Source organism: Nelumbo lutea, chromosome 1 (assembly GCF_056320005.1).
Source record: "Nelumbo lutea isolate HS-2025 chromosome 1, American lotus-T2T, whole genome shotgun sequence".
In the NCBI taxonomy this organism is placed as follows: Eukaryota; Viridiplantae; Streptophyta; class Magnoliopsida; order Proteales; family Nelumbonaceae; genus Nelumbo; species Nelumbo lutea.
This window is the reverse complement of record NC_142684.1, coordinates 116,562,570-116,676,077: the sequence shown is the minus strand read 5'-3', so window position 1 is coordinate 116,676,077 and position 113,508 is coordinate 116,562,570. Positions and strand designations below refer to the sequence as shown.

Here is a 113,508-nt window from a genome sequence, read left to right as displayed (position 1 = left end):
TAATTTTTTATGTATTAACATAATTATTTTTTTATTAATTAATGTAGTTAAATTATTATTATTTTTTTAGTTAATCCAAACTATTACAAATTTGGATGGAGAGTTTGTTAGGGGTGCAAATGGATCGGATCATGATCCGATTCAATCCTAATTTGGTCGAATTCGAATCACCCTTGGTCGGATCGTATTCAAATCACCTTCTATCCGATCCGAGAAGATCTGATCCAATGTATTATATATTTATAATATATATTTATATTATAATACATATAGATTTATAATATATAATACATATACATTATTTATATTGTATTTTATAAATTTGTTATATTATTTGTTTTTTATAAAAATGATGTATATATATGATGAAAATAATTAAAAAATACTTGTACTTTTTGTTTTTTCTTTATTTAAATTGGTATATTTATTTTTTAATATTTTTTTTCATTTTTAAAGAAAATAAGTCAGATCAAATCAAATCCGAAGATCCGATAGGATTCAAATTCAAATCGAATCCTATCAGATCCGACATGAACAGTGTTGGGTCATATTCGAATATACCCTAATCCAAACTTAATCCAATTCGTTTGCATTGTATACATAATATATCATACCACACCTTGTGGCAGAGACCAATCCACACCACACCATTGTCCACACTAAAAGTTCAATGAGTCTTTGTTGCAAATGAAATTATATTTGAATAATTATAATAATATGCAATTTACACTATTTTTTATCTTCTTTTACATATTTAAGTTCTCTATCAATTATTTATCATTGTTTTTTTTTACATATCTAAGTTCTCTATCAATTATCTTGGTTATGCATTGTAGCAGCGTGTTTTAGTTAATTGACATTATTGGTACTCATTGCCACATGGTCTAATGATGAAGTTGCAATTAGTTTGCCTGCCTCTTAAATTGTTAAACGTGAATGAAATGTTTTAAAAACTAGCCCAGAGGTCAAACTATTTTTGCCTCTAGGTCGCGGGTCACTAGTTTGACCGGTAGGGTTGAACGGTTCAGACCGTGATATATATATATACACACACATACACACACATATACATATATACATATTAGTAAGCATGCACGTACTTTGCATGTGGTAATTCTAGATAATGATAATCGTAGTAATAATGTATCCAAAAATTTCTATAAATACATATTATTTATATTTATACTTTTTGCTTTTATACGTTGTTTGCTTTTTATTATTAATCGGATGCATATTGCATTAAATATGTGATAATTGGATCGAGTTGTGAAGTTTCAAGTATATTTTTTCTCATTTTTGTATTTATGTTTTATTAATTTTTATTATTTATTTATGACATTAAATGTTAATACATTTGACCCAAAAGTTGAACTATTGATCTTTGCCAAATAATAAAATATTTTTATTTTTGGTTAATTTTAAAGTATGTATTTTATTTTCATTATCAATAAAAATAATTATTTTTATTATACTTATTTTTTAATTTGATTAATAAAAGTATCATAAATGTGTCTAATTATTTCTACATTTTTGTAATTTTCTATATTTATTTCTATTTTAAAAATTTTGTTACCTAACTATGACTTCATAGGTTTATCAATTTGATTCGAATGATTGAACTGCTTAGCCATCACTTAGATAAATAATGCTTTTGTTTTTTAGCCATTTTTAAAATATATGGGCTTATATTAAAAAATATTGACATAGATTTAATTAGTACAATTTATTGGTGAAAATAACTTAAATATAAGATTTAATAAGAGAAAATGGGAGATAATACATTTAAGTATAAGACTTAATGAAAGGGGATTAAATGAGGTGGAAAGTAATAATTGAAGTTACATTAACAACCCTTTAAGTTAAAGATGTAACAAATAGATAAATATGGGCATTTTAGCAACCTTAGGGCACGAGTATAACTAGATTTGGATGGACCCAGAATACCAAGAAAAAACTGCCTTTGTAACCAAACTGGGCTTGTATTGTTATAAAGCAATTCCATTCAGATTGAATAACGTTGGGGCAACATTCTAGCAACTTGTAAACAAAATTTTTGCACCATTGATTGGAAATAAAATTGAAGCCTATGTTGATGGCATGGTCGTGAAGGCCCATTTTTCAAATTATTTAATTTCTTATTTAAATTGTGTTTTCGAAATCCTAAGAAAATTTAACATGAAACTCAACATGATCAAGTGTATCTTCGGGGTTACGTCGATCAAATTCCTTAACTATATAGTGCACCGACGTGGCATCGAAACCAACCCAAACAAAATCCAAACAATCTTAGATATGAGACCACCTAGGTCAATTAAGGAAGTATAAAAATTAACAGGTCGAATAGCTTCCCTGAACTAATTTCTGTCTAAGTCGGTTGGACGATGTCTACCATTCTTTAAGGTCATAAAATAGAACAAGGACTTTGAGTGGACTAAGGAGTTCCAACTTATGTTTGACGAGCTCAAAAGGTACCTCAGTTCACCAATACTATTAACAAGACCATAAACTGGAGACGAGCTAAAACTCTACCTCTCCACAAGCGATGAGGTGGTTAGCTCGGTACAAATTCAATAAGTGGACAGGGTGCAACAAACCGTCTACTACATAATTAAAGTATTGCATGCAACTAAGACCAAGTACCTTGACATAGAGAAGTTGGCATTTGCCTTAGTCTTGGAAGCTCAAAAATTGCGCCCTTACTTCCAAGCCCATACCGTTGTAGTGCTAACTGATCAACTTCTGAGACATGTTCTTTAGAAGCCCGAAGTCTTGAGAAGGTTGATGAAGTGGACCATTGAGCTAAGTGAGTATGACATTCAATTCGACCCACACCTAGCAATCAAAGTGCAGCCCCTAGTTGACTATGTCGCTGAGTGCACATTCAGCACGCCAACCCCTAGAGTGGTTGAGCTAGCTATCACGTCAAAGGCATCAACCAGTGCGGCACCCGTCCCGACCTAGGACGAGGAGCCTTGAATCCTCCACGTCAACAGCTCGTCTAACCAGCGTGAAAGCAGAGTTGGACAGATACTTTACGGGCCTAGCAAGGTGAAGATGAAGTACGCCCTCTGGTTTTCATTCAAATCATAGAACAACGAATCAAAGTACGAGGTGTTGATAGCCAGACTAACTTTGGCGAAGGAGGTCAGTGCAAAGCAGGTCGTGGTATGTAACAATTCTCAGTTGGTGGTAAACCAGGTGAATGGGAAGTACAAGGCCTGGGGGCCCACCATATCGGCCTATTTGGCCATGGTGAGAGAGCTCCTGCCCAACTTCCACTCTTGATATATTCAATAGATACCAAGGAATGTGCTTTCAAAGCTGGCCAATGCAACAGAGATCACAAGGAGAACGATCTATGTTGAAGACATGCTTCAACCTAGCATAAAGAAGAAAATAGAAGAGTCACTCCTGTTCTGGTAGCAGAACCGAGTTGGATGGATCTACTCATAGACTATATGTGTCACAGGACCCTACTAGCAAACCACAATGCAGCTCGGAGGGTAGAGCGTCAGTCAATTCACTACATCATCATTGGCAAGTAGCTATACCACAAGTCTTTTATGCTCCCTTACTTGTGCTGCTTGCAACCTACAGAGGTGAACCAGGTACTACACGAGATCCATGAGGGTCTTTGTGGAGGACACCTGGGAGGCAAGGTGCTTTCCCAAAAAGCGTTAAGGCAAGGCTACTATTGGGCTATGATGAAGGTGAACACATTCAAGCTTGTTCGGAGGTGTAACAACTACTAGAGGCACGCTAACATACCCCACCCAGCTTGTTGCCGACCTGGAGTACCTGACCAGACCAAGGTTGTTCGCTCAATGGGGAATAGACATCATCAGTCCTTCCCACCTACGACTAGGTAGAGAAGTTTCTTAGTCATGGTAGTTGACTATTTCAAGAAGTGGGTGGAAGCCACTAGTGTCAATCACAACCCAGAGCATACTTAACTTTTGATGTACTTATGACATTTATTATAAATGAATAAATTGCATATTTGATTCATGTTCCTATGGTGTGTTTCTGTGTAATACCCTTAAACTAGACACTTATGAGACTCATGTTAGTTTAGAACATTCACAGCCAATTGGTTAATCTGGGGAAACCTATCCTGACAAGGCTGACATTGATGTGCCGCCAAGTCGGTTGGGGTGGCCTGTCTCTGCCACCAGGGTGAGACCCGAGGTACATACAGTGTAAGATTAATTGAATCTTTGAACCAGACCAGATTTCCAATATTGCCTTGGACCTTTGACTCGATTATGATATTGCACTAGGTGTCGGATTGGGTTGTCTTTGATATGCCAATCAATGAGATCCTTAGTGGGGTCAAAACCTGGGTATGTTGGGATAGTCTGAGAACTCATCTGATTGGGTGACCCTTTGTTGGACAAAGGTAATGATTGGGGATGCACTCTCTCTGACGGAAACCAAGATTGCCGGCAACTGATTTTAATCGTTGAGATTTGTTTTGCAAAATATATTTTATATGAGATATAAAAGTATTTATATTATGGTTTCTAAATGTTTGCAAAATGTTTTAATTCTCAGGATCCATGTGAGTAGAGAGTGCAACATTGTTCCTTGCAGCCGAGGGAGAGGTCCTCTCTTGTCGGACAGTGTATGATCATTATGGGCTGAGAAGTTAAGTGTAAGACCATTGAGGGTAATACCTGATGGGCTAATCTTGCATCTGTCTACAGTCCCTGGGTGTTACAAGATGGTTTGGCCCAGGGACCACTTAGGGTAAGTGTTGAGCCCATAGAGCCCATGTGATGGGTTTCAGGGGGTGCACTGTCCATAACAGTGTATTCGGCCAGGCCTTGTAACAAAGGCTGGGTTGAACCCTTGTGGCTGATCTGTAGAACAATGTTTGGGTCCCACGCATACAAAGAAGCCCAACTAGGCAGCAGTTTGGAAGGCTAAGTGAGCACATAACCTTATTGGGCCTAAATCCCATTTCGAACTGGGCTGATGTGATCAGTTAAACAAGGGGCGAATTCTGAGATTGGATTAGCAGATAGGATTGGGCATTAACCCTATCCACTTAGAGAGTCCAGATCTAAATGTGATTCAAATCTGGAAACCTCCTAATGAGATTAGGAGAAGGTTGATCCAATCTGCAGATAAGATAAGGGTTAACCCTTATCACTTAAAGGGAATTCTGATCCAAATATGATTTGGATCCGCAACTCCTAATAGGATTAGGAGCAGGTCCCTTTAAGGTTATAAAAGGAGGAGGGGGCGACAACCTTTTGACACACTTTACATCCTGTCTTCAGAGCTGAAATTACAAAAGAGAGAGTTCAGCTTTATTGTGCTAAATCTCTCTTTTCGCCCCCTTCCTGCTGCCGCCATATCTGCCAGTTCGATCTCCTGTTCTCAGTGGAAGTGATCAAGATTAGATCTTGATATCAGTTTCTTGTGAAGGGATTGATAGAAAGTTGTACTCACATGCCGTCCTGCTGATTCTTGCGAAGGATCATGTTCTTGGGAAGAACACTGTTGATTATGTTCCATCCTGCACTACGCCATCTTTAGTGGGAGCAGTCTTTGGTTCCTTCCTTGGGCGTGAACACCTCCATTAGGAGATACTATTTCTCCGTATCAGGTATATCCCTCTCCTACTGCTTTTGTTCAGATCTGATTCAGTTCCTGGTTCAAGATTGATCCTTGAAAAATATGATTTTTCTAAAATAGGGAATACAATTCCCAATAGGATGGAGAGAAATTTTTGAAATTCGCCCATTCTATTCCGCAAGATTCGGGCGTCCATACGGTGGATATATCATCCCTTCAACTTCTTGTGGAGGAATATAGTGTGCAGATTCAGGCTCCCCAAAGTGCTGATATTGGACAACAGAAAGCAGTTCGAGGACATCAAGCTCCATAATTAGTATGTTGAAATGGGGATCCAACAGAATTTCACCTTGGTAGATTATCCCTAGGCGAACGGGCAAGCTGAGGTAATGAATAAGGCAATCCTCCATAGAATTAAAGCTTGGCTTACTTGAGCTAAGGGTTTGTGGGTAGACGAGCTGCCTAGCATCCTTTGGGCCTAATGGACTACAATCAAAACGGTGGCCACAAAGACCCCATTTAATTTGATGTACAGAACGGAGGTTGTCATCCCTGCCGAGATCGAGGTGCCCACCTTACAGTTTGAGGCGTACTACGAGGATGCCAACAATGATGAGCTGTGGACCAACCTTGACCTGGTGGAAGAAGTCCGGGACCTAGCCTATATCTAGACCGCAACTTACCAACAGTGAGTAGGTCGGTACTATAACGCCCGAGTCAAGCGACACCACTTCCGAGTTGGTTACTTTGTACTTCAAAAAGTTATGGTACCTGAGCCACGTGTAGGTAAGCTTGGGCTGAATTGGGAAGGTCCCTATAGAGTACTAAGGGTGATCAGTGAAGGAATGTATAAGCTTGAGACATTGGAGCAGAGGCAGGTGTCCTGTACCTAGAACGTGGATAATTTAAGGAGATACCTATGAGCTCGAGAGTCTAGCGCCTGCAACTTCACAAACTTCTTAAAAATTTCACTAAGTATAAAAGACCACTCGCCTCGACGACCTGGTCGAGCTGACCTGCATTATGGAGCACGTCAGCTAAATTACACCTCAAAGGGAACGCCAAGTCGCTTTTATCCTAAAGGCCCCTTATGTCGGCTTACAATGACGTTGGCAATCCCATACTATGCCAAGTCACTTAGGCACACAGGTAGTTCGCCCATACCATGCCTGATCATTTCGGCACATAGGCACATCTGGTTAATCCCATACTTAGTTTATTTTTGTAGTTTTTGGTGTAAAGAAGAAAGAACACGAAGTGTGCAAAAAAAATTTACTTCATTGAAGATAAACAGTGATTACATTGTCATCAAAGAGAGAGAGAGAGAGAGAGAGGTTCTATCAGATTGAGCTCGGAGGTTCAACACTTTACATGTTTACAGGGGGGTCCAAGAAAAGAGGCAAAGATAAATAAGACATTTTGGGATCCTTGTCCCCATCTCCAACCATTGTGGCATCTTTGTTAGCAGCATCCTTGGCATCCTTAGCATCCTCTCCGATAGCATACTCATTAGCTCAAACCTCAGCTCCCTCGCCAACCCCACCTTCATTTTCCTCGGAATTTGGCTCCAGATCGACCTAATTTGTCATCTCGTTGGTATAGACCACTCATATTGCTTGACGAGGGAGTGGATCATGGTTTTTGTCTACAAATGAAAGAAGAAGATAAGCAAAAAAAAAAAAAAAACCTCAGTTCAGGAATAATATAATGAGGAAGTTGGAAACTTACCATCATGATGAAGCACATAGATTTGGCGTCGAGATCACCAAACCACATCTCGAAAAGGTCAAAAACCTTATTTGGGAAGATGGCCTCCTTGATCTTGATTAAGGCGGTCCTGAAGTCCATGATAGTCTGCCTTTCCTTAGTAGTGTCCTCAGATGATGGAGCCTTGGGTTGTAGATGGCGCACCTCGGATGTTTGGGCCACCTCAGTCTCCTACAAGGGCCTCTTCGCCTGGTCTTCCCTGAACAGGTCGACCACTAGGACTGCCTTGGAAACAACCAGTGCAATGGGCTCAAGAGGTGATGCTCGAGGTGCATCCTTATGGGATACCTATTTCTTCTTCCTCTTCCAAATGCTTTGAAGGAACCCCAAAGTTGGAAAGCCCGACATGTCTCCTACATAAGAAGCTTAAGAGTTGGTCAAGTTAACATGAAGTAAAGAAAAACAACACCCAAACCTGAAATGACAACCTACCTGTAGGACTCAGCCTGGCTTGGAATGGCTTCTCCTCAACCAAGAAGTCGTTTAGATTTACCTAGCAGTCTACTAGATTTTGCATTTTGGCCTGCACTTTCTCGTTCAATTCCTCCTTGACGTCCTTCACTCCCTCTCTCCAATGCATTAGGAAGGGTCACCCACTAGTAGGAATGTCAACGGGGCGGGGTGGGCACGGGGAGCCTCTCACTATCCCCATCCCCGTCCCCGCTAATGGGGACAAGGTTATCCCCATCCCCGTCCCCACAGGGATTCCCATCCCCGTGATTTTTTATAATGTCAACCATTTTGTTTTTGTTTTTTATTTTATTTAAAAAAATAAAAGTAAAATAATTAAAAATTACATTGATATTAAAAAATATTTAAACATATTCGACCATATTATTTTTGAAAATATTAATATATAGGCACATGTATAGATATATACATATATAAATGTATGTGTACATATATGCATATATTAGCAAGGATACCACAAGGCGAGGATTGGGGTCCCTGAGGGGCGGGGAGTGCTCTCCTCGTCCTCATGGGGGAAAATCGTTCCCATCCCCACTCCATTGGGGGCAGACCCCTATAGGAATTGGGGAAATGGGGAAAATTGTCATCCCTACCCACCAGACAATGTGAGGAAAAAATATTTACTCTTCCAAACCGGGACTTTGGAAGGAAATCCTTGTAGAAGCTTGTACCCGGGCCGATAAGATAGGTAGTAACTAACCTTGCCCAGGTTGCTAATAGAGTTTTGTTTGATTTGGTAAAGGCCTACAAAGGTTTTGATGTCTAGAGGAAGGCCATTGTGAAAGAAAAGGGAAATTGTACCTACTATGAATGGAGTTTGGGTGCAATTAATCAAGGCTGACATCGTAGTACTTCAAGATGTTGGGAATGAAGGGGGGGGGAGCGGAAATTGAAAACTTGCCTTTAGAGCCTCCTCAAAGACGACCACCTCATCCTTGTCGTGCTCCCAAGGAATGCCCTAGTAGGGAGTAACCATAGTGGTTGGGGAACCTATACCTAGCTGTGAGACTGTGAATCTCCTTGGTAGACAATTTAGTAGGATTGAAGTGGTTTGACACTCTGGCCCTAGGTGGCCGACGGGAAGACAAATGAAAATCACAAGGAAGAAAAGAAAAGGAGGACGGCTCACCTAACGGAAGAAACAATCGACACTGCTAACCAGACCGAAGACACTGACGACAATGTGCTATGCGACCTCAAAACACACCAAATCTTAGAAAGGGGCAAAGGAAATAGGTCCCCAAGGGCCCTATTTATAGCCGCATTAACCAGCCACAGACAGTCTAGATCGAATAGATCCGACATCTCCTAGGGGTGCGACTGTTCTTATTCTAATGCAGAAATCAATTGAGCGCATTTTTGGCGTCTACGAAGCTTAATGTTCGCGTAACGTCCATCCATGCCTGAGACGCGACATTGCACCCTAAGGTCAAGTTAGTTGAGTCGATTAGTTTTGAACTATTGGTTGGACTATGGCTGAACCAAAGACCGGGCCAAATCCATTTTGCTTGATGAGATTTTTGCCTTGAGTTGACTACGCCGGGCTCTGGAGTGGGGGCAATTGATGAGGGATAACCTGGCCCATCCAATGATGCGATAACACGTGGAGTGACGGAATAATATGGTGAAACTTCAGCTACCTCAGACACCTCAACGGTCCTAGTCACCTCGGGCACCTTGAGTTACCCAACTAGACCAAGGTCCAAGCAACTCACTACACCCACCGACTTGCCGAGGTGCCATGTAGCCTCCTTCTAGAAGCAGGTTGGTTGTCTCCGATCTCCTCGGGATCACGTCATACGTCAATGGATTTTATCTTCTTGCCACCCAAATCAAACGGACCTGAATAAGCCTTATTAGCTTACTAAGAGTCCATCTTCAGGTGTGAAGCTAACTCCAGGTTAGACGGGCTAGTGATCTCAAGCATGCTTTGTGAGGCACATGACAACTTGCCTATATAAAGGCTTCACCTCCAATCTCACAAGGTATGCACAATTTATCTCTCGCATCCTCTTACTTTCAAATTTATCAGCTATCTCAAAACTTCCATTGCTAACTTAAGCATCGGAGTGCCCACGCTGAGTAAAACACCACGAAACTCTCTGATACTATCTTCTTGTAGTTTGACCAAGCGACATCTCTAGTCCGATATCAAAGTTGTACTCCAGCAGGGAACAACTAGATCGTGCATCATCATGTGCTCTCCTGAAGGTGAAAGTTGCGCGCCACACCTCACATAGAAGCTTTTTGTACCTTTTCCATTGGCGTGGTTGCTAAGAAACCCTAGCTTCGCAAGAGCTTGGAAAATTTGGCTTCATTGCACCTAGATATGGGATTTGAGAGAGACTCAAATCATACCCTATTTGGCTTAACCAAAGCGACACATATAAGAGATACCCGACGATTTTTGATGAGGTTAGTGAATGGCTCATTTGAGCAAAATGTGAAAAAAAAAGCATGGGTTTACCTGTGTCGGTGCCAAATCGTCTAACAATGGAGTTGATGTTTTCTGGTGGAGGAACCAAAGTAGACGACTAAAAATGAGGGAGAAACGCAGTCTGGTGGAGAGGTGCGGCGGAGGGCTGAGTTCGAATAGGGTTGGAAGTTATAACAATGGTAAGTTGGGTATTTTTGGAAGTTATAAGAGTCATGAGATGCACATTTGAATGGCTTATGACGGAACATTAACGGTAAGGGAAGTATTAGTCAATTGTAAAAAACAATAAGGGTAGCGTTAGTCAATTTTCAAATAGTAAGGGTACACTTAGTCAATTAGCTAAACCATAAGGGTAGTTTAAGAAATTTACCCTTTATAAAAATATTAAACATTGCAAATTGGGATGCATAGATCTTGAAAAGTTACCTAAAATAAAAAAAAAGACACCCCAATTGGACATCAGAGTGCAAAGTTATGGCCTTCAAAAGTTTGCATACATTGAGTGTGCAACCCATGACCTGGTGACCGGGATAAACGGATCGACAACTGAATTGGTCGGGTCAAATAATTCTTGACCAAATCAGCAGGTTTTGAGAGTCTGATGAGTTTTGACTGAACCGGACTCGGAATCTTGATCCGGTGACAGTTCGACCGGTCTGGTCAAAGGGAGGTTGAAAACACTCCTTAATTGCGTTGATTAGAAGATAAATAATAAAAAAATAACAAATAAGTAACCGTGTTAATTAACGAATACTTAATAGAAAAATAATTATATTAACTAATAAAAAATTGACAGAATTCCAAAAATACAATAATTACTTGTTGATTGAGTGATTCCTTCAATTTTTTATTTGTTAATATAATTCTTGAAGGAATTACTTTCCCTCTAGTGTAACGGGAAAATCTATATTTGTTAATAGAAAAGTAACCGTGTATCGCACGGGGCCCCGCTGGTGTTCTTGATAAATTAGAAGCCTCGCTTTCCCTTTCGGTTCTCGACGCTCTCGTTCCATTCCATTCCATATGGTGTACCCTCTTTCTCCCGGGAAAGACGAAAACCACGGAGAAAGAGGAAGCGGAGATACAACGTCGACAAAGAGAAGGAGGCGGCTGCAAAAGCAATTGTTTTTGCTAGTCATTTGAAGGATCGATCGGGATTTCCCGAATTTTTATCTGCACATTATCGAAATGGCTCTTCTCGGATCCGTCATCCCAAGTGAGGTCAGATTTTTTTTTTTTTTTTAAATTTTCGAATTCATTCCTCTTTCTGCCTCATTTTCACATATTTTTTGGATAGGGGCTGAATTCGAATATCCTCGTTTTTCTCTTTTTCACCTTTTGCATTGCAACCCAACTAGGTTTATCATATAATTTTCACGAATTATCGATGGTCTAATCGTGAAGTTTTAATATTTTATCAGCCGTTTTCTTTTTCCATTTGCTTTTTTGATGATTTATTTGGTAATTATGACTACGTTAATGGCTTGGCCCTGAATCTGAGATATGCTTCTGGCAAAATCAAATGATTACTTTCACTTTCACATAAAATGATGTTTATTTTGCTCGTACGGACGCACCCACGACTCTATGCGCCTTTTGTGTTTTCCTGGTCTATGTGGATGTAGCATGTAGGTTACACCGCTCTTCTAGGAAGCGTGTTTATGGTTTCCTCAAATGAAAAAAGTTGGTTTGCTCCAACTCCCCAATAAGTCTATTTCAGAGGTAGTATTGCTTCAATGAGCTTTTGGTGAAAGCTTAATATCTGTCGTCATAGAGGTTAGTAGATTGGGAGGCTAATGGCATGAGAAAGTCTTATGCTGAATATTTTGGATTGTAATTGTAGGAGAAAGGGAGAATTAGGAATAACTTGTTATTAACCCCACGGGGCATATTTATTTTTGCGAAGCTTGCATTATGCTCACATCTATTTGGGATGAGATCTGATCCAGGGGAAAGGAAGAAGGTAAATCCCATACGTGCAGTGAGAATAATGGATGGCAAGGGCTTGTGCACTAAAATGTGCCTAGGCTTTTAAAACACTGTTTCATTATTATCTTTAATATTGTTAGTGAGTTTTATGCATATCAAGATACACAACCAGAAAGGTTGAAAATATGTTTTACATGAATACAAACGGAACTGATGTATGATGCTACAGAGGTGAAATGATCTTTACAGATATGATGAAAAAGTTGGTGTGGCATTATAAAAACAAATATTTATTCATATGATAAAAAAGTTGGCTGAAGTTGTTTCTTGAGCCGATATATAATCAAAAAGCCGCTTTTCTTTCAATATAGAGAAGCAGTTGGGACCTACATTAAGATTAAAAGAAAAACTATTATCAAGGGAGTCTTAGACTCCAATTCTAATCAATATAGAAAGTTCTATAATATGTTTACAAGCAATGACCTTGTGTTTCTTCTGATATACTTCCTGGTTAATATCATTGATAATCCATATGTAGTATTATTGAGATTCTCTAGACCAGGACACTAGGATGTAGGTGATAAGGCTTGAGGCTGTTTAGGTTTCTTATATTGCTAATACTTTCTTATGGACATGGGGCCCTAGAACTCAGGCTTCTAACTCCTCTCAAGTAGGGATCTCTAAAAGCCCCTAGTCCATAAATCTGTATTCTCGTTTCCTAATTTCTCTTTGATGTTGTTAGTTTACTTTCTGCTTAATGCTTCTCTTCTAGCTGTTTTTTATGGTTCACCTCATTCATATATTATTTTATTAACAAAATTTGCATCTTCTATTTGACTGTCTTGTTTCATGTTGAATATTTGGCTGCTTGAATTGCTTTTTGGGTATTGGAATCCATTTTGCTTTTAGGAGTCCAACATTAGCCATGAAATCAGAAATTATCAAGATTGAATTGGAAGTTGAATATATGAGGTTTTTAACGCCCATTACATGGAATCACTTAAAATTTATATTTAAGACAATGACTCCCTTATGCTTGTGTCCTATTGTTAAAGGATTCAATTAATTATGTATTGTCTCACCTTTCCTTAGGTAGGTACTTTTGTAATTATATTTTACAATCCAGGGCTTGGAATGGGATCCTTGTCCTGGTGTGACAGATCTGGTTGGTCTGTTGAGTCCTTGAAGAGTATGTATTAGTGGAAATATCTTTTGGAGGGGCTTGGTGCATGTGGGGCTCTAAATGTTCCAAGCTAGTTGAGTTTATTTATAAGCTTGTCTCCCATGAACCAAGTATTAATTTGATCTCATTTGGGTAAACCAATTTGAGGAGATTGGCTGAGCTCAGCTCTGTTTAAGCTCAACCCTTTTAGATAGGGGCGAGCATTCGGTTAAAAACTGAATCAAATTAACTGAAAATTAAAAGACTGGATTAAAAAAAATTAAAACCGAAGCGAAACTGAATTATAGAAAAACCAAAATAACCAAAACCGAAATTTTTGGTCCCTTTTTTGGTTAAAACCAAATTTCAATTACATATACTATATTATATATATGTTATAACATTATATATACATATATATATATGTATATATATGTATATATATGTATATATATGTATATATATATATATATATATATATATATATATGTCTGTGTGTGTGTTTATATATTATGAAATCAAATTTCATTATATTATATATTATATATTACATAGCAAAATTTGGTTAACGGTTATTTTGGTTAACTGAATTTCTAATTCTAAAACCGAAACTGAAATATTCAAATACTGAAATAACCAAAAGCAGAATTTTTGGTGCTCACCCCAACTTTTAGATACTACACTATGTACTATATCATATTAAAGTCATTACCCAATGTTGGCCCTGGATATCTGAGGTCTTGAGAGGATTGGGCTGGATACAGACCTGGCCTTTGCCATGTTTTGCATAAAGTGGCTGTTCTCAGACTCAAACCATTCTCTTGCTTGTCAGCCAAAGATTTTACAGTTGCCATTATATCCATTCTATTCCATTATATTGTTTCATGATGAGAGAAAAGTGCTAGACAATCTTTCTTGCCTATGTGAATGGGAAGAAGAATTGGTAGGACACCTATTGATCCATTGCCTTTTTTCCTACAGAGTCTGGTCTCATTTTTTACAATTATTTGGAATGCAGTGGATGCTGCCTAAAGACCTCCATCATCTAATGGCCATTGGTCTTCTAAAAGACTCAGCAAAAGGGGTGCATATCTTTGGTCTTAGGCTTTTACCTTATGCTGGAACATATGGCTTGAAAAGAGTAGGTGTTTTTTGACAGGATTTTGATGTAAGGCATTATAGAAGCTGTGATGTGGCGGGTTGAAAGGCATATCATTAGATGGGCTGGTATTCAGCAGGATTTTGTTGGATCCAAATTTCAAGATGTAAGTAATAACTGGAGTTAAATTATTGGGGACAACAGGCATATTTTAAGGTCTATGAATATGCAAATAGAGGTATACTTTCAAGGTCAATGAGTTATGTATATATGACAATATCACCCACCCCACATCTCTTATGTTTACATTTAAAAAAAATGTAAGCCTACACCATTGTCTCTATATTGGGGCTTCACATGGGCCTAATTTCAAAATATTGACTTAAATAAATGAGCCTGGCTGAGCATAGTCTTGGTATGGCAAAAATGAGCAAATGTCATCCTGAGCTCAACTATTAGTTCATGAGCCCAAGCCAAGTTGGACTAAGCTCAGCTGCTTTAAACCCTTTGCTTTCAGTCATGTGAGATCTTTGGAAAAAGAAAATTTTGATATCTATTTAAAAGAAGCCACTTCACTACTTAATTTTGTGGGTTCTCTTAGGCTTTAATTTGGCAATCCTGCATGCAGCTAAGGATTCTACTAACTTCTACCACATGGAGTTTCTAATACTAGTATATTACCATTGGTTTTCAAAGGTGACTAGGCTCTCCAACAGGGTTTTGGTGATAGCTTACCTAGGAAGTACAATAAACATATTTCTAACTTATTATTATGATCTTTAATACATAAAGGAGTGTATAGATAACATGACATTGTCATGTGTCATCATTGCAAATGTAAGCAAGTTTAAGGATTTGGGTCTGATATTATAATTGAATGTGTGAATCTATTCAAATTTGCACTACCTTCATCTGTCTGGGAGGCTTGTTTGGGGAAAATAAAAACTTGTGACTTGATTCAGAAGAAAAATAGTGGCAGATTGCATATCTCCCCACATGTTTGTATTTTGTCTCCACGAGGGTGAGTCCACAAAGCATCTCCTCCATTGTTCGGAGATGTGGAGAATTTGGCACTATTTCCTTAATCTGGTTGGATACGGTTGGGCTGCTCCTGAACACATTTTGGAATTTATTTGGCAGTGGCATGAAATAGGTCTTGGTAGGAAAGGGAAAATTTACTGGAGTACTACCATCATGCAGTGATGTGTGGTGTTTGGGAAGAAAGAAATACAGCACATTTTTGAGAACAAGGCCAGATCTTTAGTAGATTTGAACATTGATATCTCATATATCATACTTGTGCAACAATTGGCGATAAATTCCGTGGAATCCAATGGAATCTCAGTGAGTGATTTGCATAGAAATGTGGTTGAGCTTCTTTGTTCTTCCCCATGGAATCTCAATGGAATCTCACTTAAGATCCTTCTACAAGGGAGGAGGTGGAGATGAGATTAAACTTTGATGGAAGTGCAGCCAGAAATCCAGGTGCGGCTGGGATAGGAGGGGTAATCTGAAGGAGAGATGGTAGCATTTGTTGGGTGTACAGTGGTCCAATTGGCATTGCTGATTCTATAGGGACTGAGGTTATGGCTGTTTTAACTGGGCTCGGCTCTGAATAGCAAAAAACCTGGGCATATCTCTCTTAACCATTGAAGGTGATTCTGCAAATACTGTAAAATATTTAGGCGAGAAGGATGGTGATCCATGGAGGCTGGCACAATATTTAGCTGATGCTATAGACATTATGGGTCTAATGAATGTAAAAATTAATTGGATCCCTAGGGAGTTAAATTCAGTGGCTGATGAGTTAGCAAAATTGGGTGTCCACAAGGAGTCTTTGTATAGTCAAAAGTTGCTGCTTTATTTTTTTGATTATTTATTTTTGTAGAAACAAACTTATGATCTGCTTTCTCCTGTCAACTTATTTTCAACGTTGACCAAGGTTTCCATACAATGCAGGTTGGGTTGCGGTTGCTCCTTTGCCCATTTGGTTCTAATGTTGTTATCCGAACAGCTTGGTGAGCTTCTAGATTTACACTTACCTTAAAGGCCAAATTGTGTATTTTTGCTTTCATATATATATTTTTTTTCATTTATTTATCACTTTTGGCATGTAGTGGCACAACAACAATGATTAAAGTCTCATATTTTGTGCATAAACCTGATTGATGAATGTTAATTTGGGCTGATTGAAACTTGTAAAAAAGGGCTCATTGAACTTGGACTAAGAAAGGATGTATTTTCAACATGATGCATCAAAAACTTATAGGCTCCCTACTTGCCTTTTCTGAAATAATATATGCATATATTAACATTTTGTTGTAATGTTCAAATAGCAGCAAACCTGTGCTGAGCATGGGCAACATGCATTTACAAAACCAACCCGAAAAAAACTGAATTAATAAAAAATTGTTAAAGTTAAACAAAAAATAGAAAAGGAAAGGACCTTCATGTGCTGCAATTACGAGAAAAAGAAAGGACAGAACTGTCATTAAAGAAAAAAATAGAAAAGAAAAAGCGGACCTTTCCGAATCTCATCCCCCGTATAAAATAAACAGCGACGTGGTGACTCCGCAGTGCAGGTGGTTTCAAAAATCTCAGATGTGCTACCTATCACATTCACATGCCGACAAATCACCAACTGGCACATTCACTCTTCCCCACTGAACCCTAACCTCCAGCTGGCGATTTGCCAGCATTTCTCTGTCTTGTCCTCACCCAATCTGGCACAATGTCAGATGTATGTATCATCTCTGACTTGACAACTACCCTGCACTACATTAAGATATATTGTAAAGGGCGGTTTTTAATGGCAATTGTAGAAGGGCGGTTTCTCGTGGCACAATCATAAATAATGGGCTTTTTAACGGAAATTATAAAGGGCAGTTACTGTGCAATTCCATTTCTCGCACTCAGGCATTGACCGTACACTATTTCATTTTAATAAATATAATACAGATATGTAATGAAGTATTATTAATTGTTTGCTTGTGCAGCTGTACTGTAGGTGTTGTTTTACCTGTATACTCTACATTCAAGGCTATTGAGACGAAAGATCAGAATGAGCGACAAAAGTGGCTGTTATACTGGGCAGGTCAGTAAAATGGGTGGAACTTAATTTTAGAATTTGTAATTTTCTTTCTCGAATTCTCTCTTGCTTCTTGTATTCAGTAAATTGTTAAGGTGATGCTGTTAGGTAGGGGACATCAAGGTTTATAATAATACCTGCTGTCTTAGTTCTATGAACACTTCAAATTGTGCCTATATGCAGGATTTCTCTAGCCTAGTCTTAGCCATTTAATGTCTAGCTATCATTCTCTTTGCCCTTGCTATTGTATTTTGCAATTTATTGAGTAGACAGCTTTTCTACATCATAATGCCTTCACATCATGGTCTTTATCAGCACATATTTCTGCTTTTATCATTTTTATTTTAATTTGTCAACTACTTGTGTTAGCTAACTGTTGTTGCATAGGCATTGATGGTTGACTATTTAATTGAGGATGACAAAACTATTAGTCCTGCTGAATTGCCTTGACTAGGCTTTGGGTGTGGTATACATGCCACTGCCAGGTGTTTGTGTGGGTGCAACCGTGCAAGGTGTTAGGTTGTTACCAGGGAAAACTTAGGTGGTGGCATGGGGGCACAGTTGGCACACCTACATAGGATCCTTCTTCATGCATGAGGGGGTTGTTTTCCCTTGTTGATCTCTAGTTTGCCTAACACGTGTTTATATAGAGCATACATATAACATGGTTTCTGTACATAATTGGATTCATCGGGATTGAACATTTTTTTTCCTTCAGTCAGGAGTCTGGGTTATCCCTGATTTATATATTATATGGTTACTTCATTGGCTGATGTCACTGAACAGAATGCTGGACCCTAATAAGGTTCTATGAACTGTGGATTGGTATAAACTTTATATGATAACATTGCTCAACAACAAACATTTTGTGGACTATATGGAGGGGTGCATCTGGAGTCTTATGTGATAAGCGAATACCACTTTGGCTAAAAGGGAACTTCCATAAAACAGTTGCAAATCCAGCTATGTTGTATGGAGGAAAGTGTTGGGAGGTTAAGAAACATGTCCAATAAGTGGGTGGCAGAAATGCAAATAATCAGATGGATGAATAGTAAAACTAGGAATGACAGGGTTGGAAATGAAGTCATGAAATGCATAAATAAAAAGAAACAAAGTCATATGAAGGAACCTAGGAGTAGCTCCAATAGGTGATAAAATGAGAGAAAGTAGATGGAGATAGTTTGGTCACATGCATAGAAGACCATCTCCAGCACCTGTTACATGACTGAAAAAGTGATCTGTTACAAGTTGAAGGGGCTAGAAGAGCTAGAGGCAGACTGAAAAGGAATTGGGTGGAAGTAATAATAAATGATTTAAGTGCCTGATTGTCACCTCTGCCTTGTATCTTTTTTCTTTTAATAAAATTTATTTTTCTTAAAAAAAAAGATTTAAGTTCCCGTACTTTAATGATGGATATGGCACCAAACAGAACGGAAGTGCAACACAGTATTCATGTAGCCAACTCTATATAGTTGGGACATGTCTTAGATGATAATGGTGATGATTGTTAAACAGTGGCCATTTTTTGGACTATATGGATGGAGAGGAATTACAGGATTTTCAACAAGGCTGTACAAGAACATAAGTTCATAAGAATTGTTAGAGTTAGCCGAATAAGGGTAGATTAGTCATTTTATTTCTGTTAAGTTATGTGCTTATGTGGCAGTCTTAGTAGTGACTTCCTGTCCCATACTTAAGTGGGGGCAGTTTAGTCTTTGTACCACTAATTAGAGGCTAATCCATATTAAAGGTCGACTGATAGGTTTATTCAATCATGTTCGACTGTTATCTACTTCTCTTCATCATCTTCATCTTCTTCTTCTTCTTCTTTTCTCCTGCTTCGAACTACTGTAGCTACAGAACAAACATTCCTCTTTTCTCAGTTCGGCTGAACAGCACAAACATGGTATCAGAGCCAGGTTGACAGCAGTCGATTACATCTTCCTCAACATATATTTCTCTGTTCTTTTCTTTTGGTTTTTTTTCTGGTGCAAGAAATCTGGGGTAGAAGACTGCGGCACAACCCAGATACCTGCGGCAACTTCTAGGGTTCAGAGGTTGGACTTCTGGTGACAGGGAAAGAGAACAACAGTCGAGTGACCAGAAAGAAAGTTTCTTTTTTTTTTTTTCATGTAGAGTGCTGTCACCATGGGTGTGGCATCTGTGGTGGTTGAGTAGGTGCAGTGGTGGTGGTCTGAACCCTCTAATAAGCAGTTTCAAGAGGGATTCTTTGTGGTTTTAAATCTGCATGTTAGCAGTACAGTGGTGGTTGAAGTGGCCGAATGTATGCTAAGGCCAATACTTGGTGATTGCAAGTGTGCTTGTGTGGTAGCTAACGAACTGTAGTGCAGTGGTTGGAACTGTTTTTTTTTTGTGTGACGGGCAGAACTGACTTTGTAAACTGGAATGACTTCAATGGGAGATGTGAGTGGTGACCAGAAATCGAGTGTCATGATTTCCTCCGATTTTTTAAATGTCCAAATGACCTCCATCAAACTTAATGGTGAGAACTATGTACCATGGGCCAAGTTAGTGGAAGTATTTCTCAAGGCAAAGAGGAAAGTGAAGCATGTGAAGGAAGATAAACCACCTGCTGACTCTTCAGGGTTTGATGACTGGGAATAGGAAGATGCTCAAATCATGACATGGTTATGGAATAGTATGGAACCCAAAATAAGTGCCAACTTTATGTTCTTAGATACAACTAAGGACATATGGGAACATGCCAAGAAGCTTTATTCTGGGCATGATAATACTACAAGGGTATATCAGCTCTATCAAGAGTATTTCGATCTGCAACAAGGGAATAAAACCCTAGAAGTGTACTATGCCAGTATGAAGAACCTCAGAAATGAACTCAATGTCTATCATCCCCTCACTCCAGATGTTAAGGTTCAGCAACAACAGAGGGAACAGCCAGATGTCACTAGGTTCTTAGTGGGGTGGAAATCAAAATATGAACCAGTTAGGGCCCAAATATTAAGGGGCTCTACTCTTCCTACACTTGAGGAAGTGTTTGCATGACTTCATAGGATTTCTTTGGGGCCTACAGAGAATCCCACACAGTCTAACAAATCAACATTTGTGATAGTCAGAGGAGGTGGATGTGGTACTAAAGGGGGAGGACATGCCTCCCGAGGAGGTCGTGGTGGTGGTCGTGACTCAGGGGGAGGCCGTGGTATAGGAAAAAGTAACTCTACAAGGAAGTGTACCCATTGTGGTAGGGACGGATATTCGGTGAATTTCTATTATGATCTCCATGGCCCTCCTACATGGGCCAATCATGTAGTAGCTGGTGGGGTTGATGTCAGTGATAACCAACAGGCAGATATAACTCCTTTTACATCTACATCTGTTTCCGAGAAGGAGATGGTGAGTGTACCGTGTGATGAGTATGAGCGGTTCCTCTAGACTACTTCACAACATACTACTGTCACCCTTGCCCACTCAGGTATAGTTTGTCTATCATCCAAACCCTCTCATTGGATTATTGATTTTGGAGCCTTTGATCACATGACCGGGACTCCAGGTGTGTTCTCTTTCCTCTCTGAAACTTCCACATCTCAAACTGTTACCCTTGCCAACAGTTCCTCTTCTCCCATCTGTGGTGTTGGTAATGTTGACACAACTTCTCTTTATCATCTGTTTTATATGTCCCTAAGTTTCCATTCAATCTTATGTCTGTTAGTAAAATAACCAAGACTCTTAATTGATCTATTATATTTTTTCATTCCTTTTGTGTTTTTCAGGATCTCAAGATGGGGAAGAAGATTGGTGGGGGGCATGAGGCTGGTGGATTGTATTACCTTGACGGTGGTGGATCGTCAGTTGCACTTCAAACTTCACTCACTCCTCTACAGTGGCATTGTCGATTAGGACATCCATCTCTCAAGGCACTCAAGATACTGGTCCCGTCTTTGAGTCATTTGTTGTCTTTACAGTGTGAGTCGTGTCAGTATGGGAAACATCGTCGTGTTCCCTTCAGTCCTAGAGTTGAAAGTCATATGTTGAGTCCTTTTGCTTTGGTCCATTTAGATGTTTGGGGTCCGATTAAAATAGTCTTATAATGGTTACAAGTATTTTGTCACTTTTATTGATGATTGTTCAATGATGACATGGATTTATTTAATGAAAGAAAGGAATGAATTATTTTTCATTTTTCAAAAATCCCATGCTGAAATACGTACACAATTTGGTATTTCAATCAAAGTTCTTCGTTCAGATAACGGTCGTGAATACTTTCTTACTTCCTTTCAATAGTATTTAGAACAACATGGCATTATTCATCAAACTTCATGTGCATCCACTCCTCAACAAAATGGGGTGGTTGAACAAAATAATCGTTATCTCCTTGAAACTGCTCGGTTTATTCTTCATCATATGAGTGTTCCCAAACAATTTTGGAGTGATGTTGTACTTACCGTGTATTTCCTTATTAATCGGATGCCCTCCTTCATTCTTCATAGTCGGTCTCCCTTCTCTATCTTATTCCCCACCTTGTCCCCCTTTCCATTAACACCTCATATCTTTGGTTGTGTGTGCTTTGTTCACAATCCGAGTCCTGGAATAGACAAGCTGGATGCACGCTCTATTAGGTGTGCCTTTCTTGGCTACTCTCGGACTCAAAAAGGGTACAAGTGTTACAATCCCATTACTCGAAAGTGCTATGTCTGTCTTGATGTCACCTTTTTTGAGTCTGTCCCCTTCTTCTCGGGACCTGAAGTATCCGTGTCTCCACCTTTGCTTCCTCTTCCTCTTCTAGTCAATGATCCCGTTTCAGGTGTTCCAGTTGGTGTTGACCCTTCACCTCCTCCAGTGCAACTCCCTACTGAACGACCACCGATCCGACACGTGTATATTCATCGATAGACATCGGCTCCTCCTCCAGCTTCTACCTTGTCTACGGATCCTGTTGCTGTTCCTGTTCCTAAACCTTCAGAACTTGATCTTCCCATTGTTTTACGAAAAGGTAAACGTAGTTGTACCCTTCATCCCATTTCCAATTTTGTTTCAGTATCTCGCCTTTATGCTTCACATCGCCAGTCATCTATTTCTATACCTAAGAATGTCCGAGAGGCTCTTAGCTCACCTGGGTGGCGGTAGGCAATGGAGGAGGAACTTTCTACTCTTCAGCATACTCACACATGAGAGCTCACTACTCTTCCACCTGGTAAGCATGTTGTGGGTTGTAAATGGGTGTATACTGTTAAATACTAGCCAGATGGTAGTGTGGAGCGTCTGAAGATCAGATTTGTTGCTAAAGGTTATTCACAGTTGTATGGAGTGGACTATATGGAGACCTTCTCTCCAGTGGCTAAGATTGGCTCTGTTCGTGTCTTAATTTCCCTGGCAGTTATGTATGATTGGCCCTTGTTTCAACTTGACATTAAAAATGCCTTCCTTCATGGTGACTTTATGGAGGAGGTATATATGGAGCAACCACCTGGGTTTGTTGCTCAGGGGGAGGATGGTAAGGTGTGTAGACTGAAAAATGAAATTTATGGGTTGAAACAATTGCCTCGTGCTTGATTTGGGAAGTTTAGTGAAGTGGTGAAGAATTTTGGAATGAAACAATGCCAGGTTGACCACTTGGTGTTCAGCTATGATTCAGAAGCCGAAAAGATTTTATTAGTGGTCTATGTGGATGATATTGTCATAACTGGTAGTGACAAATTAGGGATCGATAAACTAAATGTCTTTTTGCAAAATCATTTTCAAACAAAAGACCTTGTGAAATTGAAGTTTTTATTGGGTATAGAAGTTGTTAGATCAAGACAATGTATAAACCTGTGCCAAAGAAAATATGTTCTTGATCTGCTGGATGAAATAGGACTATTAGGTGCAAAACCAACTGAAACTCCCATGGAACCAAATGCTAAGTTGAGCAGTGATACAGGGGAATTTGATGATCCTGGAAGGTATAGACGACTAGTGGAGAAGCTAAACTATTTGACTATCACGAAACCAAACATCTCCTTTGCAGTCAGTGTGGTAAGCCAATTTATGCAGAACCCTCAGATACCTCACTGGGAAGCAGTTCTTAGAATTGTAAGGTACCTGAAGGGAGCTCCAGGCGGTGGGTTATTGTACAATCAGGAGGAAAACTTGAAGTAATTAGGTATACAGATGCAGATTGGACAGACTCTGTGTCTGATAGAAGATCTACTACAGGTAACTGCACATTTCTTGGAGGAAATCTTGTGACATGGAAGAGTAAGAAGCAGATGGTTGTGGCAAGGAGCAGTGCCGAAGCCGAATACAGAGCCATGGCACACACTACATGTGAATTAGTATGGATGAGGAATCTCCTACAAGAAGTCGGATTCTCCATGGATAGACCTATGAAATTGTACTGTGACAATCAAGCTGCACTCCACATATCATCCAATCCAGTTTTTCATGAGAGAATAAAGCACATAGAGATTGATTGCCACTTTGTGAGGGAGAAGGTCCTTACTGGAGAGATAAGCACAGGACATGTGGGCTCAGGTGATCAATGGGCAGATTTGTCTACGGAAGGCTTAAGCTTAGGGAGAGTTAACTATATATGTAACAAGCTGGGATTATATGACATATATTCTCCAGCTTGAGGGGGAGTGTTAGAGCTAGCCGAATAAGGGTAGATTAGTCATTTTATTTTTGTTAAGTTATGTGCTTATGTGACAGTCTTAATAGTGACTTCCTGTTCCATACTTAAATGGGGGCAGTTTAGTCTTTGTACTACTAATTAGAGGCTAATCCATATTAAGGGTCGACTGATAGGGTTTATTCTATCATGTTTGACTGTTCTCTTAATCTTCTTCTTCTTTTCTCCTGGTTCGAACTACTGTAGCTACAGAACAAACATTCCTCTTTTCTCAGTTCGGCTGAACAACACAAACAAGAATTATTGAAGCAGTCTCAACTAGTGGCTTCTTTCTATAGGGGCATGGGTGTGAGTGGATCTTTGATGTTTTTGCTTTAGCGAGAGCTCATGTAATTGACCCAGTTACTGCTTCTCACTGTAGTGTAGGCTCAATTTTGGCTGTATCTATCCTATTCTCTTGTTCAGTACAATACATTATCTTCTCCAATAAATTATTTTGCTAACCAAAGGAGATTCCTGTCATTGTTTTCTTTTTTATATGTTTTCATTATTTGAGCTAAATGTTTCTGTGGTCTAACTAAACATTATCTTTACAGTGTTATTGATATTTTGATACTGTTTGGTTTAACTAAGCATCTTGTGATGGCATAATATTATATTGACCATATTGAGTATTTGCAGCATATGGATCTTTCAGCCTTGTGGAAGTTTTTACAGATAAAATTGTCTCCTGGTACAGTTCATCATCCCATTTTCCTTGTATTAATGACTGACTTTTTAAAATGGGAATTTAGTACGTTTGAAGATACCTTCTTAGAGTAATAGAGAATTTTTGTCAGAGCATAGTCCACTAACTCTTTGAGGAAATATTTTTGCAAATATGGTTCTCATATTTCATTTGATTGGTTAGATAATTGCAGTTATTCACTTTATGATAACATTTTTTCTTCTTGTGTCCGGAAAGATGTGCTACATTTTCTAACCTATATATTGTACAACAATTTTCTTTAAATTTTACTAGGACCACACTGTTTGGACTGTTTTTTCCCCCAATATGTTATATGTATGCATTTTTATTATCCCATGCATATGTTGTATGAATCATACCCTATATGCCAGGAACAAATCCATGTTGTACGGCAAGATAATGGGAACTAGGCTTGGCTGGTTGATATGTGTTGTTAGAATGATTTGTTAGTTGTTTCTGCTGTTATAGTATTTTATGTTGTTAACTGTCAGTTGTTTACCGTTTTTTATTAAGGTGTGCCACCAGGGGCAAGCGTGCAATTTTTCTTTTTAATTTTTTATCTCATTAATATAAATAGAAAGCTGGGTGCCGCCAGCTGAAGGTTTTGGCTCCCAAACAGCCGATCTCTCTTCTCTTCCTTCTTCTTCCTTTCTTCTCTTCTTCCTAGGAGGACTCTTCTCTCTCTGAACTACATCTCTTCTCGTCATTTTTTTGATTTCTTGAACTGTGAGGTGCAAAAGCCCAATCAGACTGGTTAGAATTCTCAGACTGTGGTTTCTCTGGGTTCTTCCTTGGTCGTAACACCAAGGAAACCCTAGTTGGTGACAACCGATGCTGTGAAGGCTGCGTTCTTGTTATGTTCACCTTCGTACAGGTGCTGTATAAGGGGTTGTATGCTTCCTTGTGACGGGTATGTGCTGTTCTCTTTTAGTGTGTGGCTTGTGTGGCCTAATGGTGATTGAAGACTGATTTTTTTGGGTCTGTTGCATTAGCTGCAACTTGTGGTACTAATGTAAGAAAGAAAAGTGATCCCAAGAAAGCTGATGTGACAAGGACAAGCTATGGTGCACTCACTGCCAATGTTCAAAACATACTCGTGACACATGCTGGGAGCTCTTTGGAAAACCAAAGTGTGCTGTGAAAAAGGAAGAGCAAGGTAAGGTGCAGGGTCAGAAGAAGTACAATGTAGCAAATATGGTAACTCAAATTTCTTACTCTACTAGTATTCCTGGTGCCACATAGGAACAGTCCACAAGTTCTGACCCAAAGGAGGATTTCATGAACTATCCCGTAACCATTTGGAACTGTATGGTAGGGCTGTACGTCAGATGGACAACTCATTTACTAGTACTCCGACTTCATTTACATCTTCATCAAGTAATGCGGCCTCTGCCTTCCATGTTTCCACTACCACTGATTCCCCTTGGATTATTGATTCAGGGGCCTCGAACCACATGACCGATAAGCCAAATCTTTTCTAGTCTTATAGCCTGTTGTGTGGAAGAGGTAAGGTGAGGCTTGCAGATGGATCATTCTCATCCATTGCAGGCCAGAGATTAATATCTTTTCTCCATGGCCTCAACCTTAATAATGTGTTACATGTACCTAAACTTCCTATCAATTTACTTTCTATTAGTAGTATCACAAATTCTTTAAATTGTAGTGTAGCCATTTTTCCTGGTTCATGTATTTTTCAAGATCTAATTTCTAGAACGATTGGTATAGGAAACTTAGTAGATAGATGTTCTCTATACTCTTGACAAGGCTGGTTTCTCGGTGTCATCTTCAGTTGGGTCATCTTCAGAGTCACATTGTCAGTTGGGTCAGTCCAATAAGATTCAAGTTTTTTTTTGTGGCATAATCGTCTAGGTCATGTGTCCTTTGAAATATTAAAGTGTTTGTTTCTGTTTTTATTTAAGTCATGTGTGCTGTCAGATTTTTAGTGTCAAATGTGTTAATTGACTAAACAACATAGAACAACTTTTCATTCAAGTAATAGAAGAGCAAATTTCCCTTTTCATATTGTGCATTCTAATGTCTGGGGCCCTACTACTATAACTTCAGAGGGTGGATATAAATACGTTATCACATTGATTGATGACTTTTCTCGTTATACATGGATATTTCCTATGCGTACTAGAGATGAAGTCCCAAAGATTATAAGGGACTTTCAGAGGATGGTGTTTACACAATTTCATGTTGAGATTCAGATATTTCAATCAGATAACGCGAAAGAATATTTACATGGTGAGCTTAATGAATTTTTGCTTGCCATGGATCCCTTCACAGGAGTTCATGTGCAAGAACACCACAACAAAATGGTGTTTCTGAAAGAAAGAATAGACACCTTCTTGAAGTAGAGGGGATGATGTTACATATGAATGTGCTGTAGCGTTTCTGGGTAGATGTTGTATTTGCTGCTGCATATGTCATCAATAACATGCTTGTAGGGGTGACACATTCAAGAACTACAAGTCCTCCCATCAGTTGTTTCCTCAGTCTCCTCTGTTTTCCATCCCTATGAAGGTGTTTGGTTGTTGTGCCTTTGTTCATGACTTGTGTCCTTTTCGTGGTAAGTTGGACCCTCGGTCTAGTCCTTGTATCTTCCTTGGGTATCCCTCTTCTCAAAAGGGGTACTAGTGTTTTGATCCTATTGGTCATAAGTGCTTTGTCTCTATGGATGTTTCCTTCAAGTTTGAGCTTTTCTACCATGCTTCTCCTTAGGGGGAGAGTAGTACAGGGGAGGAAAAGTAGGTTTCCAAGTCTCTCTTCTCTATATTCTGGATCCAACTCCATTTCGTGTCTTCCTGCGCACACGCCGTAGAGACTAACAATGTTCTAGAGATGTAGAGCTACCAGATACTGACAACCGACGCCATTAGACTCCCAGGAGGTAAGTCCAAATGAGCCAGACATCCTTGTCCCTATTGATTCCTCTGTTCCCATTTTAGTTGTGGATGATATTGACATCTCGATTACTCACAGAAAGGGAGTCATATCGTGTACTACCAAACACCCTATTACCCACTATGTATCTTATGACCATATTTTCCCCTCTCACCATGCATTCTTATTTGCTGTTGATAGTATTCCCATACCCAAAAATGTGGCAGAGGCTCTAATTTATCTTGAATGAACATATGCTATGAAGGAGACTAATGCCCTCCATAAGAATCACACTTGGGAGTTAGTGGATATTGTTAGACAGTTTTGTATGCCCTTAGCTTCAATCAGAATGATGTACTTTATGAGTTTATTGTAAATGAATAAAAGTGCATATTTGATTCATGTTCCCTTGGTATGTTTCTATGTAATACCCTTAAATTGGACACTTAATGAGACTCGTGTTAGTTTACAATGTTCACAGCCAGTGGGTCGGTCTGGGGAGACCTATCCTGATAAGGCTGACACTGTGGTGCCACCAAGTCGGTTGGGGTGGCCTGTCTCAGTTGCCAAGGTGAGACCCTAGGCACATACAGTGTAGAATTAATTGAATCTATGAACTGGACTAGATTTTCAGTAATACCCTGGACCTTGGAGATTGATGGGTAAAATCGAAAAGTTACACCTGACCCCTAGACTCGATTATGATACTGCACTAAGTGTCGGATTGGGTTGTCTTTGATGTACCAATCAGTGAGATCCTTAGCGGGGGTCAAAACCTGGGTATGTTGGGACGGTTTGAGAATTCATTTGATGGGTGATCATAGTGACAGGATTAGCCCCTTTGTAGGACAAAGGTAATGATCGGGGATGCACTCTCACTAATGGAAATCAAGACTGCCGACAGCCGATTTCAATCGTTGAGATTTGTTTTGAAAAATATATTTTATATGAGATATAAAAGTATATATATTATGGTTTCTAAAATGTTTGCAAGAAGGTTTTAATTCCCGGGATCCATATAAGTAGAGAGTGCAATACTGTTCCTTGTAGCCGAGGGTGAGGTCCTCTCTTGTCGGCCAGTGTATGATCATTATGGGTTGAGAGGTTATGTGTAAGACCATTGAGGGTAATACCTGATGGGCTAATCTTGCATCTGCCCACAGTCCCTGGGTGTTACAAGGTGGCTTGGCCCAGGGACCACTTAGAGTAAGTGTTGGGCCCATAGAGCCCATTTGATGGGTTTTAGGGGGTGCACTGTCCATAACAGTGTATTCGGCTAGGCCTTGTAACAAAGGCTGGACCAAACCCATGTGGCTGATGTGTAGATCAATATTTGGGTCCCACGCCATACAAGGAAGCTCAACTGGGCAACAGTTAGGAATGTTAAGTGAGCACATAACCTTAATGGGCCTAAAGCCCATTTCGAACTGGGCTATTTAATTTGTTAATTATGGGGTGAATTCTGAGATGGATTAGCAGATAGGATAGGGTCTTAACCCTATCCACTCAGAGAGTCCAGATTTGAATGTGACTCAGATCTAGAAACCTTCTAATGAGATTAGGAGAAAGCTGATCTAATCTTCAGATAAGATAAGGGTTTATCCTTATCACCTAAAGAGAAGGCTGATCCAAATATGATTTGGATAAGCAGCTCCTAATTGGATTAGGAGCTGATCTTTTAGGTTAATAAAAGAAGGAGGGGGCGGAAGCCTTTACAAGACATTCAGATCCTCTTGAGTGCTGAAATCAATGAAGGAAGAATTAAGCAACCTTGCAGAATTCTTTCTTGCCGCCTCCCTGTTCTTGCCACCCCTGTTTGCTAGTTCGATCTCCATTTGTGGGAGAAGTCAAGATTCGATCTTGACATCAGTTCTTGGAGGAAGAATTGATAGGAAGCTGTGCTCACGTGCCATCCTGCTGTTTCTTGCGAAGGACAGAGTTCTTGGAGAAGAACATTGCTGATTCTGCTCCATCCTACACTGCACCATCTTCAATGGGAGCGGTCTTTGGATCCTTGGGCGTGAACACCTTCGTTGGGGGATACTATTTCTTTGTATCAGGTATAATCCTCTCCTACTCCTTTTGGTTCAGATTTGGTTCAGTTTATGGTTCAAGAATGATCATTGAAAATATGATTTTCTAAATAGGGAATGCAATTCCCAGTTGAAGGGAGAGAAAAATTTTTGAAATTCGCCCCCTTTATTCTGCAAGATTTGGGCGTCCATACGATGGATCTCTCATTCCTTCAGATCTTCCTAAAGGGGAAGACTCTGTGGGTGTAAGTGGGTGTTTACAGTGAAACACAAGGTTGATGGAACGATAGAAAGATACAAAGCAAAGCTGGTAGAAAAAGGGTACACTCAGGTTTATGGTATTGATAATGATGAAACTTTTGGTTTTTTTGCATCATCGATTGCAAAACTTGACTAGAAATTGCATCAACTTGATGTAAAAAATGCCTTCTTAGATGGTGATATGGAGGATGAGGCTTATATGGTTCAGCCACCAGGCTTCTATGCCAAAGGAAGTGAGAATAAGGTGTGCAAGTTGAGAAAGTCCCTCCATGGCCTAAATCAATCTCCCAGAGCATGGTTCAACAGGTTTCGTATTGGTAGTTTAGTAGGTAGGGTTCAAACAATGTTAGTTTGATCACACTCTCTTTGTTAAGAGGTGTCAGGAACAAGTTGTAGTGTATGCGGATGATATCATTATCACAAGGAATTGTAACTCAGAAATACAAAGGTTGAAGGAGTTTTTGGCTTCCCAGTTTGAGGTGAAGGATCTGGGCCCTCTAAAGTACTTTATTGGGATTGAGGTTGCTCGTTCAAAAATGGGTATCTTCACCTTTTGGAGGAAGTACATCCTAGATTTGCTACAAGACACAAACAAGCTAGGTGCAAAACTAGCAAACACCCCTATGGATGTTGATCATAAATTGGGTGATTGTGATGGTGAACCTCTAAAAGATGTGAAATAGTTTCAAAGACTAGTGGGAAGATTACTTTACTTGTCCATGACATGCCCGGACATAGCTTATCCGGTTGGTGTTCCAAGTCAGTTTATGCATTCCCCTAAGACACCACATATGGAGGCTGCAGAAAGAATTCTTAGGTACCTAAAGAAGTATCCAAGAACTGGCTTGCTATTTCATAAGCACAACCATCTGAAAGTGGAAGTTTATATAGATGCCGATTGGGTAGGTGTTGTAGATGATAGGAAATCTACAAGTGGGTACTGCACTTTTGTGGGAGGAAATCTAGTGGCATGGAGGAGTAAAAAACGAAATGTTGTTGCAAGATCTAGTGTTTAAGCTTGAGCTTGAGTATAAGGCTATGGCACATGGGGTGGCTGAAGCACTTTGGTTGAAGAATTTGCTAGGAGAGCTTGGGTTCCCGGTTAATAGCCCCATGTCTCTCTACTGCAATAATAAGGCAGCCATAAACATTGCTACTAATCTTGTCCTACATGACAGGACAAAACACATTGAAGTGGACATGCACTTCATACGTGAGAAATTATAAAAAGATGGCTGATATTTTCACAAGGGGACTCCATACTTGCGACATAATGAGCTATGTGATAAGTTGGGCATGATTGATATATTCAGCCTAACTTGAGGGGGATTGTTGTTAGAATGATTTGTTAGTTGTTTCTGCAGTTATAGTATTTTATGCTGTTAGTCTTAAGGGTGCTGTCAATTTGTTTGCTGTTTTTCATTATTGTTTTTTATTAGGGTGTGCTGCCAGGGGCAAGCTTGTAATTTTTCCTCTTTTATTTATTTTTTATCTCATTAATATAAATAGAAAGCTGGGTGCTGCCAGCTGAAGGTTTTGGCTCTCAAACAGCCGGTTTCTCTTCTCCTCTTCCTCTTCTCTTCCTTCTTCTCTCTTCTTCTTTCTTTCTTCTCTTCTTCCTAGAAGAAAACAATATATACTTTTTTCTCTTTCTTGGCATTGAGTCCATTATTGTTTCTCTACAAGTTTCTGTTTCAGAATTTGGTTAGAAAGAACAAGTCAGTGCTGAACACTAGGGGTGGCTGGAAGCCTGGAAGTTTATCCTGAAAAGAGTACAAAGAGGCATGTGCCATCGATTGGAAAGGTTACTCTAGTCATGTATACTTTCACTAGAGTGGCCTCTTGTAAGTCCTCTTCCAGGAGGAACATGTCTTTGTGATAGAGATAATTGTTTTGATTAGGGTTGTTTAAGAGAGAAGAGGAGAAAGAGAAAAGGAAGAAAGACAAGAAAAGGATATTATTTGTAACTCTCCCCCAGTTTCACTGTGTTGAAAAAAAAGAATGAAAAAGATCAAGTACCCTTGGGTACAGATATAAAATACAACAACAGTAAAGACATTTTTCTTTAAACTTTTTTAGAAGACAATCAATTTGTATCATCTGTCAAAAGAAAAGAAAGTAGTACATTAGATTATGTAAAATGCTGTGCAAACATATGGATAGATGTCCTTGAGCCTTCACAGAAAAAACCACTCAGGCAAAGATATTTCTTACCATGCAAAAAGACCTCCTAATCCCCAATTTAGTCAGCATGTTTGCAATAAATTTCAGTTCCCTCAGAATCCATCGTTTTTTAACATTCCTAGATGCTGAAATTTCTCTAATTTCATTGATATAATGAGCCAATTGCCAAGGCCCATTTCCAGATTGTTACACATATTGATTGCATTCTTTGGGTCTTCTTCTAGGGCTGCAAGTCGGGCCGGGTTAGGTTGGGTTGAGGCCAACCCTAGCCCAACCCTAAATTCTAAACCCCAATCCTAACCCTAACCCAACCCAACCTTCAACCCGACCAACCAACCCTAACCCTAACCCTAACTAAATTCCTTCAACCCAACCCAAAGTCAACTTCGGGTTGGGTTGGGCCCAACCCAACCTTCTTCCCATCCCTTAAAACCTCATAAATTTCTTGATTTTAGATCTTAACTCAACTATCACTACATATATTAATCTCATGTTTCATTAATATTTGTTTGTTGACATTTTTTTTTGTTTTGTTTTTTGGTACACAATTCAGAAAAACAAGTGTTAGAAATAACTATAGTTTATTATGAGTTATGGCTTACTATAGATCTTTCTTGGGCAGCAAACAACATAGAGGAGATGAAGAATAAAATTTTCAAAAAAACATAAAATAATATCATTAAGGTTTTAGTCTTTCTGATTAGGATTAAGTGAAGTGATTATCTTAAAAGAAATACATGATACTATGTGGTGGGGCTATACAAATATCATGCATCTAAACAAATCAATGTATGTTATATATTACATATAACATATATTTATATTGGCATGTACTATAGAGTCGGGTTCGGGTTGGGCCAGGTTGGCTAAGGGGTTAACCCTAACCCAACCCGAAGTAAAGTCGGGTTCATGAATTTCAACCCTAACCCTAACCCGAACATCAACCTGACCCAACCCAACCCAATTTTTTGGGGTTGGGTTAGGGCCAACCCGGCCCAAGTTTCAGCCTTATCTTCTCCAATGGATTATGGATAAGGATGAGGGTTGAAGCTGATTGCCTAAACAAACACCTAGGGTAGATGTTACTTCTGCTTACAGGGGTTAGCATCCTCAATCATTCCACAGAAAGGCCAAAGAATGCTTCTATCATCCCTGAAGAATATCCCACCAATCCCAGCTGGGCCCTAGATCCTAATACAGACTATACAACTGCAATTTGATCTCTTCTACGACTAGAGGATGAAGAGTGGTTCTTTTTTATTTGATTTTTTATTTCCTATTTTGGAGGGGGTTGCTGGGATGAGATGACTGAAAGGTTTCTGGTAAATTTCTTTTTAAGTCATCAAATAGTTTGGGTTAAGACTTTATTGGGTAGATTGTAAAGTTCTTATCAAATCACCAAAGAAGATTCCCCTAAACTCCTGGAGCCAGCATCCAAGAGCTGAAGTGCTAAACATGGACATTGGAAAGGCTTGGCTCATTATTGCCTCTATAATCCAGAACTACCATCTTCCCCATCTGTTAGTTTGCATGACTCAAGTTCTCTCACACGTTTTGACCTATACATGCATTTTCCTATCTTCACTTCCCTCTAGATTAAAAAAAATATTGCAAAATTTCTGGCTCTCTCAAACCCCTCTTTCTTAGTACTTTTTCCTCTCCTTGATTTTTTTTTAATTGTTCACTATTTAGAATATTTATGTAGCAAATTCTTACTATTTTCTGTTACCCCACAAGTGTTCTATTCAAACTATTTATTGGACATATACTGAATGACATAAAACTTTATGAATTAGACTCCTCAAAATATCTTTATATTTAAGAAACTAGGAATAAAAGGACAAATTAGATCCCAATTTTCCCTAACTAAAAGAGCTACTGCAACTCATTAACAATTGACCCAATTAATTGAAACTTAAATCACAAGCACTGTTTGTTCAACCCTAGATGTGGGCCCCATTGGTGAACATTTGACTGATACTGTTAACAGTCCAAAAAGACTAGCAACAGTAACCTCTCTTGATAAAATTCTTCCTTTAGTACGGTTAGTTTGAGGTTTGGAGGGTCTCTTATACACTCCTTTAAGCTTCAAAATATCCAAACTTCAAACTAATCAAATGATTGGATTAGAAGAAATTATGTCTTGATCTAGCCTTCTTAAGAGATTTGATATTTGAATACCTACTTTTCAAAATTTGCGACTGGACAAAAGTTTTCTAGGAGTTTTAAGTAAGAGAGTAAGGATTGATGAAAACCATTGACATCACTATTTGGTGATGGAAGCACTTTCACTTGATTCATAAACTATATCTATTGATTTTGCAACAAGGATAGAAAGCTGGTTGTTTGATTATGGGGAAAAGCCCCCTTTGAGGTCTTTTCTCTCCAACTGAAGAGCAGTATGATATCAGGTCAGAAATATGCGCTAATAGACTACATATGGATGACAAAGTTGATAGACTGGTTCTTGCTGATAAAAGAAAGGTTGATAGACTGATTAACTATGTTTTAGAGGCCCACTTATGAAATTGCATGGGCTTATTATATGCAAGGACAAACAGTTGGACATGTTATTGGATATGGAATTTACATTAAAAATTGGTTTAAAATTAATGTGTAACTTTTATAAGAGCAATTTATAACTGTTCATTCTGATTCCTTTTTCAAATGTTCTGCTATTCTTGTTTGACAAAAAATATTTGGTTAAGAATCTTTTTATAATATATGGTTCAATGCATGCAAAATTCTGGATTAGACTTTTTTTTTTGAATTTTTATTTTGCAATCACATGGCTTATTTTTGGGCAAAGTACTTGATATTGCATATTTGGATGAATGTGTATCCACTATCCAACTTTTCTTTCTGTTTGACAAGGCATTGCCGTTAAAATTTGTTAAGTCTCTATAATTTATGATATTTTAAATCCCTTGGACTGTGTTTTTTGATTTTCAGGGTTCCATTGTACTACCACATGAAGTTTGCATTTCTTGTTTGGCTCCAACTGCCATCTACTGATGTAAGCACAGAGTAATATGTTTTTCATGAATGTTTCTTTATACTTGCATGAAGTCACTGTTTACCAGTTTCTTTTTCATGAATTATTAGTTGACAGATATTTGTGATAGGAAATTTAACCAAGCACTGCGTTCATCCTTGGAAGAGTCTAAGTTTAAGTTATCAATTTTACCTGTAATCTCCCTCCCTCTCTCTCATATATATATATATATATATATATATATATATATATATATATATATATATATGAGAGTGTGTATTACCAGCGAGCTGTGGTTGGTCTTCCATAGGTTCAAAGGATTTTTACTTTTTTAGGCATAGATATTTTCGCTAAGGAAAAAAAGTGAATGCTAAAACTATAAAGGATGGGTTTGTTATGTTCTTCATCAAACACTTCCCTAACACTGCTGTTGATATGAGGAATGCCACCTTAGAAGGAATCTGAGATATCCAAGCAGAAGCAAGAAGTTTGATGGATTAGGGTTAAGGAACATCTAGAAAAGGAAAGAAGATTCGACTATGGATGGGCTTGTGGCTGCAGGACGATGGAGGAGAAAGCTGAAGGTTGAAGGAGTTTCTGCTTGAAGAGCTGAAAAACAAAGGAGGGGCAAGCTTGAAGATTAGGGAAGGGAAGAAGGCCACGGTGCTGTTGCAAGGTATGGAAGTGATTAAATAGTTCAGGGAGTATGCGAATGAAGCATGCCTCAAAGGTAAACAAGGAAATTGGAAGGAATTGAGAACTCAAGAAGGGAAGAGGTATGTTGTAGAATGCAGAAGAAACAGTAAAGGTGGTTACTTAGCTCTTTCTGAATATTTCGGGAAAGGAAGGAGGCAACTAGTCTGCTTTCCTGAAGGTAGACAGGGACTTGGATGGAAGAAAATCAATGGAATACTGGAAGAGTTTAACCCCCACCTGGAAACCTTGCGTTTGGATCTACTGAAGGAGAATGGTAAAACCATCAAACTTTCAACTGAAGATGAAGACCAGGTCCAAGAGCTACTAGCCTTTGGACAGAACAGGCTGGTTGGCTATTCCAGGAGAGAAGAGTGGGAAGATAAATATGTGGTTAAAGTTAAAAATCCGGTTAGCAATTGGAGGAGAGTTGCAGACCTGCTTGTATTACAGCTGAAGTTAAAAGGGATGTTTATTCTAACACCTTTTGAGAACAGTAAAGCGGTGCTTGATCTGACTGAAGATAAGTTAGAGCTCTCAGCTATCAGTTTACTATCTGAATATGGTGTGATTACAATCTCTAATTGGAACCCTTCATCTAACTCTAAAGAGTTCTTCACTGAGGACGGGGTGGTGGTACGAGTTCTTGGTCTTCCCTTTCATTTGTGGAAACAGGAAGTGGCTGCATCCATTGCACTGTTATGTGGTGGTAATCTTGCCAGAGCCTTTTGGGGGGACCTTCTATCAGCAGCTCTTCTATTGAACGGAGTGAAACCAGAAGACATACCCAGAAAAGTGGAGAGAAACGTGGAAGGTTGCTTCTACTCAGTTTGGCTGGCCGCCTCCATAGAAGCTACACTGTGGAGGGAGGCTCGCAAGGAAGGGGATGAGAAGGTAGAAGAAGAGTCCCTACGTGGAACAAGGAGATTGGTAATTTCAAAGGTTGATCTATATTTCACCGATTTGGGTAAGCACAAACTGGAGACTTTAAAAGAGAAGGGGTAGATGGGTGGTCAACTACGTGGAGTGCAAGCTATCAGAAGGGAGTGCAGTAAATCTTATGCTCAGATGGTTAAAGGCGGCAAGAAGGAGGTTTTAAATTCAAGTTATGAAGGAAGATTAAAGGTTTCAGACCAGTTCGAACTAAAAAAAGGGTGAACTTGAGCCGGGTGTCCCAGGCACCGAGTGTGAAGTGGTAAAGCTTCATGTGCCAATGCAAGTAAGCACGCGTGGGCCTCAAAAAATTGTTGGGCCTGTTAAAGAAACCAAGGGTGGGCCGTGTCCTCAACTTAAGTCGGCCCAAATCAAGTCTCACCTAAAGAGGGCACGTGACTCACTTAAGTTACACATGTTTGGGAAGGGGGAGCCTCCAATAGATGGTAAAATCCATCTATTTTCTTCTCCTTTTAGCTCCTCCTCTCATATTCGCGCGCAAGTTGCAGGTTCGGCCACTTTGTCACTGCAATGGATTCCAACCAAGAAGGTAAACCATTTATCCCTGGATAGGCGGAACCCCAAAAGCATAAAACGGCGGGATCTAGACCTTGTTGAAAACAATGACTACTTAGATGAAGAAGATAGTGGTGCTGAAGACGCGACTGAAACAGAGAGTTTGGGAAGTCTTGACTTGCAAGAAAACCTAGACATGCTCCAGGAAGGAAGTTTTAACACATAGATTCTTTTTCTAGAAGGAAGCTCTCAAGGGGAAGATGCGGAGGTGAGGAGGATTGGAAGTTCAGCTTCGGAAGCCAGGCTTATCAACCCCCCTTTCCATGATGGAGCAACTCCAACCTCTTAGACCATAAACGGAATTAGTACAAGGTCACAGGACTCTCTGATGATCTGTAAAGATAGGCTAGGAAGGAAGGAGAAGGAATAGGTTTGTCTGGTGGTAAGAATGGACAAAGATGAAATATTAACCTTAACCACTTCACTGTAATTGCCAACTAAAGGGATGGACGGGGCACCACCAGTAATGTCTTAGCCACAAGCCTTGTTTGCTCCAATTTCTTCTACTCAGTAATCAGGTATGGGTGTCCATTCGGTTTTTGCTACTGATCTGTGTGTTCAGCCTGTTGCAGATCTATTATTCCACCTGGAAGGAGCAGATTTGGTATCTAAAGGAAGTGGTGAAGGTGCTGGTGGAAATCATGAACTTAGGGAGAAGGAAGAGTCAGTTCCTTGTGAGGGTCTGGGGGAGGAGGTGGAGAGAATTTGGAAGCCGATTTGTATGGAAGTTGAGGCAATTAGAATGAAGGAAGGTTACTTGGAAGAGAATCATCAGCAAAAGGGTTTGCCAAGTGAGGAAGGAGAGAGTGGTGAAATAGATGATGTTGAGGGGACAAAATTGAATCCTAAAACATGAAGAAGTTATCAAGAGGTTGACCTAGGGGTGGGGAATGACATAATTAAAACTTACCATAGGAAACCTGAGGAGGGAAAAGAGAAGAAAAAGTACAAGAAGAAAAGAACTGAGGTGCAAAGGCTAATATTTGACATCGAGGCTGATCTTGAGTTTAGCAGAAGGGGAGAGAGGAGGAAGAACTCTAGGTAAGGAGTCGAGTTCAGGAGGGACTATTTTGCAAGTTTATCCCTGAGAATTATCAGTTGGAATGTGAGAGGATTGGGAAGTGCGAGGAAAAGGAGGGTAATAAAGGATTTATTAACAAGAGAGAAGCCTGATATTGTTATGGTGCAAGAGACGAAGCTCTCTGAGCTAGACGGAAGGTGGATGAGAAGCTTTTGGAGGACTAGGGGTGTTAGTTGGTCCTCAGCTCCATCTTGGGGAGCTTTTGAAAGAATTGTCACCATTTGGAAGAATGAGGTGGTGGAAGCGGTGGAGGAGTTAGTAGGTAGATCCTCTGTCTCCATTAAATTCAAGAATGTGGAGGATGGATTTTGTTGGGTGCTTACTAATGTGTACGGCTCTAATACCTACAGAGAAAGGAATGAATTTTGGGAGGAATTGTTCGCAATTCAAGGTTTATGGGATGGACCTTGGTGTTTAGGAGGGGATTTTAATGTCACAAGATATTCAGAGAAATCTAGTAATCTTGTATTGTCAATCACAACAAGCATGAGGAAATTTAATGGATTTATAGAAGATTGTGAGCTAAAAGAAATTCTGTTAATGCAAGCTAGATTCACATAGTCCAATTTTCAAGATAATCCTCTCTGTTCAAAGCTGGATAGGTTTTTATTCAATCTAGAATGGGAAAACTATTGGGGAAATCTGGTTTCTAGAGCCTTGCCTAGGGTTACATCAGACCACTGCCCCATCAAGATTGGGTTGGAATCCCTAATTAGTGGACCAAAACCATTTAGATTTGAGAATATGTGGTTAACTCATCCGAAATTTGGAAATATAGTGAAGGGTTGCTGGAATGAGGAGTTAAGGGGAATAAAGTGGAAAGGAGTCAAATTCCATCAAAAGCCGAAGAGATTGAGAGTCAAGTTGAAGGAGTGGAATAAATATCAATTTGGTAGGGTAGAGGAACAAAAGCTGAATTTATTCACACAAATTGAAGAGATGGATGAGAGGGAAGCCCAAGGATTGTTGAGTGAGTAGGATAAAGAATCAAGAAGGCAATCAAAAAAGGATCTAGAAGAGGTTCTATTCAGAGAAGAGATCTGATGGAGGCAGAAGTCAAGGCATAAGTGGATTTAGGAGGGAGATGGGAATACTAGATTCTTTCATGAGTTGGCAAATGGTAGGAGGAAGAACTTGGTGGATAGATTAGAGGTAGAAGGGCAGGTAATTACCAATTAGGAGGAGATAGCTGGAACCTTTGTAGACCATTTTAAAGCTATCTTTAGAAGGACATTGAATGAGAGGGTGCCTATAGAAGGATTGGAATGGCCGAGGTTAGATGGAGAAAAAGCAAGGTGGTTAGAAAGGAACATTGAAGAAGAGGAGATCAGGAGGGCAATGGATAGATCTAAGGCGCAAGGTTTGGATAGTTTTACTATGGCTTTCTACCAAGATTGTTGGGACGTTTTGAAAGAGGATTTATGTGACGCTGTTAAGGAATTCACTAAGACTCATATAGTAAGCCTAGGAGTCAATGCCACTTTTTTGGCCTTAGTCCCCAAGAAACCAAATGCTATCCACCCTAAGGATTATGGGTCAATTAGTTTGGTAACTAGCACTTACGAAATATTGGCTAAGGTGTTGTCTTTGAGGCTGAAAGTAGTTCTCCCATCCCTAATAAGCCAAGCCTAAGGGGCATTTGTTCAAGGAAGACAAGTAATAGATCAGGTCCTAGTTGCTAGTGAATGTGTGGAGGATATGTGGAGATCCAAAAGAATAGGCTTTGTTTGTAAGTTGGATCTAGAGAAGGCCTATGACTTGGCGGATTGTCAATTCTTGGTACAAGCAATGAGAAATTGTGGCTTCTGGAATAAATGGTGCAGTTGGATTTTTGGGTGTGTGAGTTCATGCCATTACTTTGTCCTGGTTAATGAAGTGGTGAAAGACTTTTTCCTAGCTTGTAGATGTATCAGACAAGGGGACCCTCTATTACCCTTCCTCTTTACTCTAATAGCAGAGGTGCTTAATAGAATGATCTCAAAGGCTGACAGGGAAGAAATGATTAAAGGGTGGAGGATGGGTAGGGATGGTATTTCGGTCACCCATCTCCAATTTGCAGATGATATTTTGATTTTCTGTGAAGGGGACGATATTGAGAAGGTGAGAAATCTCAAGGGTTTGGTTAGGAATTTTGAGAGGGTGTCAAATTTGAGTGTCAACTTTGGGAAGTGTTGTGTAGCCGAGGTTAACTTGGAGGACAGTCAGGTGGAAGCTATAGCAAGAAGCTTAGGGGTTTATATTTTGTCATGGCATATGACCTACTTGGGGCTTCCGTTAGGGGCAAACCCTAGGGAAAGTAGTTTTTGGTGTCCAGTGGTGGCGAGGCTTCAAAAGAAAGCGACTTCTTGGAGGGAAAACTATATTTCTTTGGGGGAAGAATCACGTTGATAAGAGCCACATTAGCTAACCTACCAACCTATTTCCTATCTATGTTTAGGATACCACCTAGGGAAGCTAAGAAGCTAGAGAAGGTGATGAGAGATTTCCTCTAGGAGCCGGGAGAAGGTAAGAAGTATCACGTGATAAAATGGGAGATTGTATGCTAGAGAACAAGAGGAATGCAAAAGGTGCATTTATTTCTTTAACTGAATATTTCTCTAAAGGAAGGAAACAAATGATTTGTCTTCCTCAAGGGAAGAATGATCAAGGGTGGAGAGGGATTGTTGGGACACTAACAAATTTTCTATGTAGAAGAAGAATGGAGAATAAAGAGAATATGAAAGTTGATGAAAGGGGACAACAAACAGAAATTAGAAGCTAGTTTTTGTGTAAAAAAGAGGAAACAAAGAAAAAGTTTGTGTCTATGGCAAATAGTAGGAGGAACCCTTCATTGGTAGTAGAGGGAACAAAAGGAAAATGGGATAGAATGCTAGTGGTTGAAGCTGGAGGGGTGGTGATAGATTGGTGGAAAGTTGCAGAAATGTTGAAGAGCAAGATGGAGCTAAGAAGCACCTTTATTGTGACCCCGTTCGATCCTACTAAGGCAATGCTGGACCATCTTGAAAACTAGGTAAATGTTAGAGCCCTAAGTATCCAAGATGATCTGGGAACCTTCTCGGTTTTTAAATGGTCATTTTCATCAAATTCAAAAGTGTTCTCAGTGGAAGATAATGTAATTGCTTGAGTGCTTGGGTTGCCATTCCATCTCTGGAATAAAAAAACAACAAACTAAATTGCTTTGTTGTGTGGAGCTCGCCTTGATGGTGTTTTTTGGGGAGACCTGCAAAGTGCAGCCATTCTACTAGGTGGTGTAAAACCAGAAGATATACCGAGGAAGGTGAATGTAGTTGTGGAGGGTTTGTTCTTCCCAGTGTGGTTATTGTCTTCCATTAAAGCTACCCTGTGGAGAGAAGCAAGGCAGGAGGAAGACGAAGTGGTGGAGGAGCTACAACTACGTGGCAGTTTGAAAGTGGCTGTAAAAAAGAAACAAGGAGTTTTCACCAGAATGGAAGCACATCCTTTAGGCAGGCCAAAAGACTCAGATCAGGAAACCATTAGAAGTGTTAGACGTGTTACACAGGTCAACAATGGGAAAACCAAAGTTTCTTTTGCTCAAGCAGTTGCTTGTGGACCTAAGCAATTTACTCCAGTGGAGAGGAATGGTCTGAGTGCAATACAAGAGGAGGGAGATGATTCATTGGGTCGGGCAGAGGTATTGGTAACCTCAGGAATATGCACGGGGGTCCAACCAGCAGGCCCATCTCTAATTTGTAATTCTGGGCCCAATAGGTCTGTGTTGTTGCTTGTGGTGGTTGAGAGAGAGAGAGAGAGAGAGAGAGAGAGAGAGAGAGAGAGAGAGAGAGAGAGAGAGAGAGATGATAGAAAGAAAAGCAAATTCAGTACTGGCAGTCGCCAGTCTTCTATTTATATTAATCTTTATAAAAAAAGACAAAATTACAAGTATGCCCCTGGCAGCATTTCCTAGGATAAGAACAATAAGAAAAAGAAAGAAAGAAAGGACTAGTATCTGAAACTGTCCCACTAACACCAGTTACAAGGAACACTTAAGCCTTACAACACTCCCCTTCAAGTTGGGCTGAAGATGTCTATCATGCCCAGCTTGTCACATAGCTCATTGTGCCACGAACACGGAAGTCCTTTTGTGAAGACATCAGCAAGTTGTTCCTTGGAGTTGACATAAGGGATACAAATTTCCCTTTTTTCCAGTTTCTCTCTTATGAAGTGCTTATCCACCTCAATATGCTTAGTCCTCTCATGTAGGACCGGGTTGCTGGCGATGTTTATTGCAGCCTTGTTGTCACAGTAAAGAGACATAGGATTATGAACAACAACTCCAAGCTCACATAGGAGGTTCTTTACCCAAAGGACTTCAGCTACCCCCATGTGCCATAGCTTTATACTCAGCTTCTGCACTTGATCTTACTACCACACTTAGCTTCTTGCTCTTCCAGGTCACCAGATTTCCTCCCACAAATGTGCACTACCCACTAGTGGACTTTCTATCATCCACGACTCCTGCCTAATCAGCATCTGTAAAGACCTCCACCTTCAGGTGATTGTGTTTACTGAATAGTAGGCATGTTCCTGGATGTTTCTTCAGGTATCTAAGGACTCTCTCTGTTGCCTCCATGTGTGGCTTCTTAGGAGAGTGCATAAACTGGCTCAAAACTCCAACTGAATAGGTAATATCTGGACGAGTCATGGATAGATAAATCAGCTTTCCCACTAACCTTTGAAACTGCTTTACATCTTTCAGAGGTTCACCAATACAGTCATCTAGCTTGTGGTCCGCATCCATAGGAGTGTCTGCCGGCCTTGCACCTAATTTACCTATATCCTGTAATAGATCAAGGGTGTATTTCCTTTGAGAGACAAAGATACCCCTTTTTGAACAGGCAACTTCGATCCCAAGGAAATACTTTAGGAGTCCTAGATCTTTCACTTCAAATTTGGATGCAAGGAATTGTTTCAATTTCTGTATCTCTGAACTCCAACTCCCTGTAATGATGATATCATCTACATACACTATCAATACGGCAACCTGCTCCTGACATCTCTTTACAAAAAGTGTATGATCAGACTGGCATTGTTGGAACCCCATCTCTTGAATTGCCATGTGAAACTTATTGAACCAGGCTTTGGGAGACTATTTTAAGCCGTAGAGAGACTTTCGTAGCTTGCACACCTTGTTTTCACTTCCCTTGGCAGAGAATCCAAGAGGTTGAACCATGTATACCTCTTCTTCCAAGTCACCATTCAGGAAGGCATTCTTTATGTCCAGTTGATGCAATTTCCAGTCAAAATTAGCAGCTAAGGATAGGAGAACCCTAATCGAGTTCATCTTAGCCATCGGAGCAAAAGTCTCATCATAGTCAACTCCATATACCTGTGTGTACCCTTTGGCTACTAGTCTTGCTTTGTACCTTTCAACTATTCCATCTACCTTGTGCTTAACTGTGAACACCCATTTGTGAAGGGCATCAATCTCCTCCTTCATGGCATCTATCCATTCAGGGTATTTTAAGGCTTCTGCAACATTTTTGGGAACAGGGATGCAGTCAACTGCCGATAGGAAGGCTTGGTACAAGGGAGAGATGTGGTCATAGGAAACAAAGTGGGTAATGGGGTGTGTGGTAGTGCAAGACCTGACTCCCTTTCGTTGAGCAATAGGGATGTCTAGGTCGTCCACAGTGGGAGTAGGGTTAGGGGTTGGACTTACCTCTTGGGATTCTGATGATGTCAGTTGCTCAGTGTTTGGTTGCTCTACATTTCTATCACACTGCTGATCTCTCCGACGAGTACGTTGGAAGATACAGAAGGGAGTGAGGTCTGGAATAGAAGGAAGAGACGCCTGAACTTGCTTCTCCTCTTCCACACTACGGCTCTCCCTCTGAGGATGAGGGAAGAACGGCTCGGACTCAAAGGACACATCCATAGACACAAAATATTTACGACTAACTGGGTCAAAACACCGATACCCCTTTTGAGAGGATGGGTACTCCAGGAAGTCACAAGGAATGGACCGATGGTCTAACTTACCTCTGGATGGAGACAAATCATGGACAAAGGCCCGACAACCAAAGACTCTCATGGGGATGGAAAATAAAGGTGACTGAGGGTACAATAATTGATGAGGGGCCATATAATTCAATACTCTGGAGGGCATGCGGTTGATGACATACATGTAAGTATAGCATCCACCCAAAACCTTTTTGGGACATTCATGTGTAACATCATCCCGCCGGTTACCTCAAGGAGGTGTCTGTTTTTTCTTTCTGCAACCCCATTTTGCTGTGGTGTTCTAGCGCATGGGCTTCTATGGATAGACCCATGGGAGGCGAAGAACTCATTTAACTCCCCATGGAAGTATTCCTTCGCATTATCGGATTGGAAGATCTGTATTTCAACATGGAACTGTGTAAACACCATCCTCTGGAAGTCTTTCACTATCTTTGGAACCTCGTCTCTGCTACGCATAGGGATTACCCATGTATAGCGAGAGTGATCATCAATCAATGTAATAAAATACTTATATCCACCCTCAAAGATTACATTTGTAGGCCCCCATACATCAGAATACACAACATGAAAAGGAACGTTTGATCTTTTATTGCTTGAATGAAAGGTTGTTCTACATTGTTTATTCAACTGACATGTTTGACACATGAACTCTGACACTTAACATGACTTAAATAAAAGTGGGAACAAACATTTTATTACTTCGAAAGAAACATGACCTAAACGACCGTGCCACAACAAAATTTGACTCTTATTTGACTGACTATGTGACTCTGAGGATGAGGGACATGCAATACACAATTCAGGTTAAGGCCATGGGGAAGGGATATTGATCCTTGACCTGCAATGGAAGAAAAGGAACCATCTGCAAGTCTCACTCTATCCCTTCCTGACAAAAGGCTATAAGAATGAAATAGGTTAGGCTTACCGGTCATGTGATTTGAGGCCCTTGAGTCAATAATCCAAGGGGAATCTATGGGAGTGACATGGAATGCAGAAGCCACATTACCTGAAGTAGATGCAAAAGAGGTAGAGGGAGTACTAGTGACTGAGTTGTCCAATTGCCACAATGCCCTACCATAAGATTATCCTCCTTGGGGTCAGGCTTATTAGGAGGGTCCCGGGTACTACTGGCAACCTGAGTGTCTTGGGTTGCCACATGTGCTGCACTCGTTCTTTTCAAGTGACCTTTACCCTGTTCTTGATTCTTTGCTGCCTACTTGGGTTTTTCGTGGATGTCCCAACAGGTGTCACGTGTATGTCGTGACCTTCTACAGTGGGTACAAAAGAGTTTATCTTTATCATCTGCCTTCTTAGATCACTTTTCTTCCCTGTTGGACAAGAGAGTATACTTCGTGTACTATAGGCAATTCTTTGCTTCCTAGGATCTGCACCCTTAATGGTTCATATACAGGGTTCAGCCCTAACAAGAAAGCAAACACTTATTGCTGAGAGATCAGCTTCCTGTAGGCCTTAGCATCATCATCGTGCTTCCACTCTATGGCCTGATAATGGTCAAACTCCTTCCATATGGAGGTAAGAGCTGAATAATACGAGGACAAGCTACAATTTCCCTGTTTACATGTTGAGGACTCAGTTTGTAGTTGGTAAATCTTGGCATATTGCCTTCGCTCAGAATAGGTAATTCTGGCCTGTTCCTAGATCTCACTGGCGGTGTCTGCCCACATAAAATTCTTTTTCACATCAGGTTCCATGGTTGCGAGGAGCCAAGACATCACCATACTGTTTTCTTGGTCCCACCTATCATGTTCAGCCGTCTCACCCTTGGGTTCTTTCACCCTTCCATTGATGTAACTGGCCTTACCCCTTGCCGTTACATAGAGTTTTACACTCTTAGCCCACTCCAGGTAGTTCAGGCCGTTCAAGGGGGTAATTGGCATGGAAAAAACCATGGTTTCACCTCCCATACCTGCTGTGTTGCGGGTTGGGGTGTTCCCCGGTGAGGTCAGTTCATGACTTGCCATTGAATATTACAACCAATCGGTCCAAATGCCACCTAACAGCACGGCCGCCACAACTGGAATGTGGCAACTCAGGGTTTACTCCTAGAATGCGAGCAACAAACTATTGAATATTGCTGAGAGCACAAGAACTACTGCTGAGAATAAGAGATCAGTCACTACAACGTCCAAACAGAACAATAAATAGTTCGGTCATCGGTTCAGCACCACCACTGTCAGTCTGAATGTGGTTCCCCCACTCTAACTATCCAATTATTCAAACTAGTAATCATATAATCAAGGCATAAGCCCTATGCACCATTGGATAAATAATACTGAGATAAACTGAAACAAAACCACACCTGTCCAGCACTAGATTAGGACCTGCTAGGGTTTCATTGCACCATCAACACCCTCCTTCGATTAGGGTTTCAGCAGACCAACACCATCCCACGGCTAGACGCAACTAGGGTTTTTCAGTAACTGTCGCTTGGGGCCACTAGGGTTTCAGCAGAAGTACAACCGCAAGACTTACTAGGGTTTCTGCAAGCACAACTGCCAGAGAAGATTGAAAACACAAGCCGCCGCTAGGGTTTCTGTAAGTGCAGCCACCAGAGAGAACTGAGACCAGCCGCTGCTAGGGTTTTTTTTTGTTGATAGAAAAGTAGTCGCATCCAATCCTCTTTACAAAGGTTGATGCTAGAATCGTAGGTCTTCTTCTCCAGCCTAGAAATTCCGCTCTGATACCATGTTGTTGCTTGTGGTGATTGAGAGAGAGAGAGAGAGGGAGAGAGAGAGGTAAGGATGATAGAAAGAAAAGCAAACTCAGTACTGGCAGCCGCCAGTCTTCTATAATCTTTATAAAAAAGACAAAATTACAAGTATGCCCCTGGCGACATATCCTAGGATAAGAACAATAAGAAAAAAGAAAGAAAGAAAGGACTAGTAGCTGAAACTGTCCCACTAACATCAGTTACAAGGAACACTTAAGCCTTACAACAGCCCGAAAAGTTAAGTGGGCTATGCTTAAACGACCCAAGAGTGAGGGGGGCGCGCGACAACTTAAAGGAGCACGTGACAAGGTTGGCTCCTCAGGTAGACAGTAAAATCCGTATACCATCGTCTTCCTCAAGCCCTTTCTCTTGTTTGAACAGTTCAGCGAAGGTCTCCAGCTCGTTACAGTGGAGACCCTCGAAGAAGATGTCGCATAAGGAACATGAACGCCGTAAACACAGGAGTGTGAAGAGTAGTGAGGTTTTCGACTCTGATTCGGAAAGAGTGACAGACGATGAAGAACTTTCTGATTCCGATTCCGATTTGGAAGAAACCATTAGCTTGGGAAGTATCGACCTCTAAAAACCAAGAGATATACTGGAAGAGGGTAGCCTAAACACTGAACTGTTATTCCTAGAGGAGGAGACGAATTCGCAAGATTCTGGTAATATCAAAACGCAAAGAAGAGTGAGCCTTAGTAGCGGCAAATAGATTTTTCCCAAACTGGGTATGCTATACAAAAGATAGGTGGAGTTCGGAACACTTAAAGAGGTAAAGTAGGGAGCATCCTGACCAATAAACGGGTCCATTCCATATGTGCAGCCTAGTCAGGACATCAGACCAGAGAGACAGGAATCAAACTTGGAGCCTTACCTAAGGATTCACGCAGAGGGAAAGAGAAGTGAAGTTTCTATGACTGTAGAGGGTGAGGAAGTATTGGTTGTACCTAGTCCACTTCCACGGTTGAGTTCGGATAAAGGGAAGGTCCTAGTCTTGACTCCAAGAATTGATACCCAACAGCCAGTCCACATGCAACCATCTATGCTAATTCCAGGTAAGCCTGTCCATTTGGTTTTAGATACTAACTTGGGTTCTCTGCCTGTAACAGATGTCCTGGAATCCCAACTAGACCAACCAACTGGTAGCAGGGAAGTGGCGATTGATAATGATGGAGTCCAATCAGAGAAGGGAGTTGGGTTGTTAGAAAGGAAACAAGAGGAATTAGAATGGATTTGGGAGTAGATTTGTGCCGTTGGAGGAATATAAACAGAAGGAGGAAATGATAGAGGTGGCTCTAGAAAACCCTGAATTAGAGGCAAGAACCAATAGATTGGGACAAGAATTGGGAAATAAAGGGTAGAATAGGAAGTCAGTGGGAAATAAGGGTAGAAAAAAGAAGAAAAAGTATGAAGTAGTGAGACTAATAATGGACATTGAAGGGGATATCGAGTTCAGTGGCAGATGGGAAAGAAAGAAGGGTTCTAAATGAAGGAACACTATATTGGAGGGCTAAATTCTTGAAAGGTAATGAAGATAATAAGCTGGAACGTAAGGGGTTTGGGTAGTATTAGAAAAAGGAGATCGATTAAGGAGCTACTTAAGAGAGAAAGACCTGATGTTGTGATGTTGTAGGAGACAAAATTAGCTGAATTGGATAGAAGGTGGGTCAGGGAGATCTGGAAAATAAGAGGGGTAAGATGGTGTTCAGCTCCGTCCTGGGGAGCCTCGGGGGGAGGACTTCGTAGAACCAGTAGAGGAGCTAATAGGAAACTTCATTATATCCCTAAAATTCAGAATGGTGGAAGATGGATTTATTTGGGTGCTAACAAATGTGTATGGTCCAAATAATCACAGAGAGAGGAATGAGTTATGGGAGGAGCTTCATGGAATTCAAGGTTTGTGGGAAGGACCTTGGTGTTTGGGGGGATTTTAATGCAATAAGATTCATAAATGAGTCAAATAATCCTAGGCAGGCCATTACAACTAGTATGAGGAAGTTCAAGGACTTCATAAATTTTTGTGAGTTAGGAGAGCTTCCTTTACTACAGGCTACCTACACTTGGTCCAACTTCCAAGAAAACCCAATCTGCTCAAAGCTTGATAGATTCCTATTTAATGAGGGTTGGGAGAGCCACTGGAGAGGTTTGGTGGCTAAGGCCCTACCTAGGATAACCTTTGATCACTACCCTATAGAAGTAGGACAAGAACCTCTTGGTAATGGACCTAGACCATTCAGGTTTGAAAATATGTGGTTGACTCACCCGAACTTCTTGCCTAAGGTTAAGGAATGGTGGAGTGAAGAGATGAGAGAAGTGAAATGGGATGGGGTTAGATTCCACAAAAAATTAAAAAGGTTGAGAGGCAAAATAAAAGAATGGAATAAGGATCAATTTGGAAGAGTGGAAGAGGTAAAAGCTAGATTATTGGTTCAGATTGAGGAGTTAGATGCAAAAGAATCCCAAGGGATGATGGATGAGCAAGACAGAGAAATGAGGAGGAAACTGAAAAAGGAGTTAGAGGAGACTTTGTTGAGGGAGGAGATCTCTTGGAGACAAAAATCCAGACATAAGTGGATCAAGGAAGGGAATGGGAATACCAAATTCTTTCATGCTTTGGCTAATGGGAGAAGGAGGAAAAATTTGATACTAAAGCTTGAGGTGGATGGTGTGGAGATAACCTCTCAAGAGGAGATTGCCAGTAGGATTGTGGATCACTTCAAATCCATCTTTCGAAGACCCTTAGAGAATCGGTTAGTAGTAGGGGAGGAGAATTGACCAACTTTGAACCAAACAGATAAGGGATGGCTGGAAAGAATGATTGAGGAAGAGGAAATTAAACAAGCTGTTTTTTCTATGGATAGGGCTAACGCACCGGGTCCTGACGGATTTACAATGGCATTTTATCAGGACTGTTGGGACATAGTCAAAGAAGACTTAATTGGAGTATTTAGAGAATTTGAGGATAAACATTTTGTGAGTCCTGAGATCAATGCCGCCTTTATAGCCTTAATTCCCAAAAAGAATGATGCCAGACACCCCAAAGATTTTCGGCCAATTAGCCTGGTGACAAGCATCTATAAGATTCTGGCAAAAGTGCTCTCTAGGAGGATCAAAGCAGTTCTCCCCTCTCTCGTTAGCCAAGCACAAGGAGCCTTTATACAGGATAGACAAATTACAGATCAGATCCTTATTGCAAATGAGAGTGTGGAAGAGATAAGGAGATCGGGCAGGAAAGGATTTGTTTGCAAACTGGACTTGGAGAAAGCCTATGACTTAACGGATTGGAGTTTCCTACTGGAGGTGTCAAGAAGATGTGGATTTGGGGATAAATGGTGTAATTGGATAAGAGGATGCCTAAACTCTTGTTGTTATTCAGTGTTGGTGAATGGGGTGGTTTAAGGACTTTTTTCCAGCCAATAGAGGCTTAAGACGAGGGGATCCACTCTCCCCTTTCCTCTTTACACTTGTTGCTGATGTCTTTAGTAGGATGATCTCCAAAGCAGATGAGGAGGGCCAAATATAGGGATGGAGAATAGGGAGCAGAGGCATTCTAGTAACTCACCTTCGATTTGCTGATGATATTGTTGTGAAGGGAATGCGTTGAGAAAAATGGGGAACCTTAAGATTTTAATAAGTACTTTTGAGAGGGTCTCCAACTTGAAGGTAAATTTTGATAAAAGTTGTGTTGGAGTAAACTTGGAGAATAAGGAGATTGAGTCCATTGCAGAATGCTTAGGTTGCAATATTTCTTCTTGGTCTTTGACATACTTAGGGCTACCCTTAGGAGCCAACCCTAAAGAAAGTAGTTTCTAGGTCCTTATTGTGGAGAAATTTGATAAGTGCTTGGCGGTTTGGAAAAAGAATTACATTTCAATAAGGGGTAGGCTGACTTTAATTAAGGCTACACTTGCCAACCTTCCAACCTTCTTCCTTTCAGTGTTCAAGATTCCTCCAAGGGAGGCCAAGAAATTGGAGAAGAGAATGAGGGACTTTCTATGGGAACCAGGAGAGGTGAAAAAGGATCACTTGATCAGATGGGAGATAGTTAACAAACCAAAGGAAGAAGGGGGTTTAGGGATATGGAACATAATGCTAAAGAATGTAGCCCTTCTAGGAAAGTGGCTATGGAGATGGCCTCGAGAGAGAGAGAGAGATTATGGCATGAGGTGGTGGCAAGCATTCATGGTTGTGTAGGAAATGGTTGGGATTCTGGGATATCTCGCCGAGCTACCCTTACTACACCTTGGAAGGCTATACATTGTATTCTCCCTTGCTTCCTCATATTCATTAGGTATGATGCTTGTTCTGGTAATGCTATTTTGTTCTGGGAGGATATTTGGGTGGGTACTCAACCCCTCAAAGATTGTTTCCCCTCGTTCTATTCCCTTTCCTTTCACAAACATGAGCCAATTGCAACTTTTCTCCCAAGCCCGTTAAACCCCTTATCTTTAAACTGGGACTTTGGGTTTCGTAGAGGGTTAAGGGATGGTGAGCCGAGTTGTGTTATTGAGCTAATTCATTTACTAGAATCCGTTTGCTTGGACCCCACTTCTTCTGATCAAAGGGTTTGGTCTCCTCTTCCAAAAGGTTCTTTTACTTGCTCTTCTTTTCTAAAATCCCTCAGTTCTAACCCCATTTCCCAAGGATTCCCTGTCAAAGAAGTTTGGGCGCGACCCATTCCCCCAAAAATTGCTGTATTCTGCTGGGAAGTCTTCTATGGGAAAATCAATACTTAAGGAAACTTATAGAAAAAGAGACCCTCTCTGTCTTTCCCCAAATTGGTGTTCCTTGTGCAAGGCCGAGAATGAGGATTGTTTCCATTTGCTGATCTCCTGTTCCTTTGCTACAGCTATATGGAGGTGGAGCCTTTGTTTATTTGGAGGTAGGTGGTCTATGCCTTCTGATTTAAGCTTGTTATTCAACCCATCTGTCTTTGTTTGGCACACTAGAAGCGGTAAGGTCATGTGGAAATGTGTCAGGGCAGCCACTCTGTGGACTCTTTGGGAAGGAAGGAATGCAAGAATTTTCTTAGAGAAGGAAAGAGGGTTAGATGAAACGAAGGATTGTATCCTAACAAGAGCAATCCATTGGCTGAAAACTATGGATATCTTTGATGACTTCTCCTTTGATGACTTGTGGAGGAATTGGCTAGTAATAGCTAACACTTCAACAAAGAAGGATAGAATTCTGTCAGAATGGGTTCCGCCTTTGGAAGGTGTCATCAAACTGAACTTTGATGGAAGCAGCCAAGGCAACCCTGGGTCTTCAGGTATACGGGGTATCCTGAGAAATAAGGACAGCAACATAATTTCCCTATTCTCAGGACTGGTGGGAGTGGGGGATTCCACAAGGGCAGAAATCCTTGCTGCAGTACAAGGAATTCAGATCGCCAACCAGCTTGCGGTGGAGCATCTCCTAGTTGAAGGGGACTCTCAGGTGGTAACAAGGTGGCTCCTAAACTTGGATACCACCATTTGGGGCTACAAAGATCACATAAAAAAAGTAACGTGGTTATCCAGCAATATGAGAGTTGAGGTAAAATGGGTTAGTAGCTCTGCTAATTCTTTGGCTGATGCTTTAGCCAAACAGGGGGTTTCTAGGGAAGATCTTTTTTGTGATTCTTTGTAAGTTGTTATTAATTTGGAAATCTGTACTTAACTAGCCCGGAGAGGTTGCAACTCGTGCCTTTCCTTGGGGACTTCGTACTATTGTCTATTACTGATTAATAAAATATTTTCAATTATCAAAAAAAAAAAGAGGAGGGGGGATTGGGGTTAGGGAATTTGATTAAAAAGAATAAAGCATTGTTGGGGAAGTGGCTGTGGAGGTGGCCAGTGGAGAGAGAGAGGCTCTGACATGAGGTGGTGGGTAGTATTCATGGTCTCTCTGATAATGGGTGGGATGCTAGAGTATCACGACAGGCAACCTTGGCAACTCCTTGGAAAGCTATTCATGGCATCCTTCCTCAGTTTCTCAATTTTGTCATGTATGATGTTTGTAATGGTAACTCTGTTCTTTTTTGGGAGGATACCTGGGTCGGTGAGGCTCCAATGAAGGACCTCTTCCCTTCTTTGTTCTCTGTCTCAAGGTACAAAAACCGAGTTGGGATTTTGGGTTTCGTAGAGGCCTAAGGGAAGAGGAAATTGTGTCCCAAACAAATCTGCTAAGCCTACTTGATACAGTGTGTTTGGACCCTTCTGAACCTGACAAACAGATCTGGACACCCAAGCCAAATGGATCCTTCTGTTGTGCTTCTTTCTTTAAATCCATTACTCAATCTAACCCCACTCGGCCTTTCCCTTTTAAGGAAATCTGGTGTAGGCCTGTTCCCCCTAAGGTTATTCTTTTTGTCGGGAAGTGCATTATGGGAAAATAAACACCTTAGACATTCTACAAAAGAGAAGACCTTATTTTTGTCTTTCACCTTCTTGGTGTATCCTTTGCAAGTCATATGGTGAGGGCTGTAAGCAACTACTAATTTCCTGTTCATTTACTGCAGAGTTATGGGAGTGGTTCTTCTCATTGCTTGGGTGCAGGTTGGTTAGGCCAGCGGATGCAAGCTTGATTTTTTATCTTGCTTTCCTCCCTTGGCAGCACAGAAGAGGAGGAATTATGTGGAGGTGTGCAAGAGCAGCGCTGCTTTGGTCCGTGTGGGAAGAAAGGAATACTAGAACTTTCCAAGAGGAGAGAAACTTAGAAGAGATGAAGGACTGTGTTCTAAATAGGGTGATCTTATGGCTAAAATCACTGGACTTATTTCATCATTTCTCATTTAGTGATATTTGGAGGAATTGGTTAGCAGTGGCTAATTGTTCATCTAGAGAGACTAAAGTGAGTCTGACTTGGGACCCCCCTCCTGAGAATTTTTTGAAGCTGAACTTCGATGGAAGTAGTCTTGGTAATCCAGGTCCGTCAGGGGTAGTGAGGAATGAGGCTGGGAATGTGGTTCTTATCTGCTCGGGGCCCATAGGAGCTGGAAACTCCATTAGGGTGGAACTTGCAGCTACTATCCAAGGAGTACAGCTAGCTGTGCAGATAGGTGTGGATTATCTGATAATAGAAGGGAACTCCAAGGTGGTAGTGGGATGGCTACAAAACCTGGACTCTATAGTGTGGTGTTTTAAGAATGAAATTAAAAAATTCAACTGCCTGACAAGGAGCTTGACAGTGAGAATACAATGGGTGGGGAGATCTGCAAGCTCTATGGCTGATGGACTTGCAAAGTAAGGGGTAAACAGGGAAAGTTTATATTGGGCTCAATTGTAGATTGAATCTGTTTCCTGTTTCCTGTTTCCTGTTTTCTGTTATCTGTTTTCTTTTGTCCTTCTTCCTGCTGTTAGGAGAGGACGCAGTTCGTGCCTCTCCATGGGAAGCCTGTAATTGCATTAATTCTCTATTAATGAATCTTATCTCTTTACTCAAATATATATATATAGGATGGGATTTTGCTTAAGTGGTCAACTTTTATTCTTGATTGAGAAAATTCCTTTTGGCAGGCTGTCAGAACAAGGTCCACTGTACTGAGAAGTTTCATGTTTAGGTTGTCCCAAGCATTTCACCTTTAGTGTAGAGAGAGAGAGAGAGAGAACGAAATGCCAGTATGCTGAAAATTTCCAAGCCCAATAGCATAAGCATGATAGAAAAAGTGGCTAATTAGAATAATGAAAATATTCTTTATAGAATAATATGGTTCTTGATAAAGTGGAATGGTGAAACAGGATTAAGATGGTTTACACTAAGCTCTACAATGCTACTAATATTGCTTGCAGTGAGCAGGGTTTCTTTCTTTTTCTTTTTTCTGTTTTTGGTATCTAGCTTCATTTCAAAATTACTTCATGTTGTTCATCAGGGGGCAAGACATTTGTATATGAACCATCTACGTCCATTCCTCTTGAGGCATCAAGCTAGAGTTGACCATATGGTGGACCTTGCATATGGTGAAATTGTAAGATTTTTAATCATCTTTTTCTTTTTCAAATGAATTGGCAATAAGATTTGCACCTTTTTGGAAATGGTAAAGTACAATGCATTTTATACCAATAAAATGAAAGTGTAGTTGTAGATACAATAGCCTATGCATACAAGAGACTATATATTAAGACTCAAGGAAATCTGAAAGGTAATTAAAATCATAAGATGTTAACTGTACTATCTATAAAAAAAGTTGTGGTTTGAAAAGTTTGTTTCCCTGAATTCTTCAGCCTCATTCTTTTGCCAGGAACGAGGAGGAAGGGGGGTGTTGATCAACTTCCCCAGAAGAACTGTAGGGCTCTCTGGTAAAATTTTGGGCCACTTCTCTGGGTAAGTGTTTCCCTTCTCCCAGGTGGATAAATCACTTTTCCATGGAGGGAAACAGCTACCCAAATTGTTGTGGGAGTAAAATGCCCCTGCCAACCCACAAAACTCAAAACTGTTGATTTTGGCCAAGGGTAAAAGTGGTAAAAGAGGAAAAACAACCAACTTACCTGAGGATTGAGAAAGTGGTTGATGCAAAAGAATATGGGTAAGGAAAATTGTCTCACTTACCCAGGTAAATTTTCTGACAAAAGAACATAGGTAAATTATTTATCAAAAAAATGTTCCTGGAAAAAGAACAAGGCCTTAATGATTTAAAAAGTATGTTCACAAAGCCAGAAACCATAATGGAGGAATAAATGGTGAGACGTTTCCTCTACCTCTCCACACATTCAGCATGATGTATCCAGTATCTTTTTTGAAGGATGAACAGAAGTTTCGTTAAACTGAAAAAAGCAGTATATCTCAAAATGCTGTTTGTCTAGTTGACAAACCAACTTGAAAACAGAAATTACAAGAAATAATTTCTTGGAGAAGAACCACCTCTGGTTTGATACTTTGAAACATGTTTTTCACTAACTTCCTCCTCCTTCCATTCTTCATACTCCTTACTGTTCAACTAAGAATCCTCATTTTCCTCCCCCATTCCCTGTCTTCTCCCTCCCCCCAATTCACTCAATCTCATCCAGCCCCTCCTCTTCTCTTCCTTCCTCGTCCCACCCCTTTACTTTTTCTAAGTATTCTTCCCTCTTCTTTTTCTCTTCTCTTTTCTTCTTTTCAAACTTCTCAAATGCTATTTTTGCAAAACCTTCCCCTCCCCAAAAAACTAGGCCTAGAGACTTTCCAACCTCCACCTCCCTCTCCAGTTTATTAATATTTACTTTCCCATTTTGAACTATTTCCTTGACTTTCTTGCTCTTTTTGTGTCTGTTCTGCTCTCTGTCTCTGTCCCTATCCCCGATCTCTGAACCTTCTCCTTCTTCCCCTTGTTTCTCTTCTTCTGAACTTTGAGTAGTGTCTATAGGCCTTCTTTTTCTATTGTAAACCCTGCTTCGTACTCCACCCCTCCCTCCTCTTGAAGTCTTCCCTTTTCTGTTATTTTCTCTCCTATCTCTTCTATTCTTTTTCCTTCTTCTCCTTCCCCGTTGTTTGGAGTTTCCAGTGCCAGAATGCTTGACGAGCCAGACTGACTCACCTCCTCAAGTCTGTGCGAAGACACCAGGTTGCTTGGATCAGATCGCACAAATATTCTTTCTTTCCTTCCTTCCGTTGCCTCTACTATATTCTCTGAAGAGCTTAAAGCTTGGTTGCCTCTACTCGAGAGGTTTCTTCCTTATTGCTTTCTGTCTTCGAGTTAGAGTTGGAATCCCTTTCTTTCAGCCTGTTGGAACTATCTTTTTCGATTTTCTGGGCTTCTGCTTCATTATTTCTCTCTGCATCCACAATCTTTTCTTCTATGTCAGTTCTCTGCAAATCTCCTGCTGTTGAGCTTATCACCGTCCTTTTGTCTTCCTTGCCTCCTAGGATCTTAATCTTTCTTCCGTTCTCGTATTTGGTCACCACCCAAATCTATTTTCTTTTTTCTTCTTCCTTATCCCCTCTGCAGACTTGTTTCCTGGAACTCGAGCGACCGAAACTGGTTTTCTTCAAAAAGGAGATTGTTCTCCCGATCTCATAAATTGCTGTATTTTTAAGTATAAGTGCCCATATTACTGATTTATGGGCATATATAGAGCAAATAAGGGAAAATAGACTCATCAGAGAGGGTGCTGATGGGATAACATTGTGATTGATATGAAACTTGCTCTATTCTAGTATTCTTGGTAACTTACACTATTCTAGTATTGTAGTATTCTTGGTAATTTTCCACACCTAGATTTGCACTTGGGAGATGCTTTGTTCTTCAGTTGATGATACCATCTGTTTTGTGCCTGGTTTAAAACCATTTTGTACATTTGTACCAACACTAAAATGGGCAAGGTCCTAGGGTGGTGCTTGTCATAACCTGTGACTCAGATATGTGTAAAGGTGCCTAACAAATAAGCAAATGTAATTGTCCACTGTGGATTACTGAAATATATACCAGGGGAAGGCTCCACATCCAATGGGCTCCGGAGAGAACTTGCTGGTAGAATTTAACTGTAACCTTTTCATACCTTTGTTTTCTAATCTGGTCCTGTGTCATTTAATGCTGGAAAGGGTGTTTAGTTACCATTGCCGAATAATTTACCTAGAAGATATACTTTATGTGGCAAATTGAATAGCATATAGTTGCTTTCCATGGTTTATGCCTGAAGATTTCCACAATTTTCATTTTGCACTATAACAATGGTGTCTGTGCAAATAGATCTAAACTTAGAATTGATGGATATTAGCTCACAGTTTTGACCAGAATCCTAATCTAAGTAGATGTGGGTCATGCATAAAGCCGTCCAATTGCAAACTCAAAGATGCCTGATAGGTTGTTGAACTTGTAGGTCAAATTCGTTAGCACACACCATGCAGAAATCGAGTTTGCGAGAACATTGCTGATGAAGTTCCTTGCAGTAGGTATGGATCATTGTAGATTGTGATAGCTGCTGGGTTCTGGGACCAAAAACTACGTGGGTGGCTTACAATTGATGTTGTTTGTATCAGTGAACCATATGAGGACGGACGTTGATACCATGAGGCCAGAAAGTGAGGGCATGGATGTAGGCCCCAGAAGACAAATCGAAGGTCCACATTCAGATCATGATGACTGATGCCCCTTTTTATTGACAGGTGACATAGTTTCCTTCCTACCTAGGTTCAAGAAGCCACTTTGATACATTAATATGTGGATGTGAAGGTTCCCTGGGCTCATATAAGATATTATGTTGTATTCTCTAATTTGTCAATCATTGCTTGTTATGTAAAGTTTAGGTTGTGTCTTGCTTTCATGCGGTTGTACAGGTTCAGTTGTAAGGTCCTCTGTGATTCACTCATTTGTTTTTTATTTTTTAATTGTAAAGTCTCTCCTTTAAAGGAAAATCCAAATTTAAGGTTATTACTTACCAGGCAAAAATTGAACCAGTAGTTCCTCTTATTGTTGGGCTAATCGCAATACTCCCCAATTCTCCATTGCAATTTGCAAATGTTTCATCTAACAATATTTCAGCTCAAAGGACAATCAGTAGACACTGTCATGGGCTATTTATATGATCATACCAGGATGTACCATTGCTTAGTATGATTACCCTGTTCGTGATCTTGTATAGATAAAACGAAAAGGCCAAAAACAATCCCAACTGAATAATCTATATTCTATAGGACTGAAAAAAAACTCTATAGTTGTTAATTGAATGGGTCTTCGGTAGAATCATTGAGGTTTTGTTACAAGCCGAAGGTTGGGTGGGCCTGGTGCCTGGTGTTCTCGGCTCTGTGGCATAACCTTCTCCTCTCCTTAGTCTGTTGGGTGCCATTGTGGCAGGAGGCATCAACGGCAGCGGGAGGGCATGTTCTCGTCCCTTTTTTGGGATCCCGACTCAGATGTAGCTTCTTTGGGATTGGGAAAATATATCCTCTTTTTTGAGTAGCGGTCATACTTCATTAATTTATTAAAATATAGGTAGTGAGTGGTGATTAGTTAAAATTTTAAAATGGAGCCCGGATCTCCTGAAAGCAAAACCGCAAGATGCTTGGATTTGGAATTAAGATGAACAATATACGGTTGCGTTCCATACTTCCATTCCATTTGGCTTACAAACTAGTAGGAGGTGGTGGTTAAAATCCGGTCGGTCTAATTTTCTAAATGCACTGCCCTCCCAGCATAATACGTTCTAACATGATCTCACACTAAACATTTCTATCATGTTGGTAAGTGATCCTAAGTCGAAACTCTTTTCTTCTGATGGAGTAAGTTGGGTGTTGATTCGGGTTTCATTGCCATGTCCTGATTGAACAGGTTCAGGAAAATGCTGTCTAATGTAATGGCTGTCCAATACAGCTAATTGGAAAACCAACTAAACACAGGAAGATGGAAGACTGAATAAAAGCTAAGTAGTCCACTTGGACAGAACTCTAATAAATAAAACAAAAGGAAAAACTTTAAGCTTTATTAGCCATCTTACCCACATTTGACTTTCGACCAGAGACCAGAGTAGATGTTTGTTTATTTGTATACAGTAATCTGTCCACTCTACTTACCACGCACAGCTCACCATAATAATAATAAGTAGCTTGTGTTCGGATTTGGCTTAGCGAAAAGAACAAATGATTCAGTGAGTAAACTCTCTCTCTCTCTCTGAATTTGTGATGGAGGCCTTCTTTGAGAACTGAGGTTGAAACTCAGCCCAGCTCATTCTTTATTGAATATTATTACCGAATGCCCTCATTTAAAATGCTATTGGATGAATGGATCATCACTGCTCTCTATTAAAACTAAAAGCGATTCTCTACAACAAGGAGCAGAGCAGATCAATATCAACAGACGAGAGCTGTGATTTTCGGTTCCCAATGCTAATAGCAAGGATTTATATATATATATAAAAGAAAAAGGCCAAGGCCCATGGGGCCCACTCCACTTCAACTCTCTGATCACACTCTCAATTCACGTGCTTTTTGAAAGAAATCATACCCGTCCATGACTTCCTACATTCTCATCTGACGGTTGCAGTGCCTGCTCCAGTACGCACTTTACTCAATTGGATTCACATCTCTGCTTTTTCTCGACGTGTGCTTCCTTCCACTGTAAGCTGTAATCTTCTCTCCCCACAGGCCACAGCGACGACTTCTCACAGTTCTCATCTATAGGGGAGAGAGAGAGACAAATAGAGGGAGGGGGTAGGTGGGTGTCTCTCGAGTCTCCAAACATTTTCTAGGGTTTCGAAATTGCAGTTGACTTTTGTTTTTCCCTTTTTAGTTTTCTCTGCGTATGGTATAAAAAAGGAAGAGAGTTTCTTCTTATGCTTCTTCTCTTCTCTCTGGAACCACAATTACGAAAGCATGTTGGGGCGTAGAGACGGGTCGTTGATGAGAAACAACGGACAGTCCCTTCGTGGATCGAGAATCGTCTTTGCCATTGCGGTCGGAATTCTTCTTGGTTGCGCCTTCGCCTTCTTGTTTCCTCATGGATTCTTCGTTTCCGATCCGCCAGCTCAAGGTCGTCGACTTCCAAGGACCAGTCTCCAGGTACCATTTTTTCTACCCTACAGACGAACTTCTTGATTCATTCATGTTTATTCTCTTTCTATGTTTTTCTGGTGATGTTTCAATGCTTAAGATTTATTTTCCTGTGCAACATTGTTCGATCGTAAACTGAGGATTTATTGGTTTCGTTGAGTTCAATTCCTGCTTTTTTTTTTTTTTAATTTTTAATTTTTAATTTTTGACTTTGCGTTTTGATTAGAGTTGTTGATTCATCTTGAACACAAAGCACATACTTGATACATTAGTTGTTGATGATTCGTATCTATATATCTCTGTCTAGAAGAATCTCCCTATGAATTGATGTACGTTGGGAGTATATTCTCGTTTGTTTGGATGGTTTAGATCCTAAATTTTGGAATTCCTCTGCCACTCCTGCTGAAAAATGGAAAAACGCTAGACTTCGGTTTTTGAACACAAACCTTAGTGTTGATTCATTGGGACTTGAAACTGAGAATTGCGTAGAAATTAGCTCTTATAACATGTGGCATGTGAAATTTAGAAAGAAAATTGCTACTACTACCTATGAGAAATTCTAACAATTAAGTTTAAATTGCTTTTTATGCCGCTTGGCATTCATGTTTCCTGCTGTTTTTGTGATGTGAAATTGGATTTTGTAGGCAGTTTTGCCAAACCATGGTTTCTATGATCATTTGCCCCTTGTTGTTAGGTTGGCTCATCCCCATGCGAATCACCTGAACGGATTAACATGTTGAAGTCGGAGCTTGTATCAGTGTCAGAAAAGAATGTGGAATTGAAGAAGCAGGTCAGGGAGCTAACTGAAAAGCTTCGGCTGGCTGAACAGGGGAAGGATCAGGCTCAGAAGCAATTTCTTGTTTTGGGAGAACAACATAAAGCTGGGCCTTTTGGCACTGTTAAAGGCTTAAGAACCAATCCAACCGTTGTTCCTGACAACTCTGTGAACCCCAGGTTAGCAAAAATGCTTGAGAAAGTAGCTGTTCGGAAAGAGCTTATAGTTGCACTTGCAAATTCAAATGTGAAGGGGATGCTGGAGCTCTGGTTCACTAGCATCAAGAAAGTGGGCATACCCAATTATTTGGTGGTTGCTTTGGATGATGAGATTGAAAATTTTTGCAATTCAAATGATGTCCCTGTGTACAAGAGAGACCCCGATGAAGGTATTGATTCCATTGCGAGGACAGGAGGTAACCATGCTGTCTCAGGCTTGAAGTTCCGGATCTTGAGAGAGTTCTTGCAGCTAGGTTACAGTGTTCTTCTTTCGGATGTTGATATCATATATTTGCAGAACCCATTTGATCATCTTTATCGGGATTCAGATGTGGAGTCTATGACTGATGGCCACAATAACATGACTGCTTACGGATATAATGATGTCTTTGATGAACCTGCCATGGGTTGGGCTCGATATGCACATACCATGCGATTGTGGGTTTACAACTCTGGTTTCTTTTATATAAGACCCACAATTCCTTCAATTGAGCTTTTAGATCGTGTTGCCGATCGGCTTTCTCGGCAGCCGAATGCATGGGACCAGGCCGTCTTCAATGAGGAGCTGTTTTTCCCTTCACATCCTGGTTACAATGGGCTTCATGCTTCTAGGAGAACGATGGATTTTTATCTCTTTATGAACAGCAAAGTCCTCTTTAAGACCGTGAGGAAAGATGCTAAACTTAGCAAATTAAAGCCAGTAATCATTCATGTGAATTATCACCCAGATAAGTTTCTAAGGATGAAGGCAATTGTGGATTACTATGTTAATGGCAATCAAGATGCACTGAAATCCTTCCCAGATGGTTCAGAGTGATAGCTTCTGTTTTTGTTCTTCGGACTTCTGAGTGATGCATCTTGTTCTTTGTCCTGCATACATGGTCCTCTACTTGCCACAATTCATGGGATTTTCCTGTACTCTAGAAGCACACAAGTAGGTCAGTTCAATTTCACATTTTGTGAGTTACATGAATTGGATGTTTCTATGTCCACCTAACTTTGACCACTATAGAAAATTTTACTTTCTTTGTTATTACATTTGTGAGGGTGGGCCTTGACACAATGGTTGGGTTGCTCTATTGTGATTTGGGTGACCAGGGTTCAAATCATGGAAACAGCCTCCCTGTACATCTATTCCTTCCTAGACCCCACAATGGTGGGAGCTTCGTGCATTGGGTTGCCTTTTCTTTTGTTATAACATTTGTTACTCATATTTGAGCTTGCATCTCCTGCAAGCAAAAACTCAGTGGCTCTGCACACATAGCACCGTGCATTGAGAATATCTCCTATGTTAAATTCATGGTGAGATGTTCCCAATGCACAGCCCCTTGCATCACTCCTCCACCCCCCCAAAAAAGAAAAACATTTTAACTAACCAACCTTTTGCATATATTTTCACTGTGATAACATTAGACCTTACACAAATATAATAGCCCTAAAAATCTTGGCCAATCTTGACTCTTGAGGGTATATCACCTTACCTGAATGCCGCTATATAGTGCCAATTTGGGAGGGCTTCCTTGCAGACGCTTCTAGGGTTACAAGGTAACCTCCACATGGAAAGCGATGAAGCCATATTTGGTGAAAAACTTGGAAAGCCCAAAAAAGGTCACGTGAGAAAATGGACTTTTCAGTGAAACTATTTTTGATAATTTCTCGGAAGGACCTTTTTTACAAAAAAAATAATAATAATAAAGTTGGATGAATTTACAAAACATAGGATTTAAAACATATTGCAAAAACAGTGAGCGGGACATTGAGCAATTTTTTTGATCAAATTGACCCTTCTTAAAATAGACGAATCATCATTTTAAGTCAACCATGGAGCCGAAGTCTTGGTTTCACAAGCAACAAGCTAGTAGAGTTGGATGATCCTTGTCCAATATTGGAATTCTCGATGGGGAAAAAGAATCTTTGTCACATTCCAACCTGCAAAGCTATGTAAGCCTGTTTTGAGTGCCAGCCATGTTAGTAAAGCCTCTGGTATTCCCAGCCAAAGCCGCTTCCCAATTGTTAAGTGCTTTGTTCTGATCTACAGAAAGCACAAAATCATGACATTTAGCTGCATCATTTGATGGAGTCCCTTGGAGGAGCTCAAGTGGATCACCCATTGCCTCTAACCCATTTAATCATTTTACCTTGTTCCCTTCTCTGTAGGAACGAGTCTTACAGGGGTAATTGGAATCCAGGAGGCCTGAATTTGCTTTTCTTTATCTCATGGAATTGAAACTCGAAGTCCTCCCTCATCGAAAGTCAAAATTTAATATTCTTTTGCTGCCTCTGCTACCCAGCTGATCTCAAACAAAACTAGTCCTGAAATCTTGTCTGCAAGCTTTGATTTTCTTCCCTCGAGTAAAATTTCTCAAACAAAACAATTTCTCCTTAAATCATTCTCAACTTCAAGTTCCATTATCCAAATAAATCTTGCCACAACTCCCAAAACAATTACCTATCAACATTCATGTAGCAGAACATAAACAACAAAAGTCGAGTATACTTATTCCATATTTTCTCAACAGAGCATAAAGAAACAAGAACAAAAAACAAATAAAGTACACTGTACACCCAATATCATTTTCTATTGGAGAAATGAGAAAAAAGGCTCTGATTTCAAGGAATGAAGATGCCCATCATTGCTACAATACACAAGAAAGGTCCTTCCGAGAAGTTGTGGATTTCGCTTCTAGGCCTGTGTATTTTTTGTGCATGGAAACCTGAAGAGGACCGAAAATCACTGGGTTTCTTGTCTGAGCCTTATGTGATTGATAAAAGTCGCATTGCTCCCAATGGGACCTTTGAAATGCCACTGAAACACGTCACTAAAATCATGCTTCTTCCTTCATTGTGTATGCAAGGTACATTTGAAATGCTAGAAAACCGGATTTCAGTTTTAAGGGGGTGTTCTTTTTGCGGATTTTGAGAGGGGGAAAGTCCAAGAAATACATGTTCATTTTTCAGATTTATGTTGGGACAAGGGAAAGTTTATTTTCCCGGGTACCCATCTCCTAGGTGGGTAAATAACTTTTCCATTTGGGAGAAAAGTCACTAGCACTTTAATGGGACAAAAATGCCCATTTTGATAATAAAATTTTATGGCTAAAATGGTGGAAATAAAAGAATATGGGTAAATGCACTTACCTAGGTAAATCTTTCCTAGGAAATACTTACCCGGGTAAGTACATTTACCTAGATAAGTAACTTACCAAAAAAAGAACAAACTGAAATCAGATTTTTCAATGGGTTACTGCATTCTATGTTGGCAGTGGAATTTGGCAGAAACCAGATTTTTTACACCACCTATAATTTGGACTACTCCCAAAAATCAGATTTATTTACAATAACTGTAATCAACAGTCAATGATACTTGTCTTTTTCATTTTATGTGGAACAGCTCAACAAGGTACATATAAGTCGTTTTAAAAAGTTTAGGGTATATATATAAGTAATTTCTCAAATGTTCAGGATATGGACTCTAAATCACTGTTTTCAAAACTGGACCGGACCGGATGGTCAGACCAGAAAAATCGGGAACCGGTCAGTAAACTGCATTTTCCTTCAAAAACCGTTGATTTTGGTTATTAAACCGCTGAACCAACTGGTTAACCGTTCGAACCGTTTGAACCATTTGAACGGTTTTGACCATTTTGCAATTTTTTAAATTTTTTGTCAGAATGGGCTGGCTGTTTGGGTCAAACGGTTAGACCGTTTGAACCGGTAACCGGATCCCTGACCGATTTGGTCACCGGTTCGTTTTTAAAAACCATGCTCTAAATATGTACAACCAACATTTTTTTCAGTATCACATATAAAGCAGCGTGCACGAGAGGTCCACTGACCATCTCAGCTGCTGGTGCTGGGTCATCGCCTCATCGGCAGTAGATGGAACCACTTGAACACTGCAAAAAGGGGCCAGGTGGCTCAACTGGTAAAAGTCGGTGGATTCTGTTCACGCTGATCTGGCCATCTGGGACAGGCCCTCCACCCTCAACAACGTAGCTCCCGAGTTTGCAATTTGCATGGTCATAGGCCAAAAACTAATTTGCTTAAAGCCCTAAATTGATGGTGGCTCAGTCGGTACTTCTGACTCGTTGTCCCACAGACCCGGGATCAAAATTTCGCTGCCACCAAGGTTGGGGGGTGTTTTAAGGGGATAGGGGATGGCTACCCAATGTTATATAGCCACATAAAATGCAATAAAAATCTTTCAATTTCATGATTTGTGTTCTGTTCAGCTGTTCCCTTTGCCCTTACAGTAAACATTTTTTTTTTTTGATAAAGAAGAGGAGATTGTATTACGAATGATCCTTGATGTGGCGTAATCCGGTTGTTTCCTGCTGGAAACGATCTGCTTGTCAGCAACGATAGGGACTAGGTAACCTGCAAGAGAAGAGTCAGAGATCTTGGGGTGGCTTACCCAGTGGGGACACTCTGATGGATAAGTTAATACTCAGAGGTAGTAGTAGAGAGCTTGAAGATGATATCAGTGAGTTAGAGAGCAAAGATTAAGCATACACACACATTAAAAATATACCTTCGCCCCCGGGGGTGAAATCTTTATATACTGGAGTCCTCGTGGGTTGGTGGAGTAATTCCTAAATCCTCGTTGTGATGGGATCCGTTTGCGTGTTAGGTGGGTAAAATGCCACCAGCCGGTAAGGTTGCTTGCTCCCGTTTGAACTGGGGAGTGGGTGAGCTAATATAGTCGTTACAAGTCATAATCCTGTAAAATGCGAAGTACGGTGGTGAATTCCTCGGGGTTGCCACGCAGGGGTCAGTCTGATTTAGTAACGAGCTGCCTGTGAAGTGTTGGGCTACCTGGTGGTGAGTTACCCAAGGGAGAGCTATCTGAGCTCGTGTCCTTCAGACTCGGCCTGCTCTGAATGTCGAAGCGCTTTAGTATTGATGATCTTGCATCGAGATAGGCTTGTCTCGAGGTGGTCTATCTGTCCGGGTTTGTCCTGTAGCGGATTTGCTTTTCGTTTACCCTGGTCGTGCTTGATACCGAGGTGATCTTAGTTCGGGATAGTTTCAGTTTGGGGTATCGGGGTACCCGAGGTCGCTTTGTAGCGAATTGATCATGCTGAGCTGTCACTTGTCGAGTCATGCCCACGTGTCGATCTGATCATGTTAAGTTGTATCTTATGCCAAGTCACACCCACGCGTCTTCCTACTACAAGGTCGGGCCAAATTCCCTTTCATCAATCCTCAATGAGGATGAAACTCAAAATGTATATCAGACTCCGATGCACTTAAAAGCCATGAAGGTCAGTTACAGAAAAAGTAGAAAGAGTTTTGCAAACCTTTCTTTGCAACGATATCTGCTACCTGTTTGCCGACCTGGTAATGTGAGTGATGCACGCATCAAGTCTGGGTTCTTCATCAAGAAGTTAATAATGACTCTATTAGCGGACCTCACATTCTGATTCCAATTGTTGATTTGCTGAACAACCCCCGCAGCATCTAACTCCACCACAACACTGGTAGCACCCCAACGTTTAACCCCAATAATTCCAAGCCTCGTAGCTCTGCTCTTTGCATCTTCAACTGAAAGACACTTGTCTTCTGTTCCACCACTTTTAAGAGGGAACCATTGGCATCTCTGATTACTACCCCAAGGCTTGCATTATTTGAAGAAGGAATAAAGGAAGCATCACAATTAATTTTAATACTGCCATGACGAGGAGGTGTCCAGGTACTGAGTGTTTGTCTTGACTCTATTGGAGGTAAAGAATGATTAATTTTTAGCTCTTGGGTTTCTCCAATAATGCAATGCTCCTTGAAAGAACGTGTCTAGGCTCCTGAGACATTGTTAGAAAGCAATTCATTACGGGCCAGCCAGAGTTGCCAGCAAATCGCTGCTTTGAGAGCATTGTGTTATCTACTAGCTTTCTGATTTTCAGGGGCCCTTCAAACCAACTTTTGATCCAGTCAGAAATAGAAACAACATTCAAAAGGTCTGTTCGGATACCTAGAGGGCTCGCAAACCAAACTGTCGGAGCTAGGTGACAATGTAATAAAACATGTGGTATAGATTCATAGGGATATTGACATCTATGGCATGCTGGGTCTATGGCAATACCTCTTCAACAAATTCTCATTAACTATGATACCATTGACACAGACTCTCCATAAGAAGTTTTTGACTTTTGGGATAGTATTTAAGCTCCAAATACATTTTCACAACATTCTATTAAGCATCATAGACTGTACCATGGTTTTTAAAAACGAATCGGTGACCGAACTGGTCAGGGGTCTGATTATTGGTTTGAACGGTCTGACCATTTGACCTGAATGACTGGCCTATTTAAAAATAAATAAAAAAATTTAAAAAATTAGAAAACGGTCAAAACCGTTCGAACGGTTCAACGGTTTGCTGACCAAAATCAATGGTTTTGGAGGAAAACAGAACCAGTCAGGTGACCGGTTCCCGATTTTTCCGGTCCGTCTGTTCGGTCCAGTCAGTTTTGAAAACAGTGGATTGTACCTCTTGTTGATCCTCCTGTTCCAATGTCCAAGCTCTATGATAACCCGATTTAACAGTGTAATAGCCATCTTTGTGAAGAGCCCAAGTAATTTTATCCTCAATTTCATTTCAAGAGAGAGGGATTAATAAAATTGAACTGATTTGCTCATTGGTGAAGATAGTCCTCATAAGATCAATGTTCCAGCTTTTGAGGATTGGATTATTAGTTCACTTTCAAACTGTAAATTACAATTACTTGGGAATGTAGACTGAACTTTGAAATCTAGGCTCCCTGGGAAACATGGGTCCTCCCAGATTCTTATACTCGTGCCATTACCAACCTGCTAAATAATGTCGTGTTTTAGTAGCTCTAAGCCCCGTAACATGCTCCTCCATCCTCATGAGGCACTCGCCCTACCCACTGCATTCAATGGAGAAGAGTGGGGGAAACAAATGGCCTTCACCAGACGGGCCCAAAGGGAGTCCTCTTCTGTAATAAGCCTCCATGTATTTTTTTGCAAGTAGAGTATCATTAAAGATATGCAAATGCCTAAAGCCAAGGCCCTTGCTGCCTTTTGTTACACACATTTTGTTCCAACTCACCCATCTAATTTTGTTCTCTTCATTTTTTTCTCCCCACAAAAAGCCTTCAGATTTAGCATCCATTTTCTTACAAAGAACCTTGGGAAGCTTGAAATGAGACATCACATAAGTTGGAATTGCTGTAACTATAGCCTTCACTAATACTTCTTTCCCTGCTTGATTTACTTCTAAGAATTAATGTTGGAGCTCCCAAATATTTACCTTCTCCTTGCATCTCTGGGATATGCAGAATTCTTGATATGATCCTTCGGAATGAGCTGGAGCATTTCTACTAAAAGTAATATTTGACTTCCGGTTATTAATGGCTTGCTCGGACATATCACAAAATTTGTCCAGAATTTGTTTTACCTTCAAAATGTTGGCTGCATATGCTTTGCAGAAAATCACAATATCATCAGCGAAGAACAGATGTGATATCATAGGAGCATTTCTTCGAATTTTAATTCCTTGGATTTCTCCTGCCTCCACAGCTCTGGAGATTTCAGATGACAAGAATTTCATTGCCAGGATGAAGAGGTAGGGAGATAAGGGATCTCCCTGTCTGAGGCCCCTCTCTGGAATGATTTTACCCTTTTTACAACCATTTATTAAGATCGAATACTGTACTGAAGAGATGCAATTGTAGATGAGGTCATGAAGCTGATTCGGGAGACCAAATTTCCCCAAAATTTTTAACAAAGAAAGCCACTCTAACCTGTCAAAGGCCTTGTTCATGTCAATCTTAATGGCCATATAGCAATGAGAAGATTTCCTCTGTCTTCAAAAAATGAAAGACCTTCATGTGAAATCATAACACTGTCAGAGATAGATCGACTATGAATAAAGGCTTTTTAGTAATAATTATCAATAAAAAGATGCATGCATGGTTTCAGCCTGCTCACTATGCACTTAGCTATAGCCTTATAGATAGTGTTAGTTAAACTAATAGGTCTGAAATCATTCATAGAAGATGGGGCATTAGTTTTGGGATCAAGACAATGTGAGTAGAATTAACAAAACTAGGTACCTGAGAGGAAGCAAAGCATTGCTGCACAGCACTAATAACCTCTGGCCCTAAGACATCCCAGAATTTCTAAAAGAAAATACCTGGGTATCCATCGGGACCAGGAGATTTGTGACGACCGATTTGAAAGAAAGAAACTGTTACTTCTTCAACTGAGAGAGGCCGGGTCAGGCTCTCCTTTATCTCATCAGTAATTTCTTAAATGCGCAGAAACAAGGTGTTATCCAGGGTTGAATGTGGAGATTTATATAACTGGTGGAAATGCTGTACAATTCTTTGAATATCACACTCCTTTGCTAACTGATGTGGCATAATCCGGCTGTTCCCTGCTGGATATGATCTGGCTGCAAGCAATGATGAGAACTGGGGTTCCTGAAAGAGATAAGAGTTAGAGATCCGAGGTGGCTCACCTGGTGGGGATACTCCGATGGCTAAGTTAGAATAGTGGTAGTAGAGAGCTTGAAGGTGATAGCAGTGAGAAAGCCAGATGTTAGACAGTTTTTTATGCCTTTAGCTTCAATCAAAATGATGTGCTTTATGAATTTATTGCAAATGAATAAAAGTGCATATTTGATTCATGTTCCCCTGCTATGTTTCTGTGTAATACCCTTAAACTGGACACTTAATGAGACTTGTGTTAGTTTAGAATGTTCACAGCCAGAGGGTCGGTCTGGGGAGACCTATCCTGACAAGGCTGATACTGTGGTGCCACCAAGTTGGTTGGGGTCGCTTGTCTCAGCTGCCGGGGTGAGACCCTAGGCACATACAGTGTAGGATTAATTGAATCTTTGAACTGAACCAGATTTCCAGTATTGCCCTGGACCTTGGAAATTGATGGGCAAAACTGAAAAGTTACACCCGACCCCTAGACTCGATTATGATACTGCACTAGGTGTCGGATTGGGCTGTCTTTGATGTATCAATCAGTGAGATCCTTAGCGGGGGTCAAAACGTAGGTATGTTGGGACAGTTTGAGAATTCATCTGAGTGGGTGATCATAGTGACAGGATCAGCCCCTTTGTTGAACAATGGTAATGATCAGGGTTGCACTCTCACTGATGAAAACCAAGACTGTTGGCAACCGATTTCAAACGTTGAGATTTGTTTTACAAAATATATTTTATATGAGATATAAAAGTATATATATTATAGTTTCTAAACGATTTGCAAAAGGTTTTAATTCCCGGGATCCATACAAGAGAGAGTGCAACACTGTTCCTTGCAACCGAGGGAGGGGTCCTCTCTTGTCGGGCAGTGTATGATCATTATGGGCTGAGATGTTAAGTGTAAGACCATTGAGGATAATACCTGATGGGCTAACCTTGCATCTACCCACAGTCTCTGGGTGTTACAAGGTGGCTTGGCCCAATGACCACTTAGGGTAAGTGTTGGGCCCATAGAGACCATGAGATGGTTTTCAGAGGGTGCACTGTCCATAACAGTGTATTCGGCCAGGCCTTGTAACAAAGGTTGGGCCGAACCCATGTGGCTGATGTGTAGATCAATGTTTGGGTCCTACGCCATACAAGAAAGCCCAACTAGGCAGTAGTTTGGAATGCTAAATGAATACATAACCTTAAATGGGCCTTAAGCCCATTTCGAACTAGGCTAATTTGATTAGTCACTTAAGGGGCGAATTTTGAGATGGATTAGTTGATGGGATTGGGCCCAGACTCTATCCACTTAGAGAGTCTAAGATCTAAATAAGATTTGGATATGGAAACCTCCTAATTAGATTAGGAGATGGTTGATCTAATCTGCAGATAAGATAAGGGTTATCCCTTATCACTTAAAGGGACTTCTAATCCAAATACGATTTGGGTTAGCAACTCCTAATGGGATTAGGAGCTGATCCCTTTGAGATTATAAAAGGAGGAGGGGGCGGCAGCCTTTAGACATGCAATGCAATCCATAGATCATTGTCTTCAGAGCTGAGATTACTAGAAGATAGAATTCTGCACCCTACAAATACTCTCTTGCAGCCTCCAACAATTCGATCTTCAGTTCTTGGGAGAAATCAAGATTTGATCTTGATACCAATCTTTTGGAGAAAAGATTGGTTGGAGCAGTATTCACAAGTCATCCAGTTGATTCTTGCGATGGGTCAAGTTCTTTTGGAAGAACACTACTGATTATGCTCCACCCTGCACTGCGTCATCTTCAGTGGGAGCATATTTTGGACCCTTCCTTGGGCGTGAACACCTCCACTAGGAGATACTATTTCTCTGTATCAGGTATTATCCCTCCTTCATCCTTTTGGTTCAGATCCGGTTCAGTTTGTGGTTCAAGAATGATCATTGAAAAAATGATTTTCTAAATAGGGAATTTGATTCCCAGTTGAAGGGAGAGAAAAATTTTTGAAATTCGACCCCTTATTCTGCAATCTTTGGGCGTCCATGTGATGGATTTCCTATCCCTTCAGTGGTATCAGAACCAGGTTCAAATTTTGAACTATTCTGTTTCAGATTTGAACCTGCGCAAATAGGGAGAAGGCGTTCTACCCAATTTACGCAGATATGGGTTTTGGGAAATTTGTTCCCAAAATTGATGGGCAAATAATCTGAAATTAATTTTATATAAATCTGATTATTGTTTAGAATAGTTCTTTATGATTTTCTTGATTTATGGGCTGTTCATACAAGAGAAGATCGAATTCTTGGTTTGCGCAGGGAGAACTACAAGATTTGCAATTTTTTTATTTATTTATTACATTTGGTCTGTAAATAATTTTTTTTTTATTTTTAGACTCAATGTATAGGCATTCGATCTGATGTAATTATTAATAGAAATAAGATTTCTATTTATTTTTATTTTTGGATCGAGGATGGCGACATAGAAAGGGAGATTTCGCAGAGAAGGAGATTTCATAGATGGGACATTCGCTATCTGCGATTTGCAGTTTATGAAACTATAAATTGTGATCTAACCTCTGTTTTGCAAGATGGATTGTGCGAGTAGCCCTATTTAACTGATTCTTGATTTTCTTTTATTAGTTATTTAATTTCAGATTATTTTCTTGAATTAAAAAATTAATTAAAGATCAAACCCTAGACGCATTCGAACCAAGATTGGTTCAAACTGTTTGGACCAAATCTAGGGTCTAATCAAGGCTGAAAGTCAGCCCTAATTTTCTCACTAATGGGCTTGAGGATTGATATTAAATTAAATGGTTAATTTGGCCCAACCTGTAAAGGCCTAGTTTTAAATAGTTAAAACGGCTAAAAGCCCACTTCAAAGGATAAAGCTATATGGGCCGAACTGGGTAACCCTAATTCAGCCCATATACCTAGATAATATTAATGGTTAATATTATAGATTTTTAACGGGCTTCCAATGGACCTTATAGATAATTAATTGATTGGATCAATTTATCTCCACATGAGATGTTTGGATGTGTGATGTGCTGCGTACATGGGCCATAAGTGCTTGGCCCATGTTCATTCGATAGTGGCTCTTGCGCACACCATAGATGAATGCACATCATTGCCATGGTGTCCCTTTTGGTCATTGGATGACCTCCCTCAGTGGTGGACCCCACACCTCATCAAGAGGTTACATGCGGAACCCTAGCCGATTTAAGGCCCACCGAAATCTGGCTTTATGAAAGTTAGTGGAAGCCACTTTGGTTTGACCTAAATCAAACTAGGGCGTAATTATTTGTTCCCTCCAGCTAATATGAGTGCAAGTGATAGGGAGACTCATAATGATGAACTCTCTAAAGGCCTTCCATCATTAGCATGAGGATGGGTCCTTCAGTAATGAGGAAACACACCAGAAAATGGGCTATCCATTTGCTGTTGGGTTTGTCTGAGTGTTTCATAAGATGATAGGGGCGTCATAGACCGATGTGGGAGGGGTTTCACCAGAAAATGGGAACTCTCTCACGGTACCTTGGCGTTCACGAATATGATGGGTAAGCACTTACTGGACAGAAAGGTTTACCTGAAAACGACTATGAACCTTGTTTGATAGAGGCCAAAGGGAAAACTCATATGATGAGTGGATATGATCATTCACAGAAAGGTGGTGGGGTTATGTAGTTGAAATAGTTGGCTCCATGCACCCTATGTGATTTCCCACATTTCCAGGGACAACCCGTAGTCTCTGTCACTGAGAAAGAAGGAAAATCTCAGAGATGAATAAATGGAAATGGATCATAGATTAAAATCCATATCTATGAAATGAACATGAATCAAATTATGTTGTGGACTGATGTTTGTTCTTTTATCAGAAAATGGCAAACGAACCTTTTGCAAAGCTTCTTGACGACAACAAGCTTAAGGACCCAAACTATGCCAACTGGTACAGGAACCTTATGCTGGTCCTAGCTTCTGAAATGCTGGACAAAGTGGCAAAGAATCCTTCCCTGGAGCATCCAGGTGATAGGGCTTCTGAGGCCTGAAGGAGAGACTATCAGGAATGGGAGGAGAAAAACTCCCTTGCCTGGTGTTACATCATTGCCTCCTTGGACAACCCAATACAGAGGCAATTTGATCAGATCGAACTTGCCAATGACATGTTGGACAGTCTCAGGACGATGTATGAAGAATAGAATTGTTCTACTCATCAAAAGGTTTTGAAACAGTTCATGACCGCACAAATGTCCAAGGGCCAACAAGTTCACGACCATTGTCTTCGGATGATAGGATACATCAACGAACTGGAGGCTCTTGGATCCGGGCTGGACCTTGCGACCCAGATAAATGCTATCCTTAATTCTTTGCCTCATTCCTTTAATCCGTTCATCATGAACTATAACATGAACAAGTTGAATGTCAGCTTGCAAAGAGCTTAGCAATATGTTGCAAAGAGCCGAAGAACTGATTAGAAAGGATGAGTCTGTAGCTATGCTTGTTGAAGCTAGCAAGACAGGCAAGAGAAAGAGGAAGGCAAAGAAGCCTCAGAAGAAAGCCATTAAGGGTAAGAAGCAGAAGAAAGACAAAGCATCGGATGCCTGTCACTTTTGCAAGAAGACCGGCCACTAGAAAAGGAACTGTCCTGCCTACCTGGAATCCAAGAAAGGTAATTTCGAAACTTGTGTTATAGAAACCAATTTATTGGTAGCTTCTGCGTCATGGTGTATTGACTCTGGGGCTTCAACTCATGCGTGTAACTCACTCCAGGGGTTCAGGGTAAGCAGAAGGCTGAGTGAAGGAGAAGTCACTCTCTATTGGGGACTACTGCAACTGTTGCAGCCGCAGCCATAGGAACCATGGAGTTATTTTTTAGAGAAGGAACTATTGTACTGCAAGATTGTCTTTATGTACAAAATTTAAGAAGAAATTTGATTTTTGTTTCAAAACTGTGTGCAGATGGTTATTCTGTCTTCTTTACTAATACGATTAGTATTAAAAGAAATAACAGATTCATTGCATACAGGGAACTGGAGAACGGTCTCTATGTTCTACATCCTTCTCTAGAAACTAACATAACAAAAACTACGTCAGCTGAGAAGAGAGCCCGTGATACAGTTAATCCCACGTGTCAGTGGCATTACCGACTTGGCCACATCGGTGTTGACCGAATCACAAGGTTGGTAAAGGATGGTCCTTTGGATTTTCTAACTGTAGAAGATCTTCCCACCTGTGAGTCTTGCATACAAGGCAAGATGACGAAATGACCATTTAACGGTAAGCTTGAAAGATGTACAAGAACACTTGACATAATACATACTGATGTATGTGGTCCCCTGAGTGTTAGGACACGGAATCAACACGTGTATTTCATCACCTTCACAGATGATTTCTCACGATATGGTTACGTGTACCTAATGAGACACAAGTCTGAATCATTTGAAAAGTTCAAAGAGTTTAGACAAGAGGTTGAGAAACAGTTAGGGAGAGAAATTAAGGCCCTTCAGTCAGATCGAAGTGGCGAGTATCTCTCTGACGAATTCAGGGACTACTTGAAGGACAATGGGATAGTATCACAATTAGCTCCTCCTGCTACACCACAACTTAACGGTGTTTCAGAGAGGAGTAATAGGACCTTATTGGATATGGTCCGGTCACTTCTCATACACTCAGAGTTACCCACATCCTTTTGGGGTTACGCATTAGAGACTGTGATTTACGTGCTGAATCGGGTTCCAACTAAATCGGTTCTGAACACTCTATATGAACTTTGAACCGGAAAGAAACCAAGTGTCAGACACTTGAAGATTTGGGGTTGTCCAGCACACGTTAAAAGAACGAGTGCAGATAAGTTGAAATCCAAAACCAGTCGTTGCCTATTTGTAGGCTACCCAAAAGGCTCTGTAGGTTACCTATTCTATGACCCAAGTGAGCAGAAAGTGTTCTGCAGTTGAAATGCACAATTCTTGGAAACCGATTACATCCTAGACACCCATCGTCAGGAAGTTGTTCTTGATGGGGAGAGCTCAGGACTAGTGGGAGATGTCCCACAAGTTCCAAGTAGTGACCAACTTAGGAGATCCACTCGGGTATCCAGGCCATCGGTCCATTATGGTTATGACCAGGATAGTTACCTAGTAGAAACCTTGACTAGTGAGGAGGATCCTGTGACTTACGCAGAAGCTATGTTGGACATAGATTCCCAGAAGTGGGTGGAGGCCATGAGAGTAGAGATGGACTCAATGGAGACCAATGGAGTCTGGACTCTAGTAGATCCACCCTCCGGGGTAAAAGCAATCGGTTGCAAATGGATTTACAAGAGGAAGAAGGGCCCCGATGGAAGGGTTGAGACCTTCAAAGCTCGTTTGGTGGCGAAAGGGTACATTCAGAAAGAGGGCATTGATTATGAGGAAACCTTTTTGCCTGTAGCCATGCTTAAATCCATTAGGATCCTACTAGCTGTAGCAGCATACCATGATTATGAGATTTGGCAGATGGATGTCAAAACTGTATTCCTTAATGGAGATCTTACTAAAGATATCTATATGCAGCAGCCGCAAGGCTTCATTGCTACAGGTCAGGAAAACATGGTATGTAAACTTAATAGATCCATCTATGAACTTAAGCAAGTTTCTAGAAGTTGGAACATTCGTTTTGACTCTGCTGTCAAATCGTTTAACTTCGAGCAGAATCCGAATGAACCCTGTGTTTATAGGAAGTACAGTGGAGATAAGGTTACCTTCTTGGTTCTGTATGTAAATGACATTCTACTCATTGGGAATGATGTAGGAATGTTGACTACGGTGAAAGTATGGCTTTCACAGCAATTCTCCATGAAAAATCTTGGAGAAGCCTCTTATATACTAGGTCCTCGACCTTATAGATATAGATCGAAGCGGATAATAGGATTATACCAATCTGCCTACATTGACAAAATAGTCAAAAGATACAACATGGAAAACTCCAAGAAAGGAAATGTTCCTTTCAGGCATAAAGTCACTCTCTTCAAGAAGATGTCTCCCAAGACTTCTGAGAAGATTGATAGCATGAAAGACGTTCCCTATGCCTCTGTCATAGGGAGCATCATGTATGCCATGCTGTGCACTCGTCCTGACATTGTTCAGGCAGTGAGTGTAGTAAGCAGATTTCAGGCCAACCCAGGGCAGGAGCATTGGACTACTGTGAAAAACATACTTAAGTACCTTTAAAGGACAAAAGAGTTTTTTCTAGTATTTGATGGTAGCTCACTACCGATCCAAGGGTATACAGATGTCGATTTCCAGTAGGATCCAGATGATAGAAAGTCTACATCTGGATATATTTTCACGATAGGATCGTGTGCTATTTTCTGAATGTCAGCAAACAGGGGTCCTAAGTAGCAAATTAATAGTCCACAACCCAAGCCGAATGCATTGCCGTAAGTGAGGCTGCCTTATGAATGAAGGTATTCATTCATGAATTTGGAATTCAGCACATCACCCATTCCATTGTTGTATGACAACGCTGGACCTACGTGAGGATGATGTTAAGAGGTAGCATCAGCGGAGAATGTGGTAGACCCATTGACGAAGTCACTATCACAGAAAGTGTTTGAGAAACACGTGGAAAGCATGAGACTCCGGCTACTACCTGATTGGACCTAAGTGTAAATGGGAGCTGTTAGACAGTTTTGTATGCCCTTAGCTTCAATCAAAATGAAGTACTTTATGAATTTATTGTAAATGAATAAAAGTGCATATTTGATTCATGTTCCCCTGCTATGTTTCTGTGTAATACCCTTAAACTGGACACTTAATGAGACTCGTGTTTGTTTAGAATGTTCACAGCCAGTGGATCGGTTTGGGGAGACCTATCCTGACAAGGCTGACACTGTGGTGCCACCAAGTTGGTTGGGGTCGCTTGTCTCAGCTGCCGGGGTGAGACCCTAAGCACATACATTGTATGATTAATTGAATTTTTGAACTGGACCAGATTTCCAGCATTGCCCTGGACCTTGGAGATTGATGGGAAAAACTGGAGAGTTACACCCGACCCCTTGACTCGATTATGATACTACACTAGGTGTCGGATTGGGCTATCTATGATGTACCAATCAGTGAGATCCTTAGTGGGGGTCAAAACCTAGGTATGTTGGGACAGTTTGAGAATTCGTCTGAGTGGGTGATCATAGTGATAAGATCAACCCCTTTGTCGGACAAAGGTAATGATCAGGGATGCACTCTCACTGATGGAAACCAAGACTGTTGACAGCCAATTTCAAACGTTGATATTTGTTTTGCAAAATATATTTTATATGAGATATAAAAGTATATATATTATGGTTATAAACGATTTACAAAAGGTTTTAATTCCTGGGATCCATACAAGAGAGAGTGCAACACTGTTCCTTGCAGCCGAGGGAGAGGTCCTCTATTGTCGGACAGTGTATGATCATTATGGGCTGAGAGGTTAAGTGTAAGACCATTGAGGATAATACCTGATGGGCTAATCTTGCATCTGCCCACAGTCCCTGGGTGTTACAAGGTGGCTTGGCCCTGGGACCACTTAGGGTAAGTGTTGGGCCCATAGAGACCATGAGATGGTTTTCAGGGGGTGCACTGTCCATAACAGTGTATTCGGCCAGGCTTTGTAACAAAGGTTGGGCCGAACCCATGTGGCTGATGTGTAGATCAATGTTTAGGTCCCACGCCATACAAGGAGACCCAACTGGGCAGCGGTTTGGAAGGCTAAATGAATATATAACCTTAAATGGGCCTTAAGCCCATTTCGAACTGGGCTAATTTGATTAGTCACTTAAGGGGCGAATTCTGAGATGGATCAGCTGAAGGGATTGTGCCCAGACCCTATCCACGTAGAGAGTCCAAGATCTAAATAAGATTTGGATCTGGAAACCTCTTAATTAGATTAGGAGATGGCTGATCTAATCTGTAGATAAGATAAGGGTTATCCTTTATCACTTAAAGGGACTTCTAATCCAAATATGATTTGGGTTAGCAACTCCTAATGGGATTAGGAGCTGATCCCTTTGAGATTATAAAAGGAGGAGGGGGCGGCAACCTTTAGACATGCAATGCAATCCACAGATCCTTGTCTTCAAAGCTGAGATTACTAGAAGATAGAATTCTGCACCCTACAAATACTCTCTTGCCGCCTCTTTCCTGCAATCGCCGCCTCCAGCAGTTCGATCTCCAGTTCTTGGGAGAAATCAAGATTTGATCTTGATACCAATCTTTCGGAGAAAAAATTGGTTGGAGCTTTATTCACAAGCCATCCAGTTAATTCTTGCGAAGGGTCAAGTTCTTTTGGAAGAACATTGCTGATTCTACTCCACCCCGCACTGCGCCATATTCAGTGGGAGCATATTTTGGATCTTTCCTTGGGCGTGAACACCTCCATTGGGAGATACTATTTCTCTGTATCAGGTATTATCCCTCCCTCATCCTTTTGGTTCAGATCTGGTTCAGTTTTTGGTTCAAGAATGATCTTTGAAAATATGATTTTCTAAATTGGGAATTCGATTCCCAGTTGAAGGGAGAGAAAAATTTTTGAAAATTGCCCCCTTATTCCGCAATCTTTGGGCGTCCATGTGATCGATTTCCTATCCCTTCACTAGAGTGTGAAGATTACACACACAATAATAATAATAGTACGTACCTTTGCCCCTGGGGGGCACATGCTTTATATATTAGAGTCCATGTGGGTTGGTGGAATGACTACTGGATCCCTGCTGTGATGGGACTTGATTGCGTGTTAGGTGGGTAAAATGCCATCAAACAGTAAGACTGTCCCTTCTCGTCAGAACAGGGGAGTTGGTGAACTAATGTAACCATTACAAAGTACGGTCCTGTGGGATACAGAGTACGGAGGTGTGCTCCTCGAGGTTGCCATGCGGAAGTCTGAATGGTAAGCGAGCTGCCTGTAGGGTGCCAGGCTGTTTGATGGCGAGTTGATTGATAGCAAGCTTCTTGAGCTTGTGCTCCTTAGGCCTGTCCTGACATGAATGCCGAAGTGCCCTTGGACCGAGGTGATCCCGATGTGATCTCGTGTTGAGGTATGCTTGCCCCAAAGTAGTCCTGATCGATGTGGTTCATCTGTTTGGGCTCGATCTGGTACCGGGACGATCTTAGCCCGAAATGACTTTAGTTCAGGGTACTAGCGCACCTGAGGTTGCTTTGTAGCGAGCTAGTTTATGCTGAGACGTCACCCGTGTTGAGTCATGTCCACGTGCCAATCTGATCACGTCGAGTTGTCGCTTATGTCGAGTCACGTCCACATGTCTCCCTGTCACAAGGTCAGGCCAAATTCCCCTTCATCAATTGTCCCCCACTCCTCGAGCTAGGGGTCTTGACCTAGTTTGAGGAGTTCACGATGTGCCAAGTGGATTTGGCTCGAAGTCTGGCTGCTCTGTCAGATGGGTCGCGTGTGGTTCATGTGCGGACGTCATGCGATCTATAGGCTCTGCGGAGTCGTCAGATTGCTTGGATCTATAGGCTCTGCGGAGTCGTGCAGTCAATTTTCTTAGGAGTCGTCAGATTGCTTGGATCTTGACTGTTGTTTCTTCGATACAGTGGCTATAAATAGGTAGACCCAAGACTCATTTCCTTCGTCACAAGCTTACTGGTCTTCGATTTGAGGTCGCCCTTAGCTTCTTTGGCTTGAGTTTTCTAGTTCGCTACCTTCTTCTAGTTCGGTCGTCCCTCTTTGGTGAGTCTCCCTTCGCTTTTCTTTTTAGGCTGAGGAGGGTACCTCGGCCCAAGTCAGTAGCCCAGATGAGACTACTTCGGGCTCAAAGGCAGTTCGTGGCCTTCCCGAGGTACAAGCACCGTGGTAGGTGCAAGAGGCCTCGGGTAGTCTGGCATCCACTTCTCATCAAGGTCGGGTGTTGGACAACTTCGGCCCTTCAACAATGACCTTGGATTGGCTTCAGGCCTTAGTATGCCGGTACAACCTCCCGAGAGAGTTCTCCTATAATCTCCCCTTAGGTAACTTCCCTTGGGAACACGATCACAACGAGATCATGATTTTTGAAGAGCAGCTCGTAACTGGTCTTTGTATTCCTTTACACCCCTTAATAGTAGAGGTCCTAAAGTCTTTCGATATTACCATAGACCAGTTACACCCGAACTCCATCCGAAACGTAGTAGGGACCATTTCACATTTTTACGAGTATTGTCTTCCCCTCAACCTCGAGATCTTTTCTTCTGTTTTGTTAATTAAGAAAAACTCTTCTCACGCTCTTCTCGAGCATAGGAGAACCTATTACCTGTCTCCTCGCTTGGGTTATAAGCTTTTGCACGAACTTCCCAATAGGATCCCGGCCTGGAACGAGATTACTTTGTGGTTCATAACCCCGAGGGGTGGCCTTTCCTGACCCATTGGAGGCCGGTGATACAGGATTCTAGTGTTAGACTAGACCTGAAGACAAGGGAGACACTCAAGTCTTGGGCGGAGCTCAGCCTCATCTGCACGAACTACCTTGCTGAAGATAAGCTCGTGCAGGCCAGCTTGAGTCCTGATAGGTCACCTTGGGTTTTTTGCTTTTTTAAGGTTCTAGTTAGTCCGTGGCTAATCTTATTTTTCATTTTTTGCAGTTACCATGCCAGTCAATGCAGAAAGTCTCTTAAGGAGCTCCTAGAAGGGGAGGAAGAGGGCTGCGAAGAGACCGCACCAGGAAGCCGGTCATTCATCTAAGGTCTTAATTGTGGATCCGGTCTCCACTGGGCCTCCCCAAAAAGAGGTCCAACCTGCTACTTCCGAGGCGGTTATAGACAAGGACCATCGTGAGGGAGCTCGCCCCCAAGAGCCGGAGAGTTTGTCCGCACTCGTGGAGGCAGATACTGCACCAAAGAGTATTCCGAGCTCTTAAGAGAGCATTATGGACCATGTGCTCGCCATGCGCAATAGTCGGGATGCTGTCTTTCAAAATGAAGTTGCGAGGTGGGTGGAGTACTCTCCGGGCCGACTTTTGGAACTAGTCGCCAGCCACTGTATGGTGGTAAGCACTCTACTTTTTTCTTCTCTTTTCTTTCTTCTTCTCTTTTCTTCTTTTGAATGGCCTCAGTTTTCTTTGGGTAGGCTAACTTTGCTGGTCACGCACTGGCCTATCAATCGGCGGTCCGTATAAAGGAAACTCATGACACCAAGGCGGAGGTGCAGAAGCTCCATCGCGAGCTGGACCTGACCCGGGGTGAGGTACTTAGAGCCAGAAAGGGGGCTGAGGCCCAAAAGCATATGATCTTGTCTCAGGAAGGGCAGATCTTCGTGCTAGATGAGGAGAAGGTGCGGCTTCAGCGAGAGGTTGCGAACCTCGAGGCCATGGTCAAAGAGCGCACCAAAATCTTTGAGACCACCATCGCAGAGGAAAGGAAAAAGGCCATCGAGGGCTTTGAGTCCTCAGAGTTTGAGGCCCTGTAGGTTGAATATGGTTCGAGTTCCTATCGCTCTAGGTTCAAGTTGTGCTAGTACCTGATCCGACAGAAGTTTCCTGATCTCGACCTTGGCGGGATCACGATGATAGGCTTAGACTCCGGGGTGGTCAAGGCAGCGGATGAGGAGCTTGACTCCCTAGGGGAGGAGAGTGATAATGAAGTCGAAGTGGTGGACCCCTCTGCGTGACAACTTGTCTTTTCTCTTTTCTCTTTTTGAATTGTGGATGTACTCCCCGGGGCTATTGATCTCGGGTTTTAGTAAAATTCCTATACTTGAACTCTTTTACTAATGAAATATATTGTTTTTGAGTAATCCTGAGTGCAAAATAATTCTATGAGTGAGCCCTAAACTGGGCAATTTAATGTGTAGGTTACTCGAGCTATCGAGCTACCGAGCTGGCAATGAGTAAGGATAACCGAAAGTATAAATTGTGTTACTCTAAACTGCGCAGGTTACCCCGAACTATTGAGTTACTGAGCTTGGTAACGAGTAAGTGTAACCGAGGTGAAATTTTTCCATTTTTCATCCCGAGATGTTCACATGCGGGTTGTTTAAGTGTTGGTTCCCTGACAGTCCCGAACTGCGATTGTTGCCGAGGTGGTATAGACATCGTATGGTTTATGCCTGAGCTATCTTTACCTTAGGTACTCGAAGTAACCTGCTTATGCCAACGAGGTAACTAGGTCTTATGTAGCGCCTAGGTCCCTATCAGTTTGGCATTTTTTTGGCCCTCAGGTCTTGGGAGCTTGTGGCCCTTAGGCTTTGGGAGGGACTCGTAGTCCACTCCTAAACTTCGCCCGAGCCAAAGTGGCAACTGGGTCTTGTTGTGGCCTTTAGGCTTTGGGAGGGACTCGTAGTCCACTCTTGAACTTCGCCCACACCGAAGTGGCAACTGGGTCTTCTTGTAGCACCGAGGTCTCTGCCTGTGAGGTGCCAAGCTGGATTGATGAGCTTCGTTGCTCTTTAGAGACCTGCAAGGAACTAAATGTCAGAGGACCCGGGGTGGCTCACCCGATGGGGACACTCTGATGGCTAAATTAGTACTCTCATAGTAGATTGCGACCTAGAAATCACAATCTGAGAGCTAGAGGTTGCCTACTTGTTTCTGAGGTTGGTGCCTTTTCAGTTCGTAATCAGAGGTAGTATCACTTTAGGTTGCTGATGTTCCATGCCCAAGGTACTTGCTTTTCTTCTAGTGTTTCGAGCTCATATGTACCTTCCCCGAGTATCCGCTTTACTCGGTAGGGACCTTCCCAGTTTGGTCTGAGCTTACCTACACCGGGCTCAGGTACTATAACTTTCCGGAGGACTAGGTCCCCAACACAGAAGTGTCGCTTCTTGACTCATGCATTATAATACTGAGCTACTCTTTGCTGGTAGACTGCGGTTCGGATATATGCGAGATCCCGTACCTCTTCTACCAGGTCGAGGTTGGTGCGGAGCTCGTTACCATTTCCTTCTTCGTCTTAGGCTTCCAGGCGGAATGTAGGTACCTCGATCTCGACTAGGATTACCGCTTCCATACCATAGGTGAGGTTGAAGGGGGTTTCTACTGTGGCGGTCTTGACATTAGTTCGGTAAGCCCATAGTACGCTAGGCAACTCTTCTGCCCATAGTTCCTTAGCTTGGGATAAGTGAGCTTTCGGTCCATGGAGTATGGCTCTGTTCGTGACTTCTGTCTACCTATTTGCCTGGGGGTGTGCTACCAAAGTGAAGTTCTGTTGTATCCCCATCTTGGTGCACCAGTTCTAGAACTTGATATCTTCGAACTGCTTACCATTGTCAGAAATGAGTACTCGAGGCAGTCCAAAGCGGCATACTATGCTCTTCCAAAAGAAGTTCTGTACAATTCGAGTCGTGATCGTTGCTAGGGGTTCTGCTTCTACCCACTTCGTAAAGTAATCCACTGCTACTACTAAGAATTTCCTCTATCCCTGGCGGGAATGGTCCAAGAATGTCAAATCCCTATTGTGTGAAGGGCCATGGGGTAGTGAGGTATTTCAAGTTGGCAGCAGGTTGGTGATGGATGTTGACGTACCTCTGACATTTGTCGCATTTCTTTATGAGTTCGAGTGCGTCTGCCTTCATCGTGGGCTAGTAGTATCCTTGCCGTAGCACTTTCTGGGCGAGAGCTCTGCCCCCAAGTGTCCGCCGCACAGGCCTTCATGAGCGTTGTAGAGGACAAGCTCAGCCTCTGAAGGTCGCAAACAGTGCAAGTAGGGGAGCGTGTAGGATCTTCGATACACTTATCCGTCTATCATGACGTACTTGGCTGCCTGTCATTCTAACCTTCTGGCTGCGTTGCGATATGTAGGTCAGGTTCCGTGAAGCAGGTAGCTCGCGAGTGGGTCAATCTAGCTCGGCTCAGTTTGTGCAACAGGAGTGACCTCTTCTGCCCCCCCGAGAATGTTGGGCCAAGGCAGGTTCTCTATGTGTACGGTCCTCATGGTGTTGCTACTCGTGTTGGCTAACTGGGACAGGGCATCGGCCTCAGCATTCTCGGGCCTTGAAATCTGCTTGATGAAGTATGATTAGAAGCTGCATAGAACTTCCTTGACCTTGGCTAAATAAGCGGCCATGGTGGGGTCATGAGCTTTGTAATTGTCGGTGACCTGGTTGACCACGAGTTGGGAATCACTATAGATGATGAAGTGTTTTGCTTGTACTTCTTTCGCCAGTGCGAGCCTGGCTAGCAGTGCTTCATACTCTGCTTCCTTATTGGATGTCACAAACTCAAACCGAAGTGCATACTCCACTTTCATGCCGCTTGGTCTGCATAGAACAGCGTCGGCTCCGCTTCCATGTTGATTGGGTGATCCATCTACATGGAGGATCCAGGGTTCCTCGTCCCAAGTTGGCCTTTCTCTAATCGGGGTATGTGCCGCACTGGTCAAAGCCTCCTCTTTGTGTTCGAGCTCAGTCAGTTCGGGAGCTACGGTGCTGAAGGTACATTCTGCTACAAAGTCGGCTAAGGCTTGGGCCTTAATCACCATTTGAGGCTTGTACTGGAGGTCATACTCGCTGAGTTCGATGGCCCACTTCATCAGTCTGCCTAATACCTCGGGCTTGAATAAGACTTGCCTCAGAGGTTTGTTTGTGAGGACTACGACAGTGTGGGCTTGGAAATACGGGCGAAGCTTCTAAGCTGTTGTGACCAGTGCATACGCCAACTTCTCGATCTCTGGGTACCTGGTTTCTACATTTTACAAAATGTTACTCACATAGTAGATAGGTCGTTGGACCTGATCTACTTCTTTTATCAGTACTAAGCTGATCACCTCATCACTTGCGGAGATGTACAACTTTAAAACATCACCCTCCTTGGGTCTGGTCAGAACCAGGATGCTAACTAGGTATTTCTTTAGTTCGTCGAAGGCGAGCTGGCACTCTTCAGTCCACTCAAAGTCTTTACTTTTCTTGATTGCCTTAAAAAAGGGCAAGCAGCAATCTACTGACTTGGACATGAAGCGGCTTAAAGCAGCCATGTGGCCATTCAACCTTTGAACCTCTTTCAACTTGCGAGGTGGCTTCATGTCTAGGATGGCCTTGATCTTTTCGGGGTTTTCTTCGATGCCACGTCGGTTAACTATCTAACCCAGGAATTTACCTGAGGTGACACCAAAGACACACTTGCTAGGGTTCAACTTCATACCATACTTGCACAGAATTTCAAAAACACATTGCAAGTCACTTATTAAACAGTCTGAGAATTGGGTTTTGATGACCATGTCGTCTACATAGCATTCAACCTTATTTCCGATCAATGGCTCAAAAAGTTTGTTGACATGACAAGTCTTTGAATGGTTGCCCCGGCATTTTTCAACCCGAAGGGCATGACCTTGTAACAATACAGTCCTAGCTCGGTTATGAATGTTATTTTTTCCTCGTCGTTGAGGTCTGTCTTGATATGGTTATAGCCCGAGTATGCGTCCAGAAAACTCAGCAACTCGTGCTCTGAGGTCGCGTCCACTAGATAGTCGATCTTAGGGAGAGGGAAACAATCCTCCGGGCAAGCTCGGTTCAGGTCAGTGTAATCAACGCACATGCGCCATTTACCATTGGCCTTTTTTACCAGAACAAGGTTAGCCACCCAACTCGGATAGTGGACCTCCCTAATGAAATCGGCTGCGATGAGTTTCCCGACCTCCTCATCAACTATCCTCCAGCGTGCTAGGGCGAGGTTGCATTTTTTCTGTCTAACTGGCCTAACTAAAGGATCAGTGTTCAACCTGTGAGTTATTACCATAGCATCTATACTGGGCATCTCGGTTGCGGACCAAACAAACACATCTAAATGCTTAAGTAAAAAACTTACCAGTCGAGAGCGGAGAGGTTCCTCGATTGCTGCTCCGATCTGGAGGGTTTTGGCTGGATCTTCTATTGAGGTAAGGATGTGGATCGTCCCTTCGGTTGGCGTGGCTCGCTCCACAAAGTACTCCACAGGTCGCTCTAACTCGAGGTTGTCTGCTAGCTTGGCTTTCCCTTTGAGAGCGGCAACTTAACACTTTCGAGACTCGAGCTGGTCGCCCCAAGCAACCCCTACCCCGAAGTCCGTGGGGAACTTCATGGCCAGGTAGTAGGTAGATACCACCGCACGAAGCGCATGAGTGACGGGCTGTCCCACAATGGCATTGTATGGGGAAGGCGTCACAACCACTAGGAAGGCATGTTCAAACCCCGCGATGTTGGGCCATGTGCCAACCTCCACCGATAAAGAAATTCGCCCAAGGGGCCTGACTTCTTCTCCCTAAGGCCCACTAGAGGAGTACTTGTGGGCTGGAGGTCACTTTCCCGGAGTTGTAGCTTGTCGAAGGTGCCTTTGAATAGGATATTATCCGAACTCCCTGAATCTACTAGGATGCGCTTGACTTCGAAGTCGTTGATCTTCATTCTTATGATCAATGCGTTGTTGTGGGTGTACTGAATCCTGCACGCATTGTCCTCGGTAAAGAATATAGGGTCCTCAGGCCGTGGCCGCTTTGGAGGGTTATGCTCTTCGCGTTCTAGTTCGCAGACTGAAGTCTTTCTTGCTGTTGTGGAACAACCCGTGACAACTGACTCGCCAGTGATCGTATTGATTACCCCGCGAACTAGTCTTTCTTCAAGAAGTTGCCTCTGTTCACTTGGCCTGTTGCTGGGCTCGGGAGCGTCTTTCTTTTGCTCCCCTCGCTGATCTGTCTGGCCTTTATTATTCCTTCATACAAATTTTCTCAGGTACCCGTCGCAGAGGTTTTTATAGTTTTCAGTGCTATGACCGTGTTCTATGTGGAAGTGACAATATACATTTTTATTTCTAAGGGTCAGGTCACTCCTCAACTGGGGTGGCCACTTCACAAAAGAAGCATCCTTGATCGCCATGAGAATTTTTCCTCGCTTCGCGTTGAGGGGTGTGAAGCTTGTTCTTTCAACCAGGGGAACTCGGGGGAGAAAATCTGACCTGTTCGCTCCCCTGGTGGGGGACTTGCTTTTCTTTCTCTTGTCACCACCATTGTTCGAGTCGTGGTCTTCCCTCTTTCTTTTCTCTACTAGGGCTTCAGCCCATTGGTTCATCTCCTCCTCGGTCCCGATGAACTGATTGGCGAGCTTAAGGTATTTTGTGATGTCTTTGGATTTATTTGCCACCACATGCCACTTGAATTCTCTATGGGTGATCCCCTTTTTTGCTGTCGTGAGTCTTACATCCGGGGCTAAGTCTGGGATTAGTAGGCAAGTGTCGTTGAAGCATTTGATGTAGCTCCAAATTGACTCTCCTTCCCTCTAGACTATACTGAGAAGGCTTTCTTGTGACCTCAGACACTTCTTACTGGTGATGAAGTGCGAGGTGAACAATTGTACAAGTTGCACCCAACTTTTAACAGTCCCAGGTGCAATGTTTCTATACCAAGTGTGAGCTACCCATTTGAAGGTTGTGGAGAAAGCAACGCACATGCAGGCTTTGTCAGCCCTAGCGAGGTGCATCTGGGACTGGAAAGAGTCTATGTGGACGTTTGGGTCGAAAGACCCATCATACTTATCCAGGGGGAACCCTGATGTTCGTCGGCATCGAGGAGGCCAAGAGCTCGGGGGACAGTGGAGAGGGTACAGAGAGGAGGGGAGCGGTTTTTGTGATTCTCGAGCTTACCTCCATTTTTCCTTTAGGCTGCTCAGGTTGGCCAAGTCTCGCGAGCTGGCCTAGATTTACTGACCGATGTGCCCTAGCACGTATCCTTTGTTGCTGCTTGACTGGCTCCGCAGCGGCGCTGCTGACCTCTGCACTGTCAGATGGTGCTTTGGTTGGAAGTGACTCGGACTACCGGCTACTACGGACTGAAATGTCTTGTCTGGAGTCCTCAACTAGGACCTCGAACCGGTTTCCTACAAGAGTGCCTTCAGGTCGTAAAGGCTGAGGTGGACTGGTTCTGGTGGGTCGAGTATCTCTCGACCTGCTTACTTGCTGGGAGATGGGAGGAACTTGTCTTTCTCTCCTTCCGCGAGACGAGACCTAGGAGGTCTTTCCCTGGCAAGGATGGTTGTTTTGGCGGCGAGACTTGCTCAGGGTGATCGGACATTGAGGTGGGGTTGGTTGCTGGTTCTACTGCAGTGGTGGGAACTGCTACTGGTACATGTGGTGCAGAACTTGTTGTTGGTGCTGCTAGAACTGCTGGACCTACTGCATTTGGGATTGAATGGCCCATACGTAGTATACCAGGTTGCTTAGTTGGTTTTGTCCTACTCCAAGGGGAGCTATAGATGGTTCAATAGGGGTCACACCCACTACAGGGGGAAGTGGGGCGTTCACAGGCTCAGTTGGTTGAGGTATAGTAGGTACTGGGATCCCACCCGTGGGGAGCGGTATGGTGAACTGGCCTATACAGACAGTTGGGAATTGAGGTTGCCCCCGGAGACATTTTCTTCTCTGTGTTGTCTGGCGTTGATGGAAGAAGCCATGTGTTTGATTTTGAGTTTGAGGTTTTTGGAATGGAGATAAAAAGGCTTTTGGTAATGATTTCCCATAGACTGCACCAATTGATGTGGCGTAATCCGACTGCTCCCTGCTGGATATGATCTAGTTGTTAGCAACGACGAAAACTGGGGTTCCTGAAAGAGATAAAGTCAGAGATCCCAGGGTGGCTCACCCGACGGGGACACTCCAATGGCTAAGTCAGAACAGTGGTAGTAGAGAGCTTGAAGGTGATAGTAGTGAAAGAGCTAGAGAGCGAAGATTACACACACAACAATAATAATAGAACGTACCTTCGCCCTTGGGGGCTCGGTGTCTTTATATATTGGAGTCCATGCGGGTTGGTGGAACGGTTACTAGATCCCTGCTGTGATGGGACTTGCTTGCGTGTTAGGTGGGTAAAATGCCATCAAACGGTAAGACTGTCCCTTCCCGTCAGAACAGGGGAATTGGTGAACTAATGTAACTGTTACAAAGTACGGTCTTGTGGGATACAAAGTACAGAGGTGTGCTCCTCGAGGTTGCCATACGGAGGTCTGAACGGTAGGCGAGCTGCCTATAGGGTACCGGGTGTTTGATGGCGAGCTGATTGGTAGCGAGCTTCTCGAGCTCGTGCTCCTTAGGTCCATCCTGACATGAATGCTGAAGTGCCCTTGGACCGAGGTGATCTCGATGCGATCTCCTGCTGAGGTACGCTTGCCCCGAAGTAGTCCTGATCGAGGTGGTTCATCTGTCCGGGCTCGATCTGGTACTGATACGATCTTAGCCCGAAATGACTTTAGTTCGGGGTACTAGCGTACCTGAGATTGCTTTGTAGTGAGCTGGTTTATGCTGAGCCGTCACCCGTGTTGAGTCATGTCCACGTGCCGATTTGATCACGTCAAATTGTCGCTTATATCGAGTCACGTCCACGTATCTTCCTGTCACAAGGTCGGTTGAAATTCCCCTTCATCACTAACCAAAGAGTTATGGCCCATTCATTTGGAAGGGCTGAAGCTTGGGTTGAATTGCTTCAGATTGATTGGGTTGGGTATAGGTGGATTTAGTTTGAATCCAACTTATTTAATTTTATTTGAATAGACCATTTACGGGCTGATGAATTAGGCAGGTTGGATTGAATCCCAACTCAAACCCACCCAATTGCCATCCCTAGGAGTAAGTAGGACTCGGATTAAACTGAACGGATGAACCACACGGTGATCCAATGACCTTTCTAGTTCCTAGGTCGGTAGGTCCTGGTTCAATGATGGTTTTCACAGTTTGACGACTAATTGTGTACTCAACTGATAAAAGTAAACCATGACCAAGTGAGCATTCCGGTTCTATGTCCAGTCCGTGTCTTACAACATTATTTACATCAAGAGCGAAGAGGAACATTCGATGAGTAAGCAATCATGATTATGAGATTATTCGATTAGATTCTTACTCAACCTGTGAGAGAACCTTGGAAGACCAATCTTCTTAGGTCCGGCTTCCATAAATTCACGGCTAAATATAATAATGAAAACTCAGCATTAAAATTTAAAAATATATACAATGATGAGAAATTTGTCCTTGGGCTTAGGGACTTGTGGCCAAGGGGAAAACTGGAGGACCTTACGAATAAGAGGTGGATCCATGTGGTAAATGTAGAACTTGAAAGCATCACTCAGCTTTTGATTTTTTTTTTCTTAATAAATTGTTAATGAATAAATGATCGCTCGACCCTGCTGCCTTATTGATTTAACACACCATGTGCAATACAAAGCATCAAGCAATATACATTTGCCAAAGAAAAGACAGTAATAACATTAAACAGACAATTGAAGTGAAGAAAATAAACTCTCCTAAAGACTTCTCTAGTCGCTAATCAATTGGATAAGCAACGCCTAAATTTCTTATTTCTATTATTGTACAACAATGTACACAGTGAGACACGTAACTATATTGTGACACAATTAAAACTGGAAAGGTTAAGGCTCCGGATTGGTTCTGCAAACAAACAAAAAGGTCCTGTCATCAACTGGAACCAGAATCAAGCTTCCCGTTAGAGTTAAGAATAGTTCCATTCTTCTGACTACAAGCTGAATCATTTTCCCTTGAAGTATCTTGTTGATGACCGCTTACATCACCATTAGTGGATTGGAGAACTGTGCTAGCATTGTTGTCTTCAAGATCAGCAATGGCCTCTGGTCCATATAACTGAGTCAGCTCTTCCTGTTTCAGCAAATTAGTCCTATCAGCTTCAGAAGCAGCAGCGGCAGCAGAAGAACTAGTAGTAATAAATCCATGCAGTGGTCTATCAACTGAACCAGCCCAGATCAATTTAACTACACAACCTTATGCAGGTGATTTATTAGCATTTCCTTATAAAAAGCAAAGAATTGCAAACATCAAATTGCTAAAAGGTTGCTCTGCATTTTCCTTTCTTAAGCTCAACATAAAAATTCACTTGCAGGCTTTTCTTTTTATTGCTCAAGACTCCCTTATTTCTTTATCCAAAAAAGACTCCATTATTTGATTAGAAAAGATGATAAGATTTCCTTGAAAAAGAAAATCTTAATTTATAACTTTTAGAAAAAAAAAAAATTGAGGCATAGGAATTTCTGCACACTCTAATGTAGATGTAATGATTAGGACGTATGTTAAGGAAAGTGTGTGATAGTGCAATGAACCAATGTTGGAACATTTGGGAGAGAGACATCAGTGTGTGATAAGAAGATTTCCAGAAATGACTTCATTTCTGCATGTTGTTTGCTGATAACATTGTTTTAATTGATGAAACTAACAAATAATTAAATGTAGAATTAAGCTTGTGGACAAATGACAACAAGAGGGTTTAAAATAGGACTAAAACAGAATATATATGGCATGTAAATTCAATGACAATGGAAATGCAAATCAGGGTATACTTGGGATTGGAGACCAATAGATAACTCAATGTGACCTTTTTCGGTACCTTGGTTTGATAATTCATAACAAGGGAGAGATTGAGGGTGACACCCATAGAATTAGAATAGGATAGAAGAAATGGATGGGGTGCATATGGAGTTTTATGTGATAGGCAAGTACCACTTAGATTAAAAGGAAACAGAAATGAAGTCATTCTTAGGAACTTAGGAGTAGCTCCAAGAGGTGAAAAAATGAGAGAAAGTAGACTAAAATGATTTGGTCATGTGCATAAAAGACCATCAACAGCATCCGCAAGAAGTGATTTGTTACAAGTTGAAGGGCAAGGCGTAGAGACCAAAAAGGCCATGGATAGTAGTAAGAAATGATTTAAGCACCAACAATTTAACAATGGATATGGTCATTAAAAAGAATGGACTGGTGAAGCAGGATTCATGTAGCCCACCCCATATAGTAGGGATAAGGCTTGGATGGTGATGATGTTGAATAACAAACAAAAATATACTATCAAATAGAGCAAAACAATAACTTTATAGGGGTATTCTTCTCTTTCACAATTCTAAATTGGGAGTGCTACATTCATCAAAAGTAGAGGGTGCTCTAATTTCAAGCCGTAAGTCCATAACAATTTATAAGTAAAACAGGGCAGTAAACCATTCAGCATTAGTACAGAAATGTCACCACAGCCAGAAGGGGAAAAACACCGTATCTTGAAACCTACAACTCAAAGAATATGAAATTTAGAAAATGACAAAAATGATTAACCTACTGGCTCCTAAAGCCTGGACCTTATGTCCAATAAGTGGAAAATGAGAAAAGAACCCCTTTATCCAAAAAATACTGAATATGCATGAAAATAAAAAAAGATTAGAAAATCTCTTTGTCCACCATTTAACTTCTCCATAGCTGTGCCTCCAAAATTAGGTACTGGGAACCTGAAAAATCCCCTAGTGTTGGACCAGCAAGCAATGAAGACCTGGTAATGACTCTTACAAGCTCTCTGCCTCATCCTCATTATCCAAATTTTCTCTTACAGAATAAAATACGTAGGCCCTTTGGCTCTAAGGTGGGACCAGGCAAACCTGCCTTCAAATAGAACAATCCACCCACACAAGGATAAAAAAAAACTCAAATTCGTCATGGGATGATGGCAAAAAAAGGTATTTCTCTTTGTTGTGAAAACCTTTAACTGTCCATCCTTCCTAATTTCAGGAATTAAACCACTACCAGAGCAGATATCAAGTGGTTCAACACTCTTTGCACAACCAGATCCACCATCAAAATCCACAACTAGTACACAGCTTGATCCCTCAACAATCTCCTCTATTGCATCAATCTCAACCCCATCCCTAGGATCTTCACTGGCGTATGACTCCAGTCTTCCAATCATATCATTTGAGCAGCTTTGCTCTCACTTCTAAGATGACTTTTTCTCGTGATTCAAAGATATGAATCACATCTGCTTGTTGAGCCAAAACCATCAATCATTGCTCATCAAGATCCAGTGGGTCATTGTGACAATGACCAAGTCTGTTCGCTTGATCTGGTTACCAATCAAAGTATATATATAATAAGCATAGGATGAAACTGAATTTTGGTGGTAGTTCTGTAGGTAACCCCAGCGCCTCTGGAGTTGGGGATGTTTTTAGAGATGTGGAAGGAAGAGTCTTGGCCCTTTTCTCTGCTCCAATTGGGATGGATGACTCACTTAGAACAGAAGTGATGGTGCTACTTCAAGGACTCAGATTGGCTAACAGCTGGGTTTTCAACAGCTGTTGGTCATAGGATGGATGCAAACAAACCGCTTGGGCATTTGGTCTCTTAGGCAACCTGTAAGGGAAAATGGGAAATAATGAACCTAACAAGGGAGCTTGAAGCACAGTTTAAATGGACTAGGAGGTCAGCAAATGGTTTGGCTGATGCATCAGCAAAGCAAGGAGTTAATAGGGAGACTTTGTTTTGGGCATGTTTGCAAGTTGTTCATGATATGAGGGGTCACCTTACTTTTGAAGGTGACAGTTAATAATAAGAATAAGAATAAGAATATCCTCCTATTCCTCTCTTCTCAGATGCTTGCACAAATATCTGTAAGTCCCTAGGCATATATGCTTGTGATTGTGCATTTTGCATGTCATTAAAGTTAACGGAAGAATAAGTGCCCTAATTTAGTGTCTCACACATGATAAACTGCATAAGACATGCTCTCATGTATACTTTAGAAGTAAATTAAGATACATCCAAATGCATCAAACCCCACGTTCAGCATGTGCTGACATACTTTATTTCGAAGTGTGTCCAACACTTCATATACTTGTACAAATCACTAAAGAAAAAGAGGTTTTGAAAGACACCCTACTCTCCTTGAACAGGTTGCACCAGTTCTTTGGAACAGGACCATCTCCCCCAATCATCTCACTAAGGCAGGGTCAAAAGAAGGCTTAACAGAGCTCCTAAATGAGTTCTTTAGCACTAAAAAGCATCTCTACCTACCCTCCTCTGCAGACCTATATATACCAGAATACCATGTGTATCCTTGGATCGAGATACCACTTCTCAAATCCTTAGTGAGTTGGGTCAACAAATAGAATTTCATATTTGTATCAACTAGTTAATTGACAAACAAAAGGACAAACCAAGAGGAAATATAGATGGGAATAAACAATAATAATGAAATCAAGAATATATATATATATATATATATATATATATATATATATAAGGATATAGTAGTGAACCGTTAAAGACTTATTTTCTGATGTAAGCTTTGCACATTCTTCAGCAAGCCTCTGGAGCTCAGTCCTGAGTGTGTGATTCTCAGAAGTCAATGTTTGCACCTTTGATTGCAGCTCTTCACATTCTGCCTGGTGACAATAAAGGAAAGGAATCGGTTTGATCAAAATAAGATAAAAAGAACTTCTAAAGAGGGACAATAACTATCAATATTATCATGCATGCTATCTTTCTTTACCAAATGGATTTTTGTTTTTGTTTTATTATTATTATTATTATTATTATTTTGGGGGGAGGGGGGGATGGTAATCTTCTGTTTTTTGGATCTGCAACAGAAACATTTCATTAATTTAATATTTACAAAAAGATATGATTGAGGAATTACAAAAGAGATAAACCAATCCATTGGAGCATAGCCCCTGCTATCTCCCCCAAATTACGAATCATTACAATTCAGCCCAAAACACTTGGTTTCTAGTGACCCCCTGCTTAGCTAGTGTATTAGCCATACCAACCTATTAATCCACTGAACCCTAATTTGTAAATTCCTTGACAACCATCTTGGCTTCTTCGTCGAATTTCTATATTCCCATATACTGGTAATCAGAAATTTCATTAATTCAAAAAAGGAATAACCAGTTTTCTGAATGGATTTTCTCAACAGATAGAAGCTTGGAAAAGAAAGAAACACAGATCTAAACAACATACACCAGCTTTACTCAAGAGTTTCTATGCAATATGTTCATGGCCTCTTACTAAATTAGCCAATGGTGTGATTCAGGCTTAGGCTTTAATATAAGAATGAAAGGACTGGATCTATGGGAGCAAAAGTTTCTTATTTGGTATGCTGGTGTATGTGAAATGAGAGGAATTGTAGAATATTTCATGGCAAGGAAAGACTTTTTTATTAAAACATTTGACAAATGTTCACGGCTTCATAATTGGATGGAAAAAATCAGTCAAAGATTCAGCTCTTTCATGAGAGAGATTTTGTATTTAAGCAGAACTATGTTTTGGGTGCAGCCCAACTCCATAATAATCGGGATCATGGTTCAACGTTTTAATTTTGTTAAGCATCTCATCATGTGCAAAAAAGGGAATTTTCAGATAAGTTTTGTAAGTTTCACTTAGATGTTTGAAAAATCTGAGGTAATTGGAAAGATATTAAAAATATTAGAAAGAACATGAGGTTATTTGTGAAACTTCAGTAGATAACATCTCTCCATTAAACTTGAACAAATATCTAACAAAACTGAAGATTTGAAGCTTGGATCTCCCAACATGTTCTCAAATTTGAAAGAGCCTACTTGCTTATAAGCTCTAAACAGTTTATTTGACATAGGGTATGGCTAATATTGGGTGATAACAGCTGAATTCAATAGTACAATGCCTATGGAAGAGGTTGCTAGTGGATACTGATGTATAAGCATTGACTAAGACAATATAAACCAGTTCCATGGATATATGAAACTTGTCAGATACTGCATTGCCTAAACCAGCAAGTTTGAAACACATGATAACAGTACAGATTATTATTTTTCTTTTTTGAGGAAAAGGTAAAGTAATATAAAAGACAAAAAGCAATAGCCAAATCTGCACAACAAGGATCTGTGCAGTGCTCAACCAGAAGCTGTACATCAAACTACATGATTACTCTGTAAACCTATTATCAAGTGCCATCCTTGTTTTTGAAGGAATGATGGTAAGTGTTTTTTATGCAACTCTCGGAAACATTGCCCTACAGTCATGGATAAGGACCATGAAAAGACACACTACAAGATAAAGATGTATATGTCTTTTCATGGGTCTCACTTGGTCTGTAGAGTGGAGAAAACAAAAAGTTGCATAAATTCATTGTTTACCAGCTCTTGTTGCTGTTTGACAATATAACCATGATTAACTACCTACATACTAGAGATACTCTGCTGTGTTATTGTCAGAGGGCATAACTTTGAGTAATGATACCACAGATAGAGGTGATATTTCAGTCAGAACTGAAAAACCAAACTGAAAATTTTGGTTTCAGTTTTTTTTTCAGTTTTAGGGTATTTCAGTAATCATTTTTGGTTCTTAGATTTGAAAATTCAGTTAACTGAAAAATCGAATTCCATACACATGCATATATGTGTGTATGTATAATGAAATTCAGTTTTAACCGGAATAACCAAATAAGAAATTTGGTTCAGTTATTTCAATATTTCCTTAATTTGGTTTTGGCTCAGTTTTTTTTATTGGAAACGGTAACTTCACTAAGCAAATTAGGATGTATGAAGTACAACTGTCAGCCCCAGAATAGGTGCTGACCCCAAAAGACCTTTTTTACAATTCTGCCCAGAATAGCCTTTCCCTCAATACCCCTGGTTAGCTAAAGTATCAGCTATTCAATCAGCTGATCTTCTAGTCCATTTGAAAGAAGCCCCAATCTCCTTAGTTATGTTGGTGATCTCCCTTATAGTATGTCTATAAATCCAAGCTCCGAAGCTTCCTGACTTCAACTAATCAATGAGCATTTTAGAGTCACCTTCTATCTCTATTCGGTTCAGCCCCATCTGTTTGGCAAATCTCACACCTTGAAGCAAAGTCTGCCCTCAAAGAGTCACCTACACCTATAGACCCTGAATACATGGCAACAATTTCACCGTCTCCACCTCTGAATACTCCCCCAATTCCTGACAGTCCTGGATTGCCTCTAGAGCTCCCATCGAAGTTTTGGTTCAGTTTTCCCTCTTTAGAATTTCAGTTAATTTGATTTGGTTTTTAACCAAATAAACTGAATGCTCACCTCTAACCACAGAGGACTAAAAGTATGGAAGGAAAGTATGAAAATAACCCAAATTATAAAAAGAAAGTAGGAAAAGTTGACCTTCGGATTAAAGACATAAATAGAGATAAGGATTAGCTTTATGAGTAAAGCATACGGAGGATTAGCTTTATAGGTGGTAAACCATACACAAAATGACCATAAAACACTGCATTGAAGAAGAGACAAGGAAGGCTCAAAGGTCAAGGGGAGGCATTGAAGGCTAATTGATGGCTTTACAGTATCGATCAAGGCTGGCTTTCTTCATGTCACAAATTTCATAGGAGAATGAGATTCCATCATAAACAGTAAATGACTTAGGCAATAGCAGTCCAGCCCCATGGAAATGCAGAAATCTATTTAGGGACATTAGAAAACTGGTAAGAGAGTTCAGAGTTCAGGACTTCAGGTTTAGTGAATTCCAAGGGAGGGAAACAATATCGGACACATGCTAGCTAAGCAAGGGGTACACAGAACCAATATGTGTTAGGGGGTCATTAACTGGAGACCAAGGCAACTAGAACGCTTGCACAAAAGGTGTATCTGGGTTGGTAGCAAGGGCTACCAGGGGTCCTTGCTTTGGGGAAAACACTTCCTTGTATTCTTACACACATTCTTTTTTCTATAAATAATAAAGTTAAGAGTTAACAATAAAAAAAACCTTATAGATTTCCCATGCCCCATAAAGCAATGAAATGGTCATCAAGAATTTAAATCAAAAGACTAATGCTAGCCCCTTTTGTTGACCAAAGAGATGCAAAATTTCACTTAAAGGATCTGGGCTTAGTTTGTTCTTTCTTTCTTTCTTTTACATTTCTTTTTTTGGGCTTATTATGTTCTTTATATAGTTTAATGTCTTGATATTCATTTCCAATAACATAAAAAAGGTTGGGCCTGGTGGAAGTATTTTGTTGAATAAAAGAGGTAAGTTCAAATCTCACTAGCGACAGAAACAGAAATGTGCATGGAAAAGGAGATTTCTTTTTTTTATTGATAAAAAAAATTCTTTTTACTCAACACAAGGCAACTAAACTCAACCTAACAAAATCATTATCCGGGAGCCTTTCATTCGCCTTCAAGCTACTACAGTTAAGATTGAAAATTCAGTTCTTCAGGTTGGGTTTGGGTTGTCCCAAACCAGCCAAAACTGTACAAAAATCTGTACAAAGCACTCAGTATACCTGCTTCCGTAATCTTGACCTCCTTGCTGACTCCCGATTAGACTGTTTTCTTCTCTGTCTTTTTAGTTCACGTTCATCCTGTCAAGGGAACAGTTCCAAGTCAGCAAAGATGTTGAAATTAAGTAAAACCATTAAATAATCTTGAAATTAAGAAGCTAAATAAGATTAATTTCCAATGTAAAAATCCTGTATGCTAAAGCTGAATGATCAGACACCATGACTTTTAGGAAGATAATACTCATTCTACCATTACATAATAAAAACAAGGGGCCAACACTTGTGTAATAGTAAAATGCCAGACCTGAGAGTGGGCTACTTTGTTCCAAAAAAAAAGGTCAAAGGTAAGTCCACAGAAGATTGTACTGTCTTTGTATTAGAATGGGGATGGGGGAATATAAGGAACATTACATGGAAAGCAATCTGGCAAACTGCTATTAACAGTTCTTACTTGAATTGAAAGGTGATCAAGCATAACCCCTTCACGTCCAACAACTGGTGTTTGTGCAACAGAAGCTGAGACACCAGAAGCATTTGGTCTGGTCTTCAATGGTACAGTTCCAGCAGGGGACGAATTCCAAAGGTCCATTCCTATATTCAAATTGGCAGCAGGCATATTTACAACCGGCCTCCCAGGGACTGAAACTGGAAGCTTTGCAAGTGGTTGGCCCCTTGTACCAAAAGTTGTTTCAACAGTTGCACCACTATATTGAGCACTGCTGTTGTTCTGTGCACTTGCTCCTGAAGGAATTGTATGAATCATTAGAGCTAATATGACTAATTAAGCACACAGAGAATGTAATTACTTCAAATGAGCATACCATCTGCAAGCATCTGGTCAAAGCTTCTCTTCTTGCCATCCTGAAGACAAAAAAATATATATATGGCATAAGCTAAAATTAGCAAAAGTGTAAAGTTTGCCACAAATGAATAGAAAATGAATAACGGTTCTTTGAACATATATGAGCTGGTATGCCATTTTCCAATGGGGTCAGTTAAGAAAAGTTTCCAAGTTAATCAAACCAAAGATTAGCTCCCTATTTAGACTACTTGACCCAGGCAACTTATCTTCAGCAATTTCTTTGACATTGGAATCAAATATTAGAGTCATATAAATAGAAAACAGAAGGCAAGGACATACTTGTTGGTTGGTATTCTCATCACTTGCACTGGATGAACCCTCACTTCCACTTTCATCACTGTATATGAGCAATATTTACAGAAATGTTAATGCCAGAAATTTAATGATAAGGACAATTAGTTTTTTTTTTTTTGAGAAAAGGTATAGTAAATGAAATATTGACCAGAAAATGTATAAACAAAAGCAGTCATCCATATATGGTAGGAGACTGATAGTTGTAAACAGCGGTACCTTGATCTACTTAAGAAAAAAGAGTTATTACAACTTCCACCCTTAACATTTCATCCTTCTGTGATTCCAGATTTTCAAATATTCACCTTTTCTCTTTCCTCCACACTATCCACCATAAAGTTGCCATAGGAATGGATTTTTTTCCCCTTCCTATTAAGACCTCCTATATGCCAACCAGTAAGAATCTCCATAGCTGTCTTTAGGAACACCCAACTGATGTTGGGGGAAGGAGGAAGTGTGCCCAAAAGTTTAAAGTTGATTGGGCAGTGCACAAAGAGATGCTCAGCTAATTTGAGCTCCATATTGCAGAACACAGCCAATGTTCTGCTGATAAGCTTGTTCCTTAAGGCACCTTGCCAGGGGTGCAGTCCATGTCATAAAGGCCACTTTGGCTGAGCGACAGAAAATTAGAAACCCACAAATGCCTAATGGGAAAAAAACATGCATAAGGAAATTGTGGAATAGAAGCTATTGGGTAGGCCAACTCCCTCATGGGATGGTCAAGATCAGCCAATATATAGAGAAATTTATGCCTTACAAATCACCAAGGAACACCTTGTTCTCTTGGATACCTAGTAAGTCAACACATTTGTTGTTTACTTGTTATCAAATTCAAATTCAATCATACAACCCTTAGACCCTATCAGGTATGAAAGTAAAATCAAATCTATGATTTGAACAATCCAATCAAACCTGGATAAACCAAACCAGTCCAAACCTAATTCATTTACAGCCCTAATTTCAGGATAGGTAGTTGCTCCATACATCCAACTCTTTCTTTATCCTTTTTCTAATGAAAGGTCTGGGCTTCAGGAAAATTTTCTTTATACTTTTTCTAATTCATTAAAATTTTGCTTTGTCATTGATTTTTTTTTTTTATGAAGTTTTAGGCTTAATAACCTCTGTGAGGCACCATCATTTGCAGATCCTGAAGCAGATTTTCTACTTTCTTTTCCTGAACTCCTTTTGGATTTCTTAGCTGAAGACCGATCCTTTCCATCAGAGGCTTTTCCTTCTGCTTCTGTAGTTGTTACTGCTGCACCTTGAGCCTATAAAGTATAAAAATAAATAAAATTAGAAAAAGAAATAGAGTTCATGATACTTGTGAAGAATTTGGTAACATCTTCTTATAGGTACAATGACACTCTTTATCTTTCTTGCCAAAAAAACAACAGTGTAAAAATAATGAACAAACAAAATAATCTTCAGACCATCCTATGAAGAAATAACATAGAAGAATTTTGGTTTTGAATCAAAACCAACCAAGAAAATGAAAAATATGCAATAATGTGAAGGATTGTACTTACTGCAGCCATGCTAGGATGGGCATAAAGTCCTCCATGAGGATATAAGGTGGGATACGGAAGTGGAGTTCCATATGGTGGCATTAAATGCTGAAAACCATGAGAAAATAGAACAAGAGTTTATCATTTGACATAGTTAAAGAGTCCTACAATAAGGGCAGATCCCCAATACAAGCTTAGAATTTTAGAGAATAGAGATAATCACCTGGCTTCCCCACAGATATGGATGGGGAGCAGGTGACGAAGCAACACTTGAGGTAAAAAATGGAGGGGGTGCAGTGGCTCCAGCACCATAGTATGCCTGTTCCAAGGAGCTAAGGAGTAAGTTACTAATATAATTCAAACAAATAGTTGAACAAAATCCATGAAGATATATGAACAACAAAGTAAAGCCATAAATAATTTTATCATAGACCTGTAAGGGGGTTGACCAATCAGGATATGAAGGCGTTGTTGGTGTCTCCTGTAATACAAAAAGAGAATAATGAAACAAGAAAAAAATTGATGTCTATATATGCGCATTTTTACTGAAACCATTTAAAAGGACAATTTTTAATCATGATGATGACGGCGATGATGATGATGATGATGATGATGATGATGATAATAATAATAATAATAATATTGACCAATCAGGATATGAAGGCGTTGTTGGTGTCTCCTGTAATGCAAAAAGAGAATAATGAAACAAGAAAAAAATTGATGTCTATATATGCGCATTTTTACTGAAACCATTTAAAAGGACAATTTTTAATCATGATGATGACGGCGATGATGATGATGATGATGATGATGATGATGATGATGATGATGATAATAATAATAATAATAATAATAATAATAATAATAAATATTATTATTATTATTATTATTATTATTATTATTATTATTATTATTATTATTATTATAACATGATGATGATAGTAGTAGTAGTAGTAGTACAATAATAACAATATAACAACATGAGAACTAAGGCTATAACTGGGTTGAATTCAGATCAGACCCAGTCACATCCAAATCCAATCCAATTAGTGAACTTCATATACAAATCTGACCCAAAATCTGTAATATCAGACTCAGACTTAAGGGTAGTTCACTGGCTGAAATCTTTGGAGCTATTTTCACATTATTCCATGGCTGACATTTTGAGAAAGTGGAAAGAAATAGCTACCTTGGCCCAATGTAAGAGGACCTCTAGACCTTCTTGCCCCCCCCCCCTCCCTCAGGATTCATAAAACTGAATTTTGATGGTAGTATCTTATGGAATCCTGGGCCTTCTGGGATTGAGGGAAATTTCAGGAATGAGGCTGGGATTATTAATGCCATATTCTAAGGCCCAATTGGAGAGGGTGACCCTCTTAAGGCTGAGATTCTAGCAGTTCTAGAAGGAATCCAAAGAACAAGAGAATTAAACATTCGATGGTTGGTCATTGAAGGGGACTCGGAGGTGGTGATTAGGTGGCTGAAGGAAGACAGCAATGGTTTGTGGAGCTACAGAAATGAAAAGAAAAATTTAAATGGCTGAGTAGGGATATTGAGGTGAAGTACAGTTGGGTGAAGAGAAGCGCTAACTCAATGGCTGATGGGTTAGCCAAGCAAGGGGTGTTTAAGGAAACTATGTTTTGGGTAAATTTTTAGCTTTCTTTTTTGTTCTCTGTTGTGGGGGAGTTAAGATATTTTACCTCCCCTTTCTTGTACTTAAAGTTTCACAATTTTTATCATTTAATAAAGCATCATTGTTACTGGTAAAAAAAAAAAATATCAGACTCAGACTTGAACTGGCTTAGAATTTAATCCACAATCCAATTTATCATCATTAAAATAAAGAAAAATTTTAAAAAGTCCTGAAAAATTAATCACTTTTAACGTATAAATACATAATAATTTTATATAAATATGAAATACTGAATTTATTAGTTGTAAAATTTATATAACTATATATATAATTTTAATCAGACTTAGATTTTAATTGGATCAAATGGGGTCAAATCCACATCTGATCTGATTATTAAGCAATGCAGGTTTTAACATCCAAATCCAAATACCCGGATCAAATATTGGATTGGGTTTAAGACTAATGAGGACTATTCTTTTTATGGTATATGAAAGACAAATTTCATTAAAAGAAAAAAAAAAAAAGATATTACAATCTCAGGTGAGAACTACTCTATTGGTTAGGCCATTCAGTGAAGGCATATAAAACAATCCAGGAATCAAGAATGCAGCATGCTGGTTTGATCAGCCCCACATGTTCCTCTTACTGTCTTCTCTTCATGGGGAAAAACTCATTTAAGTCCCCTTGCAATGTGGCCAAAATAAGCCCTTAGATAAAATATTGAAACCTTGGATGACTGAACTTGGAGATCCTCCAATACAAGGTGGGCAGATCTGAACTGGGACAGAAAACATATGCCCAACCCAGATTCCATAGGTCTACAGTCTACTATCAAATGGCTAGTCTGGATCAGACACAGAATTCCTCAATCTGGCAGAAATAGGTGGATCGTCTAGCAAGTATCCATAATTGCCTGATTAGGAAAATTTTCCTAATTAAATGTAATTATACATAAAAGTATAGTATATGTACCTTAAAAAAATGCATTTATACAATTATATGTTTATGTTTCATGATAATTACTATCAAAAAATAACGAGAGAAAGAGAGAGAACCTGAGCTGATGTAGTTGGTTTGGAAGGCTTAGCAGGTGTGCTGTCTTCCCCGGAACCCATTTTGCTCTGTAGAATATATACTCAGATTTCCACCAATACTAAAAATATTACACAAGATCTTCTATATTATCAACAATTTCATGAAGCATCTGAAATGACCATAAGGAAGTATGAGACAGGGTGCTTTCAGTTAAGAATAAATTAGTCATCAATATTACATTGTTAATGGACAACTTTATGGGAATATTTATTTTATTGCTCAGGGCAGGAAAAACTTTTGTAGAGTCAAGAACTATTCTATTTACCAGCAAGCAAAGTAGAATATTATCACAAGAAATCACAATGGTAAGATTTCAAGGAAATGTTATAGGAAAGCAGGAAATTCCAATCATGAGATGAACTTCAAACAAAATTGCTGGAATCTTACCAAAAAAAAAAAAAAAAAGGATTTCTGGAAGCCATATCATGTATTATTAAATTGTCAACTGGTGTTTTTGTTAGATAGATTTATTTTCCTTTCCTTCTTTCTTCTTTGGTAGGGATTGATAACAATGAATTTATAATATAAAGATGATATTTGTGTCAACCACTTATTCAATATTTGTCAAACATTTGGAATTTTCATAGGAATCCCATATCATTGTAACCATTTATGTCTGGAATTCCCCAAGGTATCAAGTCCACCACTCTGAAGACCAGGATCACTAGGACCAGTGTTGAGTTTCCAAGGTAAGAGGCTCTACAGGGATTTGTAAGCATCTTCCAAAGCCCAGAGGCAGTTTTCACTAGGCCCATCTCTCCAGCCTCATTCCAGCGTTCCATTTCACCAATCATACATATGAACGGTATCAACAAAATCTAAATTTGTAACGGCATGGTATTTTTGGATTTATGAAAAATTTTGAAATACAATACTAGCATTCTGTTAGCCCATGCGAAGGATATCTATCAGAGCTACAGGAGGACTGTACAAAGTGAACATGTTAAAGGGGATGTCCCTACTCTTAAAAGCATGGGAAAGTTTCAGGCTTTCAGCTAGTTTTAAAAATTATAAGGGATATTTAAGTAATTTTCCTTTTAAAAGAAAACTTAACAGAATTACTGGATTTTCGGAAAATAAATGGGGACTCGGGACAAAAAAGAAAGCATGGATATGAGTATGAAACACAAAAAGACCACCCAAGCGCAAGCTGAGAAGAACTGCAGAAAGAGGTGAACGGATTATACATAGGTCTTCCTAGATCTCAACGAAGAACAAGAAAGATGAAACTGAATAGATCGTTCCCAGCTCATGCAAGGAACGTTCTCGGCAAAGATGACTAATATCGGTCCATTTCAATGCAATGGCTATCCATCAAGGATTAACTGTCTGCTGGATTTACAAATCATGAATTCACCACAGAGCGTTTTCCAACTACCAAACATAAACCAATAACAGAACGAAAAATCAGGTCCAGTTTCAGAAAATAGATACGACCCAGAACAAATTAGTTCAGAAGTTAAAATCCAACGAACAGCCACGTTTCTTTCTTTAAACTGCAAAGGCATTTTTTTGAAAAGAAAAAGGAAATATAAAGCAAACAAACCGAATACCTAGTAAGCTATGGAGACTGGAGAAGAGCAGGAAGGTCAATTCCTAATAATCTAAAAGAAGCAACCAGTTACAACGCCCCCTCCCCCGGGCCCAACGTCAAAAGATAACGAAAAGAGAAGAAATTGTTAGAGCTAAATAAACAACCAAATCCAGCCTTTCTAAAAAAAATGTTGCAGAGAGATCGAGAACCAGATTCAGCAGCAAGAACACATCAGACGATTAAAGGAGTAAATATCTACATATGTAAAGAAAGTTAGAAAGATAAAACAAATTAGGTGAGAGAGAGAGAGAGAGAGAGAGAGAGAGAGGACTGACCTGTTTTCATGGCGTAAACAGGGAAGCGAGGAAGTGAGGTGGAAGTCCAGGTAGGAGTGAGAGGGAGAGGAGACCAGGGTTGTATATAGTGATGAGCAGCCGCCACCAATCGAACCCTTCTTAGGATTTATTTGGTGTTGAGATCCAACGGCTACTGAATCGGAACGGCAACTCAGCAGTCCACGATGCAGAATTCTGAATTCCGGTAGTCCTCTTCCCTATAAATCACATCTTACCCGTGAATTTGACATTAATTCACGGTCAGGATGCATTCCCCTGCTTGCGGCTATAAAATTCTAATCTGGACTGATTGGTCATTCTCCCTAATTAAATTCAGATTTGTAGTTAGTCCGTACGGCTCTCAGAATATACTCTACATCCAGGACTCAACTCAACTCCAACCAGAACACAAACAGCTGCGGCCTGCGGACTTCTTCCTGGAGAGAGAGAATCCTTTTCCGAGTCAGTCCGACACTCCGAGTTCTTCTGTGTTCTCTGTTCTCTGTTCCCTGTTATCTCTCTCTCTCCTTTTTCTCGCTGCTGGCTACGTGTTGGGCCGTCTCCACGTTACATCTGGTGTGTGACCTGCCTCTCTCACACAATAGGACGGACTCCTTCTCGTCTCAATCGCGCTAGGGTTTCTAACTTGACACGTGGCGGACAAAAAGGTCCACATGTGATATCTGATTTACAACGGATAAAAAGGGGCAGTGTATGTGTCCATGGACAACTAATCAAATATCGTTCACATGGCGTGGACATGAAGGATGATGTCCGACGCTTCGACTTACGCGGTCCCACATCCACGCGATCCCATCTTAATCACGACGATTTTACGCGTACTTTATGGCCCGTGGAAGATATTGGCTTTTGCTTCAGCGCCAGGAGAATGATTTTACATATCATGGCCAAAGATTATCTCATACTAGCTTTCATAATTAAAATATTTTTTTGTCAATAATGGGAGCCCGTCTTGTAATGGTAAAGTGGGTGTTTGGCATTGATGCCGTTTTACGAGAAAACGGTGTAAGAGAAAGTCGTGTTTTAAATAACGTTCTCTTGTTTGGTATTTTAAGTAACGTTTTTTTTGTTTGGTATCGTTTTTCAAAAAAAATTTTTGCTTTAGACCATGCATTAGAAATCGGGAACATATCGTTTGGAGCAAGTTCAATATTTTGTGAGAAAACTACGTATTGTTATCAGCGGTACAATGATGTGGTATCAATGTGGCTTCATCCTGGACGTTGGATGATATAGATCAGTGTTGAAAACGTTGCTATTAACACTAGTACCAAGCAAAACAAGTGTTATTTTCTCATAAAATACCTATGTGGCAACACCGGTTCTAAGTGTTTGGGTTATAGTTGATCTGGCCCCAGACACCACATGTTGCCTACATAGCCACCTTACCTCCTTGATGGAGCGCTGTCCGCTGCCTTGCTTCTGAACGGGGTAGCAGGGAACCTAAAACAGAAGAGGTGGGAAAGCTCCGGGGGGAACCCGGTGTAGAGGCTTCGAAGCTCAAGTTAGAATCCTTCAAAAGCAAGGTAATACCAGATAGCGCAAAGTTTGCATACCTCCGTTGTCGGGGGGTAGGGGGCTCTTATAGTCACTTCGTGTACTCGTCCCGAGGCCCTTGTCAGATCGGGTATGATTACCCTTGCGCTTGTCAACTCGACCGTCGTCCCTTCTGTTGAGACAGAACCGTCACTGCCTAACCGTCTAACTGGAGATGGCGGCGTCAGTGGCGGTGGCAGGTGGCCGTTTAGAGTGCTGCTGCCAAATGTCAGATCCCAAGTCAGTCAGACGTGGCATCCTCGGGCACGGACTTCCTTGGTGTCAGGCATGGTACGACTTGTTTGGCTTTGGCGCCTAGAAGATTATGCGAAGTGCTGAGCAAGGCGGTCTTAAGCTCGGAGGTATCCCGAACTGTTACAAGGTTGGTCAGTTCGGCGAAGTGTATCCCGAGCTTTTACAAGGTAGTTCGGCGAAGTCTGTCCCGAGCTGTTACAAGGTGGGTCAGTTCGGTGAAGTGTATCCCGAGCTGTTACAAGGTGGGTCAGTTCGGTGAAGTGTATCCCGAGCTGTTACAAGGTAGTTCAGCGAGTCTATCCCGAGTTGTTACAAGGTGGGTCAGTTTGGTGAAGTGTATCCCGAGCTGTTACAAGGTAGTTCGGCGAAGTCTATCCCGAGCTATTACAAGGTGGCAGTTCGGCGAAGTCTATTCCGAGCTGTTACAAGGTGGGTCAGTTCGGCAAAGTCTATCCCGAGCTGTTACAAGGTGGGTCAGTTCGGTGAAGTGTATCCCGAGCTGTTACAAGGTGGGTCAGTTCGGTGAAGTGTATCCCGAGCTGTTACAAGGTAGTTCAACGAGTCTATCCCGAGCTGTTACAAGGTGGGTCAGTTCGGTGAAGTGTATCCCGAGCTGTTACAAGGTAGTTCAACGAGTCTATCCCGAGCTGTTACAAGGTGGGTCAGTTCGGTGAAGTGTATCCCGAGCTGTTACAAGGTGGGTCAGTTCGGTGAAGTGTATCACGAGCTGTTACAAGGGGGGTTAGTTCGGCGAAGTGTGCCCTTGTTCCCGCCTAGGCTTGGCCCCCTTTTGCCGAGCTGTCGCTTCTGCCACGTGTCTCATAATAAAGAGGTCGGGCCAAATCTTCCTTCATCAATTGCCCCCCACTCCTTGCGCCGAGGGCCTTGCCATGGTGCGGGGAGTTTTCACGAGGTGGTCGTAGATTTGTCCCGTCCTTCAAACCTCCACTGTATGACACGCTTTTGCTAGGGTTTTTTCAGTTTTCGAGAAGGCTGGAAACGTGCTTACTCAAGAACGCTGGTGGTTGTGACCGTGCGTTTTTAAATTTCAAACCCACTCGTGCCGCTGGGACGTGACAGCGGGTCATTTCAAAAAGGCATGCCACTGCTGTACGTGCGCCGTCGACTATCAAGGAGACGTCGGTTTCGAAAAGACGCGTGTCGAAGTGACGTCGGTTTAAAAAAGACGTGCTGACGTTTCGCTTTTTCTGGAAAGACGTGCGCCAATCACGTCTCGACTTTAAGGGTTGTGCAGTCGGTAAGAACGTGGGCCGTCGGATCGTCTTCAGTCTGCACGGTCGATTCTTGGTTACTGTAGCTATAAATAGTGGGGACCCCGGTTGTTTTGTCACTTCTGCGGTTTGTCTACTGAGTTCGCGTCCAACCTTTCAACTCGCGTCCAAGTCTTTTCCAGCTCGCGTCAAGGCTGGTTACACAGTCTTCACGGTTCTTTGGCTTGTTCTTCAAACTTTCCGGTGAGTACTTTCTTGAATCTATCTTTCCCCCAATGTCTAGCTTTGATAGCTCAGACGATTCTTCGAGTAGGGCCGACGTAGGTTCCACCAACCGAGCTGTGTCCCCAGACTGCCTCAGTGATCCTGAGGTAGAGCCTGAAGACTATGAACTCGTGGGCCGAGTCGCTTCGGGCAGTTTGGCATCTACCTCCCGCCGAGGTCGGATGCTAGACAGGTTTGGTCCTTCGACCATGACGCCTGAGGGGCTTCAATCCATACTTCTGTCCTACAATCTTCCTGGGGGGTACACATATTTCATTCCTTCGGGTAGCTTTCCTTGGGAACACGGTCCCGACGAGATCGTGATTTTTCGAGAGCAGCTCGCTGCAGGGTTGCGACTTCCTTTCCATCCCCTCCTCGTCGAAGTCATAAACCACTTCGGTGTCACCATTGGCCAGCTTCATCCGAACTCTATTCGGAACCTGGTGGGGACAATATCCCTTTTTTGCGAGCAGAACTTCCCCTTGGACTTAGAGATATTCTCTTCTATCTTGATGCTCAAGAGACAGGCGGGTCCTCTTCCTGGGGGAAGACGGGCGTATTACCTTACTCCTCGCCAGGGTTTTAAGCTTCTGCACAATCTTCCTAACAAGGTCCCGGCGTGGAAGCGGGACTACTTCGGCGTGCGAAGTGCACAATGATGGCCCTTCCAGACCGGGTGGGGTGAGGCCGCTCCCGACTTGGGCATAACTCTTGATAAAGAGACGGTGAAGGGTCTCCGGCAGTGGGCACGGCAAGGCTTAAAGTGCCACCACTACTTAACGGAGGCTAAGCTTTTTGCAACCGGCCTGAGTTCGGGTAGGTTTCTGGCTATGTTTTTTTTTTTTTTTTGATGTCAAACTCGTTTCTGTAGGTGTGATGGATGCGGAGAGAACTCACGGCGGGCGTTTGTTCCAAGGTATGAAGAGGAGGAAGCGGGTCGCCAAGCGAACTCGTAACGAGCTGCCCCTGGATGAGGAGCCCCAAGCCCCAGACCATACGACAGAGGATTTGCCCAGGGAGCCCAAAGTGACTCCACCGGTGCACGAGACTGCCGGGGCGCCTTACGCTGAAACCACTCATACGAGCGCTCCTGCGTACTCAAGTGCTCTTGCTCACTCTGGGTCTGCTCATTTGCGGGCTGGGCCCTCAAGCTCGGGAGCTCAAGGGGAGTTTAGGAGCGTGTTGACGCCGAACTACGCTCTTCAGAAGAGTAGGGACGCTACTTTCCCAGAGGAGGTCGCGGCGTGGACCGATCTTCCCTTGAATCAGGTCGCTTGTCGTGCCGTAACGCATGCCATGGTGGTAAGTTAGATTCTTCCTTTTTTATTCTGTTGCTTCTGCTGTCATTTTGCTCATTTGTTTCTTTTGGTAGGTGAATTCTTCGATTCATGCCTTGGCGGCCCAAGTCGAGAGGAGCTCGCGACAGGCGCGAGCTGCTGAGGCTGCCGCTCATGCTGCTGAAGAAGCCTTCCGTGCTGCAGAGGCAAATACCCGGGTTGCTGAGGCGGCTGCTTATGCTGCTGAAAAGGCTGCTCGCGTCGCGACGGCCAGACAGGCGAGGTCTCAGCGTGACGCCGAGGCCATGGGGATAGTTGTCAAACATATGGCAGACTTGAAGTTGGATTTGCAGCATCACGTCGAGTATCTTCAGGAGGACATTAGGGAGAGAACACAGATTTTTTCCCAAGGCATTGAAGACGCCAAGAAGAAGGCAGTTGAAGACTACATTGCCTCCCCGCGTTTTGACGATCTGATGGTGGATTCTTACAGGAGGGGGTTCAAGTTGAGCCGGTGGATGATCCGGAATACATACCCCGACCTCGATGTAAGTGCCATAACCACTTCGCGCATAACTCAGGAGATGGCCAATGCTACTGATGGCGAGCCGGACTCTGAAGGAGAGGCAGGGCCTTCGGGTGTTGTTGAAGTGCCTTCCGATGGCAAAGAAGTGGCTCCGGGCATGTAATTTTTTTTTTGCCAGTGTACTATTTCTTGCAGTGGAGTCTTTTTCCCCTTTCTCATCTTCCCCGAGCTGTTTCTTTGCCGGGTTTTTAAATTTCCGTGGCCTTTTATACCGCGAACTGATTTTTGCCGAGCTGATAATGTGCTGAAGTTCCTCGGCTTGCCTTGTGGCACGGCCTGATTTCGTCCACTTCGCTAGGTGGTTTATAAGTAGTATCGCCTCAAGTTCACGATGTTCCACGTTCGGGGTACTCGTTTGCCTTCCAAGGTTTCGAGTTCGTATGCGCCCCCGAGCGCTGTTTTTACTTTATAGGGCCCTTCCCAATTAGGTCCAAGCTTGCCGACGCCGGGTTCGGGCACCATAATCTTACGGAGGACCAGGTCGCCAACTCGGAAGCTTCGTTGCTTTACTCTGTTATTGTAGTAGCGAGCTACCTACTGCTGGTATGCCGCTGTTCGGATGTGCGCGAGGTCCCTTACCTCGTCCAGTAGGTCGAGGATGGTGCGTAACTCGTCTCCGTTCGTCCGATCGTCGTATGTTTCTAATCGCAACGTTGGTATTTCGATTTCCGCCGGGATCACCGCTTCAGTGCCGTAGGTGAGGTTGAAGGGGGTTTCTCCCGTGGCTGCTGATGTGTGGCTCATTGTGACACTAGCAAGTGCACTAGCCGTTCAAGTAATAAAGTAGTGAGTGAAGTATCGTTCCCACGAGGATTTAGGAAACAATTACCAATACTAAATTGAGCACTTCTTATCTGATCAACAAATAAATCAAAACTCTAATGAAAGCTAAGAAATCCTAAATTAAAATTTATCTAAATCATTGGCCCAATTGCCTTCAATTCAGGTTAGAAGAGTAAGCAGTAAATGTCAATCTCAGAATTCAGCAATCTATCAATTTGGTTCATTCGAATAAATCATGATTGAGCCTTGGTTTGGTGAAACCCCAAGGTCATGAACAGCCTCTCTCAAGCGCATGTTCATCCTATGCATGAGTGACGGTTCTTCTATCTCTAGCAAGAATCTAATCCCCATGCATGCATTTCTACAAACACTTCTAAGGCATCAATTCAAATCTGAATTGATCACCAACTGAATTGTGCAAGTTATCTCTAACCTTGCACTCAATTCAGTTCTTGAATAGTAGATCTGAATTCCTAGAGTCTCTCTCAAGCACTCTAGGAATTCCAAGCTGTAGATTAATTCGCCCAATCTGAAAATTGCAGATCTGAATTTTCTTTCAAGCAATTCAGATCTTGCAATCTCAGATCTGAGAATTCAGATCTGAGTTTTGAAGGTTAGTTGGCCGAATTACTCTACAATCACACCCTTATTCAAGAAACTTCAAGTATAATGCATGACCATTTGAATGAATCAAAAAGAATTAGATTGCTGAACTGAAATTTTACAAGCTGAAATACATCAAGGAAGAATGGAAACAAGGAGAAAGAAGAAAGAACATATAACTAAGAAACTGAATTCAAATCAAAAGAGAATGAAACTACAAATGATTTATTACAAAAGATCTTTGAATCACAAACCCTCAATTCGAACTCACCTTCTTCTTCTAGCTTGCTTGTCTTGAACTTCCTTCAGCCCTTCTTCTTCTTCTTCCTTGCACCTAGCCTTCTTCTCTTCTCTTCTCTCAAGGTGGCCGAACCTCTAAGAGTGGGAGAGCCTTCCTCTCAAGCAATTGAACCCTTTTCTCCCCTCCTAGAGGCCTCCTTATATAGTTTTTCAAGGGGGCTCTTGCCCCTTCTTGAAGCCTCTAGAATGGGGTGTACTACACCCCTCATGAACCTTCTAGAGTGCTCCCTCCTTCTCTTCAAGAAACTCCTAGAAGTTGCCGCCCCTAGTTCCCTTTGGGCTGCTATTTGGGCTACAACTTAGCTTGCTTTTGAGCTCAAGTGGGCTACACTCTAGGCTGTTATTTGGGCTAA

The 113,508-nt window shown here is 41.2% G+C and overlaps 3 protein-coding genes across 7 annotated transcripts; 2 read left to right on the top strand and 1 right to left on the bottom strand.

The window, feature by feature from the left end:
* The first annotated feature begins 11,111 nt into the window (after positions 1-11,111).
* LOC148876985 (HVA22-like protein k) lies at positions 11,112-58,566 on the top strand. 3 transcript variants are annotated; one of them, XM_088979771.1, is made up of 10 exons: positions 11,249-11,479; positions 14,331-14,433; positions 14,509-14,614; positions 16,408-16,466; positions 17,445-17,542; positions 24,804-24,855; positions 35,187-35,250; positions 55,075-55,170; positions 57,998-58,070; positions 58,158-58,566. In XM_088979771.1, exons 3-10 carry the CDS (start codon positions 14,540-14,542, stop codon positions 58,262-58,264), a joined length of 624 nt encoding a protein of 207 aa, XP_088835897.1. In that variant the 5' UTR covers positions 11,249-11,479; positions 14,331-14,433; positions 14,509-14,539; the 3' UTR covers positions 58,265-58,566. The 3 variants fall into 3 exon arrangements, with proteins under 3 accessions (XP_088835913.1, XP_088835897.1, XP_088835905.1); XM_088979779.1 differs by having other exon boundaries at positions 11,256-11,479; positions 14,368-14,433; XM_088979787.1 differs by lacking the exons at positions 14,331-14,433; positions 14,509-14,614 and having other exon boundaries at positions 11,112-11,479.
* A 1,378-nt stretch (positions 58,567-59,944) lies between these two features.
* Positions 59,945-62,691, top strand: LOC148876984 (arabinosyltransferase RRA3-like). Its single transcript, XM_088979758.1, has 2 exons — positions 59,945-60,671; positions 61,357-62,691. Exons 1-2 carry the CDS (start codon positions 60,486-60,488, stop codon positions 62,470-62,472), a joined length of 1,302 nt encoding a protein of 433 aa, XP_088835884.1. The 5' UTR covers positions 59,945-60,485; the 3' UTR covers positions 62,473-62,691.
* A 28,436-nt stretch (positions 62,692-91,127) lies between these two features.
* LOC148876983 (G-box-binding factor 1-like) lies at positions 91,128-107,030 on the bottom strand. Of its 3 annotated transcripts, none has more exons than XM_088979639.1 (12): positions 106,299-107,030; positions 104,390-104,538; positions 102,135-102,182; positions 101,925-102,020; positions 101,723-101,809; positions 101,316-101,464; positions 100,185-100,242; positions 99,865-99,904; positions 99,495-99,784; positions 99,047-99,124; positions 95,071-95,196; positions 91,128-91,642 (listed from the first exon to the last, which is right to left on the bottom strand). In XM_088979639.1, the coding sequence occupies exons 2-12, from the start codon at positions 104,447-104,449 to the stop codon at positions 91,445-91,447; spliced, it is 1,230 nt and encodes a 409-aa protein (XP_088835765.1). In that variant the 5' UTR covers positions 104,450-104,538; positions 106,299-107,030; the 3' UTR covers positions 91,128-91,444. The 3 variants fall into 3 exon arrangements, with proteins under 3 accessions (XP_088835765.1, XP_088835757.1, XP_088835770.1); XM_088979631.1 differs by having other exon boundaries at positions 104,390-104,455; positions 106,299-106,972; XM_088979644.1 differs by lacking the exon at positions 106,299-107,030 and adding an exon at positions 105,983-106,260.
* Positions 107,031-113,508: the final 6,478 nt, after the last annotated feature.

Coding starts and splice junctions, on each gene's coding strand:
- LOC148876985 (XM_088979771.1), top strand. CDS start 14,540: ATGTGGCGGGTTGAAAGGCATATCATTAGATGGGCTGGTATTCAGCAG. Junction 14,615..16,407: donor TTGGATCCAAATTTCAAGAT/GTAAGTAATAAC, acceptor CATACAATGCAG/GTTGGGTTGCGGTTGCTCCT. Junction 16,467..17,444: donor GTTGTTATCCGAACAGCTTG/GTGAGCTTCTAG, acceptor TTGCTTGTGCAG/CTGTACTGTAGGTGTTGTTT.
- LOC148876984 (XM_088979758.1), top strand. CDS start 60,486: ATGTTGGGGCGTAGAGACGGGTCGTTGATGAGAAACAACGGACAGTCC. Junction 60,672..61,356: donor TTCCAAGGACCAGTCTCCAG/GTACCATTTTTT, acceptor CCTTGTTGTTAG/GTTGGCTCATCCCCATGCGA.
- LOC148876983 (XM_088979639.1), bottom strand. CDS start 104,449: ATGGGTTCCGGGGAAGACAGCACACCTGCTAAGCCTTCCAAACCAACT. Junction 101,465..101,722: donor CCCATCCTAGCATGGCTGCA/GTAAGTACAATC, acceptor TATACTTTATAG/GCTCAAGGTGCAGCAGTAAC. Junction 91,643..95,070: donor CAGAAAATAAGTCTTTAACG/GTTCACTACTAT, acceptor TTGCTGAAACAG/GAAGAGCTGACTCAGTTATA.